The sequence below is a fragment of the Magallana gigas genome, chromosome 3 (genome assembly GCF_963853765.1).
Source record: "Magallana gigas chromosome 3, xbMagGiga1.1, whole genome shotgun sequence".
Taxonomy (NCBI): domain Eukaryota; kingdom Metazoa; phylum Mollusca; class Bivalvia; order Ostreida; family Ostreidae; genus Magallana; species Magallana gigas.
This window is the reverse complement of record NC_088855.1, coordinates 9,078,676-9,199,746: the sequence shown is the minus strand read 5'-3', so window position 1 is coordinate 9,199,746 and position 121,071 is coordinate 9,078,676. Positions and strand designations below refer to the sequence as shown.

General features: G+C 32.3%; 7 protein-coding genes and 2 long non-coding RNA genes across 10 annotated transcripts; 4 read left to right on the top strand and 5 right to left on the bottom strand.

The window, feature by feature from the left end:
• Positions 1-4,265: 4,265 nt before the first annotated feature.
• LOC136273601 (uncharacterized) lies at positions 4,266-9,030 on the bottom strand. Its single transcript, XM_066078391.1, has 2 exons — positions 8,903-9,030; positions 4,266-8,041 (listed from the first exon to the last, which is right to left on the bottom strand). The coding sequence occupies exon 2, from the start codon at positions 8,006-8,008 to the stop codon at positions 5,399-5,401; it is 2,610 nt and encodes an 869-aa protein (XP_065934463.1). The 5' UTR covers positions 8,009-8,041; positions 8,903-9,030; the 3' UTR covers positions 4,266-5,398.
• Positions 9,031-29,504: 20,474 nt separating this feature from the next.
• On the bottom strand, positions 29,505-33,943 carry LOC105317241 (uncharacterized). Its single transcript, XM_066077697.1, has 2 exons — positions 33,797-33,943; positions 29,505-31,396 (listed from the first exon to the last, which is right to left on the bottom strand). The coding sequence occupies exon 2, from the start codon at positions 30,930-30,932 to the stop codon at positions 29,505-29,507; it is 1,428 nt and encodes a 475-aa protein (XP_065933769.1). The 5' UTR covers positions 30,933-31,396; positions 33,797-33,943.
• A 2,044-nt stretch (positions 33,944-35,987) lies between these two features.
• Positions 35,988-43,604, top strand: LOC105329271 (ganglioside-induced differentiation-associated protein 1). The gene is made up of 5 exons (XM_011430462.4): positions 35,988-36,146; positions 38,464-38,656; positions 39,158-39,319; positions 41,232-41,444; positions 41,844-43,604. The coding sequence occupies exons 1-5, from the start codon at positions 36,096-36,098 to the stop codon at positions 42,158-42,160; spliced, it is 936 nt and encodes a 311-aa protein (XP_011428764.3). The 5' UTR covers positions 35,988-36,095; the 3' UTR covers positions 42,161-43,604.
• Positions 36,509-37,518, bottom strand: LOC109620568 (uncharacterized). The gene is made up of 3 exons (XR_010711771.1): positions 37,320-37,518; positions 37,033-37,152; positions 36,509-36,871 (listed from the first exon to the last, which is right to left on the bottom strand). It is a non-coding gene; the product is annotated as an uncharacterized lncRNA (long non-coding RNA).
• Positions 43,605-45,174: 1,570 nt separating the features above from the next.
• Positions 45,175-47,590, top strand: LOC105329272 (uncharacterized protein C3orf38 homolog). The gene is made up of 3 exons (XM_011430463.4): positions 45,175-45,374; positions 46,259-46,449; positions 46,642-47,590. The coding sequence occupies exons 1-3, from the start codon at positions 45,248-45,250 to the stop codon at positions 47,338-47,340; spliced, it is 1,017 nt and encodes a 338-aa protein (XP_011428765.3). The 5' UTR covers positions 45,175-45,247; the 3' UTR covers positions 47,341-47,590.
• A 5,964-nt stretch (positions 47,591-53,554) lies between these two features.
• On the top strand, positions 53,555-55,472 carry LOC105329273 (SH3 and PX domain-containing protein 2A). Its single transcript, XM_011430465.4, has 3 exons — positions 53,555-53,945; positions 54,560-54,657; positions 54,959-55,472. The coding sequence occupies exons 1-3, from the start codon at positions 53,708-53,710 to the stop codon at positions 55,112-55,114; spliced, it is 492 nt and encodes a 163-aa protein (XP_011428767.3). The 5' UTR covers positions 53,555-53,707; the 3' UTR covers positions 55,115-55,472.
• A 9,085-nt stretch (positions 55,473-64,557) lies between these two features.
• LOC105329274 (toll-like receptor 4) lies at positions 64,558-67,096 on the bottom strand. Of its 2 annotated transcripts, none has more exons than XM_020067619.3 (2): positions 66,941-67,096; positions 64,558-66,758 (listed from the first exon to the last, which is right to left on the bottom strand). In XM_020067619.3, exon 2 carries the CDS (start codon positions 66,691-66,693, stop codon positions 64,684-64,686), a length of 2,010 nt encoding a protein of 669 aa, XP_019923178.3. In that variant the 5' UTR covers positions 66,694-66,758; positions 66,941-67,096; the 3' UTR covers positions 64,558-64,683. The 2 variants fall into 2 exon arrangements, with proteins under 2 accessions (XP_019923178.3, XP_065934462.1); XM_066078390.1 differs by having other exon boundaries at positions 66,946-67,095.
• A 10,307-nt stretch (positions 67,097-77,403) lies between these two features.
• On the top strand, positions 77,404-79,323 carry LOC105320371 (uncharacterized). Its single transcript, XR_010711488.1, has 4 exons — positions 77,404-77,597; positions 77,982-78,084; positions 78,382-78,497; positions 79,034-79,323. It is a non-coding gene; the product is annotated as an uncharacterized lncRNA (long non-coding RNA).
• A 16,606-nt stretch (positions 79,324-95,929) lies between these two features.
• LOC109619583 (uncharacterized) lies at positions 95,930-97,329 on the bottom strand. Its single transcript, XM_020069908.3, has one exon. It carries the CDS (start codon positions 97,246-97,248, stop codon positions 96,133-96,135), a length of 1,116 nt encoding a protein of 371 aa, XP_019925467.3. The 5' UTR covers positions 97,249-97,329; the 3' UTR covers positions 95,930-96,132.
• Between the last annotated feature and the right edge of the window lie 23,742 nt (positions 97,330-121,071).

Genomic DNA, 121,071 nt, shown 5'->3' with positions numbered 1-121,071 from the left:
TGATCACGTACCAACCAAGTTCATATCCCAGTTAAATTTTTAACATCGCTGTTTATTACTTATATTTACGTTTGAGAATGACAAACCATTCAGAATCTCGGTATACGAGGGTTGTTCGGAAATTATTGAGACAACATGGATATTTCCATTTTTAAGTGACGAATTATGGTGAAAATTGGCATGAACATTGAAGAAACCTTAACAAATAATTAAAGAAAGAAATATTTACAAAATGTTTAATATTTTGTTTACAACGGTAGATAAACTAATCGGTGGTCGGGGTACCCGGCGCAAGCATAAACTCGGAGAATAAGAAAACTAAAACATCGTCAATCTAAGTGTCCTCAAACTTACAGCTTATACTAAAAGAAATCAGATTATATATGTTCATTTTGCTATTTATTGTGACTAACTTTTGATCAAGTTTTACGAGTGTTTGAGTTGAAATATGGATATGGTACAAATATATTTACCAAGCAATAGGATTTTGAAAACGACAGTACATAGAAATTTGACGCCAAGGCGGCGCAGCGAATGTACATCAAATTGATGAAAATTTCGGAAAAAGACCTTTTAATGCCACCCAATTGCTTTAACAAAAACTATACGATGGCAAGGGATAAAGAACTTCAGTTTATCGCCTTTTTCACTAATTGTTTAGCTAGAATTCAGACAAAGTGACTAAATATGAAGTACTTTTTACACACTAACTGATGTAAACAGTTCTAAAATATGTACACAGAATCACTGTAGGAGACATTTCACAGTAATTTGACTTTCAGTTAGAATGACCCGATTTTTTCCCACAAAAATCAAGAATGGAGGGAATATGCGAATGTTGACATCTTGAAATGTAAGCAAAAGATGAGAAATGAAGAATTAATTGTAATTTCCCTTTGTTTGTTAGGTTTTTAAAACGTAGGATCAATAAGAAGCGTCAAAATGACGTTGCTGTAAGTTTGCGGTTGCGCCGGGTCACTGGGCGATGGCAATTTGGTCAGCTTACCAGGAATGATCTAATCATGCTATGGACACTAAATTTTTTACATTGATCAACTCTATCCTGGTGTACGTTTTGGTGAAATTTCAAGGATATATCTTTTTCCCGAAGGAAATAAGAGTAAAAGTCTCAATAATTTCCGAACAACCCTCGTATAACGGTGTTTTTTACGTTTACAATATTGCAATCGTCAATCGATAGGCGCGTGCGTTTATCATTGTGACGTCACGAAAACGTTCATACAGAATTTTTTTTAGGTATATATAAGGAAGCATATTTGCAATTGAGAAATAAACGGCAATTTAAAAAGTTCACCGGGATATGAAGTTGGTTCGTCACGTGATCAAATCCTGTGAAGACCGAAGGGCTTCTCAGTAGATTTGATCACTTACCAACCAACTTCATACCCCGATGAACTTTTTTAATAACATTGCTGTTTATTACTTATATTTGCGTTTGAAAAGACAAATCGTTCACAAATGTTAAAATTACCGAGATAAATGTTTAGAATAATCCAAGCGATAAGCGCGTGCTATGATCAATGTGACGTCTTGAAAAAGTTCATACAGAATTGAACGTTTTCGCTATTCTATAGGTTCATCTAAGGAAACATATTTGCAAATGTAAATATATGTAAATGTGCTCATATAAGGAAACATATTTTGCAAATGTAAATTAATATATGCAAATGAACTTTCAAAAATGCAAGATTTTTTTTTTTTTTTTTTACATGTAATCATTCTTCTCTAGAAAACCTTCCACACGAAATTATAGTTCCTGTCAAAACTTACATGTTTCTTAATTTTGGATTCGGGTTAATTTTTACAAATCATTTGTAGTAATGATAAATAATCTTCATGTGCTATGTTGATAAATAAAATATTTTGTCATGTTTTATTATAATATTATTAATTTCATGATAATAAAAAAAAAATGACAACGTGCGCAGTGAACTTAAAAACATGACAAAATATTTTAAAATACACTAGTATTTATGGTCAACTGGAGTACAGTTCCAACATTTTGTATATTACAATCTTGTTGTTTTAATTTGATATGTGTCTCTCAGAACATTATCTTGCAGTAAGTAAAGCACTCCCCTGAAATAATCTAGATTTTTTGCGCATCATGCAAGTTATACTTAACCTTGCAGTTGCTGCTTTCTATGTCACTCACAAGTACAATGTACACATAAAATAAAGGTGCATTAAAATCAATACATTATCAATGTTCTCAGAATTTTTAACTTAACTTCTTCTTTCACTTTATACTTTAATTTACGGCAGACCATAAGGGATGTATAAACAATAAAAACTATTGCTTTCTTTGATGATCGATGCGTGATATGAAAATGGCGACGTTGCAGAAAATATACATAACCTGCTAACACGGGTTATGTAATTATTTTATGCAATAATCGCTACCTTCATAACCCACATGAATCATCAAATAAAACATTTTAGTTTATATTTGCATCTTTCTTTAACAGATTGATTAATCAATTGTAAAAAGTAAGTAAAATTCACTAATTTACTGTTAATGTACATCAGTACGTTAGCTAAAATAAAGAGCCAAATCGTTTTAATGGGAATTTGAGTCTGACATTATCATATGATTATTTCGTGCAGTCCGGGATTTTTTCTTAAGTCGCTGTAGGTTTCGACCAATCGATAAACGGGGCCTGTACATTTCAGCCTGTTTCTATAGAGTTATAAATTGACAATAAGTTTTCCGTAGGAAATATACTCGGTAAATATAAATAATATTTTAGCTTTAACATTCGAGTGTTTGATTGAGGGAAAAGCTTATTCAAATAGGACTTTCACATCAGAAGTTTTTGTTTTGTTGTCAGGTTTTTTGTTTTCCAATGAAACAGGAAGATTATTGATACGAGTATAACGGTGATGGTATTCCAATACATACAAAAACTTTCAGCGCGACGCTTGAAAAGATTGAATCTCTCTATATCATAAATGAGCCAAATATTATCTCCATGCAATAAAATATCTGTGTTGTGATACATGTAAATGTCATATACCTAATAGTGAATCAGCTCTGATACACGTGTTTTGGACTAGGTGAGACAGCAACCAAAAGCTAGGGCTGTATCGCCCTTGGGGCTGATATCTCTCTGTCTCAGTCCGTCGTCAAGGAGGTATATTGCCCTCAAATTTAAAATCGCTAAACCCAAATATATCTGCTTTAAATTGAGCCTATTTTGTAAAATAACGTTAGAATAACAAATGAATAATACAAAGTATCACCTTACACATCTGAATATTTTTATTTATTGCTGAAAATTGAAAAATAATAATTGAAAAATAGCGCCAAAGAGTGATGTGTATCTAAGTAAGGGGAGGTAACCTACACAACGGTTGTGTATTTAGAACAATAGTACGCTTTATTTAATATCAATCAACATTAAATTTTAAATCATGGAGGATGTAGAGAATGACGGAACAAGACTTAATCTCAGTAAACCAGAGTTTAGATTAAATGGTTAAAGTAATGGACGCACTTATGAACGTTCACAATCAACTTGCTATAACAGTATGAATTTTTATAAATGGAATCTAACAGGGAACTCACGAAATCCCAGTGAATGATTTGACGTATTACGAAATTGCGGAGGATGGAAGTTTCTCTCTCGATCATTTTGAACTCTACAAGATAGTGCTTCATCTCAGACGACAGACTCCCTTCTACTCTATTTCAAACGACGATGGTTTGTCAACAAAGTCCGACAACTCTTTCAGTTCTTAACATATATAAAAAAGAATAAAAACGAGCGAGTTTTGTAAATCCGAAAGATATCTATAGCTTCTTCATGATAAAATGATATTCCTTATTTGCCAGTTGGAATTTGAATAAAAGTCTTTGATTTTATTATATGGCATAAACAACATTACACTGTTGTTTTGATCTTGGCCCTGTTATCAGCCCTCGGATGGTATCCCCCAAAGCCCGCTCGAGCTGATACCAGAACCAAGATCAAAACAACAGTGTGATATTCTATATATAATGCAGTATACAGTGTTATTTTTGCCCTGTGTTATTTTGACCTCCTAAATAGCAAATAGTTTTGCCCATCTTGAATTCATCCAGATAAAACTGTTTTTAAAGACATATATTTTGAGACACTGGAATTCTACTAGTCATAAGTTCAACCACTCACATTGAGGGAGAACGGAACAAAAATAAATATGGCAAAAAGTGATACACAGATGATTTTATAAGTCGTTAGAGCACCTTTCCAAAAGGCGTTAAAAACCGGCATATTTTTCACTTATTGCAGACACTTGTGCTGATTTGAGCATTTTCATTTCAGAAATGTTTTATTAGGGTTTTTTATTATTATTATTATTATTATACTTTATTTTACTTCAACAACAATGCCCATTTATTTATGCTAGATATCCCGGGCATTAAGAAAGCTCTCATCATTATAAATATTTAAAGTTATCATGTAATTTAATTCCAAGATTCACAGAAAACACACAATATACCGGTACGACATATTTACATTGTCAGCTCATCGTCTCGTCTCATCAGAGCGATATAAGGTGCGATGCGAAAATTAGAGGAAAACAATTCTATTGGAAACTCTTTCAATGATAAAAAGGTAAAGATTTAATCAAAGCTCTTTAAAACATCTTAAGATACTTTATCTTTTGAAAAGATACACGGTTATAAGATGAGATATAAATATATTGTCAAATTTTCGGGACAACCCGTCCCTTCTTCAGGACAACAAAATAAAAACTACATTTGAAGGAAGAAAAACATCTACAAAACTAGCACTAAACTAAAAACTAAATAATATATAAAAACTAAAAAATGTATAAACACCGGATCGAAACGTGGCAGCTACATCTTTGTATTAAATTTTGCTAATTGGGGGTTGCTGTTAATTAAGTTGTACTAGCAAGAGAATTCGTAGTGAAGGTTTGTAGGGAAGATAGGTTCTGTAAAAGTACATCAGAGTGTAAAAACTAATGGGAGTTAAATAAAGAAAATAAAATGGATAAAAAACAATTAAAAATAACAAAACCAAGGAACGAGCTAATAAGTTGAATAAATTACATGAATGAGAGTTTGTACATGGACCCAAAAGGATGATGATGGTGATATTGCTACGCTTAGCTGATGTTCATTTTGGTGAAGTCACTTAATTTGTTCATGCCGTAAGGGCGGAATGACTTCAGTCTATGCATCCAAAATTTTTCTTTATTTTCTCTCTCCGCATCTGTCCAGTCTGGGTTGTGATCAATAACCAAAACCATCATGTCCTCCCATTTGTGACTATCTAAGTTAAAATGTTACCTATATATATATGTTTTTGTTGTCATACAACCAATCATAAACATATCAGAATTGTTAATAACAAATATTCCCTCTTTACATCTCTGATACTTTCTTTAGCACATCAGAAAGCAGATCCCCTTGCAGACGTTGGCTTCTTTCAGAATTGAAATTTTCATCCAAATCACACGAAAGGATTACTTCTTTACATACTAGTTCATCTTGATCTACTCCTTCTTTCCTGATTTTTAGAGTTTTTGTTTGGTGCCTTACTAACGCTATTTTCAGTGCTAGATCTATGAAATCATCCTTGGTAACAACAACTTCACTATGTTCATGCTGAATTATTAATATACATCGGGATTTACGCATTTCTTCGATCAGATAATCAATTCTTTGACGAAATGGAGGACAATCGTTATCGTTGATGGCATATTTCAACTGCACAAATGATTCTAATGTAGACTTGACAAAATTGAGGTAGCGACAATTATCGTTACTACAGCTATGCAAAACGAAGAAATCGAGTGTATTATTATCGTCTTTTTTTTTCAAAGTCGACATAATATGTTTTTCATTCGAAGTCAATGCATTTTTTTCCTCTTTGAAAGCTGGTATATATTGCTCCTCTCTGCAGGTCGATTCATTTTGTTCCTCTTTTGAAGCTAGTATATTTTGTTCCTTTTCGCAAGTCGATATACTTTGTTCCTCTTTAGAAGCTGGTACACATGTCTTTCCTCTGGAAGTCGATATTGTTTGTTCTTCTTTGGGAGCCATTGCATTTTGTTCCTCTTTGGAAGCCGATAAATTTTGTTCCTCTTTGGAGGCTAGTACATATTGCTTACCTCTGGAAGTCGATACATATTGCTCCTCTTTGGAAGCCGATACAATAGGTTGAAACAATATAGCTGTGTATGCGTTTAGAAATCTAATCTTTGCCATTTCTAAATCACGCTTCATCAACGAATCCTTGGCTCCCTCTAAGCATGTATTCACAAACATTGATTTATAGGAAGTATCCCACTCGTTTTCGCCTTTAAGAAATGCCAGCGTACATATGGCATTTTCGAAATCTCCAACCTTTATGTAGCTTTGTGCAAGTTCTTTTACTGTTGTTGAATTGCATTCCATATCGGCTATCTCTCTGTGAAATTTGATAGACTCTTCGTCATAATCTAGCAATTTGTGTAATGTTGCAAGCTCTTTAGACGTACTGAAAGATTTCTCTTCATTTTGCAGCAACTCTTTAAGAATTAAAAAACACTGGCTTGTTGTTTTTAACAATGGTATAGCCCAAATGAACCCCGATGTTATGGAAAGGGCCTTCCACAAGGATTTTTTGGCGTCGTATTTTAGTTCTTCCTTCCTCATGGGGTCAGTTTCTTTTAATATTAAATCTAGTTTGCAGATTGCTTGTTGTTCATATGCGTTGATTAAAGTCATGGGAAATTTGGATGGTTTTCCACAATTGTTGGATGTGATGAAAGAAAAACTTCTAAGAGCATCGTCCGGTTTGTCTAGCATTCGGTATATCAACCCCAAATCATACCTTGCAACGTCAAACCCTTGGCACATTTCAATTGCCTTTTGAAGGTGTTCCACTGCTTGCAACAGCAACGGATTGTCTTTCGAAACACGCACTGATCTTGGCGATTTTCTGTAGGAAATGAAATGAAGTTTAGGGTCAGTAGCATTTGACTTTGATTTAATTTCTGTCTTTTCTAAATCAAGAGACGCTGCGGCTTCCGGCATGCTAGGCATAGACAAATCGAATTCTGCCGATATCTGAAGAGTCAGAACCAAATGATGTCTTGCAAAAGTCGTGTCTCTCAACTGTATAGCTTTCTTTAACATTGATTCCGATTCTTCTACCTCTTCTATGTATCTGAGATATACTCCATACTCCTGTAGGACGAAATAATCATCGGGACACAACTTCATTGCCTCTTCGAAACATCGCTTTTCATCTATTTTCATCGTTTCTTCCTCATCTGTGTGTATGATTTCAAACAAATTCTTTCCTATATGTAAGGTTCTGCTAATCTCACACCATGATCTTGCTTTTATACGACAATATTCTTCAGTGGGAAATTTCAAAATTTCATAGAATAGACGGGCGGATTCTTTACTTTTTTCTTCAGGTCTATAGTTTTCTGCCGTTGTCACCTGAAAAAAATGCGACTGTCTGCGTAAAGTTAATGCAAGGCGAAATTCCCAAAGTATATTCCTCTCTGGTGCAATACCTTCTATGGCTCTCTGGAATAGCTGCACTGCTTTTTCGTGGTGTTGTGGACCCAATCGGGAATAACAATACCCAATCTCTGCAGTCGCTCCAAACTGTAACCTTTTGTGTTTAATTTTATTGTGGATTTCTTCTAAAAGTTTCTTTGATCGGTAATGCTCTTCAAGCTCCATATTGAATATTACTTTATTGCAGTGAGTAACCAAATTTGGTTCTGTTTCTAGCTCTGCGGCACGCTTTGATGCAGCAAATGCTTCTTCTCTGTCATTTAATCTCCAATGAAGATAAGAAATAAAATTATTGACAAAAATCTTTTCTTCGTTAACGTCAAATCCCTCGTCTAAATCTTGTTGTAGCACTTGACGTTTTTCCTTCATCTTTTGTTTGCTTTGCAGTAAATCGTCTATCACAAACAATGACCATTGCCTGGCTTCCAACATTTTTATTTTAACTTCTTCATCCATCGTAATACCCAAGCTGACAAAGCAAATGTAGATCTGGCGGAAGAAAGAATAATCTTATCAACATGAAGCTATTTATGTTTATACTGAATGATTACTAATAAAGAAAGATTCCCTGATGCTCTAAAACATATTTCCGCTTATATGTAATCTTTAATAATATCTTACTTTGGTCGATGAACATAACAACACCAGCCGTTTTTCTTATTATTTAAAAACTAATAGCTATTAGATTCTGCAGAAGACGTTAACTTAAAAAACTAAACCCATTTGTGCATGTCCCCTGATCATGCTTCAAAACAAATTCATTCAAAATACGGTATGATTTTTACAGTATTGTCGTATAGTAAGTTCTGTTATTCTATTTATTAACAGTTTAAATGAATTTTTTGTCATTGTTGTCCTTATGTCATTCTTTAAGCATTCGCATGGTAATATTTGGAAGCCTGCCCAGATCAGAGAGTTCCAAATAACATGATAAACCTTTTTGATAGGCGTATTGCGGCTTTTAAAAATTCTAATTCATGGTCTCTCTCCAAAAAATGTCTGTTTGGAGTTAAATGTCATTTTACCAAATAAGCGCTAGCTTATGAAATTCGAATTATTTGACCTGAAAATTTATTTATGTTACAAAAGTGCTATTAACAGGCTTTCGTACCCCCCCCCCCCCCCCAACAAATGTCATCAAGACAGATAGCCCAAACTACTTAACGGTATCGAGTTATGCAGGAGCACCTGTCACATGTTTGAAAGCAATCCCTTTTGGGAGGAGAATAACTTCAGAATATACCGTATGAAATCGTTGATTTTTAATACACGTCAGATCATTATTTTCTATTGATTAGCAGCAGCAAAATGATTACATCAAACATTAAGCTGACACTCTAATATACCTACCTTAATGTAAGGCTTATCAAGTCGTTTAAATGCCACAAATGTATGCACACAAAATTAAAGACAAAATGATAGTGTTGGTTCTTTCAAAACTTTTATCGATTAGCACTATTGACTACGTACTTCTTCCTTCTATGTATTAAGTATGGCGTAGTAATCAAATCAGCTGATAAAAACTGAATATCAATACTGAGGCAATAAAGTTTCCTAGCTCCCCATTGAACAGCGGAATTTTTCGCCCTCGACGGGAGTTTTTTTTTTATGAGATGAAAATCAACATATAAGATTTACATTTTGCACTTTATAAGAATACGCGGTCCTTCGAAGTTTCATTTTTGTCATTTTGGAGTGGGTTACTTTTGATAGGGCTGGTGAAATGACCCCCGTAGAATATTGAGAAGGGGTTGTTTTTTATGTAGAAAAATGACCCACACTGCTGTAAAATACTTGGATTACATCGTAGAAATTATGTCCTCATGTTCATTTTTCTCCGTGTGGGTTGTAGAAAAATTTCTCTGTAGAATATTGACTATAATATCTTATTACAAATTCTATGTCGACTGGTTTTATTATGTGCAATATTGTTTGCTATGGGTAGATACAGGGACGGGGGTTGGAGAATAACATTATCTACGTGATATTTCGTATTATCTTGTCCGAAGAACCAGCTTAGTATGATTTTCTGATCACCACCTATTACTGCCTATCTTCATTATTTCAGTCTGTGTTTAAATTTTTCAAATGAAAAAAGAAAACATACAATCAGAATTAAAGTACTCTGAATATAAAAAGTAATATACTAGTACTACCCTTCATCTTGGCAACTAAAGAAAAAGACGTACCTTAGATAACATAACAACTGATGGTTAATTTGAACATGTTTATCATGGATCAGTTAACGAATTTAGAACATTTATAAAAGACTGTGGGAGTTGGGGGGGGGGGGGGCGATTGATAATAAAACATATGTTCATATTGTCAAACAATGACTAAATAGAAATGGTCTCAGGTTCGTAAACGATTCGTCAACTATAGTTTACATCTGTATGCTATATTTAATGCATGTAAACTGAAGTTTACGAATGCTGATTTAAGTTTATCTTTCTGAAAATAACGTTAACAATGGCTTTTGTTGAGAAATAAAGATTCACATCTATTTGAATTTTAATTTCCATTCGTTAACTATAATTAAGAGTTGTTAATCGTAGTTTAACAATCGTGAATCTAGATTTTTCACCGTCGCATATGGTTGTTTTCAGTGTTTATTATGGTTTAACACTTCTGAAACACAGATGATCATGTTCATTTAAATATGGTTTACACATGTTAAATATAGATAAACATTGTTAACTATAGTTATACCTAGGGTTTCTTCTGTGAACTCCATTTTTGTGGACTTGGCGTAACAGACCAACCAACGTCCGAGGTTTCTAACCCCGTCAAACTCTGCCTTTGCAGTCAAGGATTCATGTAGAACGGACCGGATCAGAAACCCTTGTTTTGAGAAGATTCACATTGTGTACAGAAACTCAGGAATTAAGGTCTCAGTATTGTATTATACTTAACAGTTCGTTACAGAGGTGATGAATGAAAGTTTAAATGAGACTTAATGCATTTGAGAGTTAAATAGCATTCAACGGTATTTGATGCACAGTCGCTGTATGACCCTGTTCTGTTATATTCAATCTGCTATCAGTCTGAGAGCAATTTAACTTTTTTCAAACTAAATCCTCCATTTACAAAACACTATATTGATCAGAGAGTTGTTGCTCATGTGAGCGATCTGTCCCTGAACATCTTGTTGTAATCTTTGATGATGATTGGGAATCTACAAAAGCAGAAGTCATGCAGGACATCCTTGAAAACAAATGTGTTCAGGTTCCTATGTTTCAGAAGAAGCTGCGTACCTCGAAACAATCTACGATTTTTGTGGAGGCAACATTCAACGAAGAATGGGGATCAGGACTCGATCGCCAAGATACCCTGAACACTAAACCCGAACACTGACCTGGGTATAACAAAATCGGTCAACTTCTAAAAAAGATCGCAAAAAAAGTCAGGAAAAGAAAACTTAGTGATAGCGTTAACCGCAAACTAAAACACTCGAATCGGGACCAATCAAAGCAGCTCAACATCGTCCAGATGTTAAAGCAACTGAGAACAGCTTCAGACAGTGACGTGTCCGGCTGCAACCCAGACTCTGATAGCAGTTCCGATGAAGGGAAAAAATATGTTTGTGATTGTTATCGGTATGTGAATTAAGAACTCTCTTATTCATAACACAATTATATTACGAAATGGCATAATTCTAATTTTTTGATTTAAATATTACTGGGGGGGGGGGGTTGTCTGCAATGATGCAAAATGTCAATATAACTTCTGTCAATGTACGAGGTTTAAACACTTATGAAAAAAGAAACAAATTTTTTACATGGGTTAATCAAAGTAAAATTTATGTTTTATTATTACAAGAAACACATTTTATAGAAAACTTTTAAGAAAATATGATATACTAACTGGAATGGTAAATCGATGCACGTTTTTTCAGACTCCACTTACAGAAGAGGTGTCTCTATGCTTTTTAGAAAAGAACTAGACGTTCAAATACTTAATACATATAAATCAGAAGACGCACGAAAGGTTTTAGTAAATGTAAAATTAAATGACGAGATACTAAGTTTTGTAAGCATTTATGCACCAAATAGTGATAATGCCAAAATACCATTTTTAAGAGACTCAAAACTTTCATCAGATGCAATATACCACAAAAAAGTAAAGTATTTTTATGTGGAGATTTCAACTGTTGCATGGAAAAGAAAAATGATAAATCTTCAAAACGTTTGTTAGAAATTTTAAATCAGCTTGATTTTAAAGATCTGTCGCATTTTAAAAATCTGCATAAAGATGGACGCACGTGGTGGGATTCCGAGAATACCCCCAAAAGCAGAATTGATCATATCTTTGCTAAAAATATTAACCTAAACCAGATAAAAACTTTTATTGTAAGGCACGTACCGGGAACACATAATAATAACACAAGAATGGGTGACCATATACTAGTATATTTAAAAATATGTGCCAATTTCAATACATTAGAACGAGGCTCAGGCTACTGGAAATTAAATATCTCTTACTTAGAAAAAGAAGATTATAAAGAAGGTATTAATTCTTTAAAAACAATCTAATTCGGATATTTTATAAGAAATGTCACAATTTTATGAAAATCTGTATCAAACTAAAAAGACGAAAAAATATGTGATTATTTAGAAGATTTTAACTGTCCAAAACTAAAGGAGAATGAAAAAGATTTAGTAGATTCTAGACCTACACTCTCAGAATGCGAAGAAGCTATATAAAACAATCTCCTGGGTTAGATGGATTACCAAGTGAGTTTAGACGAGTTTATACGAGAACTGTCATTCTCACAACGTTTAGCATTAAATACCGTTCTTTCCAAAAAAGGAGATAATAAAAATCTAAAGAATTACAGACCTCTTAGTTATACAAACACTGACTACAAAATTATTGCGTTTATATTAGCAAGAAGGCAACAAAAAGTTATTAATAATTTATTCGGCAGCGAACAGACTGCATACATCAAAGGTCGTTTTATTGGCGCCAATGCAAGAAATATTTTTAGATATTTACGAGTATTGCATGGCGAATGATAAAGACGGATTATTATTGTTTTTTTTAGTGACCATATATATTTAAAAATATGTGCCAATTTCAATACATTAGAACGAGGCTCAGGCTACTGGAAATTAAATATCTCTCACTTAGAAAAAGAAGATTATAAAGAAGGTATTAATTCTTTAAAAACAATCTAATTCGGATATTTTATAAGAAATGTCACAATTTTATGAAAATCTGTATCAAACTAAAAAGACGAAAAAATATGTGATTATTTAGAAGATTTTAACTGTCCAAAACTAAAGGAGAATGAAAAAGATTTAGTAGATTCTAGACCTACACTCTCAGAATGCGAAGAAGCTATATAAAACAATCTCCTGGGTTAGATGGATTACCAAGTGAGTTTAGACGAGTTTATACGAGAACTGTCATTCTCACAACGTTTAGCATTAAATACTGTTCTTTCCAAAAAAGGAGATAATAAAAATCTAAAGAATTACAGACCTCTTAGTTATACAAACACTGACTACAAAATTATTGCGTTTATATTAGCAAGAAGGCAACAAAAAGTTATTAATAATTTATTCGGCAGCGAACAGACTGCATACATCAAAGGTCGTTTTATTGGCGCCAATGCAAGAAATATTTTTAGATATTTACGAGTATTGCATGGCGAATGATAAAGACGGATTATTATTGTTTTTTTTAGATTTCGAAAAAGCATTTGATTCGGTAGAATGGAACTTTTTATTTAAAGTGCTTAAAAAATTTGATTTTGGAAATCATTTCATTTCATGGGTATAAAGAAATGCTGTGTTGTTTTAATGAATGTAAAAGGTTAATTCATATATCTGAACTTTCAAATGTAACATTTGCACAACAACCACTGTGGAATAATACTCTGTTCGAACATAAGGGGAAATCATTATTTTTTTAAAAACTGGGTAATGAGTAAAATTTTGTTTGTTAAAGATTTATTCAACAAAAATGGTGAATTCAAAACACTACAAGAACTTTCAACTGATCTAAAGAAGAAAAATAATTGGTTGTGTGAATACAATATTTTTAAGAAAGTAATTTAGAAAAAAGTGAGCGTTTTGATATGAAGTGTTTTTTTTTATACTGAAATACTGAAAATACTGAAAAGATATGTTTATAATTTTCAAAAGGGAGTATTTGATATATTCGATAAGAGATGGAAATTGTTATATGTAAACTAGCTTCATAAAAAATTTAAACCACTTGCTACCAACCTGCATTTAACCATTTATTTAATATTGGTAGAAAAAATTGGAAAGATATTTATGAAAGAAAGGTTAAGAACATGTATGACAAAAGACTTAGTGAATTTAATTATAAGTTGTTAAATAATATTTTGAATTGTAATTCCTTTCAATACAAATGTAAATCAAGGTCTTATGCAAAATGTGAATTCTGTCCGTGAGAAAAGGAGGACATTAAGCACCTTTTATTTGATTGTCTATCTGTACAAATATTGTGACAAAAATTGAATAGTATTATGAATTTTGATGTATGCTTGAAACACAGCATTATAGGATTCTATTTAGAAAAAAATTCAAAAACAGTATTTTTAAATACAATTATATCATATGTATCATATGTGATTTATAAATATAAAATAACATGAAGAATGAAAGAAAATTTTCAATCATGTAACACTTTTGATTTTTTTTCAAAAGGTCTCTCTCTAAAGAAATGGACTTGATGTTGAATTTTTCAAAAACAAAAATATATAGAGGTAAAATATCAGAACTTATTCGATTGTTATAATCTGTTTATTAGTTAAGATTTAACTGCTTGTCCTGACCCGGGGCAATCAGATATTGTAAAGGGTTGCATATTTCTGAATAAGATATATGATAAAAAAATTTATTAAAGGTGTGACCATCGGACATATACTGGGGCTCTAAGCGGGGTTCCAAGTTTAACATAGAAATATAATTGGAAAAACAACATGCAAGGATCCTCAAACAGTGAAGATTCTAAATTGTTAAAGCCAACCGTAAACCCCATACAATTACTAGGGCTCCAGAAAGAGGTCCAAACTTTAAAATAGAAATAGCATATGCTATGAAATAGAATGTTACAAGGAACTGTTGTTCAGGTGAGCGATATGGCCCATGGGCCTTTTGTTTAAAATGAAATATATGATTACATCATATACATATTGTACATTCATCAATAAATTTTTTGATATGTTACAACTAATTATAGTTATCTTTCAACTACACACAAAGCATGACCCTATATACATCGTTGATAAAATATATCAAATTTTGCATTTAAACTTTCAATTATCACAGAATGAATAGCTTCTATCTAAGGGAAACAGGGGGTTGCTGTGTACAAATATTTGTCAATGATTTTTTTTTTTTTTTTTTGCTTTTTTAACACATTTACGTTAAGATGTCCAAAACAACATATATATCATTTTCATGACTACTTTCTTACCTTGCAAGGGATATATTTTGTTAGGAATTATTCCCTTTTTCTGGTATTATGAATTTTTTTAACAATTTCAATTTTCTGCAATACTAGTAATTATTTTTTTTTATGGAATTTATTTACAAATCATATTCATTAATTTTGAGAACGAAAACAAATGTCAAAATTGTTTACAACTTTGGCTCTTTTACATTGCAATATCACAATTTTATCAATATATTGCTGAAATCAGCGGTTCAAATTTTAAAGTTTTTGATTCTAAATTTGAACAAAATTTGATGGCACATTAAGAATTGTGTATGAATTTTTTTAACAACCTTAGCATGTGCTTTATAACTTATAAAATGTTCATGGTAAATTTCTTGGCTTTTGAGAGATATACTACAATAGGAATCACCTTACTCCTTATATTGGAATTATGACCTTTTGTGACAAATTCTGTTTGGAACCATAAAAAATTAATGGGTTATTTCGATTTATCAATCAACATGAGCGGATCATTATCAGAATGTATATCCAATTATATCAATCGCTTATGATTTTGTACATTTACATCTCTAAACTTAAAATTGTTAAATTTCCATCAGCTCATGTTGTGACAATGACTACTTTATGCAGTAGAGCCGTTATACATGGAAAAAGATCTATCAAATCCTTATGACGTCATAATGAATAAACGACATCATAGCATCATACAATCAAATCAATTATGACGTCAGAATAGAGTTAGCACATCAGCGCATCGTTGCAATGATAGTCACGTGATATATGCCCTGTTCCCTCTTAAATTTTTAGATTTGGGCCTGGTTTCAATTATCACAGACTGAATAGCTTCTCTTTAAAATTTTCGATTGTTTTAAATTGTTTTCTCTCTAAAAATCTGCGACATTTGGATCGGCATCTTTGAGAATAGTTTCCCTCGCAACAAAAGTTGGCTGCTATCATTGTGGACTATGTCACGGCAATCGCCCGGCAGCACTACTTCTTTACACCCTGGGACTTCTGGTGGTACCCCTTCTGTCCTTATTTGGAGAATTTTCGCTCGATGTTCCAACGACGCCGTTTCCAACACTAAACCTATAAATTCATCCCCATTAGCATGATCATTGTTATTTTCGTGAAGAATCATACAAATACAGTGGGATTCGAGCATTGCTTTTTTCAGGTAATCCATTCGTCGATGACCTGGAAGACAATCTTTGTAATTTACGACATATTTTGACTGGACAAATAACTCTAATGCAGACATAACATATTTTTGGCAACAACAACCATCATCACCACAGTTGTCTAAAACGAGAATGTCCAGCGGACTTTCATCGTCCTCCTCTTTGGTCACAGACACATTAAGATGAGAAAAAATTTGACTGTAAGCCGTAAGAAATCTTATTTTTGCCTCTTCTAAATCAAATTTCTTCAACGAATCAATTGCTCCCTTTATGCACGTATCTACATGAAATGATTTGTCGGAAATGTCAAGATCCTTTGCGTACTGGAGTAGCGATGAAGTGCGAATAGCATTCTCAAAGTCTTCGGCCTTAATATGTTTTTGTGCAAGTGTTTTAATAGTTGCTGAATCATTGCGTTCCACATCAACGATTTGTTGATAAAATTTTATGGCTTCTTCGTCATAGTCCATTAGTTCGTGTAGTTTCGCAAGCTCTTTGATCGTTTCAGAAGAGTTGTCTCCCTTTTGCAGTAATGTTTTGAGCGTTGGAAAGCACTGGTTTGTTGTTTTTAACAATGGTATTGCTCCAATGACCCTAGATATTACAGAAAGAGCCCTCCACATACATATCTTTAACGGAAGATTAATTCTAAGCATTTTTTTTCCTTTTATTTTGTTTTGTTTTTTGGGTTTTTTTTTTAGATATTTTCTTATAGTCGTAGAAATCGAATATTGTGAACTGCATGTATGTTATATAACCATAAATAGTTCTGCAAACCGTGCAATATCGAATGAAACAGGGCCAAATTGTCCTCAACCATTTCCCTAGGGCACTACAGTGTTTGAACCTTTACTGTGAAAAAAGCCCAAAATGCCCATTTCCTCTCAGGGACTACTCGGTAAATTCAAAACATCATACTTCATACTTTAGGAAATAGTTAAGTAAAGCCTTAGTCACAACTGGTCGCACGTGCTTTTACGGGTGGTCTACGGGCGGATTTTAATAAAAATCTTGCAAGACAGGCAAGTGCATCTTACGATTTTGGAAGATAAAATTCTTGCCTTTTGTTAAATATCTTATAGACTTATTCGTTATATTTTCACTGTTTTACGATGAAAGCTTACCAAATTCTTTAACACTGATTTTTAGATGTGAAACAAAATATACAAAATATGTTTCTAACATAGCACAAGTTGAAAGTTTGCGACCATACTTTTTTTTTAAATGTTTATAGTTGAGGATGATGTTTACTCAGGGTTTGAGTATTCAAATTTGGATTGTTATAAAGTTCAATGTCATGAATAAAATTTATTCTTAACACAAAAAGTATTTATGAAATGAATAATCATTGACATAACGTTCAATATTTCAACTATATTATGAAAAAAGACGACTCAGAAAAACATAAACGTTTAGCCAAACAGAAGAAATGTAGACTACATTTTGCAGATTTTGTTTTCCGCTAAAACATTTTTGGCAGTACTCTAATATTAAAAGTTAAGATTTTATATTTTAGTCTATATAATTTTGCATATTATCGGTTGATTTTATCTCATTTATTCATTAAAATAATCGTGTGGCATCCTTAATAGATATTTCAAGAATGCCGGCAAGATTTTTACATGTAATGACTCTTCTCTTAAAAAAAAATCTTCCGCACAAAAATATAGTTCCCGTCAAATCTTACATGTTTCTTAATTTTTGATTGATTTTTCGTTACAAATCTTTAGCAGTAATGAAAAATAATCTTTATGTACTATGTATAATTGTGATAATTTTAATGAAGATAATAATGTGCGTAGTGAACATCAAAACAATACGAGTGAAAACTCTAAGACACTAGTATTTAAGGTCAACTGGGGTACAGTTTCAACATTTTGTTTATTACATTTATATTCTCGTTGATTTAATTCGATATGTGTCCCATAAAACGTTATCTTGCAGTAAGTTAATTAAGCACTTCCCTGAACTTATCTAATTGTGTTTCATATCATGCAAGTTGTACTTTACCTTGCAGTTGCTGCTTCTTATGTCACTCACATTGACTGTCAGTACAATGTACACATAAAATTTAGGTGCATTAAAATCAATACATTATCAATGTTCTTGGAATTTGAACTCAACTTCTTCTTTCACTATATACTTTATTTTACGGCAGACCATAAGGGATATATGAACAATAACAATTAATTCTTTCTTTTGTGATCCATGCGTGATATGAAGTTGGCGCCATTGCAGAAAAAATACATAACCCGCTAACGTGGGATATGTAATGTTTTTCTGCAATAATCACTACCTTCATAACCTGCATGAAACATCAAAGAATACAGTTTAGTTTATATATACATCTTTCTTTTAACAAATTGATAAGTCAATTGTAAAAAGTAAGTAAAATACACTAATTAATTTTTAATGTACATCAGTACGTTAGCTAAAATAAATAGGCAAATCTTTTTCTACTGGAATTTGAGTCTGACATTATCATGATTATTTCGTGCAGTCCGTGATTTTTTTTAAAGTCGCTGTAGGTTTTGACCAATCGATAAACGTGGCGTGTAGATTTCAGTAAAGTTTGTTTCCTGTCAGTTTAAATCGTTGTAAGTTTCAACCTGTAAATTAACGATGCATGTAAATTACAGCATGTCTGTTTCTATAAAGTTTTCCATTGACTATAGGTTTCCGTGGGAAATAAAAGAATCATACAAGGTAGATGAAAATAATTTTATAGCTTTATTATTCGAGTGATTTATAGAGGGAGAAGCTTATTCAATTCAGACTTTTACATCTGAAGTCGGGTTTTTAGCTCACCTGACCTGAAAGCTCAAGTGGGCTATTCTGATCACATTTTGTCTGTCGTCCGTCCGTCCGTCCGCTGGATCAATTTCAACCAAACTTGGCACAATGCATCCTTAGATAGCAAGGGAAAGTTTCGGATAAAGTACCCGTCAATATGTTTGTAAAAATGAGAGTTGCTGTACTTGAAGTCTTATGAGTGTTGCTAAAATTCATGAAATGATTTTTAATGATTATCATTAGTTAGAGGGGTGTCTCTTGTTGAAATTGATATGCAATATGTAGGCCCCTTATGTTAGGTACATGAGAATCAGAAGTAAAATGTGAAACCTGTGGCTATGACTGTTGTGTTGACTTTACACAGTGAAATTGCAAGTTACAGACGGGAGGTAAAATAACACGAAATGTAGGTGGATGGGACATTGTAAACTATACACTGGTAAGTTTCTGACATTTGATAGTGCAACATGCAGGGAATTAGCTGGGGGAGGTCTAAAAAGCTGAAAAATCATGAAAAATTAGCAAAATATGAAAGGGTCAAAATCTCGTAAAAACCAGTATGTAGAGAATTTTACAGGTTTTGACAAGTAATTTTCTTCAGAAATTGGTGATTGGCCTTATAAAGAGTGAATTAAGGTATTTCTGCTGAATGGGAACAGAGGAAATTCTAGTTACAGAGTTCCGAAGACATGCATCCCTTGGCTACAATGGATTGTATCAAAAAAACTGTCCCCTGTCACTTTAGGCAAAGGGAATTCAAATTTGTGAAAATTAAGGATCACACCCTTTTACAAGGGGAGATAATTAGGAATTATTGAACATTTGTGAGAAATCTTGAAAAATCTTCTTCTCAAGAACTCTTTGGCCAGAAAAGCTGAAACTTTTGTGGAAGCATCCTCAGGTAGTGTAGATTCAGAGCTGTGAAAATCATGACCCCCGGGGGTAGGGTGGGGCCACAATGGGGGTCGAACTTTTACATAGGAATATATAGAGTAAATCTTTAAAAATCTTCTTCTCAGAAACCAATCAGCCAGGAAAGCTGAAACTTGTGTTGAGACATCCTCAGGTAGTGTAAATTCAAAGCTGTGAAAATCATGACTCCTAGGGATATTGCGGACCCACAATTGGGGTCGAATTTTACAAAGGAATATTTAGAGTAAATCTTTAAAATCTTCTTTTCGTGAACCATTTGGCCAGAAAATCTGAAACTTATGGGAAGGCATCCTCAGGTAGTGTAAATTCAAAGTTGTGAATGGCTCCCGGGGGTAGAATGGGGCCACAATGGGGGGTCCAATTTTTTACATAGGAGTATATAGTGAAAAAGTCTGTTAAAATCTTCTTCTCAGAAACTAATGAACCGGGAAATCTGTACTTTTGTGGAATCATCTTCAGGTTGTTTAGATTCAAGTTTTTTCAAATCATGATCCCCAGGGGTAGGATGGGGGTCCCAACAGGAGGGGGGGGACAAATTTTTATGTAGGAATATATGAAGAAAAATATTAAAATCTTCTAAAAAAAAAAACCATTTGCCTAGAAAAGCTATAACTTAAAGTAGATCCAGTGTTCTGTGACGTCACACTTTTTTGTAAAACTTTGAATTCTTTAAACATTGTGCAAGATAGTTTTATTTATATTATGTGAATATAATCACATGGATGTAATTAGAATTATTGGTAGGTTAAAGATATTTTCGCACTTAATTTTATACTAAATTTCCAATTTTTTATATATTTTATCTATGCAAAGGGGAAATAACTCTTTTTCTGACTTTTCTCTCAGTTGTATGTCTAAATGCTATAGTTTTTCTTATTCCAACGATTAATTTTAAAATATTTTTGTAATTTTAGTTTTCTGATAAAGTTGACATTAAAATTAAACAAGAAAAACAAATTTCTGCCTACAAGATTTTACTTTTAACAGAAAAAAATACATTTTTCTAATGCTAAAATATGCTTTAGTTTATGTTTATCTGGCATCTCAAAAAGTGTGATGACATGTATATTTTTTCTAACAATTGATGACATTTAAGTCTATTAAGTCGAAATCAGTTCGGTTTTTCAACTTTCCTCAGATAATTTTACGAGTATGGAGCTACCTTAAGTGAAAGTAACTTCAGATAGTGTGTATTCAAATTTGTTAAAGTCGAAATTTTGAGGAGTAGGGTGGGCCACTTTGGGGATCTCGTTGTTCAAATGAAAACATTTTAATTATTCACAAAAACTGAAATGTTATCATGTTTGGTTTAATTTACATGCAAGCATTTTGACATATTGCTGATTCTTTAAAATTGTTTAGACTTTAGCTCCTGGACGATTCTTGGGCCTCACATGTTGTTCAGGGTGTGATGTAGGTTTATATCCGGTTATAAACAATAATTATTGTTTAGTATCTTTTTGAGAACGGTAATGCTCAACATGTGGTATGACTATAAAATCATCTGTGACTGGACCATAAACACAAAAATATCCGGTGGCGGGGGGAACGGACTTTTATATATAGAGGATCTACATGTAATATACCACATTGTCCACATATATTTTATTATGACTCCTTTAAGCTGATTTTATCATGACTATTGTTGCTCAGGTGAGCGATATGGTCCATGGGCGCCTTGTTTTTGTTTTCCAATGACACAGGAAGATTACAAATATGAACTTGATACAGAGTATAACGGTGATCGTATTTAAATACATAATTAATAAAATAACTTTCAGCGCAGCGCCAGAAAATATTGAATCTCTAATCCATGAATGAACTAAATGTTATTCTTATGCAACAAATCTCTGTGTTGTGATACAGGTACAGTGTATATTATACAGTACACACTACACAGGGTTATTTTCGGCTTGTGTTTTTTTGTCCTCCTAACTAGCAAACAGTTTTGCCCGTCTTGAATTCGTCCAGACAAAGCTGTGTTTAAAGAGAGATAATTTTAGACACTGGAATTCGCCCAGTCATAAATTCACCTATTGACATTGAGGGAGAACGGAACAAAAAGAAATATGGCAAAAAAGTGATATGTACATCGATGGACCTTCCAAAAGTCGTTAGAACACCTTTCCAAAAGGCGTTAAAAAACGGCTGGGTTTTTTCACTTCTTGCAGACACTTGTGCTGACATGACCATTTCATTTCAGAAATATTTAAAGTTTTTTATCATTATTATACTTTATTTTACTTTAACAACAATACCAATTTACAAATACCAGATATCCCGGGCATTAGGAAAGCTAACATCATTATAAATATTTAAAGTTATCATGCAATTTTATTCCATGATTTACAGAAACACACAATTTACAACACATACACATTGTTAGCTATGTTCGTCTCATCAGAGATCATAAGGTGCGATGCAAAAAATTTGGGGGGAAAAATGCTTTTGGAAACTCTTTCAATAATAAAAAGTTAGAGAATTAATTAAAGCAATTTAAAGCCTCTAAATACACTTTATATTTTGGAGAAAAGAAGCTCGGCATTTGTTAAGTTTCAAACAGTATCAATTGACCGAATTTTTGAAAATATAAACTTGCTTACCCCTTACATACACCTAGTTTTTTGCATCATATCGTATAATTTAACAGATTATGAAGTAGAACAAGAGGTCCAATGGGCCACATCGCTCACCTGAGCGACACTGGCTTTATATGGGCGTTCAAAGGATATTGTGCCATGTGGCCCCTCGGTAGATTAATCAAAAATGAATATCCGAATTTTCACTTATTTTTGCATATACTTAATCTTTGACATATTTACCTTCATGGAATACCATTTTTACCGAAAATAAGATCATATGCGATATAAATAACTAAATTTTCAGTTGGTGTTCACGGTTAACTTCCATCTCCCTTTATTTTAGCACACCCCCCCCCCCCATCACTTTATAAAACGATTAAAATACATGAGAGCATAAAGGTACATTTTTTCCCTCCACTACTTGCTACTTATTGTATTTTTAAAAATTCTATATGTGAAAGAAGACAAGTGTACCTTAATGCACCAGAATGAATGCGCTCAATTTCTCAAATTAATAACATTGAAAAATTTAATTGGCCTTCTCCATTATAGACGATTGTCATTTACCAGGCATGAATTCATTTCGTATGACCGTTCATATCCTTACTCACTTGATTGAAGAAAATAAACATAACTGGAAATGTTGTCACATATTTAAGAGGTATAATTCAAATTAATGTACTAGTATTGGCAGGCATGTCGCTCTATTGTACCAAGGCCCATCCATTATTTTCATCTTTATTAAAAAAACAACAAATGTGTACAAACAAAGATGATTTTCCATTGCAATAATTTTTTAAGAACACCGATAATGCTTTTATCCTCATAATATTAATGTGTCAGGCCTATGGAAACTGTTTAAAAGGCATTGTTTTCATTTATTTGTGTTCGAAAAACTATCAAAAATTTGTGTAGATTTTATGCAATTCATCGTTGAAGAAGGGGCACCAGAAAGTAAATACAGCATATCATCCTTTTAGCAAGACAGTTCTATTGATCAACCAAAATTTCAGTGTCCATCGTACAATCATAAGCAAGATACATAGCTTGGTTTGAGTCATGTTTTTGTTCACATGAGTTTATTACATTCAACTTAAGAATTTTAAACTTGGTATTTCCTATTCAGCATAGCTGCATTTAAAAATAAACAAACTAAAGGATGACCTCAGCTTTGTGTACAAACATATAGTACATGTAGCATTGTGCGCAAAGCTCTGTATCTTGTTTATTACTCGAAGCTTGACTCTCAGGTTAGTAAATTTATAGGAATTTGTAAACAATTAAAACAAGAGAAAACTGCACTAAAACAAAGAGAAAACTCAATTTATTATTCATCATATATATACTTTAGTTATATATTTCTAGCAGCGAGAATAATCTCCGTTTAGATTGAAATTGCTGAACATCTTAATAGAACATGTTGCATTAATCAACTATTACGTAGAGATAATACCGAATTACACGCACCACCATAATTTGACCCCCCCCCCCCCCCACAACGTGGCCCCACCCTATCCCCTGAAATCATGGTTTAAAAAAAAACTAGAATGAATCAACACTACCTGAGGATGTTTCCACACAAGTTACAGCTTTTCTGGCCAATTGGTTTTTGAGAAGAAATTTTTTTAAAGATTTTTCTCTATGTATTACTATGTAAAAATTTCGACCCCCCATTGTGGCCCAACCTTACCCCCGGGGATCTTGAATTGAAAAAAAAATTGAATCTACACTACCTGAAGATGCTTCCACAGTTCCAGCTTTTCTGGCTAACTGGTTTTTGAAAAGAAGATTTTTATTAATGATTTTTCTCTATACATTTGTATCTAAAAATTTGATCCCCCATTGGGGCCCCACCGTACCCCCGGGGATCATGGTTTGGACAAGCTTGAATCTACACTACTTGAGGATGCTTCCACACAAGTTACAGCTTTTTTGGCCGATTGATTTTTGAGAAGGATATTTTTAAAGATATTTCTCTGTATATTTTACACAGGTGCTTGTTTCATACAGGAGGTCTAATAACTATACACAATATTGTGTATAGTTAATAGACCTCCTGTATTAAACAAGCGCCTGTGATATTTCACCTCAGGTGAGCCAACAATTTTTATGTCTCTGCTACATGTACACGCACTTAGTATTTCCATCAGCAAAATTAATCTCTGTTTAGACTGAATAGACGAGAACTTACTTACAACTAGCCTAAAACACATTACAGTAATGAACTATTACGCAAAAACAAAAAATACCGTATTACCATTAGAATTTGTATTTTAGTTGTTAAAGTATCGTACCTGTTAATGTATCTTATTTTCCGCAAGTAACAGTCAGCTGTCTTACATGTACTTTCCGATGTCTATATTTGATTGGTACTTAAAAATTACAAAATACAGGCGATAGTTCCCCTAAGTTACAAACCGTGATTCATGAAAACGAAACAAAAATCAAAACAAGCTAAAATTACCGTCAAAGGTGAAAATGTCAACGCATTGGAATATTTAATCTCAATTTACTCCACAAAATCGGCATTTATGTATCTTGCACGTTTCAAATATTCCTTTCGCACGCAAACTGTTCCACAACAGCCAATTTCATCTTTGTCAGATTGACCCATTTCTTATACGTTCAAAATGGCCGTTTCTTTGTTTTAAATAAGTTTTTTAGATATGGAAAACCGAACCCGAAGTTAAACTGATTGACCCTCATTCTCTCTGTCTTATTATCATTTCCGTAAATTACCCAAATATGAAACAGAATTAGCCCTTAATTTTTGCAATTTATATTTTCCTTCCCATAAGGATAATTTATGCTAATCTACGTTGAATTTGACTCAGAAGTTCTTGAGAAGAAGATTTTTAAAAATGCACCCACACCTTTTTCTACAGTTTCGAGGTTTTCTCAGCAGGTCTTTCATTTCTGCAATTTATATTTGCCTTACCATAAGAATGCTTTGTGCCAAATTTGGTTGAAATTGGATAAGCGGTTTTAGAGAAGAAGTTTAAAATGCGAAAAGTTTACAGACGGACGGACAGACGGACGACGGACAAACTGTAATCAGAAAAGCTCACTTCAGCTTTCAGCTCAGGTGAGCTTATAATAATGTATCGTAAAAAGAATGTGTTCATGTATTTTCACACGCAAACAAATTACTAAAAGCGGGTTGGATCCAAATTGTTTTTAATCGACACAACATAAACAACAATCGCTTATAGATAGATAGATAGATAGATAGATAGATAGATAGATAGATAGATATAGATATATATATATATATATATATATATATATAGATATATATATATATATATATATATATATATATATATATATATATATATATATATAAGAAGCACTAGCAAACCAACAACACTCGTTATCTAAAGTGTCGGATCAAAAGATACACGGTTATCAGATGAGATATAAAAAAGCAAATAACCGAGACACGAACAATAAAGTAAAATATTGTCAAATTTTCGGAACAACCCGTCCCTTCTTCAGGACAACAAAATAAAAACTACATAAGAAAGAAGAAAAACATCTACAAAACTAGCACTAAACTACAAATTAAATAATATATAAAAACTAGATAATGTATAAACACCGGATCAAAACGTGGCAGCTACATCTTTGTATTTAAGATTGAGAGCTCGAGAAAGAAAAACCCCGTCCGACGCAGAGGACGGTCCGTGAAGAAGTGCTGAAAGATAACGCGAACGAATTAACTTGCTAATTGGGGGTTGTTGTTAATTAAGTTGTACTAGTAAGATAATTCGTAGTGAAAGTTTGTAGGGAAGATTGGCCCTGTAAAAGACCACATAATTATCTAGTTTTTATATATTTTTTAGTTTGTAGTTTAGTGCTAGTTTTGTAGATGTTTTTCTTCTTGTCAGATTGACCCATTTCTTATACGTTCAAAATGGCCGTTTCTTTGTTTTAAATAAGGTTTTTAGATATGGAAAACCGAACCCGAAGTTAAACTGATTGACCCTCATTCTCTCTGTCTTATTATCATTTCCGTAAATTACCCAAATATGAAACAGAATTAGCCCTTAATTTTTGCAATTTATATTTTCCTTCCCATAAGGATAATTTATGCTAATCTACGTTGAATTGGACTCAGAAGTTCTTGAGAAGAAGATTTTTAAAAATGCACCCACACCTTTTTCTACAGTTTCGAGGTTTTCTCAGCAGGTCTTTCATTTCTGCAATTTATATTTGCCTTACCATAAGAATGCTTTGTGCCAAATTTGGTTGAAATTGGATAAGCGGTTTTAGAGAAGAAGTTTAAAATGCGAAAAGTTTACAGACGGACGGACAGACGGACGACGGACAAACTGTAATCAGAAAAGCTCACTTCAGCTTTCAGCTCAGGTGAGCTTATAATAATGTATCGTAAAAAGAATGTGTTCATGTATTTTCACACGCAAACAAATTACTAAAAGCGGGTTGGATCCAAATTGTTTTTAATCGACACAACATAAACAACAATCGCTTATAGATAGATAGATAGATAGATAGATAGATAGATAGATATATATATATATATATATATATATATATATATATATATATATATATATATATATATATATATATATATATATATATATATATAAGAAGCACTAGCAAACCAACAACACTCGTTATCTAAAGTGTCGGATCAAAAGATACACGGTTATCAGATGAGATATAAAAAAGCAAATAACCGAGACACGAACAATAAAGTAAAATATTGTCAAATTTTCGGAACAACCCGTCCCTTCTTCAGGACAACAAAATAAAAACTACATAAGAAAGAAGAAAAACATCTACAAAACTAGCACTAAACTACAAATTAAATAATATATAAAAACTAGATAATGTATAAACACCGGATCAAAACGTGGCAGCTACATCTTTGTATTTAAGATTGAGAGCTCGAGAAAGAAAAACCCCGTCCGACGCAGAGGACGGTCCGTGAAGAAGTGCTGAAAGATAACGCGAACGAATTAACTTGCTAATTGGGGGTTGTTGTTAATTAAGTTGTACTAGTAAGATAATTCGTAGTGAAAGTTTGTAGGGAAGATTGGCCCTGTAAAAGACCACATAATTATCTAGTTTTTATATATTTTTTAGTTTGTAGTTTAGTGCTAGTTTTGTAGATGTTTTTCTTCTTTCTTATGTAGTTGTTATTTTGTTGTCCTGAAGAAGGGACGGGTTGTCCCGAAAATTTGACAATATTTTACTTTATTGCTCGTGTCGTTGGTTATTTTTAGTGCTATTATATATATATATATATATATATATATATATATATATATATATATATATATATATATATATATATATATATATATATATGGTTATAAATGTTTTTTTTGTCGCACAACCAACCATAAACATATCAGAATTGTTAATAACAAATATTCCCTCTTTACATTTCTGATACTTTCTTTAGCACATCAGAAAACAAATCACCTTGCAGACGTTGGCTTCTTTCAGTATTGAAATTTTCATCCAAATCACACGAGAGGATTACTTCTTTACATACTAGTTCATCTTGATCTACTCCTTCTTTCCTGATTTTGAGAGTTTTTGTTTGGTGCTTTACTAACGCTATTTTCAATGCTTGATCTATGAAATCATACTTGGTAACGACAACTTCACTATTTTCATGCTGAATTATTAATATACACCGGGATTTACGCATTTCTTCGATCAGATAATCAATTCTTCGACGAAATGGAAGGCAATCGTTATCGTTGATGGCATATTTCAACTGCACAAATGATAGTAATGTAGACTGGACAAAGTTGAGGTAGTGACAGCTATCTTCACCACAGCTATGCAAAACGAGAATATCGAGTGTATTATCATCGTGTTTCTCTTTTAAAGTCGACACATTTTGTTCCTCATTGAAAGCCGGTGCATTTTGTTCCTTGTTGAAAGCTGATATATGTTGTTCTTTGTTCAAAGTCGAATTATGTTGTTCCTCTTTGAAAGCTTGTACATATTGCTCCTCTCTGAAAGTCGAAACATTTTTCTCCTCTTTTGAAGCCAGTAAATTTTGGTCCTTTTTGGAGATCGATATTATTAGTTCCTCTTTGGAAGCTGGTATATTTTGCTTATCTCTGGAAGTCAATACCTTTTGTTCTTCTTTGGAAGCCAATGCATTTTGTTCCTTTTTGGAAGTCGATACGCAGCATTGTTAAGGCGTCCCGATGCTAAAATACGGCTGGAAAACGATATTATTTGAATCATGGCAAAAATAATTTTACCGGGAGTATTTCTTTAAATCTATGTTACATTTATTGACATCGATGTTAAACATTATATTTGATGCATTTTTGTGACGTCATATGTACTTCGTAATCACGTGACAGGCGAATCCTAATATTGCAAATGATCTAGTTAAAACGCATCGGCGCAGGTGATTAATGACATTAAATCATGCATATTTTAAAGAAAAATCATTTGTTAAGTCATAAACTTTGAAGTTCTTGCTTGGGAAAGAAATAGATATTTCGTTTATAGAAGATATTGTTGAAACATTCCACAAAATCATCAAAATAATGCACATTTTTACTAATCAAAAGCGATTTACAAAAAATTGGGGTAAATCCGTAGGTTTCCGCAGCACGATTCACATTGGTACTTATATTCTCTACCAATTTTACGTAAAATATTCTAAAATTGTGTTGATCTTTCACCTGCGCCAAGCTGGTTTTACATGCATTAAAATTTCTTCATTCAGTTGTTTACACGTAGCAGGGAGAGTCTCCAAACCACTAGTTTATAAATAGTCTTTTACTTAAAACGAAGCTTTAAAACTGCCGATTATTCGATACTGGTTTTTAATATGAATGAATTCTGTACGTCTAGAATTAACTGCAGCATCTATATAAAGGAAACATGCGGTATTATACTGGTTTGATATAATTCACTTTTAACGTTAAGATACTTTCCCTGAGAACTATCGACAGGAATGCAGATCGTGACGTCAAAGTTAATTATGACGTCATATCGTATGAAGTACAGACAAGTGACTTTCTACATATCGCATCGGGAAGCCTTAACATGCCCGCGTACATTTTGTTCCTCTTTGGAAGCCGATACAATGTGTTGAAAAAATATAGCTGTGTATGCGTTTAGAAATCTAATCTTTGCCATTTCTAAATCATGCTTCATCAACGAATCCTTGGCTCCATCTAAACATGTATTCACAAAAATTAATTTGAATGAAGTATCCCACTCTTTTTCGCCTTTAAGTAATGCCAGTGTACATATGGCATTCTCGAAATCTCCTACCCTTATGTAGCTTTGTGCAAGTTCTTTTACTGTTGTTGAATTGCATTCCATGTCGGCTATCTCTCTGTGAAATTTGATAGACTCTTCGTCATAACCTAGCAATTCGTGTAATGTTGCAAGCTCTTTACATGTACTGAAAGATTTCTCTTCGTTTTGCAGTAACTCTTTAAGAATTAAAAAACACTGGTTTGTTGTTTTCAGCAATGGTATAGCCCAAATAAACCCCGATGTTATAGAAAGCGCCTTCCACAAGGATTTTTTGGCGTCGTATTGTAGTTCTTCCTTCCTCTTGGGGTCAGTTTCTTTCGATATTAAATCTAATTTGCAGATTGCTTGTTGTTCGTATGCGTTAATTAAAGACATCGGGTATTCAGATGGTTTCCCACAATTATTGGATGTGATGAAAGAAAAACTTCTCAGAGCATCGTCCGGTTTGTCTAGCATTCGGTATGTTAACCCCAAATCATACCTTGCAACGTCAAACCCTTGGCACATTTCAATTGCCTTTTGAAGGTGTTCCACTGCTTGCAACAGCAACGGATTGTCTCGAGAAACACACACTGATCTTGGCGATTTTCTGTTGGAAATGAAAATAAGTTTTAAGTCTGTGGTATCTGACTTTGATTCAATTTCTGTCTGTTCAACATCAAGAGACACTGCGGCTTCTGGCATGCTAGACATATACAGGACTGACTCCACCATTTTCTGAAGAGTCAGTGCCAAATGATGTCTACCAAAATTCGTGTCTCTCAATTGTATAGCTTTCTTTAACATTTCTTTCGATTCTTCCATCTTTTCTATGTACCTTAGATGAATTCCATACTCCTGTAGGACGAAATAATCATCGGGACACAACTTCATTGCTTCCTCGAAACATCGCTTTTCATCTATTTTCATCGTTTTTTCCTTATCTGTGTGTATGATTTCAAACAAATTCTTTCCTTTGAATAAGGTTCTGCTCATCTCACACCATGATCTTGCTTTTATACGACAATATTCGTCAGTGGGAAATTTCAAAATCTCATAGAACAGACGGGCGGCTTCTTCCTTTTTTTCTTCAGGTCTATAGTTTTCTGCCGTTGTCATCTGAAAAAAATGCGACTGTCTGCGTAAAGTTAATGCAAGGCGAAACTCCCAAAGTAAATTCCTCTCTGGTGCTATACCTTGCATGGCTCTCTGGAATAGCTGCACTGCTTTTTCGTGGCGTGGCGGACCCAGCCGGGAATAACAATAACCAATTTCTGCAGTAGCTCGAAACTGTAGCCTTTTGTTTTTAATTTTTTCGTAGATTTCATCTAAAAGTTTCTTCGAACAGTAATGCTTTTCAAGTTCGATATGGAATAATACTTCATTGCAACGATTAACCAAATTTGGTTCTTCCTCTAGCTCTAAAGCACGCTTTGAGGCAGCAAATGCTTCTTCTCTGTCTCCTCATCTCCAATGCAGATAGGAAATAAAATTATTGACAAAAATCTTCTCTTCGTTTACGTCAAATTCCTCTTCTAAATCTTCTTGTAGCACTTTAAGTTTTTCCTCCATCTTTTCTTTGCTTTGCAGTACATCGTCCATCACAAAAGATGACCATTCTCTGGCTTTAGCCATTTTTATTTCAACTTCATCATCTATCGTAATACCTATGTAGACAAATCTTATACAAATTTGGCAGAAGAAAGAATAGTTTCTTTAGCAATGTGAAGCTTTTCATGCCGGGTTCTGAATGATTAGTAATAAAGAGAAGTTTCCCTGATGCTATAAACGAATTATCGCTTATGTGTTGATCTTGAACAATATTTTACTTTTGTCATAACATAACATACATAAAAACTAATAGCTATCACATTCTACAGAAGACGTTTTACTTTAAATTTAAGCCTAATTGTATCCCCTTATCATTCTTAATCAAACAAAATCATTATAAAAATACAATTATATCATGTTTACAGATCATGATAGTATAGTAAGTTCTATAATTATGTTATTGTCTTTATACACGTTTTACATGAAATTGTTGATCGTTGGTGTCCTTAAGGATTACGTTTACTCAGGGTTTGAGATTTTAAAAAAATATTTTTACTAAGTTCAATATCTGAAGTCCAAAGTTGTTTTAAAAACTCGAAATAACAACGTTATTAACAAATATCGATATTGATATCCGTGATTTATTTATTTGAGGAAGATATGCTCCGACAAAGGTAGATGAAAATTGAAACAGAGGAAATTCGGACTAATTTTTTCATTTTCTTATTTTCTCTTAAAAACTTTTCGTTGCAATGTAATTGCAATAGTTAAGTTTTTATGTGTTTTTTCATATCATTTTACATATTTTCTGGTTGTATTTACTCGTCTATAAATTTATATCACTGGCTGGCACGCGATTGGAAAAATCTTTAAAATACATAAAATCGATTCAAGATAAAATATCTCGAAATTTTGATCATTGACCTTATATAATGTTAATGACAACATAATACAGACAATAAAAACAGTTTTAGGCAATCAATGGTTTGGAGCTCCTATTAGTCAGTTTTTTGTAAAACTCGATCCAAAATTGGTACAATTTTAGAAATTGATAGAGGAAATTCGGACTAAATTAAACTTAAGATATGAGCTTGAAACGATTCATTCAAATATAAAATTAGTAAAGCTATTCGTATTTTATCATTTCCCAATCTACAAATTGTTTTATCATTTTTAATAATTAAAAAATAAAGAAAACCTTGAAAATGTTGGACAATTTTGACAAAGAATTATATATGATATTAGTCAAATTTGGCCCCCAAAATTCGCTATTTTTAAAATGATTCAGGTACATTAACTTCTTGTGTTATTTTATAAAAGAGTGGACATGAAATATGTTTTTCACCTATTTATTTGATTTATATGCACTCACTGGCAGTATATGACGTCAGAAGTGACGCTATTTTTATAATTCAATCAAAATCAACCAAAAATTGACATTTTTCTTATCTTTTTTCGAATGGGAAATATAGAGCGACTCTTTGAACAAGAACGAACTTTTTGTCACTTATAAGTATTGGAAAGATACATCTTTGGTGAAAATATTTTGTTTGTTCAAGCAGTCGCTCAATGTTTCATTAAAGAAAAACTGCCTCAAAACAGGCCGTTTTATGCTAAAAATTAGAAAATGGCGGGAAAAGGTAAACTTTATGATGTCATATTTTTAAATTGTGGGCACTAAAATCAAAATGAAAATTATGAAAAAACTTCAAATGTATATTTGTACAAATAAAACAAAGAATTACAGTAAAATGACAATGTTCATTTTAGGGGGCCATTTTAGGCTCAAACCATATATAGTCCTTTTGACGATTTTATCAAAAAACATTTAGAGGTCACTAGCAGAAAAAGTAGGTCATTGACCTAGTTATTTGAAAGTGAAAAATAGCACCACAATAGTGGGGCTACAATGAACAATAAGTAGTTTTTCGTTCCTATTAGTGGATTTTATTTCGCCCCTGAGTAAACGTAATTCTTAAGTCATTCTTTAATTAAAATAATAGGCATTCGCAGATATTGGTACTTCTGATTTCCTTTAGAATAAGGGTTAAGTTTGAAAATCCGCCTAGATCAGAGGGTTTCAACTCATATGATAAATCTTTATGATAAGCGTATTGCGGTTTTTAAAAATTGTGTTTGCGTCCTCTCTCCAAAAAATGTCTGTTTGGAGTTGGCTTGTCTCTATTACCAAATAATTTTTATTGTCCTTAGTGTGATAGCCCATGAAATTCGCATTATTTGACCTGAAAATTTATTTCTACGTACAAAAGTGCTATTAACGGGCTTTCGTAATAACCCCCCCCCCCCATGTCATCAAAACAGATAGCCCAAACTACTGTACGGTATTGAGTTATTTATGAGTACCTGTCATATGTTTAAAAGTATCTTTTGGGGGGAGAGAATAACTTAATAATCTATGAAATCGTTGATTTTTAACACATTTCATTGTTTTCTGTTTGTTAGCAACAGCAATACATCTGAAAAAAACATTTAGTTGACAAAATTACAATACGTACCTTACATGTGTTTCATATCAAGTCGTTTAAATGCCAAAAATTTGTGCACGTAAAATTCAAGACATAATGATACGGTTCTTTAAAAACTGTCATCGATTAGCACTATAGACTGCGTACTTCTTCCTTGTATTTTTTAAGCGTGGCGTAATAATCAGATCAACTGATAAAAACTTAATTAATATCATGACTGAGCAATAAATTAAGTTTCCCAGTTCCCCATTGGACAGAGGAGTTTTTCGCCCTCGATGGGAGTTATTTTTTTATAAGATGAAAATCAACAAATAAGATTAATGTTTTCCACTTTATAAGAATACGAGGTCCTTTGTAGTTTCATGTGTATCATTTCGGAGTGAGTTACTTTTGATTAGGCTAGTGTAATGACGGAAAGTGACCCCCATATAATATTGAAAAGGGGTCATTTTTTACATAGAAAAATGACCCAAATTGCTGTAAAATACTTGGATTACATCGTAGATATTATGGCCTTAGGGTCATTTTCAGGGACGTAGCATGGGGGGGGGGGGGGCAAGGGGGGCCTGCCCTTCTCCCCCACACACACACACTTTTTCTCGCAGCAAGTAATTTTTTTTAATTTACATATAAAAATTAAATTGAATTATTATGGAGTTGCCCCTCCCTTTTTGGGGGGAGTAGGTAAAAAAATTGATATGAAAATAAGGTTGGATCTCGAGAATTACAGATTTTGTCAATTAAAGTTCACTGAATATAAATAGTAGTCTACTGCCCTACATTTTGGCAATCAAGGAAAAAGATTAACCATAGATAACATGAGAACAGAAGGTTAATTTGAACATGTTTATAATGGGTTATTAAACAAAGCGCGAATCTAGAACATTTATAAAAGGATGTGGGGGGTGGGGCGATTGATAATAAAACATACGTTCATATTGTCAAACCATGACTAATTAGAAATGATATCCTCTATATAAATCTATAAAAATAACTTGTAAGAAAAAATTCATCACGGTCTTTATTGCCATGAGGGATTTATTATTCAACGTGTATAAAATAGGCACGTCCCATACATGTATCACATGCGCGGATCCAGATTATTTTATCGGGAGGGTGGTGAATCCGATTCGAGGGGAAATTGTGTTCGTCGGTGAGGGGTTGGAGGTTGGATCGAGGCCTTTTTTCGGTTAATTTACAAAGCCAATTTAATAAGTTTCAATTTTCTAGGGGGAGGTTCGGTCTCTCCCACGCCCCCACCCCTGAGATCCACGATTGCATGCATCATCACATTTGGATTTTTCTAACGGCAAATCATTCCTTGCTACAACAGCTTTTAGGGAAAATATATTTTAAACAAATACATTGCTTAATTTTAAAACCATATAAACATCACGAATCCCAAAACTCATCTTCCCAATTAAGTCAATGGTTTCTGATCTCTTCCGCTTTACATAAACAAGTTACACTAATCGAATTTGTAGCATATTGGGTTCACTAGGACTATAAATTGATATCAAAACAAAAGGTACTTACTAATCTATCTCAAATTCATTTGACGACAGTGCAACATTAATCAATATACAATTTAAACATCATTCTTGAATAAACGTTTCTTAATTTCTGGATCATTCAAATTTTTATGACACCAACGTTAACCTATGACAGCCAAATTCACGAAAATGAGCTGAACATAGTTTCACAGTCGATATACTATGATTTTTGGTTGTTAACTATAGTTTACGGTTCGTTAACTATAGTTGTAATCAGATTGCAGGTTGTCTGACGATGCCCTATTCACAGTCGTCATCCAGACTTTTTTAGTTTATTATGCATGCACTACATAATTATATATATTTCGAAGACATATCGAGTCGGATGCAGTCATCATCTACATGTAGAAAATCGAGTTTTGGAGGAGTTGTTCCCCTTTTTTTAAGGAGCAGGTCAAAGAAAAAGAAAAAGAAAGTAAATTTTAAAAATTAACTTTAAAATACATGCAGAAGTTTTACTTCGATCGCCCATCGCCCCCCCCCCTTTTTTTTTTTTTTTTTTTTTTTGCTTGTCAAGATTTACTAGGATAAGTCTGTCCCCTTCAAAAACAATGTTACATGTTACATATCTGATTCATTAATTATTCATTATTTTGTAATGATAAACTTATCATGTTGTTTTAAGAAATCTGTTCGAGTGCCGCGTTTTTAATTATATAAATCGAAACATCTAAGGTCGAAACATCTTGGGTTGAAACGCTCCGTTCCCGCCCGAATTTACTTAGTCGGGCAATATATTTGACACAACTTCACAAGCGCCTGCAGTTACACGGACGATGAGCGACCTAACGCTGTATTACTTTCCAGCATCCTATTATTCACAGAGGGTAGGATATTAGGAATTTATCAAAGATAAAATTTTCACCCATTTTACAAATTCATGACACGTGTATTGCGTAATCGTCCCAGAAAGTCACCTTATAACAGTATAATAATTTCATGGGCGATAAACACTTTTATGTGTAATTTAAATGAATACTAGATATTTTATATTTATATGTAGAAATATTCAATAAGCTTATTTAATGAGCTTTATTCATTTTATCAGGAGAGAAATATAAATATTCAGAACACACATTTCCCAATACATGTACAATTCCAATCTGATTAAAATACAGATCACTACAGAAGCGCTATCTGCACTGTGCGCTTATGTAGAGATCTGGATTTTAATCAGATTGGTACAATTCCCATACATGCCAACTTTTGAAAATCTCCATGGGGGATTTTACGCGCGACGACATTTTCCTAGAAGGAAATTTCGCGGCATTTTGTCGTGTAATTGCTTTGTATAAACAATTGAACTCTTAGAAAGTCATCTGTTTCTTTATCTATTTAACATTATTCCTAATGTGTTTATCAAACAATCTCCTCTTTCAAATGAAATCATAAATAAAGTACATAACTTTTTTCATATATTAAATCAATCTTTATTAATTAAAATCAATCTTTAAAATCTCAACAAACAAGAAATAGTATGGTATAGCAGTTCAAAAAGCACTAAGTTCTGCACGCAGTTGGCAAACAGGACCTAGCTCTGCTCTTGTGACATCTACAAAATAAAATGAATAATTAATTTAATTAAATATTAAAAAGCATTTATGGGTCAAGTTGCTATAAAAAGTGGAAGAAAGTATTTATAATTTTTTTCCTGACTTATAATTGTTTATATATAGATATTATATATTAGCTTATTAAAAAATTTAGTAATACCTTCATCTTGCTCCAATTTTGATTTCACAAAGAAGTTGGTAGCAGCAGGTGGCTTGATGGATGGCTGTTTTCATGTTCTTTGTAACATCATTCATTCCACCATGGTCTACCCTAAAATCCCTCAAAATAAAAATAAAGAATTGTTACTCATAAAGTTTAACATATCTATTCTTCTTGTAGATAATGTATTAGCTGTCAATCTCTCCTATAATAGTGTCATGTGTACACAATAAAATGTACCCTGCTAATAAATATATTCAATTGTACTATATATAAATTAAACATACCTGTTGCACGGCAATATACATGGTTGTCATCCAATTACGATCCCGATAGTCATCCCGAAAATCGGGAATCTGCCTCCCGATATTGGGATAAAAGTTTCGTTTTCTTTGGTGGTGTAACCCCATTCTTGTCCAAGTTTGTGTAAAAACTTAAAGTGTGGCATTTTGCTGTTCATCCCGATACTTCCCGATTAATTACTATCAAAACAGTACAGGTATTTACACCAATTCACACATCCCCATATAGTATCATATACACACACGCGATACAGGTAAACAGCAATGGCGGTCATAATCCCGCTTTTTGATTGGTTAGCGTAGACAAGCAGCGCGGGATTTGAAATTTTAGATGGAAATCGTGAATTATTGTCGTAAAACGGGTTGGATTTTTTAAGAATCGGGATTTCGGGGTATTTTGACAATCCCGATCGGGATATCGGGATTTGTATTTTTGATGACGTGAAATCGGGAGAATCCCGCAAAAATCGGGATAGTTGGCATGTATGGATCATTCCCAATTAGCCCAGAGTTCTCTTCCATCGTTTAACATGTTTAATGTTGGCAGGTTGGAGAATGCTAAATATACCAAATCTACAGATATTATGCATCATTCTATTAATTAAATTTATTGGGTGATAACACTGAAAAATATTGAGGAATTGTGATATTGATAGAACTTCCAAATGGAAAAATCTTATTTGCTGCTTTTATACTTATCATTTCTTGGGATATTTTGGATTTTTTTCCCTTCTATCCAAATTAATTGTTTTTCTTTGGCAGGTATTTGTTTCTACATTGAAAATTGTTTACCAATTAATTGCAGAAAAGATTACAGTAACTTGGGCATTGTTGGGAGAGATCAGTTCTACTATTCTGTATATGATTTCAGTACCTTTTTGAATATGTACATGATTGAGATATTCCTTGATTTGATAACATTTACCCTTTATGCAAATCAGTTGTTATGGTTACAATTAATTTATATAAACATATTATACACCAATGAAAATATAGACAGTTATTCCTTGATTAGAAATTAACATGTACATGCATTGTTAAAAAATAAAGGATTCAAATATTTCAGTGTCTTTGACTGTCTATATACATGTACATGTATGTAATAAAGCCTAAAATCTTTTTATTGTAGGCTCTTTTAGCTCTCTATGAAAAGAATGCAAAATTCAAACACAAGGTGGTGTTTATTCACTCTGGGGACCAGAATGACCCCACCTATATGAGGATGAATCCTGCCGGCCAGGTGCCAGTGCTGACAGATGGAAAGAAGGTCATCATCGAATCTGATGCAGTGATTAGATATGTGGATGAAAATGTACATACAGGTAAAAAGTGTATTCTAATGCAGTGATTAGATATGTGGGAGAAAGATACATACAGGTAAAAAGAGTAATTTACAAAATTTAGACTCATGGGACAGTTTGATTTTACCTCATAAGCATTGTGTTATGTGTTTATGAACTATATATACTGTTAAAATTTAGATTACCTGTGTTTTCGTTCTCATGCAGGGATTAGATATGTGAATGAGAATTTTTAAAAACGTATTAAATTCTGAATCATATAAAAAATGAAGAATAATTGGTATTTAATTTTGTTACAATTGAAATCCTAAGTTACTACTAAGTTACTATGCACTACCTCTCAAGAATTCTAAAAATGATACTGCAACCCATAACTGCCCTTCCAAAATCACCAGTATAGCACACTGAAAATAGATACAAATATGTTATACTTTTGATAGCTTGAAAAAATGTAGATTATTGCTACATGTTTTTCAAATATCAGTTCTTCGATGACTTTATTGAAGTTGACCTTATTTCTAGGTTCTACATTGATCCCTGATGAAAGTTCTCTGGTTGGTAAAGAAGTGACTCGTTTATGGAAATTGATTAATGCTGTGAAGGTGGAAATTGTTACTTTTGGGGTAGTCAACTTCCAGGATTTGTCCAAGTCAGGCCTTCATCCAATGGCACAAGGAATGAAAGGTGCAGTAGTTTATAGGAATAATTTTTATCCCCCCCCCTCCGCAGAACTTGTTGCAATGGGGATATACCATTGCTGCTGTGCATGTGTGTATGTATATATGTGTATGTGTTTCTTCTCCAGCTCGTAAGCAAGATTCAAGGAAAACCCTTGTGCATATATTTATCAAACTTCATACACTTATTTGGCATGGTAAAAGCTAGGACAATCCCTATTTATTTTCAAATCAATTGGTTACATACTTTTTAAAATTGTTAAAATAACACCATTTTATACAGAAGTTTTGTGTGCGACTACTTCCGCTTCACTACTGTGAAACTAAAGTAAAGGGAAGAGGAGGTAGATTAAATCAGCAACTTGATATTTTTTTTATTTAGATCTAGTGAAGGTAAAAAAACTTTTGTAGTAATGGAGGGTTTGTAGAATATCCACAGTTAAAAGTTGAAGCAGGCAAGAGATTTACATTTTAAGGAGAGGCCAAATTTTGGACAATTTTCCCTGTATTACTTTGAATAGGTTGGGACCAGTCACTCAAATCAGATATATATAAGTATAGCCTTTTTGGGATATAATATCCCAAATGGGATATTCATTTGAAGTGCAAAAAAAAAAGAAAATATGGTAAATCCACATTAGAATAGATGAAATGTAACAACTTTTGGTGAAGAAATTTTTCTGTAACCATACTATTACGGAGATTGATCCTTCAGTATATCCGAAACTTCTTGGGGATCAATCCTACAAATTATAGGCTTATAGGAAAACCTGCTAACAAAAGTTGTTGCATTTGATATACATTAATGGGGATTTATTTCCAAAAATTCAGTTTTTTGCACTTAAAATTAATGATCTATTTGGGCTCTTATAACCCAAACGGGCTATTTTATCCCATTTTGGCAATTGATCCCAACCTGAAGAATGGTACTAGGCCCTACCTAGTCCAAGATTTAGAAGGGACTTTTACAAATATTGCTTATTTATCATCAGAAAATCATTTTATATCAATAGCTGCATATCTATTATTTTGGGTTGACATGCGACATACCAACTTTAATTTTCCATCAGGGCCGACTCTTCTGCTACGTTTCATTATGATATATAAATTTGCTTACACAAATTGTTTATTTATACTTATAAAATCATGTATATTAAAAAATGAAGCTAAATCATTAAATTTGATAGCAATAAGCATATGTATTGTGTTTCTTCTAGGAGTAGGGACAACCATTTAAATGTAACCCCCTCCCTCCTCCCCAATGTATACACCAAACAGATTGGGGATAGGGATAAGGAATATTGTGAATTCAAAGTGGTTTTAAGGAGATGAATACTCATGTCATATTTTATATTTACTCTGATGTAAATTACAAGCTTGGATGCTTCATAACTCTATATTCTTTATTAGTGCATCCCCTACACAATAATTCAAGTCGTGAGGGGATGTTCGGCTTAGCAGTGCCCTTGTTCACTAGGTTTTAGATTAAAACCATTAATTTTCATCATTTAAGTCGGAAACTATAGTAAACAGTGAAAATAACATTGTTTTGCATTAAATACATTTGTCCATTTACCTACTAGCATGAATATGAAAGAGTATTAGCTATCTTCCTACTGTAACATTAGAATTTCTGAAGTATTTTATCATACTAAGCTAGTATTTTCAGTCTAAAAAAATAAAAATAATGGGACAAACAATTATAAAGTGTTCACTGTATTGTGAAGTAAGATAAGTTGAATTTAATTACATGTACCTGGTATACTCTATAGCTACCAAATGGTTTTTCAACACATTTTGCATTAAATCATTTGATATCCATTTATTGTAAAAATTTCTTTCTTTCTTATGCATCATATTACTGGTACCGGTACTTTCTGTGGGAAAAATGGTTATTTTGATTCTGCTTGCATTTTCAGGTTCTCTTGGAAAACGATATGATGAAATAAAGAAAAATATAACAGCTTTAGCTGACAAATATCCAGATCTTCGTGATGCTTACAATGTGAAGATTGAATCTGCCTTCAATTTTCAGCAAAATTATCAGAACAGAGAACTTGTTGTTCAGGTATTGAATGATTTGGAAAAAACTTTTGATGAAATGGAAAGGACACTGAAAAAAGTTATAGAAGGTAAGTGAAGATTTTATCACAATGGAAACTTAATTATCATAAATTTGAGTTTAGGACAACAATAAAAAAAAAAGAAAGCTTGTTTGATGCACGTATACTTAAACAGACTCATTCAAAGTTTGTATAATTTTTGTACTTCTAAGGATTATACAGATAGTTCAAATTAATTATGTCAATCACAATAATGATATTGAATGTTATTAGAACAACAATTATCGATAAGAAACAAAAAAAAAACCTAATGCTGGCCTTATCAGACTGTTGGCTACGATTTTTAAAATAAATGCTGTAAGTAACTTTAGTAAGATTATTTGTTTGAATTGGTTTTCCTTGATCAACAGCATAGAGCAATCATTTGATCTGGACAACAGTGTGTATTCATGCTGTGATATTTTACAGAGCAGGGTGTCAGTGATCCTTGGTTGGTGGGGCCACGCTTTACGGCAGCGGACATTGCTCTGACCACTCTTCTAGACAGGATATCATTCCTCGGACTAGCTGAGCGATACTTCACCCCGGAGGTTCGCCCTCTTCTATACAGCTACTTCAAGAGGCTAGGGACCAGGAAGAGTGTTCAGCAAGTCAGGGCGGGGATTGCTGGCATCCCACGGCTGTTTATTCTACGTAAACTGAAGAAGTCTTCCCCGTTTGTTGTGGGGGCACTTGCTGTTGGTATAGCAGCTGCTGTGGCATATAATATAGTCAATAAGAAGTAAACAATGTCTTGGAGAGGCTAATACATGTAAATAGACTTATAGACAGCATGTAGCTGATAAATAAGAAATCTTTAAAGGAGACTTGACAATCTGCAATCATGTTATGCAGGCAGTAGATGTAAATTATTCAGTAGAACTGCTGTTTAGGTTGTACATGTAAGCACATGTAATACATATATAACTCTGTCATAGGGCATGGATATGAATTTTGTTACTGATAGTTTTTATACCTTTGTTACATAATGTTCTGGTCATTCCTTTATGATATGATTTGTTCTCTCTGTCTGTCATGATGATTTTATTTTGATTTGCAAGTACATAGTAATTTGAAATGTGGTTGTCAGGTTTAAATGTGTATAAATGATGACATTGGTTTTATAATAATTTGCCTACGGTACTTGCTGGGTTTTAGAGGGTGTCCATAGGGAAGCTGGCATATTGAATGTATATTCATTAAATTAGAAATGCAACCTAATATTTTTTTTCTTTTTCAACCATCTGTAACATAGAGAAAATGAAGAAAGTCTCTACACAATAAAGGGCAAATAACTCTTGCTGAAGCACCTCATTTACATGTACATTGTTACATATTTCATAGAATATCATTGACTCTTTTAAAAGCTAGCCGTGTACATGTAATAGATAAGTATCACAAGAAGCGGGAACCTGGCACCAGTGTTATGTGTCTACACTGAAATAACAAATATAATGTCTTAACCTTGTAACATGCAAGATCGTGGAGTTTGATAGCTGTAATGTCACTCGGGAGTTCTGAGAACAGTTTCATGATAGGTACAACTGATTGATTACAAAATCGATTACAAAGTAAACTCTTTTGTGTAGAATAGAATAGTTCAGTAGCAGAGAAATATGATGAATTCTTATTCAATACAAATTTCAGGCAGATGATTTATTTATATGAATTGTTGTACACTGCTTCTTTTTCTTCATGGCATTGCATTGTGATTATCATGTACTCAGTTTCGGTGTAGATTTTATTAGGCTTGCATACTTTATTATCAATATATTTTTATCATCTAGTCTGTGATTTGAATCTATTTTTTTTTTTTTAAGGTTTGTGATATAAATTTGACAGTGAATGTATTTTACTGAAATGTTCAGAAGTTGTACAATCTTAAAACATAATAGTGCAATAAATATATCCGAAAGTATTGAAAAATCTGGTTCCAGATACAGAAGGCCAAATGTTAACTGAACTTCAGAATACATGTATATATTTATGTATACACTTCTATTTGTTCATTTATGAGTATTTTGAATAACTTTCTGGCTAGCAATATGAATTATGGTTGAGGTTGTAGATTTTTTTCCATACTTTTGAATATACCAATATACATTTTGTTTGTTTTGATAGGATTTCTTAATATTTAGGACCAATTCTTATCACTTGAAAATATTATCCAAGATAAATTGTAAAAAGTTATTTTGACTTATTTCTGGTGTTACATTGAAACAGTGAGTCTTATGTATATGCGATAATCTTGTTATTTCAATGCGACAATTTTTTTCTTACAATGCGACAATCTTGTTATTAAAGCTGAACAATGCTCATAAATACATGGAGGTATATACGAGGGTTGTCCTAAAATGGCATAGACAAGTGGGATATTCAGTTAATCGAAGACACAGGAAGATGAGACTTGGGTCACAAAGGGTTCAAGTAATTTGCAAGTTGCATAACATCACATAAAAATCGCAAGATTGTCGCAAAAGATTATTATTATAAGTTTGTTGCATTTTTAAAGTCACATGATTATCACATATTTGTCTCACGATTGTCACATATAAATTTCAAAATTATCGCATATTAGTATCATGCAAGAATGTTGAACTAAAATATCACAAATCAAGTGAGTCAAATATAATGACATTTTTCACAATCACGTTTTATTTTATTCATTTTAAAAATCTGCATGTCCCATAAATTTTGCATTGAAAAAAATATGTGTCCAATGCCTGTAGGCTGTATAAAGTTTGTGTCCCATGGATATACATTTATATTCGTGAGGTTGCAACAAAAATTACAAAAAGTACAAGGTAATTTGCCATTGCAAAACATAGTTTATCTGAAAAATATAGTTTCACGAGTGTAAAACTGATTTACAACTCGTAACCATACTTAACGAATGCAAATTATTTTTAACAGACGTGGATCTATATCAACAAAATCTATTGTAAACTTTATTTGCAGACAGATAAACTTAGATTATCAAACTATAGTTTATACAACCGTTAAATATGGTTTTGCAGATGAAAACTATAGTTAACACGGTTCGTAAACTGTAGTTAACAATGAAATATTGTTAACAATAGATTTGCTTCCGTAAACTATAGTTAAACCTTGTTTATCATCTGTGAAACTTTATATAACGCAGTTAATTTATATTTCACATCTGTAAACTATACTTAATGCTTTTAGAAATATAGTTTCACGATTCTGAAACGTTAAACTATGTTTAGCTCATTTTTGTGAATTTGGCGTGCCATATATAGGCATCACACTTGTACGTACGTCTTACTGTTTTAGCATGGTTTGATAAAAGGAGACTAGAAATCGGAATGGACAAGATATCCACTAAATATGATTGTTAGCTTCCTTTGCCTGAATGTTTATACCGATACCATGAATTTGTCTGGTCCCTTAATTACACTGAAAACAACCATTTGCGATTTGCAAAATTTGTTTTGCAAATGAAAAAACAGTCGATAAACCTAGTTAACAACATTGAAACTATGTTTAGCCCAGTTTTGTAAATTTGGCGTACCATACGTTTTCAGAAAACATCCGTTTACGTTACATTTTTATAGTTTCCATTAATTAATTTTTTTATTATTATTAATTATCAAATGTTGTTAAAGATCTGAAATTGTTAGTTTGTGAAAAAGTATAAATCAATATGCAGAAAATTTAAAATGCGTCTTTGAAGAACTTATTATCAGAAAAAATACCCGTACATTCGGGTCATTAGTCTTTTTCCAAGAGGAGTTCCGAGTGAAGTTAAACGAAAGTAAACATTTCCTCGAACTGTTCGTATGTGGGTGACTCATTTTCTCTAGCTGGTGAACATGCCGATGTCTGACAGTGAAAAGAAAGGGTGCATTGATCTGTTAGAGGTTCTGAGTGATTGTGATTTGTATTCTCTCGCAGACACGGTGTCAAATAAAAAAATTCCTGTTAGGGGGAATAGAAGAGGTAAGAATTAGAAAACGAAAGTACAACAAAACGCCATACAACCTTTAAAGATATCATTTGAGCTTGACACGTTTCCCCACGTTCGTTTAGTCGTTTAGGCTTGACGAACCCTCTCATATATTTTCTGTAGATCACAGCAAACCCTGAACACATGAACAAATGATAACTGAAATGGTGCACATTTTGTTTTCTCGATGTACTACTGTATAGTTGTGTAGTTGTGTAGGTGTAGCTATAGCCTAGTTTACATGAATTGGATGAAAAATAACATGTTATTTTAAGAACCCTAAAGCTTCTGAATTTGATATGATTTTTTTTTTAGTTTTAATGCAATGTGTTTTCCGTAAACACATCAGTCAAACATTTAAATAGTTTCAAAGTGAAAAACTTTTCTATCTTATTCAAGAATATGCTGTGTAATGGCAGACTTACCGACAACATTTTATTAAAGTGAGAATTCTTAAAGAGTTATGTGTTTATTTGTTGTTTTTTTTCTTTGAAAAAGGGGTTTCTTTGTTTTAATTTTTATAATATATGTACAGTTGTTGTTGTTGTTTAGTTATTGACGACTGTCGAAGTACATGTATAACCCCATGATTGTTATATTTTATGAGGATAAAAAAAAGTACCAATGGTTAATGTCAATTTCTAATTTTAATAAACTTTTGCTAAATACTATATAGTGTACCTTAAAGATAATATACAATCTTATAAATTACTTCACATAAGTACATAAAATCTAAAAAAAAAATTGATAAATAAGACATAAGTGATTTTTCATAATTATGTACTATTGCTTATGTTTATAACCCATATTTGGCATGTACCAATAACTTATTTCACCGATCAAAGTATATTTATATGAATGTATGATTTTCTTTCAGAGGCATTGAAAACTATCGTAACTTTCTCTAATTCTGCACAGGAGCTCTTGAGTCGACAAAAAATCAACAAGGATGTTCTTTTTAAATATTTAGTGAAATATAATGTTACTCCCTCAGTCAACACCAAAAAGCCAGAACTAATTGATGAAGTCTTGGCACTATGGATGAAACAATCACAGAAACAGTCACAGGTCTGTCTGAAAACACTCTCTCTCTCTCTCTCTCTCTCTCTCCAAACCGGAAATTATTTTGAAACAATTGAGTTTAAAGATGAAACTTATATAATGAAGTGATGAAATGATCATAAAAAGTAAAAAATGCACAAAGCCATTCTGTTCCTTTTGGCATAAGTTTTATTATCATGTTTTTTTTTTAAAATTCAGGTTAAGGTTTACACTCCACAAGCCTCCCCCTCTTCTAGTCGTCTGTCTTCCAGGGATCTGGCCAGTGCTAGCCACACATTCAACGCTGTAAAGTTGGAGTCGCATTCAGTGGTAAATTACAGTCCAACCATCAACTTCACCATCAACAACCAGTATAACACAGTAAATGTGAATCCAGTGGTGGGTGGGGCCTCTCATGAACAAGACCTGCATAAACTGGGACTGACCTTCATAAAGTGGTTCTATGATTCACTGAATTCCCATAATCCCAGTAGAGGAGTTATCCCAAAAGATTTCGGTCCACAGCATTTCTATGGGGATGCTAAGCTGATGGTTCTTCTTCTGGGGCCACCAGAGACCAGGGAAAATTGTACTGGCCAGCAAGCTGTGTCCGAAAAGTTCCTGCACTTTGTAAGCAGGGAAAATCTGTTGTTTAATCCCAACTGTGACCACGGTGGAGTGATGGTGAAGGATGATCCACATGGATTAGTGGTGGTGATGGTATGTGGAACAATCCACAAGGATAATCAGTGCCTGGGTGTGTTTGATCAAATGTTTGGACTGATCAAGGATCCCCAGTTCCACAATAATTATAAGATCAAGATTTCAAAAATGAAACTGACGGCTACTGCTGTGTCAAACTTGCCAAGGTTGACAGACAAATCTCAAGCTGAAATTTCAGATCTGGCAGCAGTGTAGCAACTTGCGCTGTACTTTAATGATCACCTGTTTATACCTGAAAAGTTTTGCTTTGCTATTTTTATTGCCACAATGATTCATGCTTCAAATTTTCCTCATTATACATGTAGATAAAATTTGTTTTAATAGCATCATTATTCTTTATTGCTTAAAGATATTACATGCATTTAGCTGTGTATTTCCCATGTAGATTTATACATTGAATGGTATGGAAAAGATCATTGTAATAAAGAGATATTGTTTTAATACACACTGTTTTCTTTTAATTATCATGAATTCATTAAAGCAGAAGATGAAATAATTGCCTTTTTTCTTAGAAAAACTAACAAATGTACTGACAGTCCTTGAAATTACAAGAAACTTCAAACTTTTTAAAAATGTTTTATCACCAGTTAGTTTGCTAGTAAACCATGCAGCTTAATTATGTTTTGCCTTTAGGTCTAGGGTTTATTCAGAGCAGAATAGATCCTTGACTTATGAGGATTGGTACCTGGGTTTAGAAAAACAGTTGTTGGTTGGTTTTTTTTTTTAGAAAATTCACATACTTTGTAACTTGTGATTAAGAAGAGAATAGATGACAAGTTTTGAATCTTTGAAGCTCCATCCAATGGAAATATGGAGATAAACTAATGATAAACATATAACACCTCATCCCCCTGGATTTTCATATGAATTGAATTCATATAGTGAATTATAGTCTGTCCCAAGTTATTGCATCCGGTTCCGACGCCTATGGACTGTCTCTTGTGGGTTGTGAATTGAAGCATGAAGCAGTAGAGGGGGCGTTTTAAAACAGATAATCTGGACATTTTTTCATATTAGTGGATGAGCGTAGTTTGAGCACAAAGGTATTTAATATGATTATCGAAATATCAAGGAAAAAGTGGTGGAAGACAGATTATAGTAAATCCTGGAGATTTTTTTCATAACCTGTTACGCACGCGCTTCATTCAGGAATATAATGGTTACCGTTATGAATTCTCCCTCACCTTTTTCCTCTTTCGTACATGGTTAATCCAGACTCCTCTGTATTATTAGACGGGGTCACGTGACCCCGTCTATTGGTTTTCTGAAACTGGAAGGCACGCGTAGAACACATGAATTGAGTCTACGCGTAAGAAAATAGTGCAGAAAGTTTTCATGCATTTCAGTAAATATGTATCATAAAAACACGCATTAAATCTTTTTAAGTCCTTTTTGTATAAACAAAGTTCTATTTAGAAAATATACAAATAGTTTTATTGATCAAAATATTCTTGCTCGGGTTCATTTGTGGATGATGAGTTACGTAACTGAATGCACAGCGCCGTTGACGATTCAGTTGGTGTACGAGCTCATTAATCAACAGAAGAGGTTGATGGTGGAATCGAAATTAAAGTTCCCAAACGCAGTGTGCCATTTTTGAAAAATTGTGAATTTTATTTTGACAATCTTTCACCTGAATACTATCAAACTTCGATTCATGCGCAAGCCGAAGTTAAAATCGGGACGGGTTATGCACAGATGTTTTACAAATTAAATAGGTGTTTCATTGTCTTCCAGTCTACTTGCGGTATGACTGCTGTTCGTCTTTAAAGGAATTTTGTACAAAGAAAATAAAAAACAGGTCTGAATTGGCCTTCTCGTTCGTTGTCTTTTTAGTTGATTAAACTGAATTTAAATTTTAAACAATGCATTGTTAGCATAATCTATATATATAATTGATTATACATTTTGGAAGACTTATACATCATATAATATATACAATATTGTCGATTGAAGAACCAAGTTAAATATTTTAAAATGTTCATGTTTTCCGGCTTAGTTGGAATCCGGCTTGGGGTGAATTACATTGTAAAATAATGTATTACATTACCATTACTTCATGAATTAGGGCATTAAATTACCATTACCATTACTGATTTTCTTGAATTAATGCATTACATTACCATTACATGAGTAAAGTAATGCATTACCATTACTTTGTGAAAAGTCAATAAGTTTTAAAAAAGTAATTTAAAAACTAAATACAGAGTTTTTGTAAATATTTCATAAATAAAACATGCTTTAAATATTTACAGGTTCATGTTCACTATCAGGTTCAAATTTAATGACTTATACAAGATTGCTGTTGCACTTGTAGATCTCAAAGTAAGGTTGGTCCCGTAACATTTACACGCTAATGGCGGGGTTGACAATCTCTGTTATTTATGTCTCTGATTTTCGGAGTATGATTTTTAATGAAAGGAAATGTTGTATCGTAATTCGTGTAGGTGATGCACGAGTTTACACAAAAAGTAGTAAGTGGCGAACGGATTTATTTTTACCTATTAATTTTGCATGAATCGCAAATGAAGAAAATCGTGTCAGATAAGTCGGTCTTAAAAATCAAAATGCCGACCGTGACAAATCTTTTCATTGTCAAAGTTCTTGGAATCTTATTGTAAAAAAATATTTCTAACGTCAGGTGCCTGTGTTTGTTATCAGTATACAACTGTTCACTTTGTTTGTTAATTCAGCATTTTAGAGTTTTCGGGGTTTTCATAAAACTTTTATTACGGATACCGTCCGACTTGTGGATTTTCCCTTGGATCACAAAATTGAATAAATCTAATGATTAAAATTATCTACTTTGATATGGTTGTTTGATTTCCCCGGTTAGTAGTAATTTTTGAAATTTTTCCTTGGGGTCTTATTTTACATAATATACCGTACGTTGTGTCAATTTTCTACAATAACGAAGGCCGGTGTAACGAAGAATATTGACCCGGGTTGAAAATTGACCCGGGGGTCATTTTTCGACGTTGAATATTGACCCGGGGGTCATTTTTCAACGTTGAAAATTGAGACCAAAATCGTGAAATTTATACCCGGGGTCATTTTTCAACGGCGTGAGAACGATTTTTCTAAACTCTGATGACCTCGACACGTTGAAAATTGATCCTGTTGAGAATTGACCCCAACCTCAGAGTTTTGGTCTGAACTAGAACGTACATACTCTACATGGTTTAAATGTACAATCATGCACATATTTGAAAGTTTCAGTTTAAAAATGTTCATACTGTCTTATACATATGCAGACGTGGCTAATTTCTTTTAGGTTGATATGCCCGATAAATCATTTAATTTTGAGACTGAAAATATGATATCCATTTATTATTACAAGCTATGTAAATAAAGCTAAGAAGATGACCGTTTGCTTCGGAATGGAACATGCGAGTAGGGCTAGAATACTTTTTGACATAGAATGTGTTTTCATTCCCTTGTGTGACAGAATTTAAAGTTTAAACTTTAAACTCATAATCTCTGATAAACATATCTAATAAATGTATTGCCCGTTATCGTCACTTTTCAGGCAATTTAACAGAGCTCTATTCGACAGGCACCTGACGTTGTATATTTTTCTTATAATTGAAAATATCTAACTTCTATACTTTTTTAGGGGGGGGGGGGGGGGGGGTAAAGGGTATAAAGACAAAAGGATATAATGTCAGACACCTAATATGCTTAATTGAAGAAGTCAGAATATATCCCTGACAAAATAATGATTGAATGGTTGTCATATTTTTATCCCTTTTTGTATATACTGTAGTATACATATATACACAGCATATACATATTTACACGTTTTAAATTTTTTTTTACGACTTAACAATATTTGTTCATAAACTCGTCAGATTAACTTTATTGAAGCACCATCAAAATGTCTGCAATTTATTTCTATTATTTTGAGTTTTCCTATTGTTTAACTATAAATTAGAAACACAGGCAAGGTAAATTATGGGATAATCTTCATGCAAAAAAGAAAATGTCATCAACTTTATCTTTCTTTAAGTCAAAACTTAAACAACATAATATACCTAGAGCTTACAAACATTTCAGTTAAGGCAATAGTGAATATTTGTTTGCGTCAATTACGGAATAAAGCAAGTAAAGCTTATTTATTTAAGGATTTTTTTAACTAATGAGAGTCGATGTTTATACCGTTGGTCTAAATCTGAAGGAAATGTTATTGTTTTCCCTGGATGGCCAAGATAGACTTCACAAAGAGACGAACTTTTTAAACAACTTATTGACGTGACTGTACCTTTTTATATGAACTACATGTATATACTTTATGGTAGTTCTGATTTTTCATAAAGATAAGATTGTTTCCCATGTTTATATTTATATATGGGCCCCCAGACGTTTTTGTAAACTTGTAATACGATATTCTTATGACCATAGATAATTTTTTCTTGACTTCGTATGCTTGAAAGGGTTACAAAGGATATGACTGTTATCCAATCCATTCAATAATTAATTTGAACATTCCGTTCAATAAAACACGTTAGGTTACTGTGATAGGAAGTCAAATCATATACTCCAACGCTGCTGTATGATCTTAATTCTACTACACATTTCTATTCAAAAAATGTAATTTACCAATTTATTGTCGAAAACAATTACTGTTAGTAAATTTATGTTAATTTTTTGAGATCAAAGCAATTTAGAAACTATTAAAGCAAAATTATTTTATTGTCATCCTGTACAAAAATTAGGTTGCTAACTAGCTACAGATTCCATGAAGCAGAATTGTTTATGCCAAGAAAAATTAGCGATTTGATGATATTTAGTTACATTAAAAGTTATCCTAAAGGAACAAATAAAACACTAAAAAAGTATCGGCTTTCAAGATATAGTTACTACAGCATGTTCATGAAAGAGTACATGTTAGCATATCATCATTTTGTAAACTGTTATTGGCTGGATGCATGGTGTGAATACAAAATTCAGATAGTTACAGTTTTAACAGAGTGGGTGCAAACAAAACAATCTCAATAGGACATACTGTAAATTTTGTATTTACACCCACCCAGAAAATTTACAATGAACAATTTACTGGGAGAACGTAAAACCAAAATTAAACAATATGACGTATAGTGATTTTTAAAAATTATTTATATTTGTACACTTCTCCAGCGAATTTTAAAAAAGAGTTTTACTGAATTGAATAGTTAAACGTGTAACCATGTATAAAAATATTCTTAAAAACATATTTTTTAAAAAGTATATAGATATCACACAAAAGAGAAATTTTACGCGGAAATTTTATTATGAATGGGGTTAAAAATGAGACTTAAATGATTATTTTTTGAATTTACATATTATCCCTTTAAATATGTAATAACTACTTTAGTTATTACATATTTAAAGGGATAATATGTAAATTCAAAAAATAATCATTTAAGTCTCATTTTTAACCCCCCCCCCCCCCTTCCCCTTTGAAACATGTATACATGTAAATCTAAAGAATAAATATTTAAAATTTGATAATTTTTAATTAAACAAACTCATATCAAAATATTGATTCGTTAATTTGTGCTTCTTTGCTGTTGAATTTTGAACCGGTTTCATGATAAAAACTCCACGATGCGGGTCAATTTTCAACAGATTAGGGTCTTTATTCAACACCGTTGGTCTCAATATTCAACGTGGAAAAATGACCCCTGGGTCAATTTTCAACCCGGGTCAAAATTCTTCGTTACACCGGGATTGAGTAAAATTAGACAAAGTATCAGACAATTGCAAAAAAGCCGAATTAACATAGATTGTAACATCTAATTCAAACTCATAAATTTTGGAAGTATATTCGAGGAAATCCAGGACAATTACAAATTCAAACTTTCAAGACCCCGTCTTTCAGTACTCTCAGTACTTTGATAGTTTTATACATGTATTTACATTTACTGAATACTTTCTCCACTTTTATTTATTCTAATATATACTTATTAAAAACACTATTTAATCTGAATGTCTCCATACAGCTACTGACAAAACCGAATGAATATATAAACAGTTCTCATGTGTGTTATTAACATGATTTCCATGCGATCTCTTCACCTTCATACCCTGATGAACCACCAACGTCTTAGAAGACATTTTAATCTTTTTTGGAAAAAGGGGGCATTTCATATTGATTTTTTTTTGTTTTATCTCAATCAGTGTTTCTTAAATTTTTGCAAACATTTGTGGGAAATTTTAAAAAAAAGGTCAAGGAGGAAGTGTTAATCTTGGCGAATATTTATTATTACGATATTGTAAAGGAAAATAGCAAACTGTCACTGTAACTTTATATTTAAATGATTATGAGTTTTTAGGTTTCTTTGTCAATATTTTATGTTGATATTTATTGCATGCACAACAATTTTTTACACACGTTACACATACGTGTAGCCATAAATGATTCGACTTTGAACTCTCCCCTTTCTAGTGTTGATATGTCTCGTGTATATACTTGAACTTTACTGCGTAACGCACATCTATAGAAAACTCTATTGTCATTCATCAGAGTCGATGTAGGTAATACTGGCTCTACCTGTCGGAATATGTCTACATGTAGTGTGTTATGGAGGAGAATTTCACTACGTGCAGTAATCTGTACGTGACCTCCCTTGTCCTCTCCGGGTTTGTTGAAGTCGCAGGGCCTGCTGGGAAAGAGTACCTTTTTATCGTCGATGTCACGTGGTCCGATAATCGATCTTTAACTGTAAAAAGGACTTATAAAGATTTTATAAACTTCCGGACGAAATTGGTGAATGCAGCCAAGCGTGAGAAATGTAATGTCAACATACCGATACTTCAAGGTAAACATAACTCTGTTTTACACTTGAATGATTATCTCGTTTTAGAACAAATGAGACTGATTTATTAAATAAAAGTTTTAGTACTGAACTAACTTGTAGATTATTGATTACAGAAAACTACACACGCGTATAAGATGTACATGAATAATATAATCATTCCATAGTCAACCCTTTTCCGTACTTTTATAATGAAAGTAAATCCGATAGGAGATAAAATTGCTTGTATATCGATCTTAAAGATTGGATGTCAACTGATTTTGCTACAGAACTTACAGACATTCCATACTCCTCTGAATGTTGTAAATTACGATATTGTTATGTTGGATCTAATTATAAACTTAAAGTCAATGATCATTCTACAAAATACACTATGAAAGTTGGTGCACTAAAACATTTTAGATTAATATTATCTAGCATAGAGAAAGCACATATTGTTTTACAGTCTGTTTATCAAAAATAGTTGTTTTGTTTAAATTAGAGAATGGATTAGAATGTTTGCGAATTCTCCAAAATGATAAAAAAAAATAATCTCTATGTTTAAGCGTTAACGTGCACCTGTATATTTCATGTATATTTTCTTGTAACAATGCAGTCTGATTATTTCGTTTGTTTAGGCTACAGAATTTTTCGCCGTTACGACCGGAAATTAGCCGAGGAACGGGAGGAGGAACTACAGAAGTTTGTTTCTGTAATATTAAGCGGAGACCCAAAGGTACATGTATAATACACAACGTATATATACCACTTTCTTTAAAAAAAACCCAAAATGTTTTCCATGTTTTATATCTATTATTAAAAGGAGTTAATATTGCACATTCATCTTGCAAAGCCCCCCCCCTTTTTTTTTTTTTTTTTTTTTTTTTTTTTTTACAAAAAACCGACAACTTAGAGAAATATTTTTGAAACAAATGTTATCAGCACAACCCAAGCTTGCATCCATCCGAGTTCCTTAATTATAGTAATTTTGAAACCTTTACAACATTTTTAATGAATCGTTACTTTTGTACACTTAGCTGAGGAAGCTCCCAACCGTTGTAGACTTTTTTGAGCCACAGCCGTCAGATCCGGTCCCTTACAGATCGCCGCCAGATGGCGCTTGTAACGATTCAGATACAGACGACCCGTTCGCCGAGAAAATCTTCGACCGGAAATGGATGAAAAGCAAATGAATCATAAAGACGCAGGGGTTCTTTTCACCTAATAAAAATATAGATTGTTTGGAGGCAAATATACCGGTTGCATATTGATAAAATGTCAAACGTTGCAGTATTCGATCTCCCATCAATGATTTCTGTTTGTATTGGATATTCTACAATATATCTTATATGAATTCGATAGTGCAATGTCTGATAAATCATACACATTCGGATTGGAGGGCTATACACTATACGTCTCACTGAACATTGTATTTACTTGATTGTTATATATAAGATTTGTCTATACATGTAATGCTTTTTCAATCATTAATTATTATGCCGATGTTTGTTTTTCATATTTGACACAAATAAAATCACCACTTTGTTAAAATTGACTTAAATTTGAAAAAGAAGTAAAATCGACGTAGACGACGACCTTTAGGTCTGCATATTTTTGGGTTTATTTTTGAATATACGTCCAGTAAACTTTTTATAAATGGAAAGTTATTTATTAGGAAAATATTATAGTCAGTTTCGTCAGAGAGAGAGAGAGAGAGAGAGAGAGAGAGAGAGAGAGAGAGAGAGAGAGAGAGAGAGAGAGAGAGAGAGAGAGAGAAGTGATCATCTATAGTGCTTACACTTTCTTCAAAATTATCAATATTCATGTATACACTTCTAAGAGTATGCTCAAGTCGAGTGGCTATTTATGAACGTACAAATGTACTAGAAATTTCGGTTAAATATTTCCGACACATGAGAGAAAGTAGACTCAAGAAATTTCAATTTTATGAACAAACCATTGCATAATTATATCAAAGATGAGCTTGCCAAATATGAATTTTTATATCAGTTGTCTAGATCTGTCAGAGAGCACACTTAATTAGTACATTAGTTTTAATATCATATGAAGTGGGCCCTTTTAAGTTCATGTATGGAATACAGGTACGAAATAAATTTAAAAAAAATTGCAAGTCATGTAAACTATTACTATACGCCTACAAAATAATTAAATGCACCATGTGCATGGGCTCTAACTAAAAAATATGATTTTAGGGAAGACCATTGGGAAAAACAATAAGTGAAATCTAGTCAGTTTTTACTATATTTGTATAGAGCAATGGTACAATTAGATATTTTTTCTCTAGATCTAAGGGTGAAACAAACAACTCATAAAATATACATTGGTTCGCCAGGGTAAGTACAGCCTCATTATGGGGAAAGTGCAGTTGGAAACACATTGGTTGTAAAATGTACGGTTGCGGTTTCTTAACTTTGTTTTGTCTTCAGACTTAAACTCTTTTAGTCTTGTGGGTCTTATTTAAAGGGGTTTTCTTTTATTTTCTCTGATTTCTTTGTTGAGTTGGATTGGGTGGGGTTATATTCATTATTCAAAGAGGTGTAGCGCATAATATTTCGCCAACAAAATAGCAATTTTGCAAATATCCGACATTTTTTTATGTAATATTTAATACTCAATTAAAATACAATGTTTATTCACGGAAACACAAATTACACAATTGCCATGTTAAAAAAGAGTCTTAATTATCTTACACAACATCATTAAAATCTTCAGGTTTTGTTAGGGATATATAGGAAAATAGTCAGTATGCAATACAAAATTGGATATTTGAATATTTGAACTTCTTAAACTATGAAAAATTCGATTCAAATTATGTTCTACAGGATTTGTAGTACACGTTTATATCGAAATAATTTTGGTTTAACGTGGTCTTCGTACTAAAATAAGGCAAATATTTCCGTCAGTGACATTTCTCTTACAACCATATATATAACCACCTATATTTGTTTTAAAAATCATCATTTGAAATTATTATACACGTGACAGTGATGCCGCGTGTCTTTTTGATTTTGTGGTCGCTGGATCGATTCCACCAAGTAGTTTTTTCTTCTTTTTACTATTTAAAAATTATGATAAGAAAGTTTCAATTGCATGTATCTATTCGGCTGTAATTTCACCCTTAATCCTCTTGTTATATTATGAGTATGAGCACGCCCAATATACACAGATCTCTTCAATAACTTTATACTCTATTCACACTTACATTCATTGCATTTTGCTGGAAGTTATCACGGTTCAGAATATCAGTTGACTTCTAGTAGTACTTTCCGTTCAAACACGGGTGTAAGCGAAATAGTGGGAAAATTTGCTATACTCCCAAAAATAGTTAATTAGCAACGAAGACAAAATAATCACAAAGTAGAGGGAAAACAGACTTTGAGTTTATCAAATCAAAGCTTTAAACAAAGGCATACTGCCATAAGATTACAATAGTGCAATTTGTAAAAAAAAATATTTTATATATTAATGAATTATCAATATTCATTATTTGCCTATATTGTTATAATCTTTGTTAGTTTGTGTGCCTCCTGGGCCAATAATTGGAATAAAATCGTCTTATTATCTTATCGTATTCAGAAAACACTCAATTAAATTCATTGATTTAACCCAATTTTGGAGAGATACAATTTGGGTCGTTTAAGTACTTTGACACAAATTAGACTGAGTACATTTGTAAAATTATCATGAATATACAACTGTAGTAAATAAATTTTGACAGGTATTTCCACACCATTTCAACACGGTGACCTTTCAGAAAGGGTACGTGGGTTGCGCATGTTTACTAGTACATTTATATCGTTATGTCATTTTTGTCAACGTTAGTTGAGAGACAATAGTTCAAGGTCTTAAATTAACGTACATGTATATCATATTTTTGTAGGATATCTAACATATATATACTGCATGTGTCATACTCTCGAAAATACGTATACAATTATACCATTTTTAATTGGCATTACGAGGTTGTTCTTTTTAAAATAAAATATTACTTGCATTCGTACATGTTGAAATAAGGAAAGTGGTCAATCGTTCCATTTACATGTATATATTTAATCATTTGATTTAATATATGAAATGTCCTCTAGCTCCTCTAGCTTTGAAAAAAAAATACAATTTCAATTATAGTTGTATACGCAAATCGTTCAAATGTGTGAATCATGAAAATGGAGAAAATTCTAAGCATGGTTATAAACATTAGATAGAATAAAGGTGTTTTTGTTAAAGCAACACATACGAATTTGTTTTGGTTACCAATACTAGTATAACTATTGGTTCAATTTTTTTAATTCGTTGAATATATACACGTGATCACAATAGATGTTTACATGTGTATATCTGCTAAAGCCAACAATTCTAATGGATACATGTACTCGTGAGAACACACGCGTGTCTTCGTTATATTATATAATTAATTCCTTTTTTTGGGGGGGGGGGGGGGTCAGTTGTACAATATTTTCTGGTCATAAGTTTAATGATACATGTACATATGAATTTTGATAAACAAGTTGAAGATGTTCAGAGAAGTATATACTCAGTATACTGGTTGGTTTTGTTATTGTTTGTTACATCAGTTACAGGGATAAGATTGTCAAAATTTCAATAGAACACAATTGGTTATAGCATTGTGTTGAAACATACAATGTAGGAATTGTCACATTAAAGTTTTATATAAGATTATAATAGAATTTAAAACTTTATCTATAAAAACCACAGTTAAGAGCACTGGGTTCTCATGACTATTTTTAAACAGCCAACTCTATCAATTTGTTCCGTAAATATATGCCTTAAGTTACGAAACCCATTAAGTATATTTAATTTAGTAAACGGTGTACCAACATAATTCACACCAAGCTGAGACACAACTGTGTATTAAATTAAGATATATGATTTATATATAACCGTAATATTTAAAACAGAAGGCGTGTATCATTTCTTTTTTTCTTGTAAAAATTATTCTAGAGCTAGAAACAACTTGTTTGACAAATTGTTTATGCTTGATTTATTCAATATTGATACGAGTTTACATTTATATGGTAACGATAACCTATCTTTACATCCTTACAATATCTTCTTTGCTTCTGTGCACAAATTTATTGACGAATCTTCGAGATTCAAGTAATTTGTCTTTGTTTAAATGTGTATATAAGTACATGTATGTATTTTGATTTTATATGCATGCCAGTTATTGTTACTTTTAATGAGAAGATCCAGTAAGTTGCAAAAACTAATCCTTTTGAGTTTATCTCAATTAAATATGTTCAAAACAGACTATTGATTTTAATCTACTCGAGATGAAGAGCTCTTAGAGATATATGAGAACATCTTCTAGTTTAAGTTAGAATAACATTAAGGTAGATTGGATGGGTAAATTGTTGACCATCCAACATCCTTAAACTTATTAGAAATCTTTGATTTCAGACTTCTAATATAACAGAATCGTACCATCAACATGTATGCAATACTTGTACATAATTGATATTCTTCTCAGTTGCATTGCGAGTTTCCTTTTCTATTTTCCCTAGCAATATTAATTTAACCATTAGCTAGCAGTATATGCGATAACTTAATGTAGTCACCGAGAACGATATTAATTTTCCAGAGAAAGAGAGAGAGGGAGAGAGTAAAAAATCAGCAAAGTTTGATTATATTTCTTCGATGAAAGAGGTCGGTATTGCATAGTTTTATTTATGCTTCATTCGCTTGTTGGCAATCATCGATCACCAGTCATCGACACTGCTGATCCGCCGATGATTGCTTCAGAGATGAGAGATGATGTTAATGTGCACCCTATACTGGTGTCATAACAGTATTTCACTTAAGGTTCAAAACATGGCTAAGGCAAAATAATTCCCGAATTCCCTTTTGAATTTGGGGCGTTTCCGCACGCGACAGGAGCTGATTTTTTATGAGCTGAAAAACAATGTGTAAGAGGTCTAACTATCCCAGTTTTGTAATAATGCGATGTCATTTGAATTTTTGGTGCGTGTTGTTTCCGGAGGGGGGTTAAAAGGCCCGGTCTTGATTTTCAAGCACATGTGTAACTTCGAGGTAAAGTCTCACGCCTTGCTGGACGCACGTGTGTATTTTGCTAGAAAATTGTAAATGAATTGTTGTTTAAAAAGACGTCAAGAGGATTTTTCTCAGAAGTTCGTTTTGAGTTTTTAATCTGTATCTAAAGTTGCGCATTTTTGGTTAGAATATATAGTAAAATTTAATACTGTTGTGACACCTGCATATGTTGTACTAGTTTTCAATTGCGATTTTGGAAATATTCTCTTGTTTTGTTTTGGGGTTTTTTCCATACACGTTTTTCAAAATAAAATTATCAAACAAATCACTCACTTTTATAACTTCAAGATCTTCTTCATACACTTCTTCCTCGGAAGAATTAAACAAGCATTCTTGAAGAAATCGATGAACCAAGTCATCTCCAAGTAAAATGATATTTTTATACGTATTTAAAACGTAGAACAATCAAAATTATCATACCAAATGACATTCGAATCAGCTAGAAGTGTATAAATCACATTTCCACAAAGACCCAATTAAGTGTGCCCTTTATCCGTTGGATGTCCTGCCATGATATGCGTATCTATGAAACTACATGATTTTATTCAGTGTCAAGGGACAAACAATGGTAAAATATAATTATATATTTCTGTCATTTACTTACTCTCTTGAAATTCTAGATCTACATGTATGCATATACAAGCCATGAAGTATGAATCAGCGTTTGTGAAATGAAATTTTATAGCTTTTTTTTTAACCAAATCCGACCTCATTTTTTATAACATTAGCAAACTATGAACACTCTTTTTGTGATTTGTAACAAGTCAATATGAAAAAAAGTTAGTAGATATCAGATTCCTCCTACATGCATCAGTAGATAAATAACTAAGTGCATCATAAATATGTATGCATATCTATGTGCAAGTTTCAGTGTAAAACCCCTGGAATCCTGGATACGAAATTGATAACTGTGAATGTCTAGTATACTTGTCAATGATTTTTTTCAATGGAAGACTCTTCTTGAACTGAAAATTTGTAGTAATGGAAATTTTTATAAATTCGGTCAATTCTTTGAATCGCCTGGTTTGTTTTTCTTTCTTTTTCTCACTTTCTCTGTGGATCATGCTAGAGCGGACACAGATATTGCTCTCCAACATTCTTTTCGGTTCAGAATTCCATCGAATATTGAGTCAAGCTTGAATATCTAATCGGTCAAGTCACATTAATTGTTCTGTTCTCTGCTCACATCCTTTTTAGACCAATTTGTCGATTTATAGACTTATCAACGTCATCAAGAAAGAGAATAAAATCGTCAAAAAACGGCCGATATCTCTTAACATCAATGGCGCATCGAGTCATAACGCCTGACGTCCTCACCAAGTGTGTTATAAAAGAATCTGGATAGAACAATAAGTCTGCCTGGTGATGGCCAACAATAACATGTAGATAAGACACATTTTGATTTCAGTCAACATTATTCTGGTCTACGACATTCGATTTCAATTGAACTGTTAAGATGCACTCGCGTTTCATGACGGTGCAATCCTTGCAGTCAAGATAAAAACAAAATTGAACGGATTTTTCTTGTTTCATTCAAAGACTATAGTCTCCACTCCAACAAAAACACCATATATTTAATCAGGCAAAAACTATCAATATTTAGCGCAACTATGACCAAATATTAATTTACTGGTGTCGAACAAATATCGACATATCTAAAAGCTTATGATTAAACTCTATTGAGAATGAACAACTTGTGTGTAGATTTTAAGTACACAGCACGCAACCCTCAAGAGAGAAATGTAACGGTTACATTTGAAAGAATGATGCAAAGTATTCAGTATTACTTTTGGTTAATTATAGAAGTGTTGCGCGTGTATATCATCAACGATAAATTGTTATATCCTCGAATGTTAAAAAATCGAAATCTCTAATGCACTGACAATGTTTAACAGACTGGCGTGAAATGAGAATGAAAATTATCTCCTTTAAAATAATCCGGATAGCGTGTCAACACCAATATTTGAAAGGTTGCAAATGGATACCGGAAATGGCAAATTGTCTTCTTTTTTTTTTTTTTTTTTTACTTGAAGACAGTTTAATTGCCATAATAACTTTGACCCCCACCTAAATATGATTGAAGGATGGACTTTTAACTATGTGAGCACGTTTTTTTTAAATAGCCACACGTTTCAGACCAAATCATAAACTAAAGCTTGAGAGAACAATGTTACAGTGTTGTAAAGACCTTGACCTCCAAGACGTTGATGCATGCAAAGTTGAAAATCTTTTATTTAAATAAAACTGAAATGAATTTCTCAGATGAAGAAGGAAAATGCTTTTAGTTGAGTATATAACAAAAAAAGAAAACCAAGATTTCATAACCACCAAATAATAAAATCAATATGGCGGCCATAATGTGATATGCAGGAAACGGTGCATCTTTCAGTGCATGTGTTATTTAGGCAATATATGAAGGAAAGAAAACTCGTATTCAAATTTTCTTTCAGAAATAAAGCAATCTGAAAGTGAAGCACACGCCTCATGTCGCATTGGGTGAAGTATACATCATTAAAAAAAAATCATATACTGTAAACGTATTATATTGAGCGTGTACGATATTTGGCGGAATATGATTTTTTAACATGTTAGCGTGGATTTGTTTTAGCGCATTTTTTATTGTACCTATTTATCTACTTATATATTTTGTGGTATACTCGATTTAGCGGATGGCGTTTTCCGCCGAAAACGCTAAACAGAATACACAGCCAAATGTAATACGTTTACAGTAAATAAGGCTTACAAGAAAAGCTAGTCTTCAAACTATTTGATACTATGACTGACTTACAAAAGCCTGTTGTTCCCTGAGGAACTTAGACTATCAACAATATCCAACAAACACGGTTCTGGGCTGCTATGACGGCATTGTTCCAGATCATGTTACTATACGACCAAGTTATTGGGCAATCAAAAGATTCACCTGGGATTTGTAATTGAACATGAATTTTTATTGAATCTGTCGGTTGCTTTAATTCTATTCGCACGTCATCGAGAGAAATGCATTCACTGTTTAAAAATAATATTAGAACATATTATTGTCCATAATCATAAAAAAAGACAAACGTTTGAAGATCGTTTCCATAAAAAAAATTGCTATAAGATTGACCTTTTTTGTTCATTACATGTACAAGTAACAGGAACAAACAGCAGTACGAAATGCAATAAAATGTCTGGCATGAAGCGTGGGAGTTAGCGATATGCCATACTGATCTAATTGTCTGACAATACCTTTACCAAAATGAAAATGAGAAGCAAGGTTTGACATACATACCAATATGTCACTAAATCAAAACTCAAAGATGTTTATGTTTTGCCATGATATTAATATTTTAAATGTGCACAGGTCGCATGCATTACATTAAATTCTAAATTTAAAAAAAAAGATGACTTCATGACTGTATAATTTGATAATAACAAGTCATAAGAACATTGTTCTTAATTAATCTTTGTTTTAAACATTTAACATTAAATTATATGTATCGCCTTTTTTGAAAGATTAACCAAGTTTTGATTCTTATATTGAATTTAAATAAAAACAGATTTGTATTCCTTTTTGATGATCAAACACAGGTCAAATAAGCCAAGCCGATTAATCCTAAAGAAGGTCTTTTTAAAGAAACATAAATCATTCTTGTAAAATGTTTGTTTCGTTATGTTCCTAACAGCGGGAATTATGACAACTGGGGAAGTATACATTTACATCTTCATTCCTTATCTTTTTTAGATAACGACAAAGAGCACAGGGCAGAGGATGCTCACTCCTCCAGGGCACATGATCCTACATCTAATTTTTGAGAGGTCCGCTCTGCTCCTGTTTTGTGTTTTTCATTTGGACTTTTGATTTTGCACTCTGTTCGTTATGAAGATGTCCTTTTGCTCCTGTTTATTATTTAATCGCTTATAAACTTAATCGAAAAAAAACCCACGAGAATCCCGATTGTTACTATTGTCACATTGAAGAATTCAATTTGCCATCGACACTTTTTTATTTACTAAACCTTTGTCACCTTGATCATCAAGTTTATTACGTTTGTGATCCAACTATAAAGAATGGACTCAAAATAATTTTCTCTCGAAGGTGCACTTGAAATTTTTTGTCTATTATGGAAAGCAACTCCTTCAAAGCTTGTAGTTCAGACCTCTGTGGAAACGCAACAAATAATATCGATTTAAAAGATACTAAATAAAGTACTCTACAAGGTCCACCACGTCAAAGAACTGCTGATCACGTGGTTTCTAAGATAAAATGATTTTAATATTCATGAGATAAAAAAGATATAACGGACTTCTTAAAAGCCATCATTAAATAATTCTGTATACTTAATTCATTGTTCAAGTTTTCTTCCGTAGGGTATTTTCAATATACACAAAGTAATAATGGAACTGGGTAAACTATGTAATCCCGACTTGAACCAATTTTTCGAATTGATTAAAAATGTTCAAAGATTTCAGTCGGTGATTTTTATAATTATAGGGAAAAAACCAACAGAAATATGCAGGTGATCTGAAATTACTTTTATTACAAAAATTATATGAATATCAATTACAGTCAATAACTGAGAAAAAGAACAGAAATATGTGTCATTCGAATAGAAATTAAATGAACATTTTAAACATGATTAAAATATTTGAATACATTCCTCGAACAAATGTCTTTTCTTAAAAGTTCAATTCAATATTTTGGAGAGGACAGATAATGAGACTGATGAGACAAGGCCAGTCTAGAATGATTTCTGCCGCGGCGCCGCAGTCTTTGTTTATCAGATAACGCATACACAAGTTTGTCCCAGAATAACCTGTCATGGGTTTCTAAATACGTCAGCGTCTTAAGACACCTCTTAATGTCAGTGTCCAACTCCCCGTGGGGCAAGTCTCCCATCACAATGATTATCATGTGTCGTCTTTTTTCGATCAGACTCTGATGGAAAGCTGTTCTAAATTCCATCAAACACCATTCACTTCTGACAAAGTTGGAGGAGATAACAAGAATTGTATGTCGACTACGTTCGATACTATTTATAATGTTCTCAGCTATTGGAGCGCCTACCGTAAAATCCCTCTGATGCAGACAGAGATGGAACCTTTGATCATGATTCTGTAGCTTGGTCTCTAGCTGCCAAACCAGGTTCTTCAGAACCCAGTCGGAATCCTGTTGGCTGTAGGCAACAAAAGCGTCAAATTTCTTGTTGTCCAAGTTATCCTGCTGCTGGCAAGGAAACACAATGTTAAATCGCGTAAAAGCTAATATCTTTATTTCAACTCTATATCGAATAATGACGACAAGGCATACAAAAAGGACAAAGACTAGAACACACAGTATGATAATAGGGCCACTCTGTAACACTTGAATTTCACTTCCACATCCTATATCGGCATCTGACAGCGTTATCAGTTCCCGCCCTGCCACGGATTTAGGATTCTGACACTTTAATCCTCGTAAATAAGAATATTCAGAAGAGTTTCTTGGCTTAGTTTTCGTATTATTCAAAATGAAATGTTTAACATCACGCATTTCACATCCGCACGAGAAAGGATTGTTTTGCACATCGATGTAAAAGGAACTGTGTTTTTCGAAGAAATTTTTTAGCTGATTATCTGATATGCTTGTCAAGTTGTTATACTGTAAATTTATGACGCCCTTGTCGGAGCTATCAGGATCATGGTCGATGAAAATTATTAAATCACTTATGTGGTTGTTGCTCAAATCTAAGACTTTCAACTTTGGGAAATTTAAACGCCAGTGACGAAGACTTGGAGGAATGTTATAGAGCTCGGTATTTGAAAAGTTCAGAACCTTAAGGACTGGGTAAGAATGACCAATCAGGTCTTGGAAGTATGTAGATCCGTGGTTTTTTGTCTGACTCTGATCGAACACCACTAAGTTCCTGTATTGACAGCTGACAGTGTTAGCAGCCATAATTGTAATGTTCTTGGTATACAATTTTCCTAAATTACGGAATTCCTTCAGAGCCAGGGACTTCGATCCATAAAACGTGGCCGTGATGTTAACATACGCAAAGAGTTTTGCATTTTCTGGTCCGCATATAGATGCGCGTGTTAAAAGAAAAGCATTAGATTTTAATTGATATTCAAAATAGCTTATGTCATTAATAATGACACAGTCTTTCATTCGAAATGATTCAATCGTGTCTGGCAGCTCATCAATTTTATATTCGTACGCTTCTGTGTAATGGTCCACAATGTAGCAAGCCTGTACTTCCAAATATCGCAAATTGTTGGCTCTCATAGGCCATGGCAAGTTGACAGTACCATTTCCTCTGCACGACAGGGAGAGTCCAACATCTATTTCTGTAAGCTTCAACATGTCATTGACCATAGCCCGAAATAACTCCAAAGACCAGATATGGGATCCGTCAACGTCACAAGAGACCATTAGGACGAGGCCATTTGCCTCCGAAATGGGATGCGGCAAACGTTCAGGTGTGTCCAAAGTACAGTATGAGGGCATGTACGCATCAAATATTTTCCTCGCACGCAGAGTTTCATATTTCCTGGCCGAAGTATTTAGTATCATGGAATGCAAATCGCTGGATTCCGTCACATATATTTTTTCCAATATATTGTCCCGCAATGACGTTTTCTCTGTTTCAAGGGCCATCGCGACTTTGTTCATACAGCAAAACAATAGAAAATTGATGTACATGTATGCGGCTAACATCATCCCGATTGCTTGTATTTATGGAGTTTGTCAATTTGTTTTGACATTCAAAGCTCTTCTTTACATTGCTACAAAAATGTTATAGATCAATATGAAATTAAAGCTTCCCCAAAATATACATACATTACCAATAAATATATGCAAAATACAATATAAACACTATCAGATTTTATGCATGTGAGTTAAATGAAATAATACTATTTTTAAGTAAAATATTTGAATGGAAAATAAACTAAAAAAGAAAACGTACCTTACTTCAGAACACGAAATTCAAAGAAGTGCCCAAGACTGCGAGCCGGTCTCCGGAGAAAGTGTGAATAAGAGTCGTTTCTGACTTAACGACTTGGTGCTTATTACGAGAAATCAATAGATGCAGAATTATGTAGAGATGTATGGCCGAGGGCTGGGATCGGGATTAAATGACTTTATCCGGTAATGGTGTTAGAAGTACGCATCTTTAATACCGTCGTAACACACGAAAAATACATTTCGGAGATTTACAATTTGATCGTTTGTTATTTTCCCGCCAAATCATCAGATTTATGTTAAACTGAATTCCGGCACCAATTTTATCGTAAATCGTAGAATTAAAAGACCAGCGAAATAAGGGCGGAATGGTGTCACAAGGGGGATTATATCAGTATGTGATAAACCTGTCCTGTTTAAACGAAGTGTGAATACAACTTTTGTGGTACTAGCTTATCACAGAAGTATAAAATAGTCTTATCTTCAAATATGATAACCTTTAAAAGGCCTTACATCGCCCAAGTCAAATTGTTTTGTAAGGCGAGGCTATTAATCTAAGGTACATTTTCTTGAATTTTGAATGCATTTGTCTCTTTTTGTATTAAGATTTTATTGCTGACAGATCACGATTCACGATTGAATTATTCAAAGTATTATGGAATCACAGTTAGCCTTGAGAGGAGGAGAAATCGGTCGTTAGCTAGAAATTGATCTTTGTTTTGTGTTACGAGGTGACGAATATTGCCGGGACATTCCATATTGTTTTGGTTTGGATTTTGATAAGGAGCTTGTGATTTGCATATCAATTATCTGTAAATGTTCTTGAAACTAGCACACAGAATATTACCCATGAAATAAATCCACTACCTTGATATATGCTCTAACCTGTATTAATGATACTGTAGTGTAGGGATACATTATGGTGGCATTTCAACAGATAATAATCAATTTGTAAACAAAAGTTTACCCGGTAGAAGAAATACGTACTGATGTATACGTGTATATACGAAGAATTGTAGAAAGGGAACCGGTAGGAGAGAGAGAAAAGTCAATAAGGCTTAAAGAATCAATTATTGTTTGAGTTACGTAACTCAATTCCATAGTTATAATAGAGGGAATAAATTGAAAAACAAAATTATTATTCAATAGATGTAAGACATAGAAAGAGAAAACGAACTGATGGGTTTATCGTTTTAGCATTTTATCCCTCCTCATATCTTAGCTGGCAACAACGAGGACGTGCGTTCCATTAGAGGGTAGTAAGACCAAGTCAGTTCGCAATAAATGTCCATCAGCAGTAGAGGATTGCGGCTCCCCATTCACGGGTGACATATATAGTGACACTCACTCTGCTGAACTAAAACTACGACGAAAATCAAATTGTCAACGTTCTAATGTCAATGTAGCGAATACAGGCCCTTAATGCACCGAAGAAATTTAATTTTTAGAACACATTCCGATGGCACTCCAGTTCACAAATTGAAAGAGAATAAAAAATTGTGAACATCCCCTTAAATTTAATTAGTTTCGGAAAAAAGTTTATATACAGCTCTTTTAAAAGATTTTCCTTAGGACCTATTAATGCAGAAAATGATTGACGCAACCTATCATCTTTTACAAATTCAATTAATAGCTTCAAATTAGTGACCTAAAATGTAATGGTTAGTGCAAAATGTATTTAATTTTCTTATATACAATTCATGTATCATGTATCCTATGCAAACATGAAAACACAAAGAATAAGTCTAACATACGCGCATTAACCAGTATATAATTCTTAGTCGATTTTTATACAGAGTTATGATCAAAATTGTTAGAGGATTTATGGATTTATCAGTTTTTCTTACCAGCTGAATACCTCTTTATTGAAGCAATACTCCGATATTGGAATATTGAAATATGTGTTTGCTGTTTTATACCAATCTTGCTTTCAATAATTTTCTTCTTTCTTGTCATTCTATATTACCAGCATTTTCGCTCTTAAAAGAATTTTTTTTCGAAAATGAAAGACAACCCCTTCAATAAAACTTTCACCCAACGTAATTGTTTTTCTTCTGTAAAAGCCAACGTAAGGAACAACGAAAATAAAATACAAAACGCAATAAGTAAAACGTACTTAAAGTTTGCATTACTCACTTTTAGCACAATTATAGAGCTGATGGGAAAACATAATTTGTCTCAGAAATGTCATTGAAGACACGTTGAAGACGATGGACATCTAATTGATACAGCAGATAAAGAGAAACTGGTTAAATACGATGTCACGGTTTATATACGCATCTCAATATACCCTATGTTAAGAAAGTAATTAGGAATTCTTATTTTAAGTATCAGTCGTTAGAGAATTTACAGACTGTTTCACCTCGGTGATTTATGTAAAATGTATAATGTGATTTTATTTTTTAAAATATTTTAGCAGGAAAAAAAATTATTCAATTGACAGTAAAAGTGTAAACACTATTTAATTTTGTTTCCAATATTTTCTTTTTTAACGAACCATCGGCTTAAGGATTTTTTCTTTACCTAATGATATTTAATAGGTAAAAAAATCATATTGTCAATTTTTTTTAAAAGTAGATCTAATGTTTAATTTGTTGACTACCGATTGCGGGCTTCCTTAATTGAATGGACTCCTTGATTAAATTAAAACAAATGTATTGGCCTCGTTGTGCTCTGCTCATTTTCGGAGTTTTATTTTTTTATATTTAAATCAAACCATGCTGATATCAACATGCCCTCTTTAGATATCTCTGTGCTATTAAAGAGTTGTATAATTAATTTTTCATTTTTAATTTCGACTAGACTTTGACCCGTGCACGGTTGACATTGCATATCGGACATTTACGAAATAGGTACATCAACACACCTTATTATTGACATTTACATAACAAAGCTATAAGCCTACAAAAACGGTATTAATTTCACTACACTTTCCTTAGTTTGAATAATCTGTGTCTCGGGAAAGGCCCTCACCACAGTTAGAATACCTCCCTTATACCCGTAATGTAGCAGAAAATAACAGTCAAATTGATCACAACAAACCTTTTTGAGACTGCAAATACCTTTCAACTAAAAATTTTAATCCACAGAATGGAACAATTTAACACCTTTTCACCAACGTACACGTATTTTCTTTATAAAACTGGGTCCGTATGACATTATTCATTTTTACGATTAAACATATTTTATCTTCACTTTCCTAACAAATATAATGTAACTTTTTTGCATGTAATCAAATAAATTATTTTTTGTCATCACGAAGACAAAAGTAAGTACTTAGTTAAATGTATATTTTCTCTCATGATAAATCATTTATATATATGAACAGAATATATAGCAAAAGTCCGAAAATTTACCCGTATTTGTATTATCATTTCTGATTTTATTCATGCAGATGTGATATTGTGGAAACATAAACTAAAGATCCCGTTAGCGTGAAAGTATTGCGCAAGCGCAATATTGTAAAATCTGAAAAAAATCCAGGTGATTTCCGGGATTTTTTGAGGAATTTTCGTTGAATATTGATTAGTGAAGCTTAACTGAGAAAAAAATTGGTAATCTTCAAGTATGTTTAAAATATATATCAAAAGACAGTACTATTCTTCCGATTTCTCGGTATTAAAGACCAAAAATTCGAGTCTATTATTTTAATATCATATTGTAGTATAGATTTGCTATTTGTTTTTTCTAGTCATCTAGTTTATCAGGAGGTCAGGTAGGAACGATACCTGTAAATACACTCAAAGAAAAACAACATGTTCAATAAAACCGTGTCAAGGCTCACCACAGAAACGTCAGAGAAGAACCTGGCAGTGAGCATAGTCCCAGTTCCTGCATATTTTAACAATTCTGTTTACTATGGCGGATAAATTGTACCAAATTTAGTGAACATGGAAAATTATATAATTATACATTTGCATTGTAAAGCCAAATGAAGTTACATAATGTGTCAAACTTCCTCTGAATAAAATCAGTACTCTAAATCATGGTACAAAGCAGTGATTTCTGCAGTTCCTTTGGTACAGTTTAAGGATCAAAGATTAAAAAATATCGATTCTTTTGAACACAAAAGGTGTCCTAAGGTGAGCGCAAACTACTTTTTTTTTAAATTATTATTTTTTCTCCATTTGATACCGCTAGAAAAACAGTCAACGTGCCTATTATAATCAGACAGTTTTGGGATTTTCGTGCATGCCTGTAAAAATAATTTTAAAAAACACTAATCTAATTCCTTCCAAAAAGGTTCTCTTGTGAAATAATATTACCAGAAAATATGCTTTTCTAAACGCCCTGAATATTTTTTTTTCAACTGATATTTTGAGAACGCTTATCCAACATTTAAAAAACAGAATACCAAATTGAGCTCAGTGTAATGAAGATGATGCATTTGGATGTCTCAGGTGTAGCAGGACTTCAATTTGACATGGGTCAACCAACACGAGACAATATTGTCCTGTGCTGTCATCGACAAGACTATTATGCCTGTCAACTGTGCCGTAATATCGATATTGAAGAAAGATTGTCGGCAATAAAACAAACATTCCAGCAATATGTTACATCATTGCTGTTAAATCTTGATATCATTTATTCCATAAAGGAAAAAAACCTATTTCTCTCCGAAGGAAGAAATTTTATCACTAAATTTCTTCAGCTGAAGTTGTTCATAAAAATAAGGTTAAGCTTGATTATCATAATTCAGCTAAAAAAATGTAGATGTGTATTGTGATGATTTAATATATGAGACAGCGATTATAACTAATGACAATTTGGTCTCCGATGATCTAACCTACAGAATAAATAGATTTATGACCAAATGACTGAGATAGAATAGCCGTGTGAGGTTATACACAGACGAGGCAGAACCGTGTTCTTTGGATTATCTTCAATAAGTGAGAGATGTGTTCAGAGGTCCCTCTTCCATGACTGAGAGATATTGGTGTTCTGGAGTTCCTCTCAATGAATGAGATATGGTGGTGTTCGGGGATTCGTACTCAATAAATGAGATATACCGGTCTTCTGAGGTCCCCCTTCATTGAATGATATATAACAGTGTTCTGAGGTTTCTTCTCAATGAATGAGATAAAACGGTGTTCTGAGGTTCCTCCTAACTGAATGAGACATAACGATGTTCAGAGGTTCTTCAATGCATGAGATATAAGAGTGTTCTGAGGTTCCTCCTCAATGGATGAGATAAAACAGTGTTCTGAGGTTCCCCCTCAATGACTGATATATAACAGTGTTCTGAGGTTTCTCCTCAATGATTGAGATTTAACGGTGAGTTTTGTGCTCACTGAATGAAATATAACGGCGTTCTAGGGTTCTTCTTCAATGCATGAGATATAACGGTGTTCTGAGGTTCCTCCTCAGTGACTGAGAAATAACAGTGCTCTGAGGTTCCTCTTCAATGAATGAGATCAATAGATTCATTCATTATTATGGGAAAGTGAAACTCCACGAGGGCACAAGATTCACGGTTTAGGACGAGGCTATGAATGATAATTTTTCTCGCAATATTTTACATTTTAAAAATTAACGATTTCTGACAATTTTCTGCTATGACGTTAAGAAGTCTTTTTTTTTTTTCACGCAATACAGATTAGGCATTAAAGAAGAGAGCATATGACAATTTTTTTCAATAAAAATATGCTAAATTGTAATCAACTTAGCAAAACAATTACCTAATCGATGAACTTATTTCACCATTTATCCTTGTCGTACAAAATACGATTTTTATTTACATTTCAAAGCGGCGTATTACACAGTGCAAGACAGAAAAATCTCACAATACTGTTTCAAACTAGATTAACCGATCTCACAACGGTAATAATGCGAGCAACAAGTGTTTTCTGAGGTTTGTCCTAAAAAAAATACCCGATATAACTGTTTTCTGAAGTTTGTCTTCAATGAAAAAAAGATACAATACTGTTTTGAGGTTCATCCTCAATGAATGAGATATATGGTATTAAGGAATCCATCTTCAATAAATGAGATGTAGCGGTGTCCTGGGGTTCATCTTCAGTGCGTGAGAATATACTGTGTTCTGAGTTCCGTGTTCAATGAATGAGATACTGTGTTGTTTTAAGGTTTATCCTCATTGAATGAGTTAAAGGTATACAATTGTATTCTGAAGTTCATCTTTAATGAATCATATATGTGGTTAATCATTAATGAATGAAATACAACGTTGTAACGGTGTTCTAAAGTCTATCCTGAGCCGGGATGTAGAAGTTGCGAAAATGATTTGACAGCGGGTTAGTGTTGATTTTTTGTGATATATGGATGCAATAATGTTTAAAATGTAAAAATAGTAGGTCTGTTACGAAAAGCAGGCAAACTGGAGTCGAAACATGGGTCAAAGCGTAAACTATCTTTTGTTCCGACATTTACACGTTTTCCAGAATCAAAATATGAGGGCTTGCAAAGTGGATGTAGGCTATGCCTGTCCACTTTTCAAAAGGAAATATTCTGAGGTCCAGCCTCTATGAATGAGATATTATGTTGTTTTGAGGTTTATTCTAAATGAATGAGTTTATATTATTGAGATATAACCGCGTTCTGTGGTTAATCTTCAGTTCATGATATCCTATGTTGTTCTGATGTTAATGGAAAATTATCCAAAAGTTTGTTATCATAATAAACTAGGTGGTTAACCAATTAATCATCAGATCTTCCTTAAATTTTTAGAGATGATTTGTTTAGCTATTATTTAGTAGAGAAAAAATCGTTAATAATTATAACATTTTTCTATATCTTTATACAGAGATCTATATTTCGAGAAGGTTAATATATTTTTAAAATGGCAACGACCATCCAGTTCTCTTAAAATTTAAATGTAAATTCTGATGGATGGACATTTTGAAAATTAAATATATGAGGCAAAGATCAGAGATTGTAACCGAGTTAATGAGACAAGTTTGGTCTATGGGGATATATAACCCAGAGAATAAAAAAGAAAAGTTCCTAACCCAGTGACTGAATTAGAACAATACCTCGAGATTATAAAACATTAATAAGATAGATCAGTGGTCTCAGGTTCATCCTCAATGAATGTGATGTCACTGTGTTCTGAAGTCCGTCCTAATTGATAAGATATAACGGTGTTCTGAGGTTTGTCCTTGTAAATAAGATATAACGCTGTTCTAAGATTTGTTCTAAATGTATGAGATACGACGGTGTCCCGAGTTTCATCCTGAATAGACGTGGTTCGGCAATTTTCTGAGGCTTTTGCCGAATAAATAGCTTCGAGGTTCTTCCTCGATGAATGACATTGAATGTATAGTAGTGTTTTGAAGTTACACTTCAACGAATTAAGTACGACGGTGTAAGATTCTACCTAGAGGAATGACACAAGACAGTACGTGTTCAGAGGTTCTGGCACTATCAAGGAATTTAAAGGGTTATAAAGAACTAACACAAAGATAATGACATAAAAGTGATTTGTGGTTCAAATCAAATTAATGATATAAATCACCAGCTCGATAAATTAGATAGAAGGGCTTTCCTTCTGAGGCTTATTCACAATGAAAGGCCATTGTTCTAAATCATATAAATAACATATCAATAAATAACATTAAACAAAACTATATGGTTTAATCCCTATCCAGAATCTGTACAATTATCAAAAGTTCAAGAACTGACGTTTTAGCTTATGTATATAGAGCAGTGTCGTTGGGTTATTTTTCCAGTGAATGAGAGAGCACAATTCTCTAACTTAAGGTCTTAGATTGCTGTCCTTAAAAAGTAAGACCAGGAAATAAGAACAAAAGTTCTAGGAAATAATATCATATTCAGTATCGGAATATGACACAGACAAATTAAGTATTGGTATAAAATTGAGAAAAAATATTGCCTTGGTAGATATTGCCTTGGTAGATATTGATGCAGAAAAGACTTTGTAATGGATTTTATTTAAAGATGATTCAACAAATAAAAAAAAGTTTTACCATTTAGTTCAATATACATGTAGCATGGACTTATAATGATCAAGACAAATTTATTAGTAGCAACACACAAACACTGTAATATCTTGTAAATGAAATATAGGATCAACACGTAATGATGAAGCAAATTAATATAAAGAATAAGAATAGAATTCAGTTCATGCGTTAATTAATAGAATAATGTGGTTTTATCAGTTAGAATATAACTGTATCTATCTATTAAAAACTCATTTAAAAAAATTTGATGATATTATAATTACGTACAGAATTAAAAGATTCAAATATTCGGTTCATGGAACCGAGTGCCTTTAAAGAGAAGTAACTGCGTCAAACATATAATAAGTAACAGATTTGCGTCTCTTTGTGCCGTTTAATGCCATAATGTCAACATCTTATCATATGCATGCTTGAAAATTATCTTTAAGGTGGAATGGGACACCTCCATATTGTGACGAACTATTTATCGTAATAAACAATAAAATCAAGTGTAATTTCTTACATAGTTTCTATCACAAAATTGTCACCTACTATCGTTGTGCAGTCGGTTAGAGGGTTCACTACGACTCTGTGAGTAATGAGTTCGAGTCTCGTCGGCGATTTTTATAAATATTTACCTTTCTAGCAATTTGTAAACTTTTTTTTTTAAATTGTAAAATTTGAAATTTCTAAACCGGTAAAAGTCTTTTAATTACAATGTACTTTAATCCCTTTAATATCGACAGATGTTCCATACCACCTTATTTGTCTTTATGACAAAGTACACTAAATTTTCCAAGCATAAGAAAAATAAGTTTTCAATTCTGTGTGCCACCTTGACAAAAAAGCCTTGGGGAATATGTGACATATAATTTGGAAGTCACCATACAATTTTTAATTGTAAACGACGATTCACACTCACTAAGTGAACGCACGTCCCATGGGTTGTAGAAGTAGAGAATTTCATGAGTAAATCTTAAAGTTGAAAAATTCTTCTGATAGTTAATTTAAAAGATAATTTTTTATATGATATTGTATGTATTCATATATAGATATTTAACAAATCCTTTTCGTGTCAGTGTAGTGTGATCACAATGTTGCTTTATGTTAGTTGAACTGTCATTTTTTAAGTGTGAAATACTAGGAGAGTAAATTATACACACTTTAAAATTAATCAGTCTGTCCAATACGAATAAAAATTAATCAAAAAAATCTAAAGAAATATGCATTTTATGATATTAACGATTTCAATAAAACGCCAGCTTTAATAATATAAGATGCTGGCTGACAGCATGTCTTTTGGAAAATTTCACAACTCTTGTTTTATCTTATTATCCTTACAAAACATGTAGCAAGATATTTACATTTTCCAGTGTCTTTGCCTGTGATAACACAACGAATCGATTTGGTAATGTATTGTACAATACATTTCATCAATCTTTATTTAATGTATTGGTACAATTGCTAAGAATTACAAAACTATAAGGAATGCGGAATCATTCTTTGAATATTATGAGGTGATAAAATACGGTCGGGAGTTATTAAATGTTTCATAAAGCCCTATAGAACCGTCTTCGGCATATACATGTATATCCACTACATAAATTGTTTGTTACATCTTATCAAAGTACATGTACGTAGGAAACTGAACAAGGGTATTAGTGCTCTACAGTTATTTACTTGATGGCGCCAAAAATAGATGATTCAATGCTATATCATCTCTACCGGCGTTGAACTATATTACATAGAATCCGTTGTAACAAGTGTAAAATATGATAGTTATTTACTGAATGCACCCTTGATATGTATGCTAATGGCGTCTAACCTCGCACTGTATTTTTAAAGGTTAGTAGGGTAGGACGAACACGATATAGACATTTGTAGGGGCTTTTTTATTTCAGTTTTGTGACATGTTTACTTAATTCTCTCCATGAATGAAATTGTTTATCGAAATGAATAACAGGTTTATTCCACATCAAACTGAGAATAAAATAGAGCATCCTTTCCACTGCGGAAAAGAAGGGGGATTTCATTAATTTTTTTCACATACTACTAACATATTTCACCTCAACCGCACGTGTAAACATCGGTTTAAATATGAAGGTAAACAAAGTACACAAAGTATTCAGGAGAAATATTGTATGAAGTTTCACAGTTGAGAGAGAGAGAGAGAGAGAGAGAGAGGGGGGGGGGGGCTTTGAGGTTGCCTTTAGGAGAAAATGTTATTTTAGAAAATTTTAAAGCCTTAAAGTTTCCACAACAAAGTATCAATTTATTTATGGCAGGGATCATCAAGTATATACACAGATTAGAATCAAAAAGTTTGAAGACGTTATGAATAAAGGTTCTATCACCGAAATCTGCGGAGGTGAATATCAATACAAATGTACAAAATGGAGGGCTTGCTAGCCAGTTGTGTGGGAGAGAGTTAATCGGATTAAACTCCTCTGTTTACTTCAGAGGAAAAGTCATTAAAGTTCATCTTTTATGATGGGCTAAAATAACTATCTTTAACATTTTACCAATCTTCAGAAGAATATTCATACAAATTTGAAAAAAAAAATATATGGAAATTTAGCAAGATCCGTTTAGTTGCCGTTTTATTGGGCAAATTGTGTTAAAAAGGGAACTTATTTTAATAGACATTGACCGAAAGATCTCATTTCTTCTTTTGCAAACATAAGAAAATGGTTCAGGAAATATTCATTTTTATTCTGGTGTTATTTTGCGCTGTTGATTATAAAGGTAAGAATCAGTATTATTTTTAATGTCCACAGAGTTTCGATCATATCAGTATCAAAATTTGATTGATGTTAAAAGTCGTTTAAACTGTTATTAATGATACATTGAAAGTCTTGCAGTTGATCACTGGCTGATTAATTCACTAGAAAACAATCATAGGAAAATTGATATTTTTTAAGACCTAAAGCAAAAGTATGCGCGGATTCGGAAAAAAAAAAACCCTCTCCCCGGGGAGGGGGGGGGGTTACATGTATGAGAAAATATTGCTTGCGGAGGGTGGGGTGGAACCGATGGCTAAGGAAATTTAGCAAAACAAAATTTCCAGCGGGGAAGGGGGCATGTAAAAGTATATTGATTGTTATATGAATATTTTTTGGCCATTGACAGTGCTTGCTGCCGAGTGTTCGTTTTATTCCGGGTCCGTTTCCTACGTCCGTCAATGTTCAACCGGATGTTGTGAATCAGCGTGCTGTACGGACAATTTTGAAACGTATGTCTAATTGTATAATTGTTACTTATTTACAATTCACATCAAGGAAAATTCCTTCAGTTACTCAATGATTTTCTTTACTTTATAAATTACCGTTAAAAGCAGATACCAGGAGGAAGTCACCAAACACACATTATTCAGTAACACATGATACATTGCTTTCATTTAAAAAATATAATAAAATGTACTGCACTCTAAATACAATTTCCGGCGAATGTAAATGATTCATTTACATGTATACTAATGATGTGGTGTATTTGCAGTCACTGTTTTGTGGTTCTTGTTTTACTGCTGTAGGTTGGCCATCATTCTTGGCACGGTGTTTGGATGTGTGCTCTTCCTTATCGGATTAATCATTTTGCTGATTTGTTGCACAAAAGACCGATGCTTCCAAAAAGTGAGCCCAAGAAAAGGTTGGGATCTTCTCATCATATTTTCTAGTTGCCTTTAATGTCAAATCGTTTTTTTTTTTCAGTTCTATTCAACCACAGGGAAATGATTTCTAAACAGAAGCTGTAACGGCCAACAACAGTAACAAGTTAACAGACAATAAGGAAAAATCATCAAAGTACTGAGAGTAATCTTTTGAAAATTATCATCCTCAATTCTTCCATCATTGATAAGACGATTAATGCAAACATGAATTACACTGTGATTGCCAATATCTAGCTTCAGTGTATTGAAAATTTTAGAAGGTTTAATAAATGTTTTATACCACACACATCACGTACAGACACACAATTAAGATGGGGTCAGGGTTCTTTTTTTGGATCTTTTTAAGGCCCTTTTGTCATGGTCCAATACATGGCGACTCAACGTTACCAAGGCAGTTCCCCACTGTTACTTGAGTTTATCACCCCTTCTTACGTCCAAATACATACAATTTCTGTTTGGTGAGGAGACTGGACTTTAAATATATTTCTAATTACATTAACTTGACTTTCTCCAGGTATGAAAAATACAGATGAATCGAAGCCTGTGCTGATTGAAGCGGGAAAGTCCGAAGGAAAACGTTGGTCACAGACCACATGTCACGGCAAAGCCGGGTAAAGAGGCCCAATACAGACCACATGTCACGGCAAAGCCGGGTAAAGAGGCCAATTTAACGCTGGATATTCACTTGTTTGTTTATCTTTTTAATTCTAATATTTGCTTGTTTTACACTACCATCTAAATGTTCATTTAAATATTATGTACATGTAATTGATAACAACAAAGAATAAATACTAGTGAAAAGTTTGAACACAGATTGTTAAATTATAGGCATTGAACGATCAACACGCAGGCCACGAGCTCGAATCCGCCCGGGGTTTTTGTTCATATTTACTAATTAAATTAATTAAATTTTTGAAAATCATAATATTTTTCCCTTTTCCCCTACCTATTCAACTTGTATATTCCTATACATTACGCTATCTTTCATGGTCAAGTACTTTTCTGCTGACTTGAGAACTATTTACAGGTATGGCGAGCAACCTTAATGATAAAAATTCCCTGAGTCGGTGAATTGATTTCCTGATTTCCTGTCACCTTGTAATCGGCGTTGTCGATTTGCAAACGGCTGTCGTCGCACGTAACATCTTAATTTGAAGTTTGAGATTTTATTGTGTTTAAATACAATATTTATTGTCAGTTTACAATGTTAATTAATTGCATGTTTGTACGTGAGTAAAAAGAAGATGGACGAATAAGATTGCGTAAACAGTGGTAAATGCCAATTATTTTCATTGTAAATACAACTTTCAAATTTGAAATTTGCCATTTCAATCTATTTCTTAATATTGCCAATATATATTAGAAACATCATTCTGTATCTCAAAAATTAAACGTATTAAGAAAACTACAGAAATATGTAATCTACTGGCCAAAGTCGCATATAGCATTTAAATAATGCAGTCTATTTACCTGAAATAGCTTAATGGTTAGAGCACCAGTCCCTCCTTCTTCTTTCAACAAATTATTAGATAATGTACTTTGATAAACACGAATTATTATTTCAATAACTTTTGTTTTGTTTTGTTTGTTGTTTTTTTTTGGGGGGGGGGGGGCAAAACCCCTGTTGTCCCAATTCAGACTTGGATGTAGTACTAATTTAATGAGTTGACATTTCTATTTTGTTATCAATTTAATTCTAATTTCATATCGCAGTGGTTTTTAACAGAAATTTCCAAACAAAAGCCACAAACGACCGGCCATGATTTTTATTTAGGAATACGCAAAGTCGTGGCTATTTGAATTAATTTTGTTGTCTAATTTCGTACTTTACGAACGTTTTTTTTTTGTTCATCTACCAAACAATAATCAAAATCAACAAAAAGATGTTTATAGTTCAGAGATTTTATTGAAGCAGTAGCATTAATCACGCTTACCACATTTATGTATGATATAAACATATTTAAAAATTTCGATATTGTATTAATAATAAACAAAATTGAAAAACAAAAACAGTAGTTTATAGTTTACAAATAGTCTCTGTTTTGAATAAAAACTTCTGTGAAACTTGGGAATTTCTCAGCATAATTTCTTAGTGATATCTTGTACAGAAGCATCAAATATATACACTAGACACGTCCGGAAATTGAACGTTCAAATGAATGCTGTAAGAAGTGAATTATGTAATCTATTTTTCTTTTATTTGCTTAGATTGGAATCATATTTAACAAGCACAGGTAATTCTAATAGCAGACTATTTGTTAGCTATACTTATAAAGGGTCACAACCTGATATTGACCTATCGTATGGGATATTGACCTATCGTATGTGATATTGACCTATCGTATGGGATATGCTTAAACTCTACACGTTTTCTTTCTTGTAATTTTACTGTACTTGTACAAACCATAATAAATTTGATAAAATATTTAAGCTACACCCATTTAATGTTCGATGCGTGCAAAGCAAACTCGATTAATAATCCCACAAAACAAAGCATGCCCACAAAAATCCAACGCTAATCAGTTTTAACAACAACACAAACAGGCTTATGCAATTGATTTCTTTTCTTATTTTTTCTTGAATTCAAAGGGCAAAGTTACATACCAAGAATGGAGATTCAGTACATTGGTTTTTTGACAAACTGAAGAATTATCAGTATATAAAAACAGCTTCCTGAAAATAAAATATATTATTTTGTTCCAGCTGATCAGCAGTGGCTCAGATCCAAATCAAAAACTCGTTGCCCTTTTTTCTCGCTTGGTGACTGACATTTGACGCTTAATATGTCCTCATAAAACGCATAAAATTTCATTTTATGTAAGATCTTAAAGTATGTAGAGAGAGGCCTGATCCCACAGTCACAGTGAATCGGATTGTCTCCAAGTTTAATAATAATGTATGGCTGTCTGTTGAGATACACTGGCAGGTCTTCTGGGACGCTGGTTATGTTATTTTTAGTTAGATCGATGATCAGGAAAGGTCGGTTCATTTTTGGATGATCAAAAGAGAACGAAGTTAGAGCGTTTGACGAAAGATCAAGATTTTTCAACGATGGCAAGTATTGTGGCCATTGCTTTAATTTATGTGGAAGGTCGTGTAGTCCAATGGAGAATAACCACAAGGTAGCAAGTTTTGGATATGTCTCGTTATCGGTAAAAGAGTCAAAGAATGAACTTGATAGACTTGTACGGTATGACTCCTCAATTGATTTCAACTGTTTGAACCTGCATTTAAAATGCTTATTCGTTTCTTTATTTTCCTGATGGGCTGCATGATGCATCATAACGATTGCTTCTGCGAGAGAAATGTTTTTAGAATTTACCAGTTCCTGCGATATATTTCTAGAAACTATTTGAACGACTGATTCTTGACCACACACGCTTGATCTATCATATGGTTGATAGACTCGTTCAAAGTATGTTTTCACATCTTTGCGGATTATTACGTTCTCCCGTTTTAGAACCGCTAAGGTGTCCGGATATCTCGATGAAATATCAAGACTCTCGGATATTTCGCCGTCAATGAAACAATCTTTTACAAAAATTGATCGAAGTTTGCGAGCTCGATATGGCAAAGGTAGAAACACACTACCTCCATCTAAACACCAGAGATTTAAATTGACTTCAGTGACATTCCCCTTGATTTCATCCAGCCAAGTTCTAAACTCGACAAATGACCAGTTCGTTGAAACGGAAAATGTACAGTGTATCTTGCTTCCGTTTACATTACAGTTGGTTTCATATTCAGATGAATTTTTAAGGGAGCCATAACAGATATCCAGGACTGCAAGAGATACGAAAACAAAAACGACTGGTGAAGTCATTCTTGATAGATGACGGGATTTTAAACAACCAATGCTGCATGAAATATGGCAAATCAAATTTTTATTGAATATATATATAGTGTTCAATCCAATATGAGGTGGGCAGGAGTGATAACAATCTGCAAGGTGCACCTGCTTTTACTCATTGACGAGATGTGTATGTTGATATGTCTGAATTAAGATTATTCTAAAATGGGGGTTAAGGGGGCCAAATTCAAAACTTAAAGCTCGTGGGCAACTTCTCTCACCAGAGCAACAATATTCTTTTATCTAATCTAATTGCTAACTACGTATACTTCTTTTAATATACCTAGAATTTTTTTTTCATTTCACAACGATCGGTAAACAAGTTTCACAACTTTAATACATTAATATCTTTCGTTGACACCGCTGATGTCGTGGGAAGGTCATTGATATGGGGGAAGACCAGAATGCCTGGAGAAAACTCATGCGATCACCATACCATTTCACATATATAAAAACCGTTAAACTTGAGTCGCAGCGTTTAGAAGAGGGTGCGCTGTCTATATTGCGCTACTTGGACACCTTTACTACATCATGTTTTATGTATTATGGCTTGAGAAAACAAACATATCAATATTATAGTTATATAAATGAACCAGAGGTAGTCACCATATTGAGATTAACATCCGCTCGGCCGGGCTGGAACTTAAGACCTTTCGGATCCCAGTTTTTAAAGAGTGCGCAGAGAACCTCCTGTCTTCCCACAAATGTTTATTTAAAAATAAAATTTGGTGTAGTCATAACACCAAATTTTATTTTTAAATAAACATTTGTGGGAAGACACTCCTAAGCCCTTGGTCATTTAGGCAAACCATGCTCTTGATTTTGATGACGAACGGAACCAAGATATACTGTTGCAATCCTTTTGATCATCCGAGCCAGAAAATATATTTTACTGCATCTAAAATTATTTCGTTTTCACTGATTCAAGTTTGGGATACCTTCCGCCGTATTCGCCCATATCCTTAAATAAGCTTGGTCTTGTAAGAGTTTAACAGGTACACAATTAGAAGCAAAATACTGTTGTTATAAGTACATGCACAAACAGCTTTTACAAGATAAAGATAGTTCATAACTACCTATATTACGCGAAAACAGGAGTACGGGTTGCTTAATCTGAACGATAATGAGAGTATTATTGCATTTAGAGATCAGATAACCATAACTTATGTTCATGTTCATATAGATACAAGAGTAGCCTCATATGTTGTCGTTTTATCTCTTCGTTTTATTACAGATTGCTGTATCAATGATTAATTTTATTTTAACCTGTGTGTTGGGTGTACTGTTAAAATAAATATCAATAAATAAATAATATTGTTAGTACTAGCCCAGTGTGAACAAATAATAAACCATCTAAGTTCGACTTTTCCACCCGAGTGTCAAAATAGGAAAATTTATGCCCTGTATGAAAAAAATAACCAGGACCATATAAGCGATGAGCATAATCGTTTAAAAAGCCAGGAAAACGTCAGATATTTTGGACTTGAGGCATAGATACATGATTAATTAACTGACTAACTAAGTTAACGGATACACAAAGTTGAAAAATTAGGTAAGTTAGTTTGAACTGTCCTGTGTCATTGGGACATTTAAACAACAAAATGTTCTGTTTGGTGATTCATGCGGGATACATGTACATGTATGAAGGCGGCGACAATTAAAAAAAAGCAACATAACCCGCGTTGCGGGTTGTGTATTTTTTTTCTGCTGTGAACGATACCTTCATAACCCACACGAATCAAAGAAAGTATTTTATTGTTTTCATCTTTCTTTTAACAAAGTAATAAAATTTGTAAAAGGTAAATAAAATTTATTTAATTACTGTTATTATACATCAGTACGTTAACTAGAAGAAACAGCCAAATAGTCTCTTATGGGATTTGAGTCTGACATCATTATGATTATTTTGTGCAGTCCGTGATTTCTTTCAGGTCGCAGTAGGTTTAGTTAAATGGATAATCGGGGCGGGTAGATTTCAGTCTGGCTGTTTCTACAGAGCTATATATATAAATTTTCGGAAGAAATAAAGGAAATCATATAATTGTTAGATGTACATATGTAAATATATGAAATTAAATGTATGCATCAAACATTTAATTATATGCAAAGTCGCGCTGAAAATTGTTTATCATTTTAAGTAATTCTAAGTTTTTAGAAGTTCCAAATTCAGCTCAAAAAATGCGCTTAGGTTGTTTTTATAAAAACTATAGACTCACTTTAACTTTTTAAAAGTAAAATTGGTATATTTGATAAAATTAAAAGTAAAATTGGTATATTTGATAAAAGTAAAATTATAGGGTATGTTGTTTTCAATATCGTGTAATCAAAGTATGAATATATTTTATTTCTTTTCTAAATCTTTATAATGCATAATTTATTTTAACTACACAACTCATTAAAAATCAAATCAAAATTTTATATTAAAGATTTAGAATCTGAATTTAATACCATATTTTCATTCAGAGCTCTTCGTTTCGAAAAAGTTAATTCTAAAGTCTGAACACGGACACATAACCAATTTAATTTGGCCATTTAACATCGTTTGTTATTATATTAAGTTTTTTTTAACGCTTTTAACACTAGCATTTTAATGTTTACAATATTATGTACATGTAAACAATAGAATCGTTTCAACAAAAGCTTGGACTTTGGACAGTACGTGAATTTGATGAAGGAGACCATGCTTTACTTTCCAGTCATTGGCTAATATGTAGATATGAATACATTGAACGCAATGACACTCGTCCGACTTCATCCAGGGATGTATATTTCGTTTAAACAGTGTTAATTTTACACAACAAAGCAGACCTGGGTTTTGACACTCCATGCATATTAATGAGCTTTTTTTTTTTGGCTATCAAATTTGAATTCATCAGGTGGCAGTAAACAGAAAATTTACAACATGACAACATGTAAATTTTGTATTTTCTGCCATCCGTTAAATTCAAAATTTACAACAATACTATAAGAAAGAAGGTCAATATTTGAAAGCATCTATTGATGAGCTAACTACATGTAGAGAGTATCATCCAACCAAAAGTCGGTGCACTTTTCAACACAGTTCTAATATGAATGATTAAATTCTTTTAAACAAATTGAACACCAATTTTTTTTAAATGAAAGATTATAAAATTCTAACGAGAGTTTTAAAGAAGTGTTATCTTTTTAAATCTTGACAAAATCAGCAGATTTACGTTAATACGTTTGATTACTGAGTTTTGATTTTTTTTCCAAGTTCCATTATATTTTTGAAAGTATGACCAGTTCTGTCTGGAGTAGGAATGATGTATATACATGTAAAAAAAAAAAGATGCTAGTTGTAATTTAATCGGTTATATTTAGTACGTATTTAAGCGCAGTCAGTTCGGTAAGATTGAGTCATTTTCAGCTATTTTTCATGTTCATGTAATTATCATTACAGATTGTATTGGATATGAATAGGAAATGACATAAAATTGAAGTATAGAATAAGGCACATTAAGCAAATTCAAATCCACGTACACCTGGCATTACCTGCCGAAACTAATTTTCCAATAAAACATGGTATACGATATAATCTGATATGTAAAGAATATCCAGGTATTTTACACGTTTGTTTAACTGCCAATACCAAACAGTTCCACAGAAATTATAGCTATTTTATTCCAAGTCTTATACGATTATAAATTTTTGAAAACTGCTCAAGCTATTCGATAGAAAATCGTTTGTTGTAAACAAGCAATGGCAAACTCGTACATATTCCTAACCCAATAACACATAGAATACCCACAAAACACTATACTCTGTCAAGTGTTTCTGGTTCCATCATTTTTTACTTAATATTTCGATAATCGTAAATACAATACCTTTGTACCCAAACTACGTCCATCCACTAGAATGACAAAAAGTCCATGATAATACAATGTGTACGAACATCTTTACATGCTTTTGTTTTCCTCGTATGATCTTTAGGTATGTAGATGTTTGATATTACAGTCACCATGAATTGGATTGTCGTAAAGTCTTACAAATACAAGAGTTATTCCGTTGGGATAATTTGGCAGATCATCTGGGACACTAATTATGTTATTTTCAGACAGATCGATCAACAAATTGGGTTGATTGGTGTCCTGAATGACGATAGAGCGTTAGACGAAAGATCAAGTCTTCTCAACAACGGGAAGCGTGGTGACCAATGCTTTAACTGCTGTGGGAGGTCATGTAATCTGATGGAATTAAAATTTAAGTTGACAAGAGATGGATACTTGTGATCATCTGTTAATATTTCAAAGAATGACCTTGAAAGAACTGAATCCTGTGAATCGTCCAGAAATACCATATTTTTGTACATGCACGTAAATTTCAATTTGTTAAATAAAGCGGCCATCAGTTCATCACTGATTTTTTTACTTCCTTTTATTTAAATGAAGTATTATTAAAACAACACGTGGAGTGATAACGTATAATTTTTATTTGCAAATTGCGGCAATACATATTTAGCAAAGATTAATTTGATTTCAATCGATGAAACAACACAGAAGAAATAACCAAAAATAGAACCACCGGAATATCAAACATTCGACAAAAAAAAAAGCAAAGATAACATGACACGCTTATTCATTAAAATCAAAATCATTACAGCAATCATGCTTAACAATAATCAAATTTCAGATTCTTAACGCATATTCCTTCTTTCGTACTTGGTGAATTACATTTGACGTCGGATAAATAATGAAACTGAGGAGCGATTGCCTGCAATGATATCAAATACTGAGAAAGCGCACGTGCTTTACAGTCGCAGTGGATAGGATTCCCCAACAAGTTGATTACAAGGGGCGTTTTTCCATTCAAATAGGTTGGCAGATCCGCAGGTACGCTTGTGATGTTGTTATTTGCCAGACTGATGTAGACAAAGTCTTGGTTGACATCCGGATGATCAAAGGAAAACGATTTTATATTGTCATTAGAAAGATCTAATTCACGCAAAGCTGGAAAATGCTTCCACCATTTGCTCAGCTGGCGTGGAAGATGATTTATATTGTTTGACGAATAGTTAAATCTTGTCAGGCTTGGATACAAGGAATTTTCTGTAATATCGTCAAAGACATATTTACCCACCTTGTCTTTTCCTGTTGATTCTATTTCAATGTAATCTGGATAGTTACATACAAAAGTGCGGTTTTTTATGTTTGGTAATATGGCATCTGATACAGCCTCCATTTTCTCTAGCGAGGGCATTGTAGTTATTGGATGAAAAGAGAACTTAATGTTTTTGTCAATGGTACGTACATATGTTTCATGTCCACAATGAACAGACTTTAACTGGGAATCATTTAGCATCATATCATACAGCTGATGGATATCGAACAGGAAAATTGGATCGATGATAGTCAAGTATCTTATTGAATCCGGATATGCAGGTGGATTATAAAATTCGGAATGATATCCGTCAATCACACAATTTTTGATATAAAGATTTTCAAGATTTCTCGCCCGGTATGGAGAGGGCATATAAGCTGTTCCGTTGTTAAGGCAGGTAAGTTCCAGACTGACGCTTCCAACAGTCCCTCTGATGTTATCCAGCCATTCCCGAAACTCCAAGAAATTCCACTTATCCTGCACGATGAAGGAACAGTTGATGTCTCCGTATTGGTTTGTTTGACAGTTCTTTTCAAATCCGGTTACTATATCAAATAAAAGACATAGAAACACGCTGGACAATATAAAAACTGCGAAACCTTTGTGTTGGTAGTTTGAAATCATTGCTGATAGCAAACAGATATTCAATATTGTAGATTGCAATAAGAAATATTGTGATAAAATGGAAAAAACTGTTTGGGTTTTTATAGAGACTGTAGGTTCACTTTTTGATTAAAATTTAAAGGATCCTGATAAAAAAAAAAAGGCGGAGGTGAAGATAACATTGATTATTCACAAATTATTACAATATTGAACAAGAAGAATAAATTACCTCATCCCCATCCCTGTTCTTTTTACTTTGTACTCCTGCAGTCGTCCTCCATCGCAAAATGTTGAAGAAAGAATTGATTAGGGTTAATAATTATCATAGTATACAGAATTAAATTGAGTATAATTATGTATGTACATGTACATTGAATGTGATAAATTTGTATGTACGTGCAATAAAGGATTTCTGTTGCACAATGTTTGTTTGCATATTTATTAATCATCCACTTCACCTGGAAAAAAAAGACCCAAAACTCTTATTGTGAAAATTGAGGAGATACCGAGTGAAGAAAATCGTTATTTAATTTTACATGTATATGTACATATATTAGAATTTTTTTATCTTGAGATGTATAGTTTAATGATTTAAAAAAGAAAATTAATTTTTAAATATCATAAGAAAGCTTAATGGAATCGTGGCGATCATTTAAAGCTATAGTGATTCCCTCTTAAAAGAAAGCTCTGTATGATGATATAGGAAAACATTTAAATTTTAAAGCTAAAACATATAAAGTTTATCTCTACGTAATAATTGTTTACAATTAAAAATATCATGTATAGAATCATATAAAAACTAAAAGTAAATCTTATGGCTATCCAGCCTCCTTAATTTAATGTCATGCTATTCAACTGATGATAAATGTTACTAACACTATTTTGGAATACATTTTGTAATACATGTATATTAAGCAAAATGTAGAAAAAATCCTTTTTTGTTTGGAAAACCATACCATCTTTTAAAACATTAGCCTGATGTTATTTTTCCTTGTTTGATTTTTAGCGTTAAATGTTGTCTTTAAAGGATTTGTTTTATTTTTAACAAACAAAATTACTTTTTTTTTGTAAATGACTTAAAAAAAGCAAAATGAACGAATAGAAATAAGTACAAAGAGTTAATTTAAGAAAGTAATATGTACTTTGAAATAAAAGCCATTACAGACCACTATAAAGAACTGTATGTTACTGAGTACGTCTATATGATAACCCTCCTTCATATCAATTTCAGATTCGTATATTTTTGCATAAAAATGATCAAAACGATGGTACTAATCATTTCTTTATTGCGTGATTTAATTAAAAAGGATTTAATCTAACACTACCTCATTTTGCAAAAACATGTTTGGAGGCAACGATTCAGCATGAAAATGGGAAAAATTTTTATTACTCTTTATACATAACAGTAGCTTTTTTTTAAAGGTACATGAGCGTGTTTAATTCAACATATACATAGTCTAAATATTCAATATGCCACTAGTCATCTAAAACACACGTTGTCTTTGTCGTAAGACCTAACTTTGTGTAAATTCTATTTGGATAAAAAAAATCATGTTTATATAAAAATATGCAACATCTTCTCACCTAAAATACTGGAAATTGATTTGTGTAACTTCATAACGCACCCGGCTTTGGAGATTATTTTTGTTAACAAGAACAAAGTTTTTATCTACCGTTAGTTAACGGAGTACATCTTTTATTAAACATATTTATTAGACTACCTAATTTTATTGAAATTAAATCTATGAGATTTTAAACAAACCTAACTGAAAACATTTGAAAAAGGTTGCACTTTCTAGAACATAATGGTATTTTTCATTTTTGGATTTGGAATTTTTTTTACATGGAATTCTCCCTTTCCTTTTTGTATACATGAAGCACCGTATCATATAAACTGGGCATTGTGAAAGCTAGGAAAGACAGGAAAATGAATTACGGCCATTACAATGATTGTTCCAATTTCTTAACCTTTTTACTACTTACCGATATAATTATGTGCACAAAGTGGAAAAAAACTTTGTAATTTGCAAATTTTCAATATGTCAAAAATTAAATTTGTGATTGTATGTCAATTTTCATTAAATGGCTTCTAGCCATACAAAATTGGTGTTTAAATTTTTTTATTGTCAATTTGCGTAAACGTTTTGGAAAAGCCTGACGAGCTACACTGGATTCAGTGGAAACTAATACGTTTAATTAATAATCTCAGATAGTAACTTCTGATGAAGATAAAAATGTACTTTGAATACGATAAGAGCAATGTTACATAACGTTCTATGTACAATATTCTTTTCATTGCTCTGCCTACGATGATCCAATCCAGATATATTAAATCACATCGCCCACAAATCTTTACACAGCAAATTATTTCAAAAGCGATAAATTTAACAATGATTTTTGCATGGTCTACAGTTTTTTTTAAAGATAACATCTTTAACAAGTTTTCTATTAGTTTTAAAATTGTTTAGGGCGCTAACTCCTACGACAAAAGGTGGTGTGTACGGACGATGTGTACTTGAAGTAAAACTGTACTGAGGGACACGTGTTCATTTATACACATTTCATATTGCTGTTCTGTCAGCACGCGCGTTGATAGTTCGTCAATTTTGACAGGTTGCCTTGGTTCGTGTGGCCTAAATGTAGAGGAAGCAGGGAATCTGTAAAGTGGGCCATTTTACAACTGGCTGCCTTTCTTTCATTTTTAAATACTGATAGGCACCTGTACCAAAAGATCTGTTTAAAAATAAGCAGAAGTGATGAGAGAATTTGTCAAAGCTGTCATAAATCAGATTGCCTTTCACTACAATGACGAGGGGGGGGGGGGGGGGGGCTAAAAATTATTATTATTTTTTCTTTAAAGTAACATGAAGTGAACACAAATTATGGTTTATAACCAGAACCCAAAATTACTAAAATCAGTATGCATGGTATAAGGTGTCATAAAAACATAGCTTATATTTTATATAAATGTCATAAAACATTTTTGAGGTTAGTTTGTTTTGCTCAGAGCATTGATAATTTAATAATTCATTTGTTTATACCTAACATTTTATTCATAACTTGATACAATCCGATATGTTTAAAAATTGTATTGAGTTGAATTACAAATTAGATTTCAAAATATTAAAAAAGAGCATGGATGAAGTTTTTAAATCTTGATATATTTATGCGTATCTAAAGAATGATTTACAGTTATTTTTATAATACATGCGATGCGCCAAATAATTTCATTAAAAAACAGAACAACACTTTTATATATTCTTTCAAATGTGTTTTATTGTCATTCTAATATACATATACTAATATATTCGATTTGATTCGTTGTAGCTTAGAAAAATGTCGGCATTTTTTTAGTGAATATTAAAAACATTAGTAATAGTAAGAACTAGTAATGGCAGTAGAGATTGCAGTATATAAATAGTGCCTGTTTGGGAGGGTAACAGTTGAAATTGACACCCCGAGAAAACCATTGTCAACCGACGCGAAGCGGAGGTTGACAATGGTTTTCGAGGGGTGTCAATTTCAACTGTTATCCTCCCAAACAGGCACTATTTATTTTGTTATACTGAATGTCTTTTTTAAAATTTTTAAGAAAATTTTACTGCTTTTATATAGGAATAACGTGAATTCTACAGCGAACCGTACGCGCATAATTTTCGCGCATGTAACATTTTTTAATGTTACCCGTTGCCAAGTGCGTTGCTAACGCTGAGGGTAATAGTAAATATTATTAACTGCGTCTTAACCAATCAGATTTCAGTATTTAACATGAAAGTATAACAATAAAAGTTATCAGTGAGTGTTCTTTGTTACATGTGTTTTGGAACAAATAATTCATAAAATGTTGCATTTTGTCTTAAATTGATAAAATATCCTTGTATACTCTGTACTGAAAATCCCCAGATTTCTGACACATTTTCGCATCTTTCTTCATTTCTAATTTAATCATTCAATTTTTTAGACGGGGTCACGTGACCCCGTCTATTGGTTTACTGTCAGCCGAAGTCTGAAACCGGAAGGCACGCGTAGAACACATGAATTAAGCCTACGCGTAAGAAAATAGTGCAGAAAGTTTTCATGCATTTCAGTAAATATGTATTATAAAAACACGCATTAAATCTTTTTAAGTCCTCTGGGTATAAACAAAATTCTATTTAGAAAATAAACAAATAGTTTTATTGATCAAAATATTCTTGCTCGGGTTTAAATGTGGAATGAGTTACGTAACTGAATGCACAGCGCTGTTGACGATTCAGTTGGTGTACGAGCTCATTAATCAATAGAAGAGGTTGATGGTGGAATCGAAATTAAAGTTCCCAAATGCAATGTGCCATTTTTGAAAAGTTGTGAATTTTATTTTGACAATCTTTCACCTTAATACTACCAAACTTCATGCGCAAGCCGAAGTTAAAATCGGGACGGGTTATACACAGATGTTTTACAAAATAAATAGGTGTTTCATTGGCGTCTCGTCTACTTGCGGTATGACTGCTGTTCGTCTCGGAAGGAATTTTGTACAAAGAAAATAATAGGAAGTCTTAATTTGCCTTTTCGTTCGTTGGCTCTTTAGTTGATTAAACTGAATTTAAATTTTAAACAATGCATTGTAAGCAAAATCTTTAATAGATTATACATTTTGGAAGACTTATACATCATATAATAATTACTGTAGAAGCAGAAATATTCGTTGAGGATTTAATTTCGTTATTTTCGTTGGCAGAATGAATCAACGAAATTACATCCATGACGAACTTTTAAAACGAGTCTCAATAAATGCAGAGTTGATATGTAATACACTTTAGGGATAAGGATATGACGAATTTAAATGCCAACGAAATTGTATTTGGTTTATAAACAACGAAATTTTACCCCAACGAAAATATATGCTACTACAGTATATACAATCTTATCGATTGAAGAACCAAGTTAAATGTTAATGTTCGTGTTTTCCGGCTTAGTTGGAATCAGGCTTGGGGTGAATTACTTTGTATAATAATGCATTACATTACCATTTCTTCATGAATTAGGGCATTAAATTACCATTACCATTACTTAATTGTCTTGAAGTAATGCATTACATTACCATTACTTTGTGAAAAGTCATTAAGTTTTTAAAAAGTAATTTAAAAACTAAATAAAGAGTTTTAAATTTGTAAATATTTCATAAATAAAACATGCTTAAAATATTTACAGGTTCATGTTCATGTTCACTACCAGGTTCAAATTTAATGACTTTTACAAGATTGCTGTTGCACTTGTAGTTCTCAAAGTAAGGTTGGTCCCGTAACATTTACACGCTGATGGTGGAGTTGACAATCTCTGTTATTTATGTCTCTGATTTTCGGAGTATGATTTTTAATGAAAGGAACGGTTGTATCGTGTATTCGTGTAGGTGATGCACGAGTTTACACAAAAAAGTAGTAAGTGACGAACGGATTTATTTTTACCTATTAATTTTGCATGAATCGCAAATGAAGAAAATCGTGTGAGATAAGTCGGTCTTAAAAATCAAAATGGCGACCGTGACAAATCTTTTTATTGTCAAAGTTCTTGGAATCTTATTGTAAAAAAATATTTCTAACGCCAGGTGCCTGTGTTTGTTATCGGTATACAAATATTCACTTTGTTTGTTAATTCAGCATTTTAGAGTTTTCGGGGTTTTCATAAAACTTTTACTACGGATACCGTCCGACTTGTGGATTTTCCCTTGGATCACAAAATTGAATAAACCTAATGATTAAAATTATCTGCTTTGATATAGTTGTTTGATTGTCCCGGTTAGTAGTAATTTTTTAAAATTTTCCTTGGGGTCTTATTTTACATAATATACCGTTGTGTCAATTTTCTACATTTATGAAGGCCGGGATTGAGTAAAATTTAGACAAAGTATCAGGCAATTGCAAAAAAGCCGAACTAACATAGATTGTAACAACTAATTCAAAATCATAAATTTTGGAAGCATATTCGAGGAAATCCGGGACAATTACAAATTCAAACTTTCAAGACCCCGTCTTTCATTACTCTCAGTACTTTGATTTATTTCACATTAACCCTAAACGTGTTTTGCAAATATAGCATATGTATTTTTTTATCGCTGACTGAATAGAAGAGACGTGAATCGTGTCGTGTTATATACGATGATTTGTGTGTTGTATACAAACATCGGCAGGAAGTCATAATTCATAAACAGTAAACAAAGCTCCAACACGAACCATTCCATATTGTCCTAAATAGCACAATCATGTAGAGCGTAATTGATAATGGCACTAATCTACTTCATATAACATGGTTGATGCGTATGATACTAGTACAGAAAATATTTGTATGTCGTTGAGAACACTCACAATTTATTCTTATATGCGAAGATTTTTTTTAATATCCTTCCTAATCAATCACTGTTTAAAAAATGCGATATTTCTCCTTGTCTTCTCGTACTTTCATGAAAGGTACATGCATATGAATGGATTAAAAACTGTTTGTCAGGTTACTATCTAGATAAAAAGCATTCATATAGTTTATTAGATACAACCCTGGAAGAAGAACTCTCCTAAAAATGCTAAAAATATGGTTTTTTAAATGTTGTATGAGACACTTTGACAGCGTTTTATCAAACTTTTTAATTACGTCGCAACTTTATTCTAAATGCATTTGTAGAAAGTAAAACTAACTGTTTATGAATTAAATGCATTCTTGGGTTTAATTTATGATAAGTGCTCGTTTTCTCATTATTAATAAAAAATGGTTTAAGTTTGCATAGAAAAATTCTGCATTAGTAGATCTTGCGTTTTCAGTTGCAATTGTTGATTTAAAAATTTAGTTACGCAAGCATTAAAAAAATATAAAAACGTCCTTACGACCTTCCCGAAAGTTAGTTTTCATTGTATGTTCATAAACTGGTTGATTAAACTCAATGACGCTTTCAAAAAATATGCTTTGTATTTTTCCCTGCCAAAAATAACTTTTTTCCCTTTGTTCATCTTGTAGTTGAACTTACTGTATTTATATGTATAATACAACAAAAGAAATGATTTTCTTTTTTTTTCAAATTATTTTAGAAATGTAATTTGAAGTTTAATGGAAGAGTTATGAAATCGAGCAATTGGTTAACGTTCAGATGCTTAATAGAACGAAATCAGTATAGATAGATAACTATTACGAATCAACCGTTATAAAGATGAGGAAAAAAAATCTCTCTCTCTCTCTCTCTCTCTCTCTCTCTCTCTCTCTCTCTCTCATATGAGACGTACAACCTTAATAAGATGCATTGTTTTGTGAATATCAGAAAGAGCATCGTTGTTAATTGCTGGCTGGCAAATAAAGAAGTATTATCAAATGAAAGAATTGAAATAAAAAAGAGCTCAACGGAAATATTAAGAATTCAAAATGAAAGGACAAAGTAACGTTAATTTGTACATAATAGGTTATTTCCCAAACGTATTGATTTCACGATTATCTTGCTCTCATTTCCAAAATTGATAACCGTTAAAGTGATTAATTAGCAACCTGATAAATAACATTCCTGGATTCAATATGTGTACGAAATGCCCCCAGGATAAATAGACGACACAAACACTAAATACGATTTATGAAAACACTTACAATCGCCAAAAACAAATTAAAACGATACTAAGTCTCAATTACTAGTACTATATTGCACAAACATAAAGCAAGTCGAAGTCCTTTGATGTTAATGACTGCAGGTTTTGTCACAATTTACTACAATACTCATTCTAAAATTATGATACTCATTTCTTTCAACAGTTTCTTTTCCAAATACGATTTAAGTGTTATTCATCATCAATTTTAAACTGTTTAAAAGAAAGACTGCCTTTTAAATAAAGGAAAATTACGATAAAATAAAGATTTTTAAACAATTTTTCTTTATGATTTATTTCACGATAAAAGTATAATATATAAATAATAAAACATCAAAATATGATCAAAACAATGATTGGATTAAGAAGACTAAGCAAGGTAACTTGGATTTATACAGTGGATAATAAATAAATTCAAAAGTAAAAATAAAAAAAATAATTGCCGACTTAACACACCTGGAAGTTAACAGTCCGTACCATTCTTCCAGAAAGATTACTTGGCGAATGACATTTAACATTGGAAAGATCCTTAAACTGGGGTACTCTTAGTCGAAGTTTTCTCAGATAAGAGGACAGAGGACTAGCTTTGCAATCGCAGTGAATAGGATTACCCAGTAAGTTAATGAGAATTGGCGTTTTCCCACTCATATACGAGAATAGGTCTTGAGGCACGCTTGTAATGTTGTTATTTACTAAGCTGATGTACAAATACTCCTGGATGACATCAGGATGTTCGAAGGAAAATGATTTAAGGTTGTTGTTAGAAAGGTCCAGTAGACGCAATGAAGGGAAATAGTTCCACCACTGGTTCAGCTGTCTCGGAAGAGTGGGAAGATAGTTTGAGGAAAAATTAAAAACCTTGAGATTAGGATACACAGAGTGATCGGTCATGGTGTCGAAATGAATTCTGGAAATACTGCTACTGCCAGAATGCTCCAGATACACCAACTCATCAAAATGGCAGGTAAATGCTTGAGCTTTAGATTTCTCGGCCAGTGAGTCGAAGCCATCCTGCAGACGATGTATAGAAGGTGGCGATCTCGTTGGAACGAATTGAAAAGTAACGTTCCTTTGGATGAATCGAATATTAGTTTCTTGTCCACACGTGCTTGATTTTTCTAGTGGGTCATTCAGGTTCATCTCAATCAGCTGATTGATGTCAGTGAGTATAGCGACATCAATGAGGGCCATATCCCGTACCGTGTTGCTGTAGATTGATTTTGTGTTGTATTCAGAGTAATAACCGTCAATCAAACAGTTTTTGACGTGTATCTTTCGAAGGTTTCTTGCTCTGAAAGGCCATGGTAAAAAGACAGTTGCTCCATCAAGGCATTCTAAATCAAGTCGGACGTCGGTGACTTTTTCATTCAATTTTTCCAGCCATTTTCGGAATCTTAAAAAGTTCCATTTATTTGGTACGACAAAAGAACAATTTCTTTCGCCCGAAATACCAGTAAGGCAGTTTTTCTCAAATTCAGGCACTGTGTCAATCACAAAACACTTGCTTAAACTAAATGCTACGAAAATTAAAAAACCTGGGATCACAATACGTTTACTTAGCATTTTTGGAATAGAAGCTGCAATCTGTCTTTAGTTGTTGTGTGGCTAGGTGCTCGGTAGAATCGGTAATGATGCTTTAACCAATTTAGCACCTTATATAATGCCATTCGCGAAATGAGGTCATGTGTTTGTTTTACTGCGCATGTCGACAACCAAATATGTGGGAAACGAAAGAAAATTTACCTATGACGATGTACTTTTCCCCTTTACGTAGGGTAATTAAACAAAGGCATTGCGCGTCACGTCGATAAGTCCCCTTTATTGGTAAATTACTGGTTTTAAATATATCTCAAATGTCATGCCTGTTTCTGTTTTATTTGACATACAGCATGCATAAATAATTTTGTCCTCTCATCGAAAATACATGAACTTTGCATTTATTAATCCCAAACGATGCCTTTCTTTGTGTATCAAAACAAAACATTGTTCAGTCATTTTACCCACCACTTGCATTCAAAATTGCATTATTTATTGATACGAGATTTCCTCAAGGAAACAATTGATTTGACGGGAATTATATCTGTAAGACATTCATTTAAATTTTTAACGGGTACGATTTTAAAAAAAAAATCAATTTGATTATATAAAATGCCTATTTTCTTTTTGAAATAACTTGAAGATACATACAATAGTTAATGGAAATACATATACAAATGCTTTTAAATGTAATTAAACTTAACAGGGCTTGTAAATGCTCGTATAAAACATTAATCGGACAATGACATGTAAGAATAATAAAAAAAAAAAATCGCCATTGATTGATGAGATTAGTGACTATACATATTCAATTACAAAAATGCTTTTTTTTGGGGGGGGGTGCATTTTTGTAATTTGAGCTTCGTATATTATTAGAAAAAGAATGAAAATATATTGATTCAGCAAATTGTAAGTTTAAAGTATACATGTCGGTTATTTTAAGCGCAATGCATATGGTTATTTTCAATCATTTTCACATCCATTGTTTTCATAAATATGGCGTGATTGATCGCTCGCTATTTGTCACAATCATAACCTTGGTCCCATTCGTTGATCTGAGAGAAAGAATAATACTGAATCTAATTAAATCAGTTCTTGCTTTTTGTCGCAAAATTTTTCAAATGTATTGAAAATTTAATTTACATAAAAAATTTATATCATCAACAGATTTTTTGAAAGTCAATTTATTTACAAACACGTTAATTTTGTGCTCATGTCATTAACTAAATCTAATATCTAATTAAAAACACAAAGTCAGTATTCAAGCTCAAAGCACAAGATAATTCAAAGTTGTTTGATTTTGAACCCAGAGTTTTTTTCAAACACACGATTACGGAAGGTCTATCCAGGTCCAGGCGTTTAAGAAGAAGGAAATAATCTCCGTGTGTCACGAACCATTTCATCCATCATGCAACTGATCCCGGTGTTTCATGTGGCGAGTTTCACAACAGACCAATTCACACACCAAACCAATCACTCCGGTACAGCCCTTTCGAACGGATTAGGTGGAAGTGATATAATCATGCATCGGTTTTTGTGTTCCCTTTGTCAACAGTCTTTCTATCAGTGGTTTATTGTTTACTTTTTTGAACGGATGTTAATATATTTGTTTTTACTTCTGGATGATTATTATTAAGTAAAAAGTTTCAAAGTTTATCCTTTGACGATTCTCAGAATCTTTTAGTTTTAAATCACCAGTAATGTTTTTAACTGTTTAATCTATAATGGTATTTCGTATACTTAATATCATTGCATGTTTCTATTCTTAACTTGCTACGACAATTTTTCATTGATTTTAATGATTTGATTGAACTAATTGTAAATTTTCACAATAGATTTGTTGAAGATAAAATGGTTATGGAATTATTAAAATTCAAATTGGTACCCGTTAAAACTTTGATGAATTTTGATAATTCAATAACCATTACATATGTATCTATTCAACAAATCTATTTTGAAAACAAAGAAAACCATTGACTCGCCAAATGCTTTCCCAAATATTAAATTATAAATAAATTTTAAAATTAAAAATAATTAAAAAAAAATGATTTTATATAACATTTGATATTTATGTTAAAATAAAAAAATAAGATTGATTGATCTATTTTTACGCTAAAATCACATATTGATTGATTAGCTGAAGTGAACAAATCATCTTTATTTTATTTTTATCTTATTATTTTTACAAAAGTTCTACATGTATATGCAAAATCGTGATAATTCTTTATGTCTTAATTTATTCAGAATCAAGTTTAGTAGATAATGCTTTAGATACAAAGAACCACTCTTCAGATACTAATATTTCCTCGTCAACTGCTCAATATATGTTTAGGATCATACATCTGGATTCGATACATTACTTATTCTACAGATAAATAATTTACATTATTGTTTTAGGGCTTACTCATATTTATACATTTTCAACTGTTCATTGAATAATGAATTTCCTACGGTCATGTTTCTTGATGTTCGCTTTGACTTTACAACTTGTCATTTGTAGCTTAAATGGCACAAAACTTATTTGCATAGAATACATATAGATATAAATGTTAGGATTAGCTGCGGGTCTTTTCCAATGTTTTAGGTACAGAAGACCGCGTAAAGATGACCGGTTTTCCATATTATGTCACCAAGCATCAAAGTTGTCGGGAGCGGAAGTTGATTTAAATAATGACGCCCACAACTGTAAGAGTTCTCTTAATTAATAACCTTATTATTCTAAAATTCAAATTAGACCAAGCACAAGCAAATGAAAATTTTATTTCTCAAAATTTTTCTAATATTGCTTCATGAAATACAATAAAGCAAAGTGATATTTTATTCAAACCACTGACTAATCATGATTTGTCAATCAATAGTTCTATATGGTGTCTCTATGGAAATGAAAAAATATACATTTTATTTCAATAAAACAAAGTGTAAAATCAAAACAATATAATGACATCACAACGCGAACAAATTTTGAATTTAAACATTTTGAGAGTTGGATAAAATTAACACTCCAAAACACCTAAATCAAGAGCTAATTAAAAACGCGTAACGAAATTTATGTTATGATTTTTTAAAAGTTTATTGAATTTTTTTAGTTTTGATTTTTTTATTCAATTAGTCATTACTAATGATGTAATGAACTTTTATAATTTAGGTTTTAATAAATTATAGCTAATAAATATGCCATTAAAACGTAGGCAAAGTGGGTGAAATTATCCTTTAGTATAAGAACTTTTAACTTATATATTAACTTTTATAACCAATCTACTAATATTGGTTTGTTTTGTATTTTAGTAACAGCTTGGCGTAAGTTATAATGTCAAAGAGTGCGAACTTTAATGATTTCCAAAAATGGACGGAGAGTTTTTACAGTAAAGTTAAGTTTGATTTGTCACGTACAAAAACATGGTGTACTGTTTATATAAATAGATTTGATAACAAAAAGGGGGTTTAGGTCAACTGGCTGTCCTATAGACTTAGTTTTAATTGGACTGACGTCAATGTATGGGTGAATGATATCAATAACAATGTTTTATGGATATTGAAAATGACAAATTGATTGATATAAAGGTTAAGAAAAGGAAGAGCTTGAATTTTTAGAAAATTTGATTTCCCCCTCAATGAACTAAATATTTAAATCTTAAATGAAATTGATTGGAGTAAAAGACGCGTATATTCTTTCAGGACAATCAAATTGTAATATATTTGGAAAAAATCATTAAATTGTTGCTAATAATTTTACACTTATTCAAATAATAAGATGTCTTTAAAAAGATCATTCTTGTTTCTTTCTGGCGTTTATTGCCTATATCAAACTTTTATTTCAGGAAATGTGGTTACTTTTTTTATCACGTCTTAAATTTACATGCTAAGTAGTATTTTAAAGATGACTGTATCAAATCGTTTTAATGGTTTAATTTTCAAAAATATATTTAAAAGAGCTCATGATTATACAGATTGCATGCTATTAAGTCACATTGAAAATTGTAAAATCGTGGTTGTTTATTTTGCCTAGACATCTCCTGCAGGCGTATGCAATAATGAATGCACCAAATCTAGAAATGTACAGGTTTTGTATCATTATTAGTTCTGTAACTTAAAGCCATGGTAATTTGACTGAATGTCAATATATCAGGAATTTTGCTCAAATATTTACAAGTAATTTACAAAAAACGGAAGTTAACTCTTTTTGCCTAAAGAATTTCTAGAAAGTTAATCAAATAAATGATGTGAATCAAGCTTAATGTTAAAACTCCTGATAATAAGAAATTGCTAGATAAAAATTAGTATTAATTTTAGATAAGTGTGTATGATTTTTTTTTTTGCTTCAATATAACAATATAACAAAATGAATTGTACCAGAAATTAATACATTTGCACTTAAGAAATATGGGATGCTATTACTCATTATAGTAAATACGTGATCTCATACCACCTACTGCATTGTGGGAGAGTTCCTGTAATTATGTCAGTCATCTTAAAGTACTCTTAGGTTCATCATACCAGAAACATCAACAAGTGTATTTGTACGAAAATCTTTGAAAAGCATCTTTATAACCACATCTGTATCTATCAGCATAGTTAATGCATAACTTTACCTGTTAATGAATACTTATTGTATGATACTAGTTAATCTTTTAAAGCATACCAATTATATTGCGTTTGTGTTTTTCTTTGTTTTCAATACCTTCTTATTTTATTTTACGATGACCCATATTTCACAAATAAATACAAAATAACATTTTCTACAGCATCAAGTAAATTAACGGTTTTTTAAATTTCAACATGTATTAGATTCTTTTAATCATGAATCAAAATACCATTTTTAATAGAAATCCAATCATAGGTGCAATAAATGCGAAAAGTATATCGTAAGTGTTAAGGATCAAGACACTAAAGACTATATCCTATGTATATTTGTACACATAGAGATATTGAACTTCAATATGCTGAATGTATGACAATGAAATTAAAAAATTTCACTTTGATTTCAACCACGAGTGCTAAATGGAAATGTTTTCAAAATAATTTATCATAATTTTACCATTTTGTCAGGTGAACAATCCTTTTTACGATAAATAATTATAAAGGGACTAAGACACGATATTTGATCAATATTTTATTTTCTATTTTTTTATGTATAAAATGGTTGTCTTGCACATTTTGAATGATTGACCAAAGAATTGATTATTAGTAAAGTTTTAAGAGAGATACAGAGCTAAGAATCCATTGTTTTGCACACAAAGCTCTCGGCTTAACACGTAAACACGTAATAAAATACGTATGTTTACAAAAACGATACTAGAGCTTTGTTAACTAAAAAATTCAAAATCTGTATCTTGCTTAAAACTCAATATTTGACATTCAAATTTTGACAAAGCATAAAATGTACATATTCACCATTCTAATTATTAAAATGGAAAATGAAATATAAAATCGTTTTTAAGTCCCTCGAAGTTAATAAGCAGATAGTTTTTGACACATGTTTTGTAAAATCATGAATCAAATGTTTCTTTGCTTCAAATTTCAAGGACTAAACTGTTCATAAAATGTTAAAATGTTCGCGCACTTTGGAACATTGAAAGAAGTCAAGGAAGAATAACTCTGATTTTCATGTACGTTTGGCAAACGGTAGAGGTCAAAACTTACGTCTTTTTGTAGCATATAAAAATTACAATTTGTCTTCTTTTTACCAACCTTTCATAGCGTATTTTAATTTTCTAAAACAAAATTACCTTATTATTACAAATGCAATTTCTCATGTTTATTGATTGCATTTTTTTTCGTTGTACTTTTGACTTTGTTTTTAATCCATCAGGGAATACTTGTTTTTAAACAAATATATTTGGCAAGTATTTTGTTGGGAAATTAAACAAATAAAAATTTCTGAAATGTTTTACCTTTATTATTTATAATAATCTAACATAATGACATCTTTTCACGACTTCTCTCCTCCCCTTTTCATAATGAAACAAAAAAGCCCCTAAAATATCCAATATGCAAGTTGGTCTCTTACAAAACGTGACAGCTTGGAGTGGCTTTAAGAACAGGGATTACTTGTTTTCGTGACCTACATTTGTTTTAACATACATTTTAGTCTTCCGACTTTGCTTATACATGTAAAGGAATTATCTCATTACAGAGGTCAACATAAGTGTAAAACAAAACAAGAAGGAAAGAGGGTATGTTAGCTGTAATGATATTGTAGCACAAAAAATAAAAAATATTTCATACAATTTTAAAACTTTCAAATATTATACGGTAGAACTAAAAGCAAGTACCATATTGCACTGTATAGAAATGTTAAAGTGGTATCTTTTGTCTTTTGCTTTTATCTTTCAATCATAAAAGGGTCATGGTGACGATTTTCGTCAAAAATTATTTTGTTTTCAATGCTTCAGTAAGTTATTGGTCAACCAATGATACAGATACAGAGCTCACAATTCTTTGTTATGTAAACAAAGCTCGGGTTTTTGTTTTTATTTTGAATTTTAAAAAGAATTTCTAGTTTAGACCTAAAGTGAATGTTTCAAACGTTGGGAACTGTTTTGTTGATGTTTAAAAAGAATTAGCTGATAGAATAATACTCTTGAAAAAAACTTTTAACAGTATCTTTAACCAATATAAACAAAAAACGTGACAAGAACCTTGCTTACTTAACAAAGAATTATTAGCTCTGTACCTTGCTTTTAATTCTATGTCTGGCACTCAAACTTTGGTTGATCATTAGAAATGCAGTATAGAAGTATTGTTGTAAATGATAAAAATTTAAAAAGTTATGATAAATAAAATATTGACCATTCTTTTTACAATATACCTGACCATAGTCCCCCCCCCCCCCCCTTTTCTTTATCACCAAGGCAAATATTGTATTGCAACGAAGATTTAATTTGAACATATTTTATTATGCAAATATACATTTACAAAAATGGATAAGGCAGCAGGCAATGCCTATTTAAGCCTTCTCCATATTGCAATGAAGATGGTTGTTTTTGACCTGTGAGGTAAATAATAAGAATTTGAAATAAATATAAGAACTGCTATTGCCTAATTATTCTAGTAAGGTTTACAAGCATATTTCCTTTTTCACTTAGAAACTAATGGACACAATGCAGCATTCTGTCTCACTCATATTTGGTTCGTAGCATTTATTTTTCTATATAAAACAACTTGTATTTCGTTTAAATGACTAAAAAATTGTATTTGTGTATGGTATTTGTAATCAGGAGACTACACGGTAGTATGTATATCTAAAGCCCCAATTGTCCGTTACTGAAACAACATAAAATTCAAAAGATTGAAATGAACTTTGTGAAATAGAGAATACAAAATGGAAATATGTTATTATTTTCTTTGTCATGATATTGCACATTGATTTTATTTTTAAAAACTTTTGTACTGCAAAACATTAACTAGAGATTAAAACAGCGAAATAAAAAAAAAACATTCTGACAAGTTTTTGTGAATAATTGATATAGGGGCCGTTCATTACTTAACGTCCAAGGTCATTAGTTTGTAAAGAAACGTGTTAATAGCATTTCGAAATGCACTGTTTAAACACCAGAGGGTCATTCCGGAACATGGTTAAAATCTAGTACTTTCTGAAATTTAAACTTTTTTAAAATGAGGCTGACTTTTGTTTTCATTGCGAATGTTTTTGCACATTCTAGTATAATACAGTGTAATAAACTTCTTATTAAATTTTTTCGAAATATACTGAACACAATAAACAAAATTGCAACGTGTAGCCAGACTTTTTCTTTTTAATGTAAAAAAAAACAATACTCAAAATTTTACTGCTAATTTGATAATTATTCACCCTTTCAAGAAGATTTCAAAATAATGATTACTATGCCAGAGATTAAAAAAACTCGATATCCCTAGTCCAGATAAATGTTTTTAGTTTGCAACATGTTGAAATTTTATATTTTTAATAAATCGATGTCGGGTTTTATCTGAAAATCTCTCAGCATCCTTCCTAATGAGCAGGCAAGGAAGAAATTGAATTTCTTAATTTGAAGCGTTGAAATTGAAAATCAAACTTACCGCAATCACGTAGTAATAAGCAACGAAATATCTTTTTGGAATCTATAACTATAATTTTCTTCTTTTATTAAGACGTCACTTTCTCAATCAAATAAATCATATTCTAATTACAAGAATTTAACATTCATAAAACCATGAATTAAGCTGGTGATTTCTTTTCACATTCTCTCTTTTATTTATTAGCATCGAAATACTGCAGATTCAGTTGACTACCTGTTGGCTCAATTTTCGTCGAATTCGTGGACACCTCTTACAAATCTCAAAATACTCCAAGAATTATTGAATTAGGATGATAAAGTTATAAATCCTTTTGTAGGTATAAGATAATACACAAAATCACGACCCAACAAACCAGCAAAATTTAAGCAATCCACAAAAATTGGCCCCAACAAATTTTAAAGATTCCACAGTATCAGGCATGAGTTTTACTAAGCTTCTTATCTTACGCAAAAATATTATTACTTAAGAACTTCGTAAGTTTTAACTTAAGATAAGAATGTTCTGTTTTACTAACGTGTTCGTAAGTTTTATTCGTAACCTTAACTTACGAAACGTTCGCGTAAGTTTCCGTAATGGAACTCTCTAATAACGGAGGTGTGAATATTCGTAGTTATGTACGCTGCGCAAGCGCAGAGGGCACTTTCGCACTTTAGTTTTCGCGGCTATTTACATTTTATCGTCTGCGAAACTGTTTTGAACAATGGAGAAAGAATAGGTTTACGATGTAAAGAAATGATAAATAAATATGTTTAACCCGTATGAGTGTGGTGAGTGAATGTTTTTAATAAAGTATATGTGTGTAACTTTGTAATGAATTATCATGAAAAGCTACATGTAAATGTTTTATTCATTAAATTGCCCAGACTGTTCATTCATTCATTATAATTATCTTTATTTCCTCTCATAGGAGATTGCATGAAGAATAACATTTTAACACAAATAATAAATACAGCACACGAGTTACAAAGTTGATAGAAGTTATAGTGAAAAAAGGAATATAATTAAATGGAGTAAAGTAAATTTACGATATTTATTGTATACTGAATATGGTGATCGATTCATGATATGAAATCCAGTAAATAGGACCTGCACTCAGTTCCATAAATTGGTAACTATATGTTTCTGTCATTGCTGTAAATAGGTTTATTGATATTTATTACCGTAAATATTTCTGATCAAATGGAATTTATAGTTTAAATATAAATTATCAAATGATCGCTCTTTGCTGATAATATTAATAGGTGACTTAAGTGAATATATGTTTTATGTCAATGTCTGTGCGATGTTTGTGTTTGTATTGTCTTTGTCGTGTGCTTATATGTTTTATGTATGTGTTGTTCTATTGTGATTTCCTGCAATTAACATATTCCTACAATTTATTGAAAAAGGAATCGAACCCTAGAAAATCGGTGTTATTATGTCATCTGCATCAAGACCCGGTTACAATACATGTACTAATAATTAAATGAAATAAAGACTTTTCAAAGATAAAAAAACATTATTTGATGCGGGGGTGGGGGAGGGGGGATTTTTTAACCAGACATTAACACAAGTAGCGGATAAAAGTGTCATATACATTTATATCGGCTACCCCATTAGGCTTAACACAATTTTATAGGTCTATTCATTTAGTTAAAAAAAGTCCATGACAAAAAAGCCTCTCTTCTTTTATTTCTTTAATTCTTTAATAATGTATTCATTTATTTCCTTGATCACCATTTTGCTATATTATGATTAATACTTGAACTATAATATTGCTTAGTATGGGTATGGAAATATATTCTAACTATACCTGACTGTCAACAAGAAATGATATGAATTTTACACAATAAATCAAAAAATTATTTATATATCTTTTAGGCAATATTTATTTTAAATTTTATTTTAAAATTGTATGGTTCATCACACACAATCTTGTTAAAGGGGAACAACTCGATGAAGTAATAATACAGTTGTGGCCCTTTTGTTTACTCTTCATCCTTCTTTCAAAATAGTGGACAAATAGAAATGTTTGTACGGATATCATTCGGAATCATTCTTTGAACAAACATGTAACCAACATAGTAAGTGTATTTTTATTATCAATATCATGAGTGTGATGTTTTATGATATTAATATTTTGTAAGAATTTGATTGATAGGATGCTTTATAAGTCCAGCTTCATTTAGAATTTCCTCTATTATTTTTTTAAAAGGTCATATCCATAAAATTATCTGGATGTGAGCTGGAATGGCATGCAACCTCAAAGGTTGTGGTTGTATCTGGTCTTTGACATCGTCTGTCAGCTGCAGAATAACTCGCCTTGGAAACCTATATCGCCCAATTAGCTCGCTGTCGGTCAACATATTTTAAAAGAACTTGACTCCTGTCTCTCAGTCTCTGAAAACGCGTTCACGACGCAAAGCCTTGTCTTCATTTTCTCTCAAAACTTCAATAAACAATAAGCAGGCGGCCATTCTTATTCATTTATTTAGAAAAATACGAAAAATTCTTAACTTAGAGTAGCCCATAGGCTGTCGTAAGTTACGACGATATTTTTGACGTAACTTAAAGTTAAGAAGTTTGGTAAAACAGATATTCATCGTAACTTACGGTTACGATGAAATCTTAAACTTAAGAAGCTTAGTAAAACTCATGCCATTCACTGATAAAGAAAAATCTAGTTTTTTCTTTATCAGTTATCAGTTAAAACACAAAATTTTGTCAGAAAAATGATGTCTTTTTACATACAATTAGTCAGAGAGGTAAAATAACATGCTCTTAGGTACTTTCTTGAAAAAAAGTCATAACTATAGACCTTTTACCCTCTTTCATGACAATAATCAAATATTGTAATCACTCTCATGTTTACGGCTCTATTATAGTCTGTCCCAAGTTATTGCTTCCATCGCTTTTTGATGATTTTTAATAAAATTACACATACCTGTGAAAGAAATACAGTTGAAATCGTTAAAAGGGAATATATCCAAGATATCTTCATTGAACAATTATCCCTTTCCTCTCAGAAAAACTCACAGGAACGAAAACAGATTCCTTACGGAGATTTATAATGGGGAATGTTTACATCTTTTCTCCATTCGGAATACACTCGGAATACATCGCGCAATTTTTTAACGTTATCATCCGGGCTTATTAATGGCTGTTGCAATGCAAAATCTCCGTAGACTTTCAATTTCGGGATGTGTATTGAAACCTGAAGCGGTAGAGGGGGCGTTTCAAAACAGATAATCTGGACATTTTTTATATTAGTGGATGAACTTAGTTTGAGCACAAAGGTATTTACTATTATTGAAATATCATGCAAAAAGTGGTGGAAGCAAAAACTCGGGACAGAGTATAGCTGTCAATTAAAGATTGAAAGTCAGTGTTAACATCTAAGAATTTCTTTCTAAGAAAGAGATCGCTCACAAAGAATGCCATACTTCTAAAAATGGACGAAACCTAAATTTTTTTTTTCATAAAGTTAGGATAGAGTCCCTCGCGTGACTTCAAGAACTAATAAAGTTTCTTCGTCAACTACTTTGATTTACATCATGTCTATGATATCTTAAAAATTCAGTAATTGTTTGTTAGACACAAAGCTAGTCTTAAGGGTTTTCAAAAGAGAACTTGCAAATAAATAAGTATGAAATACACTCTCCGTCCCAAAAAATTAGATATTTTTAGTAAGTTGGAGATGGACTTTCATTGGCATTAATTTAATGTGGCCAATGAGTTCAATTAATATACAGTATACTGAATTTTGTGCATACCATCCAATTGATAAGTTGCACAAATACAATGCAAAATAGATAATGTTTTTTTTAACAATGAAGTTCGTTGTTACTTTGATGTTTTTAATTCTTAAAATAAATTGATGTCGTCTAGCTATTTTATTCAAAAAAATTAAAACGTGCATGTGTTCAAATTTGTGCATTGAAATTATGCAATATTTCTATTTATTAAAATACATTTATTATTTTGTAAAATAAAATCAATCAGAAGTTATGATACATAATAATTGCTGTGTATGAGCAGTTGCATAATACTTAACACACATTTCTTATGGTCAAGAAATTTTACTGGTCTACTTGTTAAGTTGGGGGTTTTTTATCTTGACATTTTTCAACATCTGCTTATAGTACCGCACACGCGCATATTCTGCGAAATGCAGTTTAATTCTCAAAATAATTCAATTTTTAAGACAAAAGGTACATCATTTCACGTGCACAATGCATTCTCTTTTACTTAAGAGTAATTATGCATTATGCAGAGTACCTTCTCACTTGTTTTCAAAATATATCATCATTAAAATATCTGAATTAAAAAGAGCATGTAGAATATATGACTGAAGGATCTTGTTGCACACGGCTGTATTTCGCAATGTATGTACTGAATATTTATGCAGATTATGATATATATTCCATCAAGTTCATCTGGTCTGGTAAACGCAGCGTAGGGACAAATTCAATGAAACTGTGTGATTTAGATGTACTCTGTGGAGAGTTTTATAAAACAAGTTTACCTTAAGGACGAATGAAAACGGGTTTTTGAAGTTCAAAAACGTTTTAATGCGTAAACACATTTCAGTGTACCTGTAAAGTTTAAAAAAAATAATCTACCGACAAGATATTTTAGAACCTTTTCAAAGTATAGTTATTTTTTTTTCTGAAGGATCATAATGAAAATTTAGGTTTTTTGAGCTTATAAGCGAATCATTACAAATATACAAAATACTTTTTTATTTGATCATAATATACGTTTTGTATCATACCACGTAGTTTAAAACATTTTGATGTTCATTATGTGCAAACAAAGTAAATAAAAAACCATACCGCTTGGATTTCATAAAAAGGCTTTTAAAACTCTCAAAAATGCAATTTATGTATTTTAATTTGGTATTTGAAACTATTTTATATAAAATAAGGACTCGTGTGAAATGTTTTAGAAAGTATAATGAAAAGAAATCAAAATAAACGTATTATAGCCTATTTTACATCATTTTAAAACGTTTTAATAGTATAGTTTTTAAAGCAGTATTACGATGTTCTGAAGCGGGCAGCCTATTAATGTATTTTTAGTTAGAGTTATCCCCCTTTGATTTATTGATTTTTGATGATTTAATTATTTTTCCCAATAATTACCAATAGTGTGATGATTATTTTTTTTATACAATAATAAATATTTAATGTATATAAGTTGTAATGCATCGGTAGATTTGGGTTAGGCCGGATTAGTTTGTATATATTTGATTTCCCGTTATTAGATACTTCGAATTATTTTAGGCCGGCACATATATAGTGACAGTGTCTTTAGAGTTTCGAAGAACGACTGTTTGGGGTCAAACTTGAACAGGTACGGCTAGATTGAGTGTGTGGACATCCCTGCTCTTACTAATCTTCGTGTGATTTAACTTACGATACAGATTGTGCGGTCATCCCTGCTTTGTATCGCATTAATACAAGTGTGCGGTCATCCCTGCTTGTATTGGTGGTGGTTGCGGCGGAGCACTAGGGTGTGGTCATCCCTGCTGGTGTTCTGGCCTTTCTAGCGCAAGTGTGCGGCACTCCCTGCTTGCGTTAGGTTGCGTTGTTGGCGCAAGTGTGCCGTCAGTCCTGCTTGCGTTAACGTTGGTACCTGTTCAGTTGCGTAGGTGTGTGGTCATCCCTGCCTGCGTAACGTTGAGTCCCTATATATGTGCAGTAGCGGTGATTAAAGTCTGCACTTGTAAATATTGGCAGCAATCAGGGCTATCCGATTCTATCTCGGGTACGGGCCCGCGGGGATCACAGGCAGTGACCCCCTTGCACGTTACAGTTCACTGGCCTATTATTTAAAATGTTGCTGAAAGAAATCTTTTTTTTTGTTGGAAAAAAAATTGAAAATCACGTTTCCTGTTACATGCATGTACATTGGTTTATTTTAGTGTTAGGTATAGAGAACTCTTGTGATTTTTTTGGATGAAAATAAACTGTATTTTACTATGCTGCAAATTTTCCCCCAATGAAAACCAAAGTCTGCCATCTTAATTTGATTTTGTATTTGTGTTAATTAATAGCGAAATTTAAAGCTGCTTGGTCCGATTTTATATCAAATTTTATGCATGCTTTTAAACGATGGCTATGCTTAGTATATGTATAATAAAAGACATTGCAGTAGTTTTACCCATCAATTATGCCAAATTTCAATGAAGAAAAATACGTACAAAATTTGCTAACAAAACAAACGACATTAAAAGGTACCGCGTTATTTCGCCTCATGTTAAATTTCACCATTGACGACGAGACGGGTATGGTTGTATTACGACTTTGACATCCCTTTAAAAGGTCGAAATGATCAGACAAATAACAAATAAACATGTGTACGTTTTGTTCGCTAATATTTCCAAAGTATGCTTTCTTTACAATCGATGCATGGAATGCGGGTTGAATAACCCCAATCATTCGGGGGACGAAACCAAGCGGTTTCCTTTTCTAAACATTCCCGTGATGCATTTTGGTTTGTTTTTTCGTTTGCCCAAAGATAAATTATTTTTATTTACTTTGAATATTTCTAACTTTGAAAGGAGACTGATTCAGCTGGTGTAAACAGGAGAAAGTCCATAACTTTCTAGAATAAATGATTTGTATGGAAACAATTTTGATACTGTAATTACAAAAAAATCGGACCAAGCAGCTTTAAAAAAGAAACCGAAATAGAATTTGAATATGTCTAATTTAGGTTTATTAACTTCATTTTTTTTAAAATCTAGCATTGAAATAAGCAGGGTGTGGCAGAAGGTAAAGTAGGTAAAGTAGACGAACATCCTTAAATCCTGACACAGGGCGTCGTTTATGAAAATATTTTTTTTGAGTATTTTCGGTTAACATCTCTGTAATATCTTCGGAATTAGTACCATCACATGAGATGAGTATGCAATAAAGACCCTTTTTGTGCTTATTGTTCCATTGGCAACTACAGGTCTTCTACCATGTTTAGGTAGCCATATTGTGTTCCCAATTTTTCTTACTGGTTCGAAATAGTAAACCAAGTTTTGTCACCAGTAACAATATTTGCAAATTGTCTTTTCCATCTGGCAGAAATCTTTCATACTTTCAAAATACGCTTCCAAATGAAATGCACCTGCGATAGCGATATGCCAATAGCCAATATCATGAATCGTGTATCTGCCATTACGTTCAATTATTTCCCTAACTTTTGAGACATTTGCGTTGCCTGTTACAGTCACAAGTCGGCCAGATTTTGCTGCATCTTTATCGGACCTTGTGCCGGTCTAAAATTTCTTTCTCCACCTACAAACTGTCTCATAAGATACCTTATCAGACCCATAAACTTCCCAAACTTCAGTAAAAATCTGCACTAATAAATGACTAGGTTTTGTGCGAACTTTAATATAAGCTTTAAATTCTTCAATATTCTCAACCCTTTACCAAATAGTTTTACAACATTGGTCAACTGCACAACTCATTCTACAGCAAGGGGGTCATTATTCTACGTCAAAAAATGACCCCCGGTAATTATTGTACGGGGGTCATTATTCTTCTGTACACCTGCTTTATTATAATGACTATAAGTTTAAAATATGTGGAGCAGAAGGCTCGTGTTTATACCGTTTGAAATGTATTGAAAAAAGCTACTAGTATTCAAGAGTATTATCATCCACCGAATCTTACGAAGCGTTATTGCGTTGTGTTACAATACAAATTACATATCAAACAGCCCTCGTAATATTGAAACATTTTTTTTAAACCTGTCTACATTTCTATATCGTTTATAATCTTTAATAATTGACGTTCATAAAGATGTAGTCGCAGGTTAGATGGAAAGTAGGGCATTATACAATCAACATTATGCATGATGAGCCTATTTTTGCCCAAATAAGCAATGATTTTCGCACCGTTCTCATTAAAAATATGCAAAATAAAAATCCATACCTCTAATATCTCATAATAAGGACCTCAAATTGGGGGGGGGGGGGGGGAATATTAGATAAAAGTCCCGTTTTGAATTTTCATCTTGGTCTCAAATTCCCTGAGATTATGTATTCTAAGAAATTAGATTTAATGGTACGACCTTAGGCATTATGGATACATTTTTTCCTCAGAAGTGAAGAGAAAAATCCCTGAGATTTGTAGCTGATATTTTCTTTATATTTCATGAAAAATGACAGTTTTAATTCACGGATTTTCACCTTTCTTGTTTCAAAATTAAGCCATGGTACACCTTATGAAACTAAGTTATTGTTATGAGGCACAATTGAAATAATTCATATTTCAAACTTCATATATTTTCATTTACTAGCTATTGACCTTAAAAGCAATTTTTAAGTTAATACGTTAAGTCAAATAATAAATAAATAAATGCGTATTTTCAGTGGGGTTTTTTTAAGTAAACACATGATCTCAAAATCATAAAATGTGTCTACTTTATTAACTGGTCTTCTAGATTTGAAAAAAATATCACCATTCTTGATTTAATCGCCGACACAATATCTATAATGTTGTGGATTAAAAAAAAACTTCTTGAGAACATATGGAAAGTAGATTATGGAAAATTAGGAACATATGTATCCAGAAATTATTAAGATTCGTACGAAGTCATCAAATAATAATATATTAATATTTTAATTATACCCCTTTCGAAGAAGGGAGGGTATATTGCTTTGCTGCTGTCTGTCGGTCGGTCGGTCGGTCGGTCGGTCCACCCACAGTTTCCGTTCATTCTCTTTGCAAAGGATGCACATATTGAATATCATCTAGGTCATTTCGATTTTGGGTATCATCGAGCAATTTTCGACAGGGTTGTGCCCCTTGGACGTAGAAAAATTCCAGTTATTTGCAGTTTCCGTTCATTTTCTTCGAAGAGGATGCACATATTGAAATGAAATGTGGTATTCAGCTGTATCGTAATAATATCAAGGTAAATTTTGATTTTGGGTACGATTGAGTAATTTTCAAGTTATGCCCCTTGAACGTAGAAAAATTCCAATTATTTGCAGTTTCCATTTATTTTCTTCACGTAAGATGCGCATAATGAAATGAAACTTGGTGAACAGGTTTATCATAATAATATCTAGATCAAATTTAATTTTGGGTAAGGTTAAGCATTTTTGACAGAGTTATGTGCCTTGGACTTTGACAAATTTCATTTATTTGTAGTTTCCGTTCATTTTCTTTGCAGATGTTTCCAAGGGAGGGGGCATAAGTGTTTTACAAACATCTCTTGTTTAAACTGCAAATCAAAGTATTAAAACATCAAAATATTTCAGATAAAGTTTTGTGAGATTAAGGAATACTTACGAAATCAGTCACAGAATGCACATCTAATTTTGGTTGTATTTAGAAAATGATATTATAATATTTTCCTTGTATTGTCTAATCTCCTTCGAAGGTGGATACCTAATACAAAGTATCTTGACCGTTTTACGAAAGCCAACCCTTGGAATAAATTCCATGCAGTAGACTTAATTGGATTATCCACCTTAGTACATGTACCTACGTTGCAAAGTGTAGAAACAACAAAGACTGCAATTTAAGACTACATCAAACATACTTGATAGTATGTGCTTCATTTGTGTGTTTAGCGTACATAAATATATAATTTGGGGAAAGTTCACTCATTCTAAGAAGAAAGTACAGTTTCAGTCACATTTTGTCCTGTTTTGAAGTGATTTTTGAAAATATCACCAAAAATGAAAAACGTAGTATTTATTTAAAGAAGAAAACCTAGGAATTCAGAATATATTTATAGATATGATTGGACTTTATTAGGCATGGGACAATGACTTAACATGGAAAATATCACATTTCATTGGCCTATAATGATATGGAGCTAAACTATGTGGGAGTTTCACAAGAAAACGGAAAAGCTAAGACATTTGCTAACGAATATTTAGATAAGACACTTTTCAATTTATTTTCAATCAAATACATTTAGTATATATCAGCATTAGTTTATTTAACCTTACGTTTAAGATACGTTTTATATGAGGGTACCATTATTTGATTTAAGAAGGACAAATCGTTTCAAATAAATCAACCTCGTCTATCGCTTGACTAAAGCCCCCGATTAATCGACTAAACAGAGTGAAATTGACACCCAATCTAAAACTTTTATACGCAATTTTTTTACCGTTAGGCAAATATTTACAAATACATTATAAAAAACATAACATTTTTTGTTCATTGATTTTAATATATAGAAGACTTTAAAAGGTAACTTTCCAAAATATGATATCATTTGACGTTAAATATATGTTCAATAAAATAGAAATACAAATATGACACCTGTATAACAACTCAAATATATATTTATATAATTAAATGAAAATTATCATAGGAATTGGGTTAGTTCAATCGACAATAATAATCACATTGGATATTTTTATGGTATTTCGGCAATTACATTAAAAAGTCCGAAAGTTTAAAAAATCAACGACTTTGCTCAACACTTCACTGCATTCATGCACATTACACTTGACGTGTTTTTCTACATCAAACATAGGTGTACTATGAGATAAAGATACAGCAAATCCGACAACTTTTCTTATTCATAGGCCTAATTGAGTGTTCCTAATCTGACTAAACCAAAAAATAATACACAATACCTAATTAAGAGAACAATATTGGTAAATGCAAACCCTTGCACTGAAAAGTTTTAAAATCCCGTCAATATTGAATTTTATGATTTGATGATTATCAGAAAATGATAATTTTAATAACAAATTTTATGGAATAGGATTCCCATACAAGTCAATCAGAATTGGAGGTGACCATGTAGAATAACGAGGAAACTCTGTTGGAACCTCACTGATGTTGTTGTTTTGCATATTTATGTAAATAGCTTTCTCTCGTCCATGGGGCGTGGGTTTGGCAAAAGAAAAGGATTGTAATTTACAGTTCGACAAATCCAAGTATTCCAATTGCGGAAATTTTTCAACCCATCGCTGCAATTCCTCAGGGAGATGCCAAATTGGGTTTGAACTTAGATTCAAAGCTAAGAGCTTTGGATAAAATGAATGTAGTGTCATTTCTTCCATGAAACTCCTACCAAGGCTCTTAACGAATGATTTTTCAAGGTATACAAGATTATTGTAGTGACATTCGAATGGCTGAGATTTAAGATCTTCCCTTGTCTTGTGGTACGCTTCTAATAACATTGACATCGAATCGTTTATCGAAATCATCGGATTATTTATTAATCTTAAAGTGTTATTCCGTGAAATATCCATTTCCAACAATTCTTGTCCACAAGTGTAGGATTTCTCAGGCTTTGTATTTATTATTGAATCAAACCAGTCTGGTACACTGACTTCTATGACATTGTTTACAATAACCCTTTCTCTGAGAGTATCTGTATAATGCGATTGAACATTTAACTCATTATAGAAACCTTTCAGATAACAGTTGTTAAGTCGCACTTTCCTTAAATTGCGCGCTCTAAAAGGCCACGGAATATACACCGATCCTCCTTGAATACACGTAATTGTCAAATCCACATCCCCAAGGACATCAATATTGTTCAACCATTTCCGAAAATCTCGAAAGTCCCAATTTTCGCTCACCTTAAAGAAGCAGTCTTGGTCGCTCCAAAATCGTTTCTTGCACGAATCCATGAATTTCACGTGTGATCCCTGGGTAAATTTGATAAGTAATGTCAATAAAAAAAATATCAAACAAGAACGAAACCCCAGACTTACGCTGTAGTGATACATAACGGGCAATTGCAAGTTTGATATCACAACTAACAGTTTGCAACAATATCAAAGTTCTTAAATACATTTGCTAAGTAATGACGTATGCTTAAAATCCATTCACTAAACGATTACGTTGTTTTGTGGTCTTTCCACTTCAAATATGGGTCAACTATAACACATTGTGTTTACAAATCATATTGTTTGGAAAATCACATTCTTTGGGCATTCTTTGGGTTTTTCAACGAGGAAAATCCTATACTTTATATACCTTACGAAAATACCAAAAAAAAAATTTGTTTTGTTTTCTGAATAATATGTAACATAAAAAATTATACACACATGAATGAATATTAAAAAAATGATTTCAAAAATTTCTAAATCACAAATGAGAAAATCTGAAATTTGAAGAAATAAAACACAATTTTGAAATACTGAAGCAATTTGAGGGAGTATTTAAAAAAGGTTATGATTAAGATATACGTATAAACTATTCATGTAGTTGAGAAATTGTTAATAAGGAGGTTGGTCCCTGAAATACAAGTAATGTCAATCATCCGAAAACCTTATAGATATAAAGATGGAGACTTAAAATGTTCATTTATTTTATACGTGACCCAGGCTTCATGCTATTTTTTTTAAATATGTGGTCCAAAACAGAAATGATTATTTTTCTGAAATTATTGCTAAAATTTGGCATGGGTATTGATTTTCTGAAGAAATCAAACAAATATTTATAGTTTAAACGATTATTTAATTATGATTTTGATACAGTCTGAAGGTGAGCACATGTAGTGTATATAAAAGTAACATCTAATTCAACGTTTCAAAAACCTTGTTTAAATGGTGGTTTCAAATACCGATACATAATGAACACAAGAGCATAGGTTAAGATTGTTAAGAATTGTAGAAATAATCAAATTATGACGCAAATATAAAATTAACTACCAATGCCATCTTTACAACACTCTGCATAAAAATAGATATTAATATAATAATTCATATAAAAGAAAGAAAAAAAGTTGGTGTCAGATTTTATGGATTAAGTAAGCCCGAATTTCCTCAGATTTCGTTTTTTTTTTTACTGATTTTCTGATTTTCGATATTTTTTTTATTTTAGTTTTTAAACTTTCAGCATCTTGATTTGATTGGCTAAATATGACCAAAAAAATCGAAAGAAATATGCACTACAAATCTGAAAAATGTATCTGCAGCAGGGATGGGGTAATGGTAATTTGTAATGGTAATTGAGTGTAATTAATTACAAATTTTAATGTAATTGAAAGTAATGTGTAATTGACCAATTTTTCAATTACATGTAATGGTAATTTAATTAATTACTTGAAAAAAAGGCATGTAATTCCAATTACTTTTCAATTACTTTCAATTACACACTGATGTACATATAAATATGAAGCTGTCCACTACCCATTGTTCCCAACACTATCAATGGTACAAGATCAAGTTAGGAAGAGTAGTTAAAAAGCATTAAACTATTATTATATATATCATACTAAATATTTTTCAGAATGAATTTTTTTCAGTGATTCAATATTTAATCATAAGTTTCCCAAATTTAATTAAGAACATGTATTTGATGATTTGCTTGATCTCTTTTTTTTAAAATACTTATTTCCCTTCTTATTAGAAAAATTGGTGTCAATCATCATCGAGTTAGATTAAAACATCACTGTTTAATTTACGAACAAAATCAGTGTTAAATAAACTATCAAATCATGCAGCCTAAAATGCATAGAGCTCAAATGCATGGCTTCCAAGTTTTTGATGCCTAACATGTCCACAGGGTGTGTTCCCTTATTGCAAACATTTGATAATTAGGTAGAGGACAACAGGTGTGAATTGTGTTTTGATAACAAGTATAGTCTGCCCTCTACCTGAGATTAACCTGTACTTTGGCATTGTATTTACAAAGAAAAAAAATAGGGTATAAAAATGCAAAGGAGAAAGTTTTCATTTAATAGTTTTGCATGCAGGAAATACTTGAGTTGACATGATAGGTGTAGGTTAGGGGATATGACTTTCAAATGTTTATTGAATATTAAGGTGGTATGAGACACCTCCATATTGTGACTACTGGTACCTGCGTTTTAAAATAAACAATAAAACCAAATTTATATTTTTTCTTTCCAAAAATTGTTACTTATCAAAGTAGTTAGCAAATTCTCAAACAGTGTCTCAAAGTATTTTGATAATGATGAAACTTTATTCACATTATAGACATACGTCCTTAGATGTTTATGTGTTGTAAATAAATCATAGTTTTATTAAATTTTCATGAATTTCAAAATGTAATTTGTAATTTAATTAATTACATTTGCAAAGTAATTGTAATTTAATTAATTACATTTGAAAACTCTTGTAATGGTAATGGTAATTTAATTGAAGAATTTAAGGAAGTAATTGTAATTTAATTAATTACCTTCCATTGTAATTGACCCCATCCCTGATCTGCAGTGAAAATTAGGACGCTAAAGTTACAGCACACTACCGAGTTATTAAAAATGGGGTTTTTTTCTTGAAAACCTTCCGCCACAAAATATCCCTTACATAACTCTGTAAATATATAATTTTCTTTTAACAATTTCATTCAAAAAAGTTTATTTGGCATTGTAAAATATAATTAACATCCTTACATCTAATACAATAACTTTTAGGTACATTTAGTACATAGACATGTAATAACGTAAGTTTATTGTTCTTGAAAATGCAATAAATTGTGAACTAAGAAGTATAGAGAGTATAATTATTGGGCGGGGTAAAAAGTTCTGAGAAAAGTACAGATTTTCTTTCCGTGCACAAATCATATCAACACGATTTTGGTGGCAGGAGGGGGGGGGGGGGGGGGGGGGCTAAGTTACTAGACTTAACAATCAAGCACATAGCATCAGGGATGGGCCACCCCGCCAGTTAATCTCACAGCAAACATAATTTTTCATAAGTTTACGTATAAAAATTTGAAGTATCAGAAAGCTGCCGCCCCCACCCACACATTTGCTTGTCAAGATTTTTGATGATGAGTAGCCTCCCCCCCCCCCCCTTCAATTTGCTTCCGACGCCACGGGATAGTTAACATGTTAATATTCTTTAAGCAGAATGTTGTCAATAAAGTGACGATATGATATTTCACTGACCTTAAATATTAGAGAAGTAAAGAATTTTTTAAACTTTAATGTTCATAGATATGAAATCAAACGTCTGCAAAGATATTTACTTGATCCTTTTAATTATGCGAGTTATTAACAACGAGTAAAATGTATAACTCGCTCTGTTGAAATCGCGTAAGGTACATTGCAAGTTTTAGACCATAAACTGTACTCTCCTACATTTATATAGGTATATGTCATTCTCCCGGACACGTGATATTATAAATCAACTATTTGTAAAAAGCGTTTTAGAGAAATCATGACAATAAATGCGCTAGTAGGAATAGTTAAAAAAAAATTTGAAACTGAAACCTAGTCAAACATATTTCATTGGATATAATCCTTGTTATGGAACTTTCCCTACTGCGTTTTACTGTAATAGCATCGAACATGCGCAGATTATAAGTGTGCAAAAATTTTAAATTTTAAGAGACAGCAATGGCTTTAGAAAATATTAATTATGATTTTAATTTCCGGGGTAACGGGGAGGATACTAGTACGAATAGTCCCACTGTAGTTCTTATTGCAATTGTATAATACAAAGTTGCTGATGGATTTACAATATCGTACAAACGTAAATATATCCGATAAAAACGGCTTATACGTACTCGATTTAAACGTAACCTTTTTAAATAGTTGCAAACTCACAAATTTTCTAATGAGTTGATAATTTTTAGATGCATACTTCTTACATTTGAGAATTAATGGATAAAAATCCCAAACCACTCTAAACCAGGATAAGGGTTAGATAAAAATAATCAATGTCATTCATGTGAATAATTACTCAGTGTTGTGAAAATATGAAGTTTATATGACAATATCTAACACAGGTATCATAATCATTTTATATTTTAATATATAATGTTTGTTTATGATAGCGTTTTTACGTATAAGAGGGTTAATTTTTCATGAACATGGACATGTTTAATCCCTACAGTCTCAATGCTTCGATCAGCTTCTATCTGTAACTTTCTCGGC

Bases quoted from the DNA above. Each gene is read 5' to 3' on its own strand.
- LOC136273601 (XM_066078391.1), bottom strand. From the start codon at position 8,008: ATGGATGAAGAAGTTAAAATAAAAATGTTGGAAGCCAGGCAATGGTCA.
- LOC105317241 (XM_066077697.1), bottom strand. From the start codon at position 30,932: ATGCAAGGTATAGCACCAGAGAGGAATTTACTTTGGGAGTTTCGCCTT.
- LOC105329271 (XM_011430462.4), top strand. From the start codon at position 36,096: ATGAGCGACCTAACGCTGTATTACTTTCCAGCATCCTATTATTCACAG. The intron at 38,657-39,157 runs GTAAAAAGTGTA...CCTTATTTCTAG, and splicing joins GGATGAAAATGTACATACAG to GTTCTACATTGATCCCTGAT. The intron at 41,445-41,843 runs GTAAGTGAAGAT...GATATTTTACAG, and splicing joins ACTGAAAAAAGTTATAGAAG to AGCAGGGTGTCAGTGATCCT.
- LOC105329272 (XM_011430463.4), top strand. From the start codon at position 45,248: ATGCCGATGTCTGACAGTGAAAAGAAAGGGTGCATTGATCTGTTAGAG. The intron at 45,375-46,258 runs GTAAGAATTAGA...ATTTTCTTTCAG, and splicing joins TGTTAGGGGGAATAGAAGAG to AGGCATTGAAAACTATCGTA. The intron at 46,450-46,641 runs GTCTGTCTGAAA...TTTAAAATTCAG, and splicing joins AATCACAGAAACAGTCACAG to GTTAAGGTTTACACTCCACA.
- LOC105329273 (XM_011430465.4), top strand. From the start codon at position 53,708: ATGGAGGAGAATTTCACTACGTGCAGTAATCTGTACGTGACCTCCCTT. The intron at 53,946-54,559 runs GTAAACATAACT...TCGTTTGTTTAG, and splicing joins CAACATACCGATACTTCAAG to GCTACAGAATTTTTCGCCGT. The intron at 54,658-54,958 runs GTACATGTATAA...TTGTACACTTAG, and splicing joins TATTAAGCGGAGACCCAAAG to CTGAGGAAGCTCCCAACCGT.
- LOC105329274 (XM_020067619.3), bottom strand. From the start codon at position 66,693: ATGATGTTAGCCGCATACATGTACATCAATTTTCTATTGTTTTGCTGT.
- LOC109619583 (XM_020069908.3), bottom strand. From the start codon at position 97,248: ATGCTAAGTAAACGTATTGTGATCCCAGGTTTTTTAATTTTCGTAGCA.